General features: G+C 53.6%; 6 protein-coding genes and 1 pseudogene across 20 annotated transcripts; 5 read left to right on the top strand and 2 right to left on the bottom strand.

The window, feature by feature from the left end:
- The first annotated feature begins 43,257 nt into the window (after positions 1 to 43,257).
- Positions 43,258 to 60,499, top strand: C22H1orf159 (chromosome 22 C1orf159 homolog). Its single transcript, XM_053576889.1, has 10 exons — positions 43,258 to 43,373; positions 52,187 to 52,303; positions 52,693 to 52,786; positions 54,767 to 54,842; positions 56,691 to 56,786; positions 57,072 to 57,137; positions 58,378 to 58,512; positions 58,999 to 59,024; positions 59,108 to 59,138; positions 60,364 to 60,499. Exons 3-10 carry the CDS (start codon positions 52,715 to 52,717, stop codon positions 60,456 to 60,458), a joined length of 597 nt encoding a protein of 198 aa, XP_053432864.1. The 5' UTR covers positions 43,258 to 43,373; positions 52,187 to 52,303; positions 52,693 to 52,714; the 3' UTR covers positions 60,459 to 60,499.
- Positions 60,500 to 66,188: 5,689 nt separating this feature from the next.
- On the top strand, positions 66,189 to 69,036 carry RNF223 (ring finger protein 223). The gene is made up of 2 exons (XM_053576888.1): positions 66,189 to 66,307; positions 67,835 to 69,036. Exon 2 carries the CDS (start codon positions 67,844 to 67,846, stop codon positions 68,561 to 68,563), a length of 720 nt encoding a protein of 239 aa, XP_053432863.1. The 5' UTR covers positions 66,189 to 66,307; positions 67,835 to 67,843; the 3' UTR covers positions 68,564 to 69,036.
- Positions 69,037 to 73,511: 4,475 nt separating this feature from the next.
- On the bottom strand, positions 73,512 to 103,981 carry AGRN (agrin). 11 transcript variants are annotated; one of them, XM_053576062.1, is made up of 39 exons: positions 103,535 to 103,981; positions 101,279 to 101,540; positions 90,804 to 90,851; positions 87,367 to 87,582; positions 87,051 to 87,275; positions 86,744 to 86,968; positions 86,384 to 86,590; positions 85,116 to 85,334; positions 84,848 to 85,042; positions 84,559 to 84,759; positions 84,324 to 84,472; positions 84,137 to 84,242; positions 83,333 to 83,449; positions 83,083 to 83,247; positions 82,746 to 82,889; positions 82,532 to 82,656; positions 82,353 to 82,458; positions 81,916 to 82,248; positions 81,563 to 81,700; positions 81,043 to 81,170; positions 80,794 to 80,908; positions 80,596 to 80,715; positions 80,196 to 80,522; positions 79,915 to 80,107; positions 79,549 to 79,764; positions 78,970 to 79,199; positions 78,732 to 78,866; positions 78,440 to 78,536; positions 78,187 to 78,351; positions 77,984 to 78,095; positions 77,770 to 77,781; positions 77,438 to 77,554; positions 77,134 to 77,326; positions 76,970 to 77,057; positions 76,752 to 76,775; positions 76,079 to 76,111; positions 75,601 to 75,825; positions 75,073 to 75,176; positions 73,512 to 74,800 (listed from the first exon to the last, which is right to left on the bottom strand). In XM_053576062.1, exons 1-39 carry the CDS (start codon positions 103,739 to 103,741, stop codon positions 74,643 to 74,645), a joined length of 6,180 nt encoding a protein of 2,059 aa, XP_053432037.1. In that variant the 5' UTR covers positions 103,742 to 103,981; the 3' UTR covers positions 73,512 to 74,642. The 11 variants fall into 11 exon arrangements, with proteins under 11 accessions (XP_053432037.1, XP_053432026.1, XP_053432028.1 ...); XM_053576051.1 differs by lacking the exon at positions 76,079 to 76,111; XM_053576053.1 differs by lacking the exons at positions 76,079 to 76,111; positions 76,752 to 76,775.
- LOC128574957 (circumsporozoite protein-like) lies at positions 91,921 to 96,635 on the top strand. Of its 3 annotated transcripts, XM_053576064.1 has the most exons (3): positions 91,921 to 92,097; positions 95,026 to 95,158; positions 95,652 to 96,635. In XM_053576064.1, the coding sequence occupies exons 1-3, from the start codon at positions 91,926 to 91,928 to the stop codon at positions 95,743 to 95,745; spliced, it is 399 nt and encodes a 132-aa protein (XP_053432039.1). In that variant the 5' UTR covers positions 91,921 to 91,925; the 3' UTR covers positions 95,746 to 96,635. The 3 variants fall into 3 exon arrangements, with proteins under 3 accessions (XP_053432039.1, XP_053432040.1, XP_053432038.1); XM_053576065.1 differs by lacking the exons at positions 95,026 to 95,158; positions 95,652 to 96,635 and adding an exon at positions 93,070 to 93,947; XM_053576063.1 differs by lacking the exons at positions 95,026 to 95,158; positions 95,652 to 96,635 and adding an exon at positions 92,181 to 93,947.
- A 66-nt stretch (positions 103,982 to 104,047) lies between the features above and the next one.
- Positions 104,048 to 111,595, top strand: LOC128575495 (peptidyl-prolyl cis-trans isomerase G-like; annotated as a pseudogene). Its single transcript, XR_008377001.1, has 4 exons — positions 104,048 to 105,195; positions 105,615 to 105,705; positions 108,338 to 108,460; positions 109,310 to 111,595. The product of XR_008377001.1 is annotated as a peptidyl-prolyl cis-trans isomerase G-like (transcript).
- Positions 105,717 to 107,545, bottom strand: ISG15 (ISG15 ubiquitin like modifier). Its single transcript, XM_053577171.1, is given in 2 exon segments — positions 105,717 to 106,255; positions 106,684 to 107,545. Coding segments are annotated over 2 exon segments (498 nt in total). The 5' UTR covers positions 106,687 to 107,545; the 3' UTR covers positions 105,717 to 105,760.
- A 9,261-nt stretch (positions 111,596 to 120,856) lies between the features above and the next one.
- On the top strand, positions 120,857 to 124,899 carry HES4 (hes family bHLH transcription factor 4). 2 transcript variants are annotated; one of them, XM_053577332.1, is made up of 4 exons: positions 120,857 to 121,583; positions 121,686 to 121,772; positions 121,862 to 121,942; positions 122,019 to 124,899. In XM_053577332.1, exons 1-4 carry the CDS (start codon positions 121,476 to 121,478, stop codon positions 122,088 to 122,090), a joined length of 348 nt encoding a protein of 115 aa, XP_053433307.1. In that variant the 5' UTR covers positions 120,857 to 121,475; the 3' UTR covers positions 122,091 to 124,899. The 2 variants fall into 2 exon arrangements, with proteins under 2 accessions (XP_053433307.1, XP_053433306.1); XM_053577331.1 differs by having other exon boundaries at positions 120,859 to 121,583; positions 121,677 to 121,772.
- The last annotated feature ends 10,853 nt before the right edge of the window (positions 124,900 to 135,752 follow it).

Here is a 135,752-nt window from a genome sequence, read left to right as displayed (position 1 = left end):
CCAGTGAAGCCCAAGCAGGATAAATAAATAGAAATCTATAGGTTGTCCTCAGAGTGAACTAGCCAGAAAACTCAGGACAAAAAGTTAAAAGCATCCAGAGAAAAATGAGCCAGATAAGCTTTCCAGACCACTGAGACCAACTACAAAAGATGACAGGGCAACAAAAGCTTTAAAATAACCAGAGACCCCAGAAATCTTTCTTCAGAATGAAAATGAGATAAAGGCATTTGACCTTTAACAACAAAAGCAAAACAAACAGAAAGCAGGAGGGAAGAACTGGGACTATTTGCCATCAGCAGATGTGCAATACAAGCAACCATCAAGCCCACACATCAGCAGCAGGATGATTCTGGGTGGAAGGTTTGACGCGCAAAAGGTTAGCAAATCTGAATTGATTTTGACTTTATGTAATAATAATGAGCTGAGGAGTTTAAAAGTAGGACATGGTGGTGCCTATGGCTCAGTGGGTAGGGCGCCAGCCCCATATACCAAAGGTGGCGAATTTGAACCCAGCCCCAGCCAAATTGAAACAAAAAAATAGCCAGGCGTTGTGGCGAGCACCTGTAGTCCCAGCTACTCTGGAGGCTGAGGCAAGTAAATCGCCTAAACCCAGGAGTTGGAGGTTGCTGTGAGCTGTGATGCAACGGTACTCAACAACAAAGTGAGACTGTCTCTAAAAAAAAAAAGAAAGTATTTAGGATTAAAATACAGGATAAGTTTCTAAGTACTACTCTTGGGGAGACCTGACAAACACAGCCTTAGGTGATCAAAGTTCAACCCTGGTGACTCCTGGCAAGGGCACATACCCTCAATTCAATGTGACAGGAATGGCATTTACCTCCGTGGTCTTCCTCCCAAATCCATAATCCCCATCTGACCAGGAGAAAAACATCAGACAAATCAAGGGACATTCAACAAAAACCCAATCAGCACTCTTCAAAACTGTCAAGATCATTTAAAAAAAAAAAAAAGGAAAATCTGAGAAACTACCCCTGTACATTTAAAACCATTAGAAATAAAATATTCAAGCCGGGTGCTGTGGCTCACGCCTGTAATCCTAGCACTGTGGGAGGCCGAGGTGGGTGGATTACCTGAGCTCACATGTTCAAGACCAGCCTGAGCAAAAGCAAGACCCCATCTCTACTAAAAATAGAAAAACCAAGGCAAAAGGATCGTTTGAGCACAAAGTTGGAGGTTACTGTGAGCAATGACGGCACGGCACTTTACCTAGGGTGACAGCTTGAGACTCTGTCTCAAAAAAATAAAAAATAAAAAATAGGGTGGCGCCTGTGGCTCAGTGAGTAGGGCACTGGCCCCATATACTGAGGATGGCGGGTTCAAACCCCGCCCCGGTTGAACTGCAACAAAAAAATAGCCAGGTATTGTGGTGGGCACCTGTAGTCCCAGCTACTTGGGAGGCTGAGGCAAGAGAATCACCTAAGCCCAGAAACTGGAGGTTGCAGGGAGCTGTGTGACGCCACAGCACTCTACCGAGGGCCATAAAGTGAGACTCTGTCTCTACCAAAAAAAAAAAAAATATATATATATATGTATATATATATGCATTTAATAGACCCACTGGTAGGTAGTCTTTGTTGCTCTCCTGCTGGTGGCAGGGCCAGAAGCTGTGGACAGAGGCATCAGGGTCCCCAAGCAAACAGGGACAGGGATGTGACCTGGTGAGCCCCATGCCCTGGGCTGGGTAAGTTCAGGAGCGGTCTCTGAGCTTCTGGGGCTGTGGCTGCCTCTGATTCATGGAGTAACTGAGGCCACAAGGAAGAACAGCGGCTGCCTCCTGCAGGTGGTCAGGCTGGGCTCAGGGATCCCTGAAGCCTTGGGTCAGGGAGCCCAACCTGGCGTCTGGCACTGCCACTGTCACCTGTTGTCTGCTGGAGCCATGGACCAGGTGGGGAAGGTCTGCTGGACCCAACCCCAAGATACCAGGGGCATGGAGTGGGGATCTCAGGACAGGTGAGCCCCAAAAGTGGGCCCTGGAAGGAGGAAGGCATTCAGTGTCGGGCCTGGGGGAACTAAGCTTCTCAGACGTCCATGTTCAAGGCCCCTTCAAGGAATGTGCTGTGAACTTTGGCACTGTGGGCCCTAAGTAATCACTGTCCAACCAGGACTCCTGGAGCCCAGTAGCACAGAGGCTGCCTGCCAGAGACAGCTTCAAGGCCCAGGAGGCCAGCTCAAAATGTGGAGCTCAGCACATGGGACCAAGGCAACTATAGAGACGTCTCAGCAAATCACCTGTGAGGCACCACCCTGGCAGGCCCTCAGGCCCCAACTGACCCTGGCCTCTTCCCTCCTCACCTCACTCCCTCTCTCCTCTGACCTTCTGCAGGAACTCAGGGCCTAACAGAAGGTTGAAGTGGCTGTTCTAGGGGTTCCCAAGGAGTCCAAGGCACTGTAGCCCTGGTGGACAAGAGAAGATGTCCAGAGGCTCTGAGCAGAGACTTGGCCAGTGTCTGGGTGGCTGGCAGGTCAGCTGCTTTTTGTTCCAGGAAGAGCATCCACTAGAGCTGACAGAACCACAGGGCTGGGCCTCAGGTGGATGCCCTGGAGGAGGCTGGTGAGGGTGTAGACGTGCCCCTTCCTCCCTGACTGCCTTCACCTCAGAACTCCTTGCAGCTCTACACCGGCAACAGGGCCTGGGGGGCATCTCCTCCACTGGGGCTACCCCTTGTCTGGGACTGGCTGGTTGAGCCCGCCCACCCTGACCTCTGACTGACACCATCCTACACTCCGTTGACCCTCAGACTCTGGGCCTCCGGTGCCACCAGCCTCTTTCTCTGCTTGGCTGTGCAGGTCTCTGGGCCTGGGTGGACTCTGGGCCTGGGTGGACCCTGGCTCTGCCCACAGTGCAGCCCCAAGAAGGGCAGCAATTCCCGGTGACAACCTGTGGGTAGCCTAGGTAGGTCACTGCCTCCCTGGTCCATTTTTCTAGCCGGTAGGATGGACCCCTGGGGTTGCACAGGGTAGAGGATCACAGATGGACAGAGCTACCTGTTTTGTCCCCCGATGTCACCCATGTGATGGGACAGAGCAGGGAGTCCTGCACAACTGGACATGTCCTGCCTTCCCCTGGGGTCCACGTGGGGACCCCAGGCTCACAGAGAGGGATGGGCCAGTTGCTCACTGCTGGCCATGTTCTCCTAGCTTCAAAGCACTCCTACCCTGCAGGAATTCTGCCTTTGCCCAGGGGTCACATGGTGGTGTGGTCAGTGTACCAGGCCCTCAGACTGTGTCTAACAGGTGCCAGGCCCGGAGAACCCCAGGGGAGCCGTCAGTGGCCCTAGGGGCTCAAGGACTCTCTGTGCCGCCTCTTTCTGGCCCTCCTGCCCCATCAGCACTGGTGGCCTCAGGGACTGAGAGCTGTGAGTGCGCTGGGCAGCTGAGGCTGGCCCCTGGGCACTGGTCAGACCTTGCGTTCTGCCTCCTCCCCTCTCCTTCATGGCGAAGATGGGATGACGACAGGTGTCTGCCCACTTAGCCACGGCACATGGACAATTCTGGCCAGGCCCTCCTGGGGCTTCCCTCTCCTTCTGTTGAGGAAGCAAGGTCCTGCCCATTGCCAGGGATGGGCTGATGACTCACCAGCCTCCAGGAAGGAAGGACTGTGGGTGGGGCCTTCCCGCAGGTGCTGGGAACAAGGACCTGCACGTCTGCGTTTACCTTGCAAACAGGCAAGTGACCTAGGAGCCTGGCCGTGCACCTGCCTACAATGGGAAACCAGGCCCCACCCACCACCCCTGAAGATGCCCCTGCAGGCCTCAAACACAGCACTCAGAATGGGTGGCGCTGACATCCCCAGGAGCCTGGCTGAAGGCACCATCTTTCCAGTTCAAGGGACACTGACCATGTGGGCAGCTTATGGCCAAGGGGTAGCTGCAGGGCAAAGCTGGGTATCTGGCCCCAGCACACAAATGAAAACACTTGCCAAGAGAGGCATCATTATCTGCTTCTTTTAATGAAAGGAAGGAAACTTTTAACATTATGAACTACCACAGTTTTTAGGAAAACAGGTCTCTTTGCCTGCTGGTAGCTACAGGTTAATTGGAGCATGTGGCTCTGAGACACACTTGGCTGTAAGCACTGCCCCCACCTTGTCTCGGCCCTCCCAGAGCCCTCCAGGAAGGGCCCAGCAGCCCCTCACACTCAAAGCAAACACACAAAGACCCCTCAACTTAGCTGCACATAGGGCCCTAGAGTAGCCTAGAAGGGGCCTCTGGGTGGCCCCCATTCTCAGCCCTGTGGGCCTTAGACCAGCCCCAGGCCTCCACCTGTGAACAGCAGATGCCCCCAGCTGCTACATCCCCCAAAGCAACTGTGCTGCCAGCAGGAAGTCCCCAGGCCCCCAGGTCTCCCATGTGACCACTCCTCTCCACCCCTGGGGTAGGCCGTAAGGTCCTGGAACCTTCCAGAAAACCCCTCCTCAGCACCCTGAGCCCTCCCCGACCTGCTCACCCGTCAGCCTGAGTGTGGAGAGGTGCTGCTCAGACTCTCTGTCAGCCTCTGGGGTCTGGGCCTCAGTCCTCCCAGCTGAGGGTCCCTGTTCCTCTCAGCTCATACCCATGCTCAGTTCTGAGTTGGCCATGGTTCTGCTCCCTGCTTCTGGGGCCTTCAACAGGTTGGGATCCCACAGCCACAGCTTCCCCTGCAGGACTGTCAAAAACAGTCCCCGTGAAGACCTCTCCCTAGCACAGTCTGTGGAGGTCCATTTGGGGCCTTGGTGTTTTGCTTGCTTGTTTCAGAGTCTCTCCTTCATGGCACTGTTTTCCTTATTTTGAAATAATTTTAAACTTACAGAAAAGTTCCAAGTTTAGCACTAAGTTTCTTCTGGACTATTGGAGGTTTGGAACACCCGTGTGTGGCTCACTCACCTGCTCTTCCATGTCCACTGGAGGTGATGGGATCTGAGCATCCACACACCTGTTCCAGCTGTCTGGATTTTAGGATGTTTGTGGTTATTTGTCAGCTTTTTAAAATTTGCTATTTGTGGTGACTTATTTTCAGATTCTAAATAAATACTATACCCCATCTCAATTTTACTGTTTTATTCTGTGGTATTTTTCTGGAAGGTGGCTTAGGTGGCATGAACTGAGAGCCTCTCCAGCCAGGCCCATACCCCACTCTCCTGCTTACACTGTGGTCTCAGTGGGGTCGACCTCTTCCTATCACCCTCCTGGCTGGGAGCCTCGGGGATGCCTTAGAAGGTGGTAGTCCAGGTCCATACTCACTGTCTCCACCCCCACCCAAACTGCAGGGTGGGCAGCTGTGTTCACTTCCTCTGACTTAAAACAGTCTCTCTTTGCCCCCACTCAGAGCCCCTGAGATCATCCCTGCGCCCCAGGGGTCCCCTCTGGAGTGGCCCCCTCCCCTGTCAAACCTAGAGCTGGCCCATGTTCCCTGCATGAGTCTCATCCTAAATTCCTGTGAGACCCACTTGTGAATTGCACATGTAGGCTGCCTGGGGTCTCACCAGGCTGGGGCCCCCCTGTACAGTTCCGGGTGGACCAGGAGTCCAGGCAGGGCCAGCATAGGAAGGGTGAGTGAAGAACAATGTTCTGAACTCAGGCTCAGTGGACAAAGTCCTTCCTGCCCAATCTAGAGGTGAAACTTAAGGGTTCCACTGTGAGAGGACACAGCTCCCCACAGCAGCCCTGGACCTTTGCAGTGGGATGCCAGGGCCAGCTTTTGTCCCCCTCATGGGACTCCACTGAAGTCCCCTTGATGTTTTGGCAGGGTTAGGGAGGAGTTCGGGAGTCAATTTGTAATTTCATTTAAATGTGGCCTCAGAGTTGGCTACCTGACCCCTCTCTGCCCCTGAGAGGCAGGGTTTTCCCTGGGTGTTGGCTGGAGGTGGCTGACACTCTTTTCAAGGCCACAGCTGACCCCCCCACTCTGTAGGCGGCCCAGCCAGAAGCGGTTTGCCACAGGAAGGGTGGCTGAGTGCTCTTAGGAGATGCTGGACGCTGTGTCCCTGCTTACCACACCCACGTCCACTGGCACCTGCCGGGCCTAGAGGCTTAAGCTGACCCCAGCTCTGTCCCCTGGCAGAAGCATTTGCATGAGTGGCTCATTTGCGTCCCAAAGCAGCCAGCAGTGGGCATTAGCATCTGATTTGAGTGACAATCCTGGCGGTGGAGGGGAGGGAGCTCCAGGCAAGACTAGGCAGGGCATCTGAGGCTGTTCCAGGGAGGGATAGTTGAGCCCCCCACCCCCACCCCCAGTCTCCAGGCCTTTTCCCCAACCAGCCCCCTCCCAGCCCCTTATGCTAGGCTCTGTAGGCCAGGCTGCTTTGTTGCCTCTGACCCCTGACTCTGTGGTGGGCAGAGTCTGCTTTGATCTCCCTGAGGAACCAGGATTGGGGGCAGCCCTGGCACAGCCTCACCGGAGGTGTGGGGCCCAGCCTGGTACCCGCTGAGCTCACTTCCTCAGAGGACGTCCTATCCGCTACTGTCCTGGTTCTTCCTCACATCCATCTGCTCTGCCTGGGCCTTTATCCTCCTGGGCTCACCTCTGCCCCTGCCCCCAGCAGCCCCCTTGTCCTAGCTTGGACATGTCTCCTTCCTTGGCTTAGGTGTCCTCAGGGCCCCACTCCTGGCTCTGCGTCCCCATAGCACCAGGCCCGGCCTGGGGTCCTCCAGAGGTTGGGGGTTCTGCAAAGAGGTCATTGGCCTTGTGGCTCCTCCTTGTTCACCCAGGCATCCCCTGGGTAGTCCCTGCAGGAGCCTATACTGTGGGGCCAAGTGACTTGGCTGGGGGTGTGACATCTAGGCTTGGGGCAGCAAGCCTCCTGGGCACCTCTGCCTGGTGCTGATGAGATGTGGCTCCTGGGGCCTCAAGAGAGCCTGGGGGCCTCAGACCCTCTGCCTCCTGCCACAGGACCTGAAGAGGCTTCTGGGGTATGGCCAGTGGTCCGTGAGGCTTTGAGGGATTGGTCCTGGTCTGGCCTGATCCCTTCTGTTCAGGTGGAATTACAGAGGCAGAACACTTCAGAAGCCCATGTGAGGTGTCTTAGAGACACTTGCTCTGGCCTGGTTCTCAGAGTGTCTGCAGAGCTGGGGGCCTTGTGCTTTCTTACCAGCCACACCTCTGGAGCCCTCAGGGCAGCTTCTTCTCTGATGCAACCTGCCCTCTGCACCTGCCCCTCCCAGCAGGAGCCTAACTAGGCCTCTCAGCCTGCACCTGAATAATTGGCCTCCCAAGGCAGGAAAGTGTCGCCAGATGCCTGGGGCCTCTGGGAGGGGGAATGAGAAAACCACCATCCCTTTTTTCTACTCCTGGGGGTCTAATGGTGCCCTAGGGCCACCACAGGGCCCTGAGCAGGCACAGAGGGAGGGCGAGGGGCTGGGTGGGAGGGGGGGAAGGGAGGGGTCTGGGTGCTCAGAGTGGGACCCAGAGGCAGGTGCTGGGCGTTCTGGAGGGGCCGTTCTGACTTGACAGATGGGCAGGATGAAGGAGTGTTTTGCAAGGAAGTTTGTTTTTTTTTTAACTTGAAGTGAAATTCACATAACATAAAAGTAACCATTTTATTTTATTTTATTTTTTGCAGTTTTTGGCCGGTGCTGGGTTTGAACCCGCCACCTCTGGCATATGGGTCTGGCACCCTACCCCTTTGAGCCACAGGCACTGCCCTAAAAGTAACCATTTTAAAGTAAATAGTTTGGTGGCAATTTTTGCATTCAGAATGTTGTGCAATCACCACCTGCAAACATTTTCATGACCCTAAGGAAATCCTGCTGGGCAGCAGTAACCACTATCTGTATTCTGTCTCTGTGGACATGCCTGGACCCTGGGAGCCTCACTCTGCCCACTGAGTGACTCCGTGTCCAGCAGGAGCCCCTGGCCTGCCTATAGCTTGTCTGTTCCCAGGACCCTGCAGCGGGTGGAGAGGCCCTAGGTATAAACTGAGGCAGAAGGAAGCAAGAAGTCAGCCAGGAAGAGAATTGGTCAGCAGGTGCTATGCCCACACAGCTAGGATGGCAGTTCAGGATGAGGGGACAGAGGTGCTGGAGGGGGAGGGAAGGGAGGGAAGGCTGGGGAGGAGGCTGGGAAGGAGGAGGCTGGTGAGGGAAGGAGGAGGTAGATGGGGATGGGGGAAAAGGATGGAGAGGGAAGGGAGGGAAGGAGGAGGCTGGAGAGGAGGAGGCTGGGGAGGAGAGGATGAGGAGTGGAGAGGGGAGGAGATGGGGAGGTGCTGGGTCTGGGGTTTTGGAAGATAAGTTTGATGTGCCAGCTGGATGTTTCATTTGGCCAATAGAGCAGGAGGTTGGGTTGTGACTCTGGAATCTGGGGCATTCTGCAGGGACCCAGCCTGAAGTCACTCAGCCTTGGCTCCACTAAGTTAAAGGTGTGGGGCTGGTGTGTGAGAAGAGTTGCTGTGGCCTTGCCAGGCACATGTGTGCCACCAGCAACATTAAGTCCCCAAAACATGAGGACAGCAGTATGGAAAGAACCTGAGAGCTGCTTTTTTAATGTGACATCAGGTGTCTGGTGAAGACTTTGCCCAGAATGGCGGGACTGGAGGCTGGAGTGTCCATGGCTGCCTGACTAGGGTCCCCTATCCTGTACCAAGATACTCCGGGCCTCTAGTGCTGCATGGTGGCTGGGGCTGAGCCACACTTGGGGGTTGGAAAAGGTCCCTGGGAGAGACACAGGTAGAGGCTGTGAGGGGAGGTGGTCCTGTGTGGAGGCCAGGCCAGGGCAGGGTCTTGTTTGAAGCAGGGGATATGTGTTTGGGACCAGCAAAGGCGGATGCTGTGGGAATGCAGGGGTCCTGGGAGGCCCTGAAGAGGTAGGGGGGAGCCCAGACTCAGGGGCTCTCCTCTCCAGGAGCAGCGTTCGCCCTGGGACAGGAGGGTTGTAGATCAAGGAGAGGAGGTGGCTAGAGCCTGTGGAATCTCCAGGAAGCCAATGGACTGGAGCATTGGTCAGCTGTAGTACCTGAGCAGGAAGAGAGGGAGAAGCCAGCAGGTAAGGGCCCTGGGGACCAGCTACCCCAGGGGGTCTCAGGTGGACCCTCAGGGAGCCAAGAGAGGGAGCAACTTTGACGACTGACCCTGCAGGCTGCAGCCTAGACCTTGTCCTGCTCTTGAGCCAGGAAGCCGGGCCTTGGAGATGTTCACCAGGGCAGGGTGGGGCCTTGTTGGGGGGAAATAGGGGTAGATGAGAGGAAGGAGGCTTGGGCAGGGAAGGCTGGTGGGATGGGCAGGACAGGGGCTTTCAGGAAGGCAGACACTGGTACCTGGGCTTTGTGGGCGGGGATTGTGCTCTGGGGGGGCAGCACAGTGCCCCTGGCACCCACACTGGGGAGGAGGCTCACCCTCCCCATGTCCCATGTCGTGGACCTGTACCTGCTGCCCCCTACCCCAAGCGCCACAGAGACAAGCCCACTCCCTGTGCAGGGCTCCTTCCGGGTGGAGGCTGACACCCATGCATATGCCAAAGAACTGCCCCAAACCCAGAGGGTAGAGCACACGCCATCCCTGCTAGCCTCCACCCAGGCAAAGGCAGTGCCACAACAGGCAGCAATCATCACGACAACTGATCACGCATGCACGGAGTGGTCAGCTGGTAGGGAAGATGTTGGCAGTGCTGTGACCTCCAGAAGAACATGTTGGCCTTTCTGGGATAATAAATGTCTATAAAACTCTAAAAAATAACACAAGGCAGAATGATAGAACCTGTCCTAACCCCTGTCTCCCCCACTGGCACACAGTCAGCTGGTCCCAGCCATAGTGGGGAGCCCTGTGCAATGAAGACATGCTCTTCCCACACATTTTCACTTCCCATGTGGCTTGTCTCAGCTCCAGTGATGCTACAGTGAAGTGGGCAATCTATCCCAACACCCACTGGGACAGGGACATGGCATGTTTTATCTCTCCCAGGTAGATACAATACAAAACTCACAAAGAGGAAAGAGTGGTCTTTGACACACTTACAAAGGGTGCTGTCCTGGGAGAGATGCTGTATAATTCAAGTTCAAGTACTAGGCTGATGGGAAAGGGCCACAGCATTTCCTGTCCTCCCTCCAAGGGGCCTGACCAGAGATACCCACTGCCCCTCCTGAGCCTGGAAGGGTGGGCAGAGCCCCATAGCTTCTGAGCAGGGCCCAGATTGCCAGGGAGATGAGCCTCAGTTTCTGTACAAAGAGACTACTCTGCAGTCGGGGGCAATGCGAGGGGTACCCTCTCCTTCTCCTTCCCTTTGCCTTTTGTCTTTTCTCAAACACATCCCCAGTAAGGCTGGGAAGCAGGAAGCAGGAAGCAAAAAGCAGGCAGCCAAGGAGTTTCGAACTTTTGTCTTCATGTGGGCTTCTGGACCGTGGTCACAGTCATCTCCCTTTCATTTCTGGATGAGTCAGGTCAGGTGCTTTTGTCATCATACCAGCAGGACAGAGCAGGAGCCCATCTCTATGTACAGCACCTAAGCCCTAGTCCTGGGGCCTGGCTCTCTGATTCCACCTTCTGTGAGTGCCACCCCCGGGCCTGCTTTTGACCACATGCCAGTAGCCACCACATAGGACACTCAAACCCAGAAACTTGGAAACCAGAGCTGGCCTTCCCCATGACCACACTCCCAATGGCCACCTATACCCAGCACAGAGTTGGCCAAAGCCAGAGACACCTGCAGGGATCCAGGGCAGTGGGCGACTTCCCGCCTCACAGCCCCACAGGACTGCTCTCAGCCTGCCCAGTATCTGGCGCCCACCTGGCACCTGTGCACCACCTTAGCCAGCGAATGCTCCCTAGAACCTGCCTGAGTCTTGGGGGACTTCTATGTATTTGTTTGCTGTCTAATAACACCAGCATTTCAGAAGCCAAACTGTTAGTCCTAGGGCCTTCTCAGGATGAAGGATGCATCCTCCACCGTGCCTGGATTTAGAATGAAAATTCACTGCATCCCACAGGCCATGGAGACCCCACTCCAGACAAGTGGGTCTGAGCCTCAGGGACCCCACCTGGTATGGCCCAGCCTGGGGAGAGGTTGGTACATGTCAGCAGCCACCAGTCCTGCTGGGACCAAGTCTTCCCAGCCCAAGGCCCACGGACTTTGTCCCAGGCATACAGAGGAGGACCCGGAAATGGGCAGTGAGAATGAATTGAGATGAGGAGGCAGAGCCCCAGGACAGGGGCAGAGGCCACTCTGTAGTACTGTCACTCAGTCTGGGGCTCAGGCATACACAGAGGTGTGTGTGCAAGCACAGATGGTCTTGTATTTGTGCAGGGATGTGGGATGTGTGCGTGCCTTTGTGTCTGAGCACCTATGTGATTGATTGAACATTGTGTGATTGAACATGTTTGGCTGAGCACACATGTGACTGAGCACACATGTTTCAGCATGTGCATGACTTGTGACTGTGTGAGTATTTCTGTTTGGCCATGTGTGCATCTGTGTCTAACTCTGAGTGTGGCCGAATGTGTGTGCACATGTGTGAGGAGCCTAGACTGGGAGGACGAGCACACAAAGGGAGAGCCTATAGGTCCCAGCTCCTCACCCTCTGGGGGCACGGGTGGTAGTGTATGGGGAGGCAGGGAGGTGCTGCCAGCCTTGAGACTCCACCATCCTCTCATGGCGCAAGGGACTGAGGGGGCCAGGGCTGAGGGGATGGGAGTCATGGAGATGGGAGCTTAGCTGGTCAAAGCTCTGGGAGTCGGGGCTAAAGGAGTCAGGACTCAGGGGGCTGGGAGCTTAGGGGGCAGAAGCTGAGGTGGCAGAGGCTCAGGGCTGGCCTCCACTTCTTTATAACCTGCTCATGCCTGCAGGTCCAAAGCATGAACTCCCTCAGGGTCATACAAGGTCTGAATCTGGTGTCACATCCAAGGATGGACCCTGGTGGACGAGTTGGGGGTTCAAGTCCTCTCTCTAAGAAGCCCCTCCCTCTGGAGCCCCACTCGTTTAGTCAGGCTCAGGGGGTCCCCACTGTAGGTGGCTGACACCCTAGGAGGACCCACTGGACATAGGGGAGGGCTGGAGGTCTGTGATCTCTGCCCTGTGGGTGTGGGGCCCCAGGACCCAACATGGGGAGGATGCTGGTGGGAGGGGACAGGGCGAGGAAAGGAGGACCCTTTCACTGGGCACTGATTCTGTTCTTGGAAGTCCTCTTCCAGGACTGCTCTTCCAAGGCTGCTGTTTGGACAGGTGCACAGATCCACAGAGGGGGTCCCAAACACAGCCTTCCTGCCCCCAGGGGAAGGGGGAGCCTCCAGGGTGGGGCAAGGCTGAGCCTCCTGTTCACAGCCTATCCCCCGCCCACTCCTCTTGGCTGCAGGCTGGACCCCAGCCGCCCCTCCTAGCCCACAGAACCCTTACACCCCTTCCCTGAGGGGCACCCTTGGGCACCATAGGCCTCTCCAGTCCCCTCCTATGCATTGACTGTCAGGAGGGGCAGGGGCGGCAACCGCCTTTGTCTCCTGTGCACCTGGTGGGGCTCAGGTTTCCTGTACAAAGCTCAGCTCCCCCCTTGAGAACCAGAAGGAGCAGAAGGGGCCAGGCCAGCCTGTGCTACCACAAAGTTCCACAAAGCACCCGCACCTCATTGTTGGTTAGAAAAACCAAAGAAGGGGTGTGGCTGAAGGGTCACACAGGTGGCCCGGGTGGGACTCCACAGGGTCCAGGTGCCAGCAGACCTTCCTGTCCCTGTCCCCACCAAGGGTGTGGGGTCCCTACCATCTCCACAGAGGCACATGTGGCCAAGTCCTCAAGCTGACCGCCTGGCTTCAGGACACCTCCAGACCGTCCCTGCAGATCTGTTCCCTGTGGACCCTGCCAGTGCAATGGGGAGAGGGTTAAGCCTCCCAGGCAAACGCACCTTTGTTTGCCTGTGATCTGCACCTGTGCCCCAATTAGCCTAAACCTGGAGTCCAATCAGAAAAAGAATCCGCCCTCACATCTGCCCCACCTAGAGCCCCCACCACCCTGGGGCAACCAGTGCTAGAGCCCCTCCCCCCCAGCACCCCCTCTGCCTCAGGGAGGATTTTAAGGTTCTGCAGGCTGGATTCCACTTCTCAGCAGGTTTTGTGTGTGCTGGCCTCAGCCCTGGGTTGTCCTCACTCAGCACACCCTGGGAGACTGGGTCCCACTGGGCCCCCCTCCTCAACTCCTCTCTGTCCCCATTTGCCCTTGGGGGCATCCCTGGCAGCCCCCCTCACAGTTCTTTATGCACCTTTGGTGCCCACAGGGGTGACCAGAGCCACTTGCCACCTCTCTCAGGTGAAGTCCCTGTCCAGAACCCTAATAGGTGGGAGGCACCAGTGAGGACCTGGCTTCTGGAGCTGAGAGGTTTCTTATAAGTCTTGAGGGCTGACCACCCAAGCCCAGCCTCAGCCCCACTGGCCCACTGGAGCACTTCTGCTGTGCTGTTTCCTGACTGGGACACCTCTGACCTTGTATGTCCTGCTATAGGGTGGCTTCCCACCACCTGTCACCACTGGCTACCTGGCATGGGTCCCTTGGCCCCTTCCCAATGGAAGGAGGTTCTAAAGCATCTATCTGGCCTCCTGCCCTGCCAAGTACCCTTCAGGGCCACAGGCCAAGTATTGCAGCCACCCCACCCCTGGCACCCCCAGGCGAACAGTTAGCTGTGAACACCAACTCCCTTCTCCGTGGCTGCCTGAGTGACACCCCCAGCTGCTTCTGTGGAGGGCAGGGACTGACCCCTCCACCCAGAATGGGCCTCACACCATCCATGGACACCCAACACCACCTCAGGGCTCCCACTTCAAGAGGCGTGTTCAGGATGGGACATGTATGCACCCACGATTCACACAAGATTATAGGAGGAGCACTCTGGAAGCTCTGGAGCCCTCGCCATGAGTTGAGGAGGGGTCTGCTGGGTGACATGCCCATTTCTGCCTGGCCTGACAGGGGCTCTGACCCCATGGGACTCTGTGGTCAAGTGCACACACAGGATGAGTCCCTCCTGAGACCTGTTGTCACACTTTTACCAGCCTCCACTGCCTGGGACCATCCCACGCCAGACTCTCCCAAGTCCGTCCTTGGAGAGGGAGGTAGCAAGACCCTTGGTCCTGGCTGGGGGTGGTGGTGGTCTCAAGCCCAAAGGACTTGATGGCCCAAGATTCCCTGGGCTGCCTTTGACTGATCAGCAGTGACTGGTCAGAGTAGGGGAAGGGGAGAGTGGCCCCAGGGGATGGGATGATCAAAGGCTGCCTTGGGAGGTAGGATTGCAGGGTGGAGGGTCTCCCAGGAGAGGAGGCCTCTGTGGCACCCAATATCATGGAGTCTAAAGCCCTTTGAAGCCACAGGTGAGGTCAGCAGAGGATCCCACTTGGGGTCAGTGAGGTGAGGGTCAGGGTTAGGGATAGAAGCTGGCCACCTTTCTTCAGCCTCCAGGGAACCTGGAAAGGAAGATACACCCCATCAGGGTGTCCCCCTCATGACAGAGCTGAGGCCTCAGATGCTGCCAGAAAGGGGGGCAACTGGGGATGGAGGTAAGCCCAGGCATGCCACAGGGCTGCCCAGGTCACCCTCATGGGGCCAGGGTGCTGCCTTAGAACAGGAAAGAGCGTTAGAGTTCCACTCCTGATGGGCTCACAGGGTTTTCCTGAGGCCTGGTATCCACACACTCTCCCAGGGCTAGTGGAGAGCACAGGCTTCAGCCAATCCAGACCCTTGACCAGGCCTGAGATAGACGGGCAAGAGGGTCTGAGGCACAGGCAGGCTGGGGTGGGAGTGAGAGGGTAAGGGAGGCAAGGAACACAGGATGGTGGTCACTGGACAGGAGTGGATGGGAGATCATCCTGTTCTTGCTGGAGACCTCAGGGGCTACAAGGCACCAAGCCAGAGGTCAGGCCCAGCCCAGAGTGGGAGCTGGCCAGAGCTTCACTCTCAAGGTCTGAGCCAAGGTCGGTGCTGGTCACAGATCTGGCTCCCAGCCTTCACCCTGCCCCCTCCTGGTCTCAGTGGTCAGTCAACCCCCTCCTCAACAGGACCTGCCCATTCAGCCACTGCTTCTGTGGAGCTCCACCTCTGCCACGAAGCCCCCACCGCACCAATAAATGCTCCTTCCTGGGGAGCTTCACTAAGACCAAGGTGGATACGTGACGTGGACCCTCATGTGGGCTCTGTCCCCAGGTGCTCTGTGTGATCAGGCTCTGGACATCTGTTTGGCAGGACCCTGGAAAGAGCCAGAACCCATTGCAGGAGGGGGGCACCTTGCAGAATGTGAGGGTCTGTGCTGAGGACTCTGCCCTGGGAGGGCAGCAGAGACCCTTCTCTCCCGGGGGCCACTCTGACCGCTGGGGTGTGTGTGTGGGATGTCCCGGGGCAGGAATGGGTGTCACTGGCACTTGTAGTACACAGCAGGATGGTGTTAAGGAGTGAGGCCCTGTTACGGGTCTAATTTGGGGGATAGCCAGGAGGTGGATGGTTTGGGTGAAGCTCTTATAAGCTATTTACATACGGTTTGTTTCTCAGGAGATTAAGGAAATCTGCAAGTCTCCCAGGCCCCTAAGCTTTCACAGGCCCAGAGAGGGAACTCACGGCAAAGAAGTACACTTTAATCACATCATTTTTTTCAGGATAAGGAAACACCGAATCTATATCTGAGGACATTCCCCTCCGTATTAACAACCACGTGGTCAAACTCCAGAAAACTCCACACGGCGCGCACAGGCCCAGCCTGCAGAGCCACAGGGTCCCCAGCTCCGCGGGACACCATAGCCCAGTGGCAGGGCACGTTGTGGTCCTATGCCGGACGCAACAAAGCCCACCTCTACAGAAAGAGGTTGAGTTGAGGGCCATAGGGTTAACCATGTCAGGGAGAAGCAAAACTTTATTTATTTATTTATTTTTTGAGACAGAGTCTCACTTTGTCACCCTCAATAGAGTGCTCTCGCATCATAGCTCACAGCAACCTCAAACTGTTGGGTTCAAGAGATTCTCTTGCCTCAGCCTCCTAGGTAGCTAGGACTACAGACACCGCCACAATACCAGGCTATTTTTTTTAGAGACGAGTTCTCACTTTTGTTCAGGCTGGTCTCAAGCTCCTGAGCTCAAGCAATCAGCCCGCCTAGGCCTCCCAGAGTACTGGGATTACAGGAATGAGCCACCACGCCCAGCCTGAGAAGCAAAACTTTTAACTGCAGGCAGAGCCGCTGCCCTGGCGGCCCGAGGAGGGACAGGGCGATGAGATGAGGTGGGGCTGGAAGTGAGGACAGGGCAGCAAGGTTTAGGGGTGCGAGGCTGGGCCTCCCCACACACTTCCCTATGCATCAAGGCAAATGACGCCTGTCTGCACTCAGGATGACCCCACTGGGAAGGACATGCTAGGAACACTGGGCTGGCCAGCCCCTGCCTCCCCTGTTGACTGCATGCCTCTTCCCTTTGCTTTTTTTTTTTTGTCTTTTTATACATTGCTTTATTTTTATTTATTTATTTATTTTTTTTATTGTTGGGGATTCATTGAGGGTACAATAAGCCAGGTTACACTGATTGCAATTGTTAGGTAAAGTCCCTCTTGCAATCTTTTCCCTTTGCTTTTTAAGAAGCATTTTAAACTCTCTCCATAAGGACCAAAGGCACAAACCTCTTCCTGTGACATGCCCCCCACCACAGTTTGCACCCCCAACAATCCCCCAAACCTCAGCTCATGTTCTCTGGGTCTCTCCTGGGTCACAAAGCCCCACACTTATGCATGAGCACGAGCATGCCCTGGACACACCGCCTTCTCTTTTTTTTGAGACAGAATCTCAAGCTATCCCCCCTGGGTAGAGTGCCATGGAGTCATGGCTCAAAGCAACCTCCAACTCTTGGGCTCAAGTGATTCTCTTGCCTCAGATTTTCTGTTTTGTTTTTTTTTTTTTGTTTGTTTGTTGTTTGAGATAGAGTCTCAAGCTGTCACCCTGGGTAGAGTGCTGTGACGTCACAGTTCACAGCAACTTCAAACTCTTGGGCTTAAGTGATTCTCTTGCCTCAGCACACGAGTAGCTGGGACTACAGGTGCCTGCCACAACACCTGGCTATTTTTTTTGTTGCAGTTGTCATTGTTGTTTTAGCTGGCCCAGGCTGGGTTCGAACCCACCAGCCTCAGTGTATGTGGCTAGCACCCTACCCACTGAGTTACAGGTGCCTCCCAGTTTTTTGTTTGTTTTTTTTTTAAGTAGAGATGGGGGTCTTGCTTTTTGTTCAGGCTGGTTTTGAACTCTTGAACTCAAGCAATCCACCAGCCTTGGCTTCCCAGAGTGCTAGGATTACAGATGTGAGCCACTGTTCCTGGCTGCACACCGCCTTCTTACTGGGGGTCTGCAAGGGGGAGGTGTCATCCACACTGTCCCCTTCCTGTTCCCTCTGCAACCTCTCTCAGAGCTGTGCTCTAGAACTTGTCCCAGGACCTCAGAACAAGACTGCATGGAGACAAGGCCATTAGGGTAGTTAAGCTGAAAAGAGGCTGTTAGGGTGGACCTTAGTCCCATCAGTAAAAAGAGGACATTTGGACACACAAAGACACCATGATAGACCTGAGGGCATGGCGAGAAGAGAGACAAGGGGCTGCCCCTCCATCGTCTAAGTCCCTGGCTGTGGTGTTTTAAAACAGCAGCAAGTGGAGCAGCCTAAGACACACCCCAAACACACTCAGCCAGGCTTGAGCTAGGTGCTCACTCTGCTTCCCTGTGTGCATTGTAGGGTGCTACCCGGGCACCCTTTTCAGGCCTGGACACCCTCGTCAGGCTCAGGTACACTTGTTGGACCCTGCAACCCTATGTGGACGTCCTTGCAAACTGAGGTTTACGGGTGATTCCAAGGTGACTGCTGTGACCAGCCACCTCCCAAGGCAATGTCATCCAGATTGGACAGGCAGAGGCTTGTTGTCCCTGTCACCCTTTGACAACAGCTGCTGTCCTCTCCTCTTATCTTTTTTGCCAGCGAATGCATCCCATCCCAGAGATTCCATGGGCTTCACATAGAGTTTCTAGTCTTTTTCTTGATAATTTATAAGAGCTTGTAGCACAAGATTGATTTTAACCGTTTGTCATTGTCTGGGGATTTTGCTTGTGGAATACTTTGTTCAAGTTTTAACTTTGATATAATAAATGTGATTACAAGGGAATTTGGATTTCTCTCTAGGAAGAGTTTATGCAAGGAGAAGAAAATGTTACTAAGAAAACACAAACTATTATTCATATCCTCAAAGAGGTAAGAGAAAATACAGTGGTCCTGGAAACAATTAGAATGAAACTGAAACAAAAAAAGTTGGAGGGTACAGAGTAAAGGACATACTCTATTTTTTTTTTTTTTGTAGAGACAGAGTCTCTCTTTATGGCCCTCAGTAGAGTGCCATGGCATCACACAGCTCACAGCAACCTCCAACTCCCGGGCTTAAGCGATTCTCTTGCCTCAGCCTCCCGAGTAGCTGGGACTATAGGCACCCGCTATTTTTTTTGGTTGCAGTTCAGCCAGGGCCGGGTTTGAACCCGCCACCCTCGGTATATGAGGCTGGTGCCTTACCAACTGAGCCACAGGCGCCGCCCAGGACATACTCTTGAGAGTGAAGCAAAGAGAGAAAGAAAATGAAACAGAGGACTAGGCCCAAGTCCCATTAATATCTATAGAAAGAGAGAGCAAAGAAACAGAAGGGAAAAAATATCATTTAAGAAAATTTCTAGCCCAATTCATAATTGCTGAGACATGGAAACAGTCCAAGTGCCCATGGACCCATGAATGGATTAACAAATTGTGGTATATGTACACCATGGAATACTGTGAAGCCATAAAAAGATGGAGACTTCACATCTTTTATATTTACCTGGATGGAACTGGAACATATTCTTCTTAGTAAAGTATCTCAAGAATGGAAGAAAAAGTATCCAATGTACTCAATACTATTATGAAATCAATATAAAATCACCTACACATTCATGTGAATGGTAAAACATAACTATAGTCCAGAAGGTAGGAGGGAAGAGGAGAGAGGGGAGGGGAGGCTGGGAGGAGGGAAGGTATTTGGGGGGATCTCACCAAATGTGCATAATGCAATGGTGCATTTCAAAACTATAAAGAGTATAATTGTCTTACTACAACAAATAAGTAAACGAGGTGATGGATGTGTTAATCAGTTCGATGTAAGCATTTCACATTGTATATCAAATCAGTACACTGAACCCCATAAATGCATCAATGTATGCAGTTATGATTTAATAAAAATAAATGAATAAATAAATAAAGAAAACTTCTGGAACTGAAGGCATTTTTGGATTGTAAGAGCCACTAAGCACCTGGCAGAGGGATGAAAATAAACCCACACCAAGGTCCATGTTCAGGACATGAGGACAAAAAGAAGGCCTAAAAGCTCCCAGCAAAAACCCATAAAACAGGTTCACACCAAGGATCAGGAATTGAAATGGCATCACCTTACTTGGAGACTGGAGGCCCTGGGGTACTTCTCACAACGCAGAGGTAAGAGATGGTCCTGCTGCGATTCTGTACCTAACAGAACTATCTGCAGGTGAGCAGGAGGCGTCAGGGTACTAGGAAAGGCCCTGTGCTGTGGCTCACGCCTGTAATCCCAGTACTCTGGGAGGCAGGTGGATCATTTGAGCTTAGGAGTTTGAGAACAGCCTGAGCAAGAGTGAGACTAGCTGAGCATTGTGGTGGGCACTTGTAGTCCCAGCTGCTCAGGAGGCTGAGGCAAGAGGATCACTTGAGTCCAAGAGTTTGAGGTTGCTGTGAGCTATGACACCATGGCACTCTACTGAGGGTGGCAAATGAAATTCTGTTTCAACAACAACAAAACAAACAAACAAAAAAGACGCTCAGCAGCCCTATGACAGCTGTGTGTCTCCTGTGTACCTGTTTTCAGGAAGCTACCAAAGGACATGCACCAGCAAAGCAGGGAGTAAACCAAGACAGAGGAAGCAAGGGGAGCATCAGGATGAAGACCATAATGGTGGCAGGAAGAGCCCAAGGTGTTGAGGTGTTGCTCCTGTTACAACCAGAGGCTCACCTGGGGCAGCCAGGTGAGGCCTCCTCAGAAACGCCCAGTGCATTTGGATGTAGGTCATGGTGGGGACAGTCAGAGGATGAATCAGTAATAAGTTCAGAGAAAAGTAAGCAAGAAAAAAGAAAGGCAATTGCTAACTCTGCAGAAAACAACACAAATGTTCAGATTAGACAAGTAGCCATGAATGCCATAAGCCTTTGAGAAGCCAGATCTAATCCTTGAATATTGATCTACCTAAAAGTATGGCATAAATCTATGGGGAAGTGGGGAACTCCAGTGTGTGTAGAAGGCAAACAGCATCTTCCCTGGGTGAGTTTAATAGATAACACCTGAAACTGGATTGTCAGTTTATCACTTTAAGCATTTGAAGACCACAGTACCTCCTTGGGAAAGGGCGTCGTCCTTGGGGCTGGCCTGGGGTAGGGTGGTGGGCGGCTGTGTTTGTTCCAGTAGACAACATATAGGTGGGGCCCTGGGCCTGAGAATAGTTTAATGATATTGGCTTGAACTGTAATTAAAGGCCGGCTAAAAGTCAGCTGTGATTTTATCTTTTCCCATGACTATTTCCAAGGACATTTCTTTACTCTCCTTGGCCTTTTCATGCTTCCTCTCACTCAGATGGCTGAACTCAGCTGGGAAATGTCCACTCCCCAGGATTTTTCCATTGTAGGGCCAGATGGAATCGGCCTCCCTGGGAGGCCATCATGCTCTCAGGGCCTGGTCTTAACAGCCTGTTTTGTCCTGTGACTACTCTCAGCCCAGCCCATGGGAAGTCTTTGTGTCCTGTTCTTCTGTGCCCTGCCCTGAACCTCTGTGGACCCAATTTCAGCTCTGACAAAGGAAGCTGGGCTGCCGGTCCTGCCCCGGCTGAGTGCACACCCCACACCCAGGAAGACTCTGGGCTCCCACCTCTGGCCACACAGAAGACACTCTGCCTCTTTCATGAGCTCCCCTCAGGGAAGGTGCCTTGGCCTTGCCTCAGTTTCAGCCTTCACAGCTGCAATTTCCACGGTCGCCCCCCGGCAGGCCCCCAATGTCTCCCATGGGCATGTGGTCATCCTGTGGACTTTCTGGGCAGTCATGTTTGCCTGTGTAGCTGCAGGCACAGCCCACCTGGCCAGCACAGACCCCTCCAGCCCTAGCATGGCCTGGCTCCCCCCTCCCGCCCCCTCAGTAGCAGAAGCTCTGGGCTCTCTGGAAGACCCCTCCCCATGCAGAAATTGCCCTCTCCCATGGGCTCCCACCTGCCCAGGACTTGCCCTGTGTTCACCCCCTTTACCCCCAAGGCCTAACCCACCCTAGAAAACAGACCATCCCCGGGACACTGCGGAGATCTCGAGGGCTTGTCCAAAGAAAAAGTTCTGGAGGGTGGATGCATGGTGGGGGCTCTAGGCAAGCCCTAAGATACTGATACTTCCTACCGCGACCCAGCAGATTCTCTGTCCTACCTGGTCCTGTGGAGGCGGCTCCCTGGGCGCCCTGCTGCCTTATCACAGCCTGGCCAGCGGAATGCAGTGAAAACCTTTGCCTGGTACGGGGCGGCTGCTGTTCCACAGCCCAGGAATTCTACGTTGACTAATTTTTAACTTCTGCTCTGAGAACTGGGGTTTGTGCAGTGTCCGTCGGCACAAGAATGCCAAGGGGCTTTCCTTTTAAAGTAAACACCTCCATAATGACAAGGAAAGCCTGCCTCAGAAAAGTAGAGAAAAGAATGACCACAAAACAGCAGGACAAGAAAGCAGCTGAGGGGTGTGCAGACCTGGCTGGCCTTGAGCTGTGGGCACCCCCGTGAGGTACCAACTCCCTGGCTCAGAGCAGTGCTTGCGCTTTCTGGTGGGTGGCAGTTGCTCCCCAGCACTTCTCTGGATGCGCGGCTCATCCCACCTGCACTCCCCACACATGGGCTGTGATCCCAGGCCCTGCGACTCCTTTCTGGTGGCTTCGTGTTTCAGAAACTGCTGGAGTCAGGCACCCTCCCACAACCTGCACCTCAGCCTTGCACAATCGCTGCCTTTGGCCACTGACTGGAGGACAAACCTGGGGGGCTTGTTCTGTGCTCCTCTGAGGGCCAGGAGGGAAGTGGGCAATAGTGACAACTCCAGGGCCCTCGGCAAGATGTGACAGAGGCTGCTCAGGGTACCTTTCTCCAGCCACAATGGGGAAGGTGACATCCTGGCTGGCTCTGCCTCCAGTGACCATCACACCCAGTGAGCTGGGAGACTCAAAGTCTGAAACAGAAGACAACCCTAGGCCAGGTGAGCAGACTGACCTGTGGGGCAGAGCAGGGTCTGTAGATCCCACATGGAGAGTGCCTGGCCCACCAGGGCCGCCAGAGCCTCCTGATACCACAAAGGAGTTGTGGGTGTGGTGGCAGTGGCAGTGGCCTAACAGACCAGGTGTCAGACCAGGTGCTGAGAGGATGCAGGGCCCAGCGGCTCATAGTGGCCTTGCTCAGTCTCCTTCTTCCAGCCACAGGCCATGGGCTCACCTCCCTATGTTACCAAAGAGGATCTGGCTGCCTGTCACTCTCAGCCAATAAGCAGAGACCAGGATAGGTCCACCAAACTTTGTCAGAAGGCCAGTGATTCTGGAGAACAGTAAGAGTAGCCTCTCCAAAATTGTTCTGTTCTTCTATTTCCAAAACCATAGTTTTATACATAAAAGTTCAAAGACCACATTAACCCTTATTTTAAATGATAATCACCATAACTCAGTGACCTATTACAACATTTCCAATTCAAAAGTGAATTTCCTAATTCTCCTAACTACTCAAAATAGGCATCTTTAGGGTGGGAGCTAAATTTACAAAACAATAATGGGCAACAGGAGGCGAAAGTCACCCAGGACCTAGACCTGCCAGAACAGCCGTGTCATGTCAGCCCTAGCCTGAAGGACTCCATCTTATTCTCACCATGTGTGTTCTCACCTGGACACAGTACAGAGGGGCCCACACTCTTCACTAGCACTGTGCTCTCCTGTTTTCCTAGCACTCTGCACACCCATGGAGTTGGCTAAGAAGCAGAAAGCTCATTTTGTAACAACCTAGCAGGGTGCATCCACTGTCGGCCCACATAGGGAATAGACTGCTGGGCGCCACACTGGTACCCTCAGTCAGTGGGCAGGGGCTGCCTGCAACCAGGCCTCCCAGAGTTCGCCAAGGAGGTGCCAGTTGTAGACGCAGCACAGATTGTGCCTGCATTTGCCCAGCTGTCCAGCCTGGCACTGCCCACACCTGCATGAGCACTGCCCCTCCTTCCACCTGCTAGTCTGCATTTCTCCAGCTGCTGGGGGTTGGATGTGTCTTCTCATAAGGTGCTTGATCACAGCTTGAACCTGTCCTCACCTTTTGTGTGAGAGCAGAGCTCAGACAGCAGTTCCTGCAGGACAGACACATTCCCAGTAACATCTCCCTCTGCAGCATTGTCCTTCACTGATTTTGTTATAACCACATGCATCAATTTTTTTGCCTAATTGTTTGTGCTTTTGAAGGTGTGTCTACAGCGTCCTCTCCTGGCCTCCTTGGGCCATGACTCCAACTGTTCTCTGGGCTTTCTGTCTGGCCTCTGCTTTGACGTTCTCTAACCCAGGGCAGCTCATACCCACTGTGGGGGGAGATCCAGTTTTATTTCACTCCATATCACAAGCCTGTTTCTCATCACCTGGCAAAGCCCTACTATCCCATGGACTTAGGCATAAGGGTCTGCCCCAGGCTTCTCTCTCGGTTCGCACATCTGTGTTGACTTCGCAACCAGTTTGTGTGGGGCTCATTTTGCTGTGTGCCCCCAACATATGGAAGAGGTAGCTCTCCTCTTCTCTCTCTCTTTTTTTTTGTTTTTGTTTTTTGAGACAGAGTCTCAAGCTGTCGTCCTGGTAGAGTGCCATGGCATCACAACTCACATCCACCTCCAACTCTTGGGCTTAAGCAATTCTCTTGCCTCAGCCTCCCAAGTAGCTGGGACTACAGGCATCTGCCACAATGCATATATATATATTTGTTGTTGTTGTTTAGTTGTCATTGTTGTTTGGTGGGCCAGGGCTGGATTCGAACCCGCCCAGCTCTGGTGTATGTGGCTGGCGCCCTAGCCACTTGAGCTACAGGCGCTGAGACTCTTTTCTCTCTTTTTAAAGGTTTACTTAGTTATTTGTGCCTTTTCTTCCATAAATTTTAGGGCACATTTATCTAGTTCTTGTAAAAACTCTATCTGTACCTTTGACTAGGACACAAGCTCACAGATAGCTCCCAGTAGTGTCTGTGTTCCACCCACCACAGACACTGTGTCCTACACACACACTGTGTCAGACACAGTGTCTGTGTCCTACCCACCAGCACCAGCCCTCAGCCTGCACATGAATCCTAAAACTCTCTCCACAGAGGTTTATATATTTTTGCTCATGTCAATTCCTAGACACTTCATAGTCTTCCTTGTTATTGTGATTTCTGGCCTTTTTCTTAATGGGTTATTACTGCTTTAAGTAATACTGTTGACTTGTTTTGCATTTAAAAAATTGAGATGAAATTTACATAACATAAAATTAACCATTTTATTTTATTATTATTTTTTTTTTTTGTAGAGACAGAGTCTCACTTTACCGCCTTCAGTAGAGTGCCATGATGTCACAGGACTCATAGCAATCTCTAGCTCTTGGACTTCCGCGATTCTCCTGCCTCAGCCTCCCGAGCAGCTGGGATTACAGGCGCCTGACACAACGCCCGCTATTTTTTTTTTGGTTGCAGTTCAGCCGGGGCAGGGTTTGAACCCACCACCCTCGGTATATGGGGCCGGCGCCCTACTCACTGAGCCACAGGCGCCACCCAAAATTAACCATTTTAAAGTGTACATTTCACTGGCATTTAACACATTCACAATCTTTTTTTTTTTTTTTTTTCCTAGAGACAGCGTCTCACTTTATTGCCCTCGGTAGAGTGCCATGGTATCACGCAACCCACAGCAACCTCCAACTTCTGGGCTTAGGCGATACTCTTGCCTGATCCTCATCCTACAGGCACTTGCCACAATGCCCAGCTATTTTTTTGTTGCAGTTTGGCCAGGGCTGGGTTTGAACCTGCCACCCTCGGTGTATGGGGCCAGCACCCTGTCCACTGAGCCACAGGCGCCACCCACACATTTGTAATCTTGTAAAATTACCCACCTCTATTTGCTTCCAGAACATCATCACCCTGAAGACAATCCCGCAGCCATCAGCAGCCACCCCAGACCCCCAGACCCCAGCATCCACCAGTCTGGGGTCTGTCTCTGTGGATTTGCCTATTCTTCACAATTCATGAAAATGGAATCATATGGTATGTGACCTTTTGTGTCTGACTTCTTTAGTGCTATTGATTTTTTATTGTGGTAAAATATATTTATATTGTATTTATATTTACACTATGTTATTTAACATAAAATTTGCTATTTTAACTTTTTAAAGGGCACAGTTCAGCAGCATTAACCATACTTGTATTGCTGAGCTGCCACCACCCACTCCACACTTTCCCATCTTCCTAAATTGAAGCTCTAGTCCCATGAAACACTATCCCCTCTTCCAGCCCTGGAAGCTCCTCTACTTTCTGTCTTTATGGGATCAATGAATCCAGGTGCCCACATACGTGAAACGATGGATGTAGTGGTGATCTTTCTGAGGCCAGCTCATTGCATGCAATGTCACACCTCCATAGCCATATTGTTCATTCTGCAGGTTGGTCTTCTGTTCAGCAACCTTGGTGAACTCTAATTCTAGTAGTTTTCCAGTTGATTCTCTTGGTTTTACTTAGGGGTAGATGAACATATCTTCTGGGCTTGATGTCCATAACACAGTGGTTATGGTGCCAGCCACATACACCGAGACTGGAGGGTTCAAACCCGGCATGGGCCAGATAAACAATAATGACAACTGCTACAAAAAATAGCCGGGTGTTGTGGCAGGTGCCTGTAGTCCAGCTATTTGGGAGGCTGAGGCAAGAGAATTGCTTAAGCCCAGGAGTTTGAGGTTTCTGTGAGTTGTGATGCCACAGCACTCTTCCAAGGCTGACTATCTCAAAAAAAACAAAACAATTGCTTGGCACCTGTGGCTCAAGCAGCTAAGGCGCCAGCCACATACACCTAAGCTGGCGGGTTCGAATCCAGCCTGGGCCTGCCAAATAATAATGATGGCTGCAACCAAAAAATAGCCGGGCGTTGTGGCCGGCACTTGTAGTCCCACCTACTTGGGAGGCAGAGACAGGAGAATCGTTTGAGCCCTGGAGTTGAAAGTTGCTGTGAGCTGTGATGCCACGGCACTCTCCCCAGGGCGACAGCTTGAGGCTCTGTCTCAAACAAAACAAAACAAACACATCTTCTGCAAGTCTCTTCTCTTGACATCCATATGCCTCCTGTTTTTCTTTCCTTGCTGTGAGGGCCATGACCCCAGCATTATGTTAAGCAGCCCATGCCTGGGGGGAGGCTGCCTGGACTCAATGTAAATCTCAAGAGGATGTACTGGCAGTTTCTCTACTTAGTGTACTGTTTGCTATGAGGCTTCAATTTTTGTTGTGTTAGGGAAAACCCTTATATCTTTACCTTGCTAAGGGATAAATAAATAGGTTTTAAAAATTTTTAGGTTTTTCTTCATCAGTTGAGGTAATGACATGTTTTTCCTTTAATCTATCGAACCATCCTTGCATTCCTAGAACAGCACCCATTTGACTACAATGTTATTTTTAATGCACTGTGGCCTTTGATTGGTTGCAGAAAAGATCTTGAGCTGAACCCTATGTGCCTCTTCCCTGCAGAACGGCACAGCTGGCAGGTCCCTTCCCTAATGTCCAGGGGCATCATGGAGCTGAGGAACTTGAAGGGCTGTTGGAGACCTCATAGTGACTGCAGATAATTGGTGTTTTGTAAAATGTGAATTCTAATGGTATTTCTAAATGTTGGCATTGTAAAACAGTAACTGAAAGGACTGTAAAAAAAATGTCTACATCATTCCCAGGAAGGAGACTCCACGCACAGAAAAATAGACAGCATTTCAAAAAACAAACCATCACATTCAGAGGAAAGGGGAACTTATCTCATCTTACTGTCATGGAAAACATGACAGTAAGAAAGCTGACTATATAATCTCTAGGATATTTAAGGACTGTTAAAGAACAATCTCACATAACTCCCTTTCTTTCTTTCTTTCTTTTTTTTTTTTTGAGACAGAGCCTCACTCTGTCACTCTTGGTAGAGTGCTGTGGTGTCACAGTTCACAGCAACCTCAAACTCTTGGACTTAAGTGAGTCCAAATTCTTGCCTCAGCCTCCTGAGTAGCTGGGACTACAGGTGCCCACCACAACGCCCGGCTAATTTTTTGTTGCAGTTGATTTGTTTAGCTGGCCCAGGCTCAGTTCAAACTTTCCTCCCTTGGTGCTTGTAGGTGGTGCTGTAACCACTGTGCTACGGACGCCGAGCCACACAACTCCCTTTCATGAAGGAAGCACCTCCAGAGAACTGCACTTGGGAAAACATCCAGCACCACCAGAATCAGAGAAACAAACTTAAGCATTGCTTTTCAGCACCCGTAGCTCAGTGAGTAGGGCACCAGCCACATACACCAAAGCTGGCAGGTTCGAGCCCAGCCCAGGCCAACTAAACAACAATGACAACTGCAACCGAAAAATAGCCAGGCATTGTGGTGGGTGCCTGTAGTGCCAGCTACTTGTGGGGATGAGGCAAGTGAATTGCTTAAGCCCAAGAGTTTGAGGTTGTTGTGTGCTGTGACGCCATGGCACTCTACCAAGGGTGACATATAAGACTCTGTCTCAAAAAACAAACAAAAAAACCAACAAAAAAACCAACAACTTGGGTGGCGCCTATGGCTCAAAGGAGTAGGGCACTGGCCCATATGCTGGAGGTGGCAGTTCAAACCCAGCCCTGGCCAAAAAAAAAACTGCAAAAAAATAAAATAAAATAAAAAACCCAAACAACTTAAAGTATTGGTAAGGTAAAATTTATTCAAACAAATAAAATTGCCAAATAAGGTATAGGTTCTCCACTATTATGAACAATAAGAAGTATAAACCCAACAAGATGCACCTGCTGGATCTCGGGGTGTATGCTCCTTGCCAATACCCAAATCAGAAAATCTCACACACCCTTCCACTGATCACACACCAGGGATGCTGCTGAAGCCCTGAATGAGCCCACCCAGGGCAATGGGGGTAGAGGAAGACCCCACAAGTGAAGGATGAAGACCAGGTTTGGGGCGATAGGACCTTCCATGCAGGGGCGATATGTGGACCGAACAAGGAAAAGGAGATGGGTGAGGGTCTCAGAGAAAGTGCTCCTGGCAAGGGCAACAGCAAGGACAGAGTGACACAGGGTGTGGAGGGAAGAGGACCAGTGGACAGAGTGAGTGGTGCAAAGAGGTGAGGCAGGTACAGCACACGGGGCTGGGGGCAGGGGTGAGGTCAGAGCTCGAGGGATATTGGCACGAGCCAGGCAGAGGATGGGATCTATGGGGGAAAAGACACTATGTGCAAACCTGGGCAAGGAGGAGATGTGTGAGCCCCAGAAGGAGCAAGGAGTGCAGGGTGGCTGCAGGCCCAGGTCAGAGGTCAGAGGGAGGTCCCTTGCTGACATCACAGTCTCATTTCCTGCCTCTTGGGTCAGAGATATGCCTGTGCCCTGGACATACACCCAGAAAGGGCCAGAACAGGGTCTTGTGACCTGCTTTCAGGCCAGGTGTCAGAGCCTGGTGACCTACCAGCCATGCCCAGCTCTCTGTCCTGCATGGCTGGAAATGCCCCCTCTGCTCACAGCCACTTCTTCATATTCCCAGGCAGAAAGGCTGGCTCCCACTGGCAAGCTTTCTCAGATCACAGAGTTTGGGGCAACAGGGTATGAACTTGCCAAAGTTCACCGGTGTGTATGGCAGCAAGGACACAGGTGATCCACCAGGGAGGTGCTCCTGACTGGACCTGGAACCAGAGTGTGCATCTGCTCAAGAGTGTGTGTGCATGCTTGAACGTGCATGTGTGTGCCTGTGTGAAGATTAGAAGTGCAGGTGTGTGTGCAGATGTGCCTGTGTGCAGGTGTGTTGTTGATATGCAGATGTGTGTGCAGAGGGCCAAGTGTGTGTGCATGGATGTGCAGCTGTGTCTGCAGGTACATTGCAGATTTGCAGGTGTGTGTGCACAGATGTGTAGGTACCTGTGCAGATGTGCAGGTGTGTGCACAGATGTGTAGGTGAGTGTGTAGATAGGCAGGTGAGTGAGCAGAAGGGCAGGTGTATGCAGATGGGCATGGGTGTGTGTGGATGACCAGGTGTGTGTATTGGCAGGTGTGTGTGCAAATGTGCAGGTGTGTGTAGAAGTGTGTGCAGATGTGCAGGAGTGTGCGCAGATGTGTGTGTGTGTGTGTGTGACTGTGCAGGTGTGTGTTCAGTTGTGTGTGGATAGTTAGGTGCACGTGCAGGTCTGTGCACAGATGTGTGTGTAAATGTGTAGGTGTGTGTAGAGGTGTGTGCAGGTGGTTGTGCAGGTGTGTTGGTGACGTTCAGGTGTGTGTGCATGAGTGCCTGTGTGGAGGTGTGCATATGTGCAAATTGTGTGTGCAGGTGTGTGTAGCTATGTATGCATGGCCATGCCTCTTTCACACATGCCACTATCCTGTCCCTGAGAGGCAGCTTCCAGGCTCAGATGACTGAGGACCAGGTTCAGCAGTGTTCTCTGTTTGTGGAGGATCTGTCTGGCCCTCAGCAGGGCAGGGCATCCTGGAGAAACCTCCCTGAGACCCAGATTACCCAGAGTTCAGGGAAGCCAGGGTCAGCCAAAGGCTCAGAGACATCAGAAGCAAAGACTTGGAGCAGCAGCTGTTCAGCCAGGCACCTGTGCCAGCAAATTCCGGGGCCCAGGCATGGGGGTGTGGAGCCTGGGCAGCCTCACCAAGCAGCAACCAACTCTGAGGATGAAGCAGGCCCTCCCCTGGAGGTCCCTAGGGCTGTACTAAGTTTATACAACCTCAGAAGGTCTTGGGGCTCATGGCCGAGCCCCTCCTTTCTCCCTGGAAATGTACAGGACACATTTTGGTGGATCTTCTTACAAACTTTTCTATGTATCGGAGAACAAAATATAGGGGTTAAAAATCAATTATACTCTTTCTATTCATGGCAGTATTGTATTTTCCCACCTTGCTGTTATTTTTTGGCTGAATGGCATGGTCTATTTGCCCATAGCAGGGGCTGCTCAGTTTGGCTTCTGGGGGGCTGAAGGGAGTCCTGCATCCTGTGTCTAATACAGAAATCCAGGAGTGAGGCCACAGAACCCAAGGGGTACAGCCAGACTCTGGGGCCATGGAGGGCTGAGAGTGCACCAGGTACCGCTACCTAGCACTGGTTCCAGGTACAGTCAAGAGTAGTCCCTGAGGTTGCAGGGTCACCTCCTGCGGCCCAGCCCCACAGAGCAAGGTGGGAGAGGGGCAGGTACCACAGTCCCCATGCTGTGTTGCTCTTGGGATGCTGGGCATTGTGGGGCTGACCAGCCCATAGACTGGCACTCAGGGCTGCCTAGTGGCTCTGGTCCTCCCTTCCCCCACTTCCTTCTTGCCTTTCATCCTTCCCAAAGGGACCATAAGGGGCCATGTCCCCTCCCTGTGCATGTGACCCCAGGCCTGGCACCAGGACAGAGAGGAGAATCAGGTCCTGAGCCTCCAGCCTCAGAACTATGCTTACCAGGGACTCTCGGGCAGTCTGCTGAGGACAGAGTCTGCCTGGGCCACCCACTCCAGACAGAGAGGGAATGCCTGTGCAGGCTTAAGTGGCAGATGAGCATTAACCAGCCCCAGGCTGGCTCTCAGGACACCATCCCTGCCCAGCCAGCCCCAGCTATGTAGTCAGGGGAGGGGAAATTCATCTCAGCTAGGCCTTGGAGTTGGGGTGGCTGGGTCAGCTCCCTCGAAAGAGCAGCCTCAGGGCAGACATGCATCCCTCCATCTCCCCGGAATGGTCCCTAGGTCTGGGGTGCACTCCTGGGGCAGGGGCCGAGTGACCATAGAATAGGAGAGCCTTTGGTGGTCCAGTGCTCTGCTTAGCCCAGGCCAGAGGCCACCCTGTCTCACTGGGTGCCAGCCTTAGGCATCTTTCTGACCACAGCTTCCAACCCAAAGGCTCCCGAGGTAATCATCCCATTGGAACACAGAGACCAGGCTCCAGGGCACCTGTCCCATGCCCACACAGGCCAACAGTCTGGACCCCAACAGCTGGCTCCCCATGCGCATCTGCACAGGGTTCTATGGTCCCAGGCCTCCCACTCTGTGCACAGCTTCCAGACCCTCTCCTGCCTCCCGCTTCCTGAACCATTCATTGTCATGACTGTGAATAGCTTTTATTTGCCAAATAAATGTTTGCCCAGGGAGAGGTTTGTTGCTCAGGTTACATATTAAGTGGGCCTAAAGTCAGGGGACCCCACAGCAGTGCTGGAGGCCCAGGGAGCCAAGTGAATGTGGGGGCAGCTAGACCTGGGCCTCCCCTTGGCCATACTTCTCTGATGTGTGTGGGGCTGGGCCTGGCATTCACAGGCAAAGCCTCTGGAAGGCAGAACTGAGTTTTTGGCTGACATGCTCTGATAAGGGCCAGAGCTGGAGCTGTGAGTCTCCAAAAGACGAGGATGGAAGGTGGGGGTTGGGGTGGGAACCAAGGGGTCATGAGGTACTTTGAAACCACTTTTCATACCAGAGGTCAGCAGTGTGTGGCAGGTCCCAAGCAGAGGTAGACAAAGGGCAGGAAGGGGGGCTCTGCAGCAGCTGCTGCTTCAACCACCAACCTTGGATTCATGAGGCAGCTGCCTTAGTCAACTACTGCTGTGTAACAAAGAGTCCAGACATGGTGGCTAAAAACAGCACATGTTTATCACTTCCGCTTCTGTGGCTCGGAAGCCCAGGTGGGTGGGTGGCTGAGACCATGAAGATGGACAATGGGAGGTCTGCTTCCAGCCTCTCATGGGGGCTGCCCACTAAGGCTAGCTTCCCAGCAAGAGGGACTGACCCTAGGAGAGCTCCCAAGACTAAGCTAGTCTGGAAAGTGCCTCTGGTCACATTTTTTTGTACAGTGAGTCACTATGGGGAGGGGATGGCACAGGGTGAATCCCAGGAGGCTGTCAGCTGGTGGCCCTAAGCTGGGGCCTGTGGTCAGGTGGGTCCTCACTCACCAGGTTTTGTTTTGCTGGAAAGCATTTACCCCATTTGTGAGCTTGTTTTTCCTGAGGTCTGGAGATTGGTTGGTTATCAGTGTAAAGAGGGAGGAGCTTTGAAAAGATCCACATTTTGTTTCAACTTAATTCACACAACACAGCTGCCCTGCCTGGGAGGGGGCACACCACGGCCCCACAGAGGGAGGACTCACCCAGGGTCACTGTAGGAGAGTCGGGATGCGTTGTCCTTACCTAGTCTTTTCAAAACATTCAACTTAATTTTCATAAAACAACTCCACTTCTGTACTTATTTTATCCGTTTATGTCATGCTTAATTAAATTACATCTTTGCAGCACCAAAGTTTGGGCCAATACCTCTGAGTGACTGGAGTCTCTGCATTGGACCAGTGTCCAGCCTGTGGTGGGCACAAGAAATGTATTTTCTAAAAAAAAAAAAAAAAGAAAGAAAAGAAAAGAAAAGAAATGCATTTTCTTTTTTTTTCTTTTTTTGAGACAGACTCAAGCTGTCACCCTGGGTAGAGTGCTTGGCATCACAGCTCACAGCAACCTCAAACTCTTGGGCTTAAGCGATTCTCTTGCCTCAGCTTCCCAAGTAGCTGGGACTACAGGTGCCTGCCACAACACCTGGCTATTTTTGTTGTTGCTGTTGTTCTTGCAATTGTCATTGCAAGACAATTTTTTGCTTTTAGCAAGATAATTTTTTGTTTTTTCTGTTTTTTAGCTGGCCCAGGCTGGGTTTGAACAGGCCAGCATTGGTGTATGTGGCTGGCGCCCTACCCACTGAGCTATGGGCGCCACACTTCTTTTCTTTTTAAGACAGAATCTCTTTCTGTTACCCTGGGTAGAGTGCTATGGTGTCATCATAGTTCACAGCAACCTCAATCTCTCGGACTCAAGTGATCCTGTTGCCTCAGTTTTTCTATTTTTAGTAGAGATGGGGTCTCACTCTTGCTCAGGCTGATCTCAAACTCCTGAGCTCAGGCAATCCACCTGCCTCAGCCTCCCAGAGTGCTGAGATTACAGGCGTGAGTGAGCCATCGCGCCTGGCCAAGAAATGCATTTTCTTTTCTTTTTTTTTTTTTTTTCTGTAGAGACAGAGTCTCACTGTACTGCCCTCGGGTAGAGTGCTGTGGCGTCACACGGCTCACAGCAACCTCTAACTCTTGGGCTCACGCGATTCTCTTGCCTCAGCCTCCTGAGCAGCTGGGACTACAGGCACCCGCCACAACGCCCGGCTATTTTTTTGTTGCAGTTTGGCTGGGGCCGGGTTTGAACCCACCACCCTCGGCATGTGGGGCCGGCGCCCTACTCGCCCTACTCACTGAGCCACAGGCGCCGCCCCCAGGAAATGCATTTTCTAAGTGAATGAATTAGTTTAGAGCACACAGATCACCAGTGGGGTAGAGGGGGTGACGAAGTGGGGATCTGGGGCCTGGTACCCCTGCTCCCAGGCTGGCCCCTGGATGTCCATCACAGGAAAAGCTTGAGCCCCTTTGAGGTTGAACTATGAACCTCAGGTCCTAGAGCACAGGCCCCAAACACTGACTAAGGACCCTCTTGGGGGCCTCAGAGCCCTATCATCAGAGGACTGTAGGATTTGGCAGGAAGAAAATCCTCACGGTGGGCAGCAGTGTGAGAGGAAGCAGCTGCCTTCTCATGGTTTATTGTGATGAAGAAAGAAAGATGGTAGAGGCTCTCTGTGGCATGAGGAGGGGCGTGGCAGGGCTTGGAGCTCTGAGGTGCTAGTGAGGGTGTGGGGGACATCAGGGAGCCATAGTGTGGGATTTGAGGGGCTGGGGTTGCAGGTTCTTCTATGGGGTGGGGGTAGGGATTTGGGAAGGAGGAGCTAGTGAGTAGGTTGAAGGTGGGGTCTCTTCTTTCCAGCCCACCTTGGCCTGGGGCCAAGGCTGCCAAAGCATTGACTCTGGGGGACTCCACATTTTCAGTGTGGAGGGGGCAATGCTCAGATCCTGAGAACCCCCATTTCAGAACCTTCCCAGAGAGGTCTCAGAGCCGTACTGCAGATTTTCTCCCTTTGCCAGAGCCAGAGGCCCTGAGGCAGTGACCTGACCTGTAGTGCCCTTAGTGGTCCAGGCAGGACTCTCACTGGAGAAAGGTGCCACCTGCCGGCCAGCTCAGAAAGTAGGAAGACCAGTGTCTGCCCAGATGCCTAAGCTTCTGTATCCATGACCCCAAGAATCCCTGGTTCAGGTGTGAAATCTGTTGAACCCAAAAGGGAGGGTAGGGTCCCACTTAGGCCCCACACAGGCAGAGGCCCCTGGTGAGGGTAGGGGCCACTATGCAGCCTCCTGCCTCCAGCTAGAGGTGTCTGAACCCCAAAGGCAGCCCTAGTCCTGGTCACCTCAGCTCCCATGAGGGTGGAGCCATCCTGAAGCCTCCTGTGGTTTGCTGACAACAAACAAACTGTTTCTAGAGGGAACTGATCCCTGAGGCTCTGTGAAGGCTGAATGGGCTGGGCTGGGCACACTTGGGGCCCAGCAGCTTGGACCAGAAGGCACAGTGACCTCAGGGCCAGTGCCCCCTTCTGCCCAGAGCACCCAAAGACCTGGCCCACCCAGCACTGTGCCAACCCCTCTTTGCCCGGCCCCACCCTGCAGGCTGTGTCTCAAGCACCTACAGAGGGGGTGCCCTGGATGGCAGGGGCTTTGCCCACAGCCCAGGAAGATGAGCCTGGCTGGAGATGAGGGGGGCAAACAGCAATCAAAGCCTTGTTCTAATTAGGGTGATTAATCTTGTGGCGATCATGGAGCCTCTGCTGGCATCAGACATTGGGAAGCACTAAGCACCTTTACCTCCTCCTCCCCAGCCTCTAGGCCCCTGCAGGTGGGGATGGGCACAATGCAGACTCAGTGCTTGGGGGGGTGGGGCACAGAGCTTCTGTGGGAGCACTAGGCACCCAGCTGGGTCTGAGCCTGCCTGAGCTTCCACCAGCAGCTGTGTGGACCGAAGCACCTTCCCAGGAAGGCGCAGGAGACAGAAGGGCTGGGCCTACCAGGAAGAACAGTCCTTTGAGAGCAAAGTGCAGATAAACGCCATCCCCTGGAGGGCTAGAAGCCAGCGAGCCTGGGCATGCCATCCCTAGGGACCTACCTTCTGAGGTGATGCAACAGAAACATGCTCTGTAGACGCCTCCAAGGCAGGGACTGGCTGTTTGGCAACTCCCTGCTGAGCTCCTCACCAGGTCCTAGGGCTCTGGGAGGAAGCCACCAAGCTATTGAGAGCTCTGGCTCGGTTTTCTCTTTCTGAAGTGATGGGTCATCTAAAGGTTGTAGACTCTTTGTCCAAACAGCCTCATTATAGGAAAAAAGAGAGGAGCCAAAGCCCACAGACTGCCAAGTCCAGTCAGAGCAGAGGAACCACTGGATGTGGCAGAGATCATCCACAGAGCCTGTGTGCCCCCTCCCAGCTCCCTGAATGGTGATATCTCACAGAAAGTCAGAACACAATATCACAAGTGCTGTGTGCGGCTCCTGTGGCACCCCAACAGGATGTTTCACCCCTATCTAAAGGATGTTTGATCAGTGGAATCATAGCATGACATTTCGAGATTAGGTGTATTTCACCCAGCAAATGCCCTTAAGGTTTGTCCAACTCATCTGAGTACGGGTAGCTGGTTCTTCTTTGTGGCTGTGTAGTGAGTGTTCCATAGGGTGTCTGCCCCACAGTTGGTTCAACCAGTCACCTATTGAGGAATGTTTTCGTTGTTTCCAGTTTTTGGCTATTATGAATAAAGCAGCAAATGTGTGCATGTTTTTGTGTGAAAATAAGTTTTGATTTCTCTGAGATGAATAAATGCCCAGAAATGTGACTACTGGGTTATATGATAAATGCATGTTTAGTTTTTTAGGAAACGATCAAATAGCTTTCCAGAGTGGGTGTTGTACCATTTCACTTGACACAGACAATGTGTGAGGGGTCCAGCTTCCCTGCATCCTTTCAGCATTCGAAGTTGTCCCTAAGGGACTAATTTTTTTTTTTTTTTTTGGTAGAGACAGAGTTTCACTTTATCACCCACAGTAGAGTGCCATGGGGTCACACAGCTCACAGCAACCTCCAACTCCTGGGCTTAGGCAATTCCCTTGCCTCAGCCTCCCCAGTAGCTGGGACTGCAGGCACCCACCACAATGCTGACTATTTTTTTGTTGCAGTTTGGTCAGGGCCGGGTTTGAACCTGCCACCTTCGGTATATGGGGCTGGCGCCCTACCCGTTGAACCACAGGCATCACCCTAAGGGACTCATTTTATTTTATTCTTTTTGAGAGAGATTACATAAATGTCTTTTATTTTTTTTATTAAATCATAACTTTGTACATTGATGCATTTATGGGGTTCAGTGTACTGCTTTGATATACAATGTGAAATGCTTACATTGAACTAAGTAACACATCCATCACAATTATATTCATTTAATAGTTTTGAAATGGGGCGGCACCTGTGACTCAGTGAGTAGGGCGCCAGCCCCATATACCAAGGGTGGTGGGTTCGAACACAGCCCCGGCCAAACTGCAACAAAAAAATAGCTGAGCATTGTGGCAGGTGCCTGTAGTCCCAGCTACTCAGGAGGCTGAGGCAAGAGAATTGCCTAAGCCCAAGAGCTGGAGGTTGCTGTGAGCTGTGACGCCACAGCACTCTACTGAGGGTGACAAAGTAAGACTCTGTCTCTAAAAAAAAAAAAAGTTTTGAAATGTACCATTGCATCATGAACATTAGGTGAGATCCCCCCCAATACCCTCCCTCCTCCCATGTCCCCTCTCCCTTCCCCTCTCTCTCCTCTTTCCTTCTACTTTCTGGACTATAGTTATGTTTTGTCATTCATATGAATGTGTAGGTGATTATATATTGATTTCATAGTAGTACTGAGTACATTGTATACTTTCCATTCTTGAGATACTTTACTAAGAAGAATATGTTCCAGCTCCATCCAGGTAAACATAAAAGATGTGAAGTCTCCATATTTTTTTATAGCTGCATAGCATTCCATGGTGTATATATACCACAATTTGTTAATCCATTTGTGGGTCGATGGGTACTTGGGCTGTTTCCATGTCTTGGCTATTACAAATTGGACTGCAGTAAACATTCTGGTGCAAATGTCTTTGTTGTAAAATAATTTTTAATCATCTGGGTAATTGCAGGATCGAATGGTAGGTCTACTTTTAGTTCCTTGAGTGTTCTCCAAACTTCTTTTCAAAAAGGTCGTATTAGCTTGCATTCCCACCAGCAGTGTAGAAGTGTTCCCTTCTCTACGCCTCCATGCCAACATCTGTATTTTTGGGATTTTGTGAGGTGGGCTAATCTTACTGGAGTTAGATGATATCTCAAAGTGGTTTTGATTTGCATTTCTCTGATGATTAAGGCTGAAGAGCATTTTTTCATGCACCTGACTTCATCAGAGAAGTTTCTGTTCAAGTTTCTTGTCCACATAGAAATGGGGTTATGTGTTCTTTTCTTATCGATTAATATGAGTTCTCTGTAGATTCTAGTTATCAGACCTTTTTCAGAAGCATAACCTGCAAAAATCTTCTTTCATTCTGAAGGTTGTCTTACTGTGCAAAAGCTTTTTAGTTTGATCAGATCCCAGTAATGTATTTTTGGTGTTGCTGCAATTGCCTGGCATATCCTTCTCACAAAATATTCTTCCAGGTGTTTTATGGGACTAATTTTAGCCATTCTGACAGAGTACAGTGATATCACATGTGCTCTGATGATGCTGAGCATTTTTACCACCTGTATATCTTCTTCAGTGAAATGTCTCCATGTCTTTTCCCATCTTCAAATATTTCTATATTTATAATGTATATTTTGAATCTTCTTTTTTTTTTTTTTTTTGAGACAGTCTCACTATGTTGCCTTTGGTAGGATGCCGTGGCATCACAGCTCACAGCCACCTCAAACTCTTGGGCTTAAGCGATTCTCTTGCCTCAGCCTCCCAAGTAGCTGGGACTACAGGTACCCGCCACAACGCCCAGCTATTTTTTTTTGTGTGTGTGGTTGTCTTTGTTGTTTAGCAGGCTCGGGCTGGGTTCAAACTCACCAGCCTTGGTGCCTATGGCTGGTGTTGTAACCACTATGCTACAGGCATCAAGCCTATTTTGATCTTCTTTTTAAACAATTTGCATTAACAAAATCCTCCCAACTAAATAATTGATACAGGGTGGCACCTGTGGCTCAGTGAGTAGGGTGCCGGCCCCATACACCGAAGGTGGCAGGTTTGAACCCGGCCCCAGCCAAACTGCAGCAAAAAAAAGTCAGATGTTGTGGCGGGTGCCTGTAGTCCCAGCTACTTGGGAGGCTGAGGCAAGAGAATCGCCTAAGCCCAAGAGCTGGAGGTTGCTGTGAGCTGTGACACCACAATACTCTACTGAGGACGACAAAGTGTGACTCTGTCTCTAAAAACAAAACAAACAATAAAATAAAAACTAACTAAATAAATAAATAACTGATATATACCTAGATCAATTAAACATATATGTGGGTTATTCCTAAAATTCTCTTAAGCTTTCCAAGACTATATATACATACATTTAGTAAGATTTCACATTAAAGATCACTCAAGGTCAGGAGTTCAAGATCAGCCTGGGCAACATAGTGGTGCCTGTGGCTCAGTGAGTAGGGCGCTGGCCCCATATGCTGAGGGTGGCGGGTTCAAACCCAGCCCCAGCCAAACTGCAACAAAAAAATAGGTTGTGGTGGGCGCCTGTAGTCCCACCTGCTTGGGAGGCTGAGGCAAGAGAATCGGGTAAGCCCAAGAGTTAGAGGTTGCTGTGAGCTGTGTGAAGTCATGGCACTCTACCCGAGGATGGTACAGTGAGACTCTGTCTCTACAAAAACAAAACAAAACAAAGAAGTTTTGTTTTGTTTTGTTTTAAATTACCCGGTTCACTTGAGCCCAGGATAGTGCCTGCTACACTCCAGCCTGGATGGCAGAACAAAACTTGTCTCAAAAGAGTTACAAACGTAAAATAAGGTGCTGATTCCATTTTAACACAAGGCTTATTAGTACAAGACTTTTTAATTCCTCTTGCCCTTCCCACACAGAATTTGAACTCCCCTAGGGTGGAAAGCGTGGCCACTCAGCTGGCTGAGGTGGTTATCTGGATCTGAAAATTTTCTGTGAGATCTGTTCTGGGCACCAGCTCATGACCCTCATCACTCCCTGTGGCCTTCAGACCTAGTATCCCCCACATGACTTGTATACAGGATTCTGAATTTCTGTGGCCCTTAAGATAGTAAATGTATTTCTGGTTTAGTCTAGAGATTTCCTTCAGCTTGATGAGATCTAAGAGGTGCTTGTATTTTCAACCTAATGGAATTTTATGCTCTTTCATACTCTCGGGAATGTGTAGCTCATAGGGTGACTTAGATTGTTCCAGGGACATCTCACATGGCCTCGTCTTGGCCACTCAGGACCATGGCCTATCAGAAATTATGCCTGAAGTTTTTGCTCATCATTCACTGTGCGCCCCCATCCTGACAATAGCTGCTCAGAGCTTGTTGGGCTCTCACTGGCCGCATGACCCAAGAGGGTTGCTTAGACAGGTGGTGCCAGGGCAGCATAGGCCAGCAGGCCACTGCTCTCTGGAGACCAGCCTGGGGCGGCAGGTGAGAGCCCTGGGGAGGTGCAGGCCTCCCCCTCAAGGAGGTGATGCCCTGGGGGGTACCATACTCTAGGCCTCCTCAGCACCTCCTAAGCCCCTTCCCTCTGACAGGGCCTCTTGTTAGGGAAGAGCAGACTACTCTGAGTGAAGAAGGGAATGACAGGGCACTGTCCACCTAGCTCTGGGATGAGAACACAGTCACCCAGGGCCACAGCCTAGGGTGAGTGAAGGCTAAAACAGGCAGCTTCAGCAACATGACATGATCCTGGCAAACACTGGGGTTCAGTGGTCCACTGAACATAGTTAAGAAAGTGGAAAGAGTGGCTCAGTTCTAGCCCAACAGGCACGGGGCCCCAGAAGAGTCACCTGTACTGCGTACTGGACACCAGAAGGGGCAGCCACTGACTGCTTCCCTTGTTCCTCAGTGTCACTGTTTGCGCTGGGCCCTGGTTGCTCTTAGGAACCATCCACCCAGAAGATGCCACATTCACAGACAGTTTGGCTCTCGGGGGTTTTTTTGTTGTTGTTTGTTTGTTTGACAGTCTCACTTTGTTGCCCTAGTAGAGTGCTGTGGCATCATAGCTCACAGCAACCTCAAACTCTTGGGCTGAAGCGATTCTCTTGTCTCAGCCTCCCAAGTATCTGGGACTACAGGCACCCACCACAACACCCAGCTATTTTTTAGAGATGGGGGTCTCGCACATGCTCAGGCTGGTCTTGAACCTGTGAGCTCAAACAGTCCACCCTGCCTCAGCCTCCCAGAGTGCTAGGATTACAGGCATGATGGTTCTCAGGTTTGATCATCAGAGTCAAAGAGTCATAGAATTCTGAAAACCAGTTATCATCAGCAAACTCCACATGCTGGATGCCTCTGCTTGAGCCTCCAGTGGGGAGTGGCCTTCTGTGGGAGGGTATTGACCAGAGAGGCACCCTGAGACAGAGCTCAGGCAAACACTGTCCTTCCAAAGAGAAGACACAAACATGACTGTCCACATTGTCTCCAAAACTCTTGCTTAGACAATATCTTCACACTGTAAGAGTGGAGCCTTATTTCCATCAAAATGTCTAGACCTTAAAATTGGGATGGAGGGCGGCGCCTATGGCTCAGTGAGTAAGGCGCCAGCTGCATATACCAAGGGTGGAGGGTTCAAACCCGGCCCCAGCCAAACTGCAACAAAAAAAATGGCCAGGCATTGTGGTGGGTGCCTGTACTCCCAGCTACTAGGGAGGCTGAGGCAAGAGAATTGCCTAAGCCCAAGAGCTGGAGGTTGCTGTGAGCTGTGACGCCACAGCATTCTATTTTTATGTATTTATTTATTTGGGACGGAAATCCCTAGTGCCATCCAAAAAGAAGATAGCTCCCAAGATGTTTGTCACATGGGTGCTGGGCACAGGGGTCAGCAGGGAAAGAGGCAGCTGGGGCTGTGTCCCAAAGTGAGGTGTGGAGAGCTGGGAGGGGAACCAGCATCTTGAGACACCTATGGTCTCTCCATCTGCAGCCTCTAACTGCCCTCTGCCCTCTGGCCTTGCCAGGAAACAGAGTCTGGTGGGCAAAGCCTGAGACACTGACAGGATCCCTTTGCAAGGCTTTGATTAGCAGACACACACTTCCATTTCTTTCAGGGACATCCTTTAGAAAAATTTACTGGCAAGTTGGGAGCACTGCAGAATGCAGTTCAGAGGCAGAGCTGGAGACCAACAACAGGAAATTCCACCTGGATGGCACCATCCTATTGGTATCATGCCAGCCTAGGATGCCAGACAGTCCTGCTTCCCTAGACCCCTATCCCTCACAGCCCCTTTTTCATCTGTGAGTTCTCAGACCAGCTAGGCCAGAGTGGAGCTTCATCTAGAAGGGTAAAGGTGGCCTGGAGAACCCTGACCAGTCCAACTAGCTTTATCAGCTCAGAGAAACTGAGGTCATGCCCTTCTGTCTTCCTCATCCACTCAAACAAGCCCCTAGGGGGCCATGGAAGTGTAGGACAGCCTGTGGAGAGCTGGTGCTGATAGGGGTTTGCCCAAGTGCCCTTCTCTGTCCAGGCCAAGGTCACACATCTTTGTTCAGAATCAAGGGCCACTCACTGCTGTCAAAAGAGTATAGGCTAGGGGTGCTGCCCCTGAAGAGAAGCAGTCCTGCTTGATGGCACCGAAAGCAGCAGTATAGTTGTCTTGACTCTTTTCACTCATGAAGACAATCCCCGGGGCATACCCAGTGTACTTTTCTGACTGTTGCCCTCTGGGGGCCAACCCCATCATCTGGAAGCTGTAACTTGGACTGCCAAGGGCAGGGTCTCAGGCACACACCCCCTCCAGCAGCCCACTCGGTGGGAAAAGTCAGCTTCAGGCACACTCAGCACTTCAGCAGCCTCTTTATTCCTGACTCCATCAGAGAGACGCTCCTAAGAAGCTGCCTGAGGTCTCCAAAGTGGCAGAGATATGGCTTACAAGACAGCCCAAGGACAGATGCCTTCCTTGGACTTCCATCAAGAATTCCACTCAGAGGCCAGGCGTGGTGGCTCACGCCTGTAATCCCAGCACTCTGGGAGGCTGAAGCAGGTGAATTGCCCTGAGCTCAGAGCCAGAAAAAAAAAAAAGCCAGGCATTATGGTGGGCGCCTGTAGTCAGTCCCAGCTACTTGGGAGGCTGAGGAAAGAGAATCACCTGTGCCCAAGAATTTGAGGCTGCTGTGAGCTATGATGCCAAGGGACTCTACCAAGAGTGACAAAGTGAGACTCTGTCTCAAAAATAAATAAATATATAAATAAATAAAATAAAGAATTCCACGTAGCGATAGTGGGCGTTTTCCCTGGAAGGTAAGTGCAGCCACAGGTAGGAAAATTCATTTTCTACAAAAAGGCACATTAAGAAACATACTTCGGGTGGTGCCTGTGGCTCAAGGAGTAGGGCGCTGGTCCCATATGCCGGAGGTGACAGGTTCAAACCTAGCCCCGGCCAAAAACCAAAAAAAAAAAAGAAAAGAAAAGAAAGAAGCATACTTTAACTTCACAGATGGGTTTTAACTTAGAAACGGATGTGTCTGCTTCGTCATCAATCAGATCCTAAGGCTCAAAAACAGTATTTGCCCCTAAGAAGCTTCTATGACATAACTTTTAAGTGTGCGTAAAGCAAGTCGCACCTGCTGACTTTCTCTAACAAAACTGAACGAATTGCCTCGGCTACAAACTGCAGTTTTCTATCTTTGCCTAAACGAATAAAATGTGCGAAGAACTTTAATGTCCCACGGAGCCCTAGCCTCAGCCCGCGGGCCTGCCAGTACTGGGGCAACCTGAAAGACTGCTGACGCGCCAGGAATCTTGGGGAATGTAGTCAGTCTTCCTCCCCTCCCAGTGGTGGTGGCGGTAGTGGGGCTGGGCTACCAGTACCCTCTAGACTACACTTCCTAGGATGCTTCGCGCGCTCCTCCTGCTGCCTCGCGAGAACTCGTTGCCGAAAGGCACTTTTAGAGGGCGGCACTCGCGGGGCCGCCGGAAGTTGTAGTCTTCGGTTGGGAGGTCCGCAGCCTGACGCCCGGGCGGCGGCGGAGGAGAGACTACAAGTCCCAGGGGGCGCGGCGCTGCCGCCTGGAGGGCGGGGTGTAAGAAAGAGGAGCCCGGAGGGTGCTGGGGTAAGTGAGGGGCTGGGGCCGGGGCCAGGGCTGGGGCGGGGCGCGAGGGAGGCGGCCGGGCTGTCCTGGAGCGGGGACCGGCTAGGTGGCCGAGTGGCCAAAGGTCCGCGAGTCGGTCACCGCGCAGCTTCCCTCTCAGTTTGAAGGGGTCGGGTCCGGTCGGGCGGGGGCAGTTCTCTTGGCGCGCGTTGGCGGCTCGCGATCGGCAGACGTCGTAGTGTAGGCAGAACTTGAGCCTAGAGTCTTGGGCTGATTTCCGGAGCGTGTCGGCTAAGGCGGCTTCTCCCCTGCGAACGCTCTTGTGACTGAGTTGGTAACCGCCTCCTTCTGTTAAATGTGAAGACGTCGCACATGGCCCATTTGTTGTTTCATTCTCTTATGGCCGCTGCCGCTGCCTCTTCCCGATGGTTCACCCGGGGCCCTCGCGGTAGCGGTCGAGCGCTTTGAACCCTCTCCCGGCCTCCCCGGTCCCCCATATCCTTTTCCTCCTCTGGTCCCCCCACCCCACGGGTTCTGAGCCGCTGGGCTGCAGTTTGTCTTAAGCCAGGATTATTAGCGGCCACAATACTTTTATTTGTTTATTTTTTGAGTCAGAGACTCATTTTGTCGCCCTCTGTAGAGTGCCGAGGCTCACAGGAACCTCAAACTCTTGGGCTCAAGCTATCCTCTTGCCTCAGCCTCCCGAGTAGCGCCCCGGGTCACAATGCCCGGCTAGTTTTAGAGACAGGGTCTCGCTCTTGCTCAGACTTGTCTCGAACCTGTGAGCTCAGGCAATTCACCCACCTCAGCCTCCCAGAGTGCTGGGATAACAGATGTGAGCCATCGTGCCCGGCCGGCCACATTACTTTTAGAAGCTCATAGAAATAAAATAAGAATTAAGCAGAAATTTTCTTTCCCTGACAAAACACACAACCCGTCCCCAAGTTCTTCCTGAAAGCTGAGCAAACAGGTGTCTGGATGGGCAGTCATAAAGACACTTTCTAGCCTCTCTCCACATTTCCGTTGTTCTCCACTTAGCATAGACGTCTCAGGTAACTGGTTTAAAGAGCCACCTCTTGTCACCAGACTAAAACGTTTCCTTTACGTCCAAATCGTTTACATTTCTATCAGAGCATGAGACGAGATTTTTAGATTGAGAGGCTTGTGTTTATAGGTCCTCTGAAAGCCACATTTCACGTTGTCTTCCTTTGCTGTGAAGATGCCTAGCACTACCGAGGTGGACACAGTGGAGACTCCAGCAGCTCTCCTGCGTGATGTCCCCAAGGCTGGACAATAAGCCAGTTACCACTCACCTGCATGCCCCTCCCCCAGCTACGGCTCCCTGTGAGGCTGAAGTCACCATGAATGTGTCTGTGGTGGCTGCTATTTACAGGGTCGTCTTGCCAGCACCTAACCCCTTATTGCCTGATCAAAAATAATTTCACCCACAGTTATCTACATATGTTACTAATTTAAAATTGCAGTGACCTGAGACATTATTTCTTCATTGAAACCAGTTCTTCTAAGGCAGTGATTCTCAACCTTCCTAATGCCGTGACTCTTTAATACAGTTCCTGTGTGTTGCAACCCACTGGTTGAGAACTGCTAAGGAAAAAGACCTGTGAAAGAATATATACTTTATTTAATTAATTTATTTTTTAGAGACAGTCTCACTTTGTTGCCCTCGGTAGAGTGCTGTGATGTCATAGCTCACAGCAACCCCCAGCTCTTGGGCTTAGGGGATTCTCTTGCCTCAGCCTCCTGAGCATCTAGGACTACAGGTACCTGCCACAAGGCCCAGCTATTTTTTGTTGCAGTTTTGCCAGGGCCGGGTTCAAACCCAGCATCCTCAGTATATGGGGCTGGCGCCCTACTCATTGAGCCACAGACGCTGCCCATATACTTTATTATAATTTAAATTCTTACCAAATGTTTAATTGCCTTGTATAATTTTTGATCTCATTATTTAGCTTTTTTGTTCTAACAATGATTTTGAAAATAACAAAATGAGGGGCAATGCCTGTGGCTCAGTGAGTAGGGCACTGGCCCCATATACCAAGGGTGGTGGGTTCAAACCCAGCCCCGGCCAAAACTGCAACATAAAATAGCTGGGCGTTGTGGTGGGTGCCTGTAGTCCCAGCTACTTGGGAGGCTGAGGCAAGAGAATCACCTAAGCCCAGAAGCTGGAGGTTGCTGTGAGCTGTGTGACGCCATAGCACTCTACTGAGGGCGATAAAGTGAGACTCTGTCTCTAAAAAAAAAAAAAGAAAGAAAATACAAAATGAATTGCATTTATTTAGTTATTGAGTTGTAATTTACAGACAGTGAAATGCACAGGTCTTAAGTGTCCAGTCCCATTGGCTTTGACAAATATACTCACATTTGTAACCCACACATCTATCATGATATAGAACCTGCCTGTCATCCTTGAAGGTTGCCTCAAAAGCCTTTCCAGCCCCCTACTCTAAAAAGAAAGAGCTGTATATGTGAAGGTGTCCCACTTGGCCCCATGTTGTTTAGTTCTCCCTTAGTGCTGCTGAGAACAGAGGGGGCAGATCTGCCTCATTCCTGAGTTTTAATAGAGTCACAGGTCACATGTAGTATGTCTGTCTTTCATACAGGGAGCAGTTGCTGAGATTTGTCCAGCTGCTGCAGCAAGCAGCTGTTGTGGGTTTGTGCCTCCATTTGCTTGTCCATCCTGCAGTGGTGCCTGGATGGGTTTTCAGTGTTTGTGACTGAAGATGTTACGCACATCTTTGTACATGCTTTTTGTGGGCACGTATTCTCACTTCTCTTGGGAAAATGTCTAGGAGTGATGTGCCACCTGCCCCCTCACCACCTGTTCCCTTGGGTGCGAGAGCCCCAGCTGTGCTACATCTTCCCTCACAGCTGGGGGCAGAATTGTTTCATGGTGGCTTTGATTTGTGTTTCCAGCTGATGTTGGACACTTTCCATCTGTTTATTGCCCATTCACATGTGCTTTCTGAGTATCTGAGCATGTCTTTTGCCCATTTTTAAAATTACCAAGTTGTGAAAGTCCTTCATATGTCTACATTTATGTACGCATAGGCTGGTATCAAAACCTGACAAAGATATCTAAACAACAATTATAGACCAATATCCTTCACACACACTAAAATCCTTAACAAAACATTGGCAGATCAAATCAAACAATAGATAAAGAGTGACCTTGATCAAGTAGGATTTATCCCAGTAATGCAAGTGTATTTTTGACATTTGTAAATCAGTCAGTGAAATCATATTACTAGAATAAAGGAGAAAAATGTAGAAAAAGCATTGGAGAACATTTAAAATCCTTATTATGAAAAAGTTTTGAAAAAAAAGAAAAACTTTCAGCAAATTAGGAAAGGAAGGAAACTCCTTTAATCTGATAAAAAGACTGTGAAAACCTATGTCAGGCACTGTACTTAATGAACTGTGGAACAGTGTATCCCTGAAATTAGGAACAAGGAGGGTGCCTGTTCCGTATCCAACATTGTAGGGAAAGCCCTAGCCACTGCACTAAAGTAAGAAAAAAAGTAAACGAAAGTCATAAAGATTGGAAAAGAAGATAACATGATTATGTAGATTAGAAGATCTTAAGAAATTTACAGAAAACTGCTGGAACTATTCAGTGAATTTAGCAAGATCATAGGAATCAAGGTTAATGTGCAAAACTTAATTGCATTTTTATATACTAGCAGCAAACTATTAGAAAATGAAATCAGAAATGATGTTCTATTTGTAATAGCAAAAGCTAAATACTTGGTAGTAAGATTAACAAAAGATGTGCAAGACTTCTTTACTGAAAATCACAGGGCATACTGAGAGAAGACTAAGAAGTCTTGAAAAGAATGAAGAGAAATGGCTTGTTCATGGGTTCAAAGATGCAATATTGTTAGAATGTCCATTTTTCCAGTCAATATTTCAGCAGGCGTTTTTGTAGAATGATTCTAAAATATAGAAATGTATATGACTTAGAATTACCAAAGCAATTAAAGCATAGCTTGTATGACCTGATGTCAAATTTCTGCACAGCCTCAGTGATCAATCAGTGCGGGTGCTGGTAAAGAATAGACATGCAGGGCGGCACCTGTGGCTCAGTTGGTAAGGCACCGGCCCCATATACCGAGGGTGGTAGGTTCAAACCCGGCCCCAGCCGAACTGCAACAAAGAAATAGCCGGGTGTTGTGGCGGGCGCCTGTAGTCCCAGCTGCTCGGGAGGCTGAGGCAAGAGAATCGCTTAAGCCCAGGAGTTGGAGGTTGCTGTGAGCTGTGTGATGCCATGGCACTCTACCGAGGGCCATAAAGTGAAACTCTGTCTCTAAAAAAAAAGGGCAGCACCTGTGGCTCAAAGTGGTAGGGTGTTGGTCCCATATGCCGGAGGTGGTGGGTTCAAACCCAGCCCCGGCAAAAAAAACCACAAAAAAAAAAAAAAAAAAAAGAAAAAAGAATAGACATACAGGTGAATGGAACAAAACAGAAGTCCAGAAATAGATGCACATACTTACTGTCAACTGGTTTTCAACAAAGATGCCAACATAATTCAATGTGGAAAGAAAAGTACTTTTAACAAATGGTGTTAGAAAAACTGGGTATATTTAGTGAGAAACTTGAACCTTGGTCTTTGTGTATGTATGTATGTAACATGCACACAAAGGTATGTATGTAAAAGCCTGCAGCTAGGCTCAGCACCCATAGTTTAGTGGTCAGGGCGCCGGCCACATATACCGAGGCTGGTGGGTTCAAACCCAGCTGGGGCCTACCAAACAACAATGACAACTGCAACAAAAAATAGCCGGGTCTTGTGGGCGCCTGTAGTCCCAGCTACTTGGGGAGGCTGAGGCAAGAGAATTGCTTAAGCCCAAGGGTTTGAGATTTCTGTGAGCTGTGATGCCATGGCCCTGTACCACGGGTGACATAGTGAGACTCTGTCTCAAAAAAAAGCTAAAGCTATAACACTTGCAGAAGAAAACAGAAAATCTTAGTGACCTTGTAGTCAAGGCAGAGATTTCTTTTTTTTGTGACATCAGATTTCGGTTTAGGCAGTTGGCCTAAACCCCTATTTATTTTATATATGTTTATATATATATGTTTTTTTTTTTTTTTACGTTTTTTGGTCAGGGCTGGGTTTGAACCCACCACCTCCGGCATATGGGGCCAGCGCCCTACCCCTTTGAGCCACAGGCACCGCCCCCCCATTTATTATATTTTTTGAAGGTAAAAGTCCGCCTGTTTTGTCTGGGGTGTGGTATATTCACACTCATTTCTGCTGCTCCATGCAAACCAAGGGTTCCTTCCAAACATTCATCAGGTCCAAGATGTAATCTGGTTACTAACAACAAATGAGTCTTTACTTGTGACTTCCAGTTCTGTCTGTCTGGTATAAGGCTGGGCTGTGCTGTTAATGCCCATGCAATCAAGGCAGAGATTTCCTAGGGTATAAAAAGCAAGACCAATAAAAGGACAAATGGGCACATTCAGTTTTATCAAAATGAAAAACATTTGCTCTTCTAAAGATGCCCATAAGGAAATGAGAAGGCAAGACACAGAAGGGGAAGAAATATTTGCTATACATACGTTGGATGAAGAATATTTAAAAAAACTGTGACAACTAAATAACGGGAAGACCAATTAAAATAAGCAAAAGATGTGAACAGACTCTTCACAAAAGGTCTATAAATGGCTAATAAACACATGAAAAGATGCTGACCATTATTAGGCTTCAGGAAAATGCAAATTGTTACAAGAGTGAGATAGTATCACACACCTGTTCATACAACACCAGGTATTTATGAGCACTCTGTCACTGCTGGTGGGAAGGTGAAATGGCACTGCCACTGTGGAAGGCAGTTTGGCAGCATCTTAAAAAGTTACACATAGACCTTGTGATCCAACCATTCCATTCCTGGGTATTACCCAAGAGAAATGAAAACAAATGTCTACATGAAGATATGTTAAAGGATGTCTATAGGATTTGAGGATTCATGATAACCACAAACTAGAAACACCCCGGTTTCCCACTAGCAGTTGAATGGATGAAGGACATGATGTTTAGCCACATGGTGCGATGTCACTGAGCAGCACAGCATAGATCACACAGATGCACCTAAAGGTCATTATGCTGAATGAGAGGCGTGCAAGTTGTATGACTCATTTATGTAAAATTATAGAAAGTACAAGCTGGTTTGCAGTGATAAGATAAGCTCAGTGGTTTCCTGGGACCAGGGGCTGAGAGAGGAGGGACCACAGAAGGACGCGTGTGATGGAGATCCCTTGTCTTGGTTGTGGGGGCAGCTTCATGGTGTGTATTGTAGTTTGTCAGAACTCACTTTAAATGGATGTGGTTTAGGAAGAAAAAACATAAAAAAAAATGGATGTGGTTTATTGTATGTAAATTACACCTCAATAAGTCAACTAAATAGCTTGTGAAAATGTTGATTGAAATCTTGGGCTTTGGGCGGCGCCTGTGGCTCAGTGAGTAGGGCACCGGCCCCATATGCCGAGGGTGGTGGGTTCAAGCCCAGCCCCGGCCAAACTGCAACAAAGAGATAGCCGGGCGTTGTGGCGGGCGCCTGTGGTCCCAGCTACTCGGGAGGCTGAGGCAGGAGAATCGCGTAAGCCCAAGAGTTAGAGGTTGCTGTGAGCCGTGTAACGCCATGGCACTCTACCGAGGGCGGTACAGTGAGACTCTGTCTCTACCAAAAAAAAAAAAAAAAGAAATCTTGGGCTTTGATTCCTGAATTGAAATGATGGGGATGCCTCTTACCAGAGTGAGCAGAAAGAGTCCCTTCCACAGAGCAGGGGACCATGCTTTCTGTTGGGCAAGTATTAGAGCAGTGGTTCTCAACCTTCCTAATGCCGTGGCCCTTTAGTACAGTTCCTATGGGTCGTGACCCATAGGCTGAGAACTGCTTTATTAGAGGGACAGAAAAAAGATTTGATCACATCCTGTAGGTTAGGGGTGTGATGCAGCTGTGACACCAGCATGCTCTGTTTGCAAGGATCTCATATCACAGAGCAGAGAAGGGGAGTCTGGGGAGAGCACACATTTATAATGGGGTAGATGGCTGGAACTGTCTTTAAAGAAGGCAGATGCCCTCATGGCAGGAGGAGTGCTCAGGGAGGCTTCACAGGCCAGCATGGTGCAGTGTGGCCAGTTTGCCTGTGGCTCTGGCCTGATCCAATGCAGACCCTCCGTTGAGGGAGGCAGAGTTTGCGTCCACCTCAGCCTCTACCCTCCTGCTGCTCCCAGTGCATGCAGCCCTCAGTCCCTTTCTGGAACCACAGGTGGGAAGCTGTCCACACCATAGGCCAGTTAGCAGTTCCTCAGCCCCTAGCCCCTACCTGAAGTGTCTTCTGTGTGTTCTTTCCGAAGACCTACTGTGAAGTGACAGGACATGCCCACAGCCATGTGGCAAGTCTTTTTAGAGTTAACTTCTGTATGTCAAGATGACCCATCTATGCTTAGGACATCCTGACTATGGCTATGATTGCCACTTTTAGTTAACAGAAATTTATTGACAATATACAAATGGCATTACTTCAAGGGCTGTGGAGGCTGGTGCATGTTTTCTTCTATTTTAGAAATGTGACAGCCCCCACATTGAAATCACTCAGGCTGTCATATGTTGGGCTTTCACAGTGCATAGAAATCTGTTGAGTGTGTACGTATGTTGCTTCCATGTGCTGTGTGTATGGGGTGCCCTGGCATTGTGAGAGACCATGGCTATTTACTTTTCTCACCCCAAGATGGTGTCTCTCATGGTTTCCATCACAAAAGCAGAACACTTTTTTTTTTTTTTTGAGACAGAGTCTCTCTCTGTCACCCTTGTAGAGTGCTATGACATCACAGCTCACAGCAATCTCAAACTCCTGGGTTCAAGTGATTCTTTTCCCTCAGCCTCCTGAGTAGCTGGGACTACAGGCACCTGCCATAATGCCCGGCTATTTTTAGAGACAGGGATCCCACTCTTGCTCAGGCTTGGTCTGAACCTGTGAGTTCAAGCAATCTACCCGCCTCGGCCTCCCAGAGTGCTGGGATTACAGGCGTGAGCCACCGTGCATGGCCAGAACACTTCTTTTTTTTTTTTGTAGAGACAGAGTCTCACGGTACTGCCCTCGGGTAGAGTGCCGTGGCGTCACACGGCTCACAGCAACCTCTAACTCTAGGGCTTACGCGATTCTCTTGCCTCAGCCTCCCGAGCAGCTGGGACTACAGGTGCCTGCCACAACACCCGGCTATTTTTCTGTTGCAGTTTGGCCGGGGCTGGATCTGAACCTGCCACCCTCGGCATATGGGGCCGGCGCCCTACTCTCTGAGCCACAGGCGCCACCCCAGAACACTTTTTTGAGACAGAGTCTTGCTCTGTTGCTAGGGCTAGGTTGCTGAAGCGTCATAGCCCACAGCAACCCTGGTCTCTTGGACTCAAGGAATCCTCCTGCCTTATCCTTCCAGAGTGTTAGGCTTACAGGCGTGAGTCACCACACCTGGCCTCAAATCAGAAAACTTTTAAGAGGAGGGTCCCTAAAGGGCTTGTGACCCCAGAGGCACCCTTACAGCCCTACAGGAAGCTGCCTGGGGCAAAATGCCCTTGATGTGAATTGGAGTTTCACTGGGATGAAGTGTGTATCTGTATCTCAAGAGGACAGGTGCAACTGACCTCTGCTTCTAAGATCCCAACTGAACCCCCAAGGGTGGTGCAGCCGTTCATACTGGCCCTGCTTCCCAGACAGCCAGACGCTGTTGGAGGAAGGACTGAGCCCATCCTGAGTTGAAATGGGCCCTGCAGGCCTTGGCTTTTGGTTCACTGACCAGCCACCTTGCCTTGCAGCCTGGACCACAGGTCTGCAGGGCTTTGCTTAGGCCCATGAACTTCAGGGGAGCTGACCACTGACCACCTACGGTGGGCAAGGGCCTGATGTTAGTGGCTCCCACCCTGGAAGGGCAGGTAAGGGCTGCACCTGGGCACCACCCCTGCCCTGAAAGGGGGGATCTGCTGTACCACTGCTGCCCTCTTCCCTGTTGGCCCACCCTCCTAATTTTGTCCTCTCCCCATGGCAGGCCCTGCTCCGACCAGTTTGCCCCTCCCCTTGTAGCACCTCCCCTTTGCAGGCCCATCCCCTCCCACTTTGTCTCCACAGGCCTTGCCCTCCCTACTTTGCCCCTCCCCCTTCCAGACCCTGCCCTCCTCCCGCTTCGCCCCTCCCCTTTTAGACTGGGTCCTCTCCACTTTACCCCTTTCTCTCAAGCCCCGCCTCCCAATTTGCCCCTCCCTTACAGACCCCACCCTCCCTTCGCAGGCCCTGACCTCCTCCCACTTTGCCCCTCCCCTTACAGGCCCTGCACTCCTGCTCCCCACATGGCACTGCAGCGTCTCACCCTCCTGGCTGGCCTTCTGGTGGGAGTTGCCAGCAAGTCCACAGAAAGCATGGTAAGGGCCCCTGTCATGTGTCCGTCTGTGCACTTCAGGAAGTCAATTTGGAGCCTCTATTAAGGGCAGTGCATCCTTCTCCAGAGAGGCCTAACCCTGTAATTTTTAGGGAGTCACTGATGTCCCAGCCCTGGAGATGCTGACTTAATCGAAGCCAGCAAATGTACTGTTCTCTTCTACTCTCTAGAAGTTTCTGTTTTTGCCAAACTGGACCAGTTGCCATAGCTGAACTAGGGTCTCTATAGACCTACCCCTGCTGGAACTGGCCAGAGCACTGAGCCGCCTGCTATGTCACTACCTGCTCAAGAGAGGGGCAGTGTGGGGAAGGGACCCTTAAGCAGGCATCCCACATCCCACATCCCCCGTGGCTTTGCCAAGCAGTGACACTAGTGCACTGAGCTTTGGTGTCTGGCTTTGCAGGTTGGGATGGACTGTAGGAGTGGAGGCACCCCTCGCTGGCTTGACCAAGGCCAGTGTGAGAAACTGGGCCACGTGGACTTGGGCTCCTCCCTGATGGTGATACTTTCAGGTCCCCTCAATAGCCCCTAGGCCTTGCTGTTTACTACATTCAGGTCATGAGAAGCAAAAGCCCACTTCTGATAAATACGCTGAGGTTGCCCTAAACATTCCCCTTACCCAGGCCTATCTACCTTGCCCTTTGGCCAGAGCATGGGCCTTTGCACATGCCATAAATGCCAGCACTGAGCAGATCAGAGCTGTACATGGACACAGCAGGTGTGAGTTCATCCCTCCCAAAACGGTGACCTGGCTGGGGCACTTTCTCTATGGGGCCAAGCTGGAAATCCCTGACTGAGGGTCCTCAGAAGATTGCAACCTATGCTGTGGGTTGGGGGCATGGGGCAGACACTGGGTGCCAGCCTCCCTGCCCCTCACCAGAGGCATCAGGGTGCCCTGTGTGTTCAGAAAAATGAGTTTCATTTTCCCACAAAGGAGTCTTTAAAATTGGCTTCAGCAGAGCTTAGCAGAGAGGCCTTAAGGGGACAAGAAGGAGGAAACTCCACAGGGCGCAGGCAGCTGGAAGTGCCAGGGCTGGGACACTTCCCCCACCTGTGGAGGGGAAGAATGATTTTTCTCAGCATTGCTAGATTCACAGCTGAAGCATCTGTAACAAAACCAGATTAGCAATAAAAATCACATTTAAATTAAATCTCACATGATAGGGGAGCCTTCATGAGGAACTTGTGGGGAAGAAACAGGGAAGCTTGTGTCTTCAAAGCTAAGTCTGATGCAGAAAGGGGCAGCCTGGGAGGAGAGTCTGGGATGCAGCGAGTCCCTTTGTCTCCAGAGATGAGGACAGCTCAGGCCCTAGGTGCAGGAAGGGCATCTCCCTGGTAGCTTCAGGGGAGAAGGACAAGAAGGCCAAAGGGCCCTTCCTGCTTCTGCTATTTCCTCAAGTGCTGAGGGCTCATATTTGGCATAGTGTGACTTGAGCCATGTCGCCCCTGAGGCTTCTGGCATCCAAGTCAGAGTCTGGATGGACTTGGGAGGCATAGCTTAGACCAGCCCCAAGAGTCAAGTCTCTTTCCTGACCTCTGGGAATCTGGGGGCTGCTGTGGGCATGCTGGATAGGCCCAGTCACCGCTTGGTGGTCTGTTTAGGCCTCAAACTCATTGATCACATGCCCTGTACTTGAGGGCAGCCAGGGCCCGCAGGGAAAAGAAGAGGCAGGGATGTGTGGGGTGCAGGCTGCAAGTGGATGTGTCCAAGCCCCAGCCTCTGCCAGTATCTCTACCTTCCCTGGGCTTCGGCCAAGGTTAGCTTGTGGGGCTGCCCACACAGGCTTCCCCCCGAGGTGTGTGGGTGACCACAAGTCCCTACCTCATTCCTGGGCCAGCAGGGGATGGAGGGCCACCACTTCTGCCTCCAGAAGAGGCTGGACCCATGGGTGTCAGGTCATGCTTGCAAGACACCTTCACCCCTTGGGTGCATGCCAGAGTCTCACATCCATCTCCCCTCCAGCCCCAGGAGCCTGAGTGCTGTGTGGATGTGGTGGACATCAACGCCACCTGCCCGGGTACAAGTCTGTGTGGCCCAGGTAAGCCACTTTGTCACAAGTAGACCCCAGACTGGCCACTGAGCTGCCAGTGTGCCACATCCCTTCCACCTCAATGAGAAGGACACCTGCTCAGGTGTGGGCCTGGGCAGGAGGTGCTGGGGACAGCACAGGGCCACTGGAGGAGGGGGTGCACGAGGGAACATTCTGCAGAGGGTAATGGGCCAGGCCAGGGACTGGGGGCTGTTCTCATAGGTGATCATCTAGTAAAGTCTGGAGGGAGACTGGGGAGGTCAGGGAAGCAGCCCCACAGCCTGGAACACAGGACAGCCCACCACAAAGGGCGTTGGGCCAGTATTGGCTTGTGAGGTGGAGACCCCACTCCCTGGAAAGCTCTGAAGATCAAGAGGATGGGGCTGGTGGGGGAAGCTAGGATGGGGGGTGTATAGCCTGGCAAGATGCCAGAAACACTTCCTCTCAGCTGGTGCCTTTGGCAGAAGTCTGGGGCTGTGGTGGAATGGGTGGGCAGCCTCTGCGCTCTTGTCTTGTGGCTCAGTCCACCCCCACAGGGAGAGCGGTATGAGCCCAGGGAGCTGTATCCCAGGACATGGGGTAGGTGCCATGGGAGAAGGACACCCTGGGAGGGGTGGAGGGACGCAGGAAAGCAGCAATGGCTTGGGATGAGGATGGGAGAGGGGGCAGAGTGTGGTTCCTAAGACAGAATGGGGGTGCAGACAGGAAAGGCTGCCCCTTGGGCCCTCTGATTAGTCCTGTAGCTGGGCCATTGTCACACCCCTCTGACCCTTGGTAAGCCTGGGTCCCTCACGGTGCCCAAGGAGTGGCTGAGCGTGAGAGCAGGAGCTTCTGAGGGTCTGTAGGCCAAGGTGGCTCTGTGCACAGAATGCAGGGTGAGAATTATCTGGTCACTGGGCAAGGGAGTGGGGCTCTGGAGAGCACTGCTGTGTTAATGCTGAGTTTTGTGCCCATGGGCCCCACGTTGCTTGGGTCTTGGCCAGAGACATTGAGTAGGCAGCATGTGCCTCCCTCTGGGGTCCACCAGCCCACCCACAACGCCCAGGGGAAGGAAGGAGCTGGACTCCTGCTAAAGGGAGGCCTGTTTCTGACATGGTGCTGTTTCCAGGCTGGCCACGCAGAGGAGCCTGGCTGGCGGTTGGGCATGAGCTCTCCTGTGAGAGGCAGCGCCAGGGCTCCACTGCATGTAGTATTGGTAGGCCGCCCACCTCTGCAGAGCCTTCTGTGCCCCAAGCGTTTAGACAGAATGTCAGTGATGTTCACCTTGACAGGCCCAGGGTAAACTGCTACATCCATGCTGCCTCCAGCCACTCTGTATTGACAGCAGCCGATATTTATAGAACATGCGTCTGCTCAGCTCTGACCAAACATTAGGGATGTCAGAAAAAGTAAAGATGTGTGACTCAATTCCTGCCCTGCCCACTCACAGGGCCTGGGCAGGCCCTTCCAGATGTGCATGGCTTGGCCCAGGGAGCCCCCAGAGAGACCCCCGGGTGCAGGGCAGCAGATGGGCATCGGGTCAATTAGGGAATGCCCTCTGTGTGAGGCAGGGGCTCTGGGCCCTAGAGATTTGGACCTGAGTGAGGGTGGGTGGTCAAGCCATGGTGCAAGGAGGCTCTGGTCCAGAGCATGAGGCCGAGGCAGCACCTGTTTAGTTGGGATTTGTCTCAGCCCTGAGCCCTCTCCTGGGATGGCCAGTGTAGGACCAGGCTCTCCTGCAGGTGAGCCTGTCCACCTCCACAGTGCTCTAGAGTCCTTGAAGGGAGTTATTCCATAGTCTTAGAGGTTGACTCTTAAAAGGCTGTGAGCTGACACACATTTTGCTTTGGCTGAGACATTCCTGCCTCCCCCACATAGGCTGCTACAGGCACTGGAACGCAGACGGGAGCACCAGCTGCCTCCAGTGCCAGAATGGAACCACTGTGGCCCACAATGGCTCCGAGTGCAGAAGCCGTACGTGCCCCCAAGGGTCCACATCCCCAGCAGCTTGGGAGAAACAGTGGGGTTGAGGTCTTCGTTCCCATGGCAGTGGGGTGTCCCCATTACACCCTGCAGGCCCTGTCCTCCTGTGGACACCCTAGGAGCTCTCTCCTCCTGAGTCCCTGTGGATGGCTTGTGTTGAGGGCTGCTCTGCTCCAGTGGCCACCTTGCTTCCACATTTCTGGCCTGAGATCCCAGGCCATACTTGGGAGTCTGTGGTGGGGTCCATGAGGCCAGCCCTCCCAACTTCTCCTGCAGTTGCCGGCCGGGGCACGCCATTCCCCATGAACAGGAGCACAGGGACCCCTGGGCGGCCACATTTAGGTAAGTTTCAGCTCCCAGGCCAGGCTACCTCTGCCCAGGTCCTGGGAGTGGGGTGGTTCTTGGAGCCATGGCCAGCACAGATCCTGAGATTTGCTGCCAGCCACAATCAGGCCATATCCATGGCCATGCTCCCTCAGGCCTAGCCGAGAGCACCATGTGGCAGAGCCCTGGTCAGGAAGCAGGGCCACAGGGAGTCCAGCTGGCATAGGCATGGTGCCCCTATGTGTCCAAAAGGCCATGGTTATGGAAGAAGTCCTTGCATCCACCCCATACACTTTCATGCTTATAGTTGGCATTGCTTGGGCTACCTCTGCCTCTCCACGCCACTGGCCCAAGTGCCTCAGTTGCAGGAAGGCCGGGTGGGCTCTCCAAGGTCCTTTTGCTAGTCGGGAGCTCTTCCAGGGTGCAGGGCTCCGAGGAGACTGTTTGCAAATGCATGTGCCATGTAGAAAGGCCCACCACCCTGCCTGGGCCTGGGGATGTCCACACCTCTGGATGTGTCTCCCTCTCTTGGACCCTATTTGAGATGGAGGTGTGGACAGGTGAGTGGGGGTGTGATGTCCAGGCAGAGGGCTGGGTGCATTCAGCAGGGGGCCTATGCAGGGTAAGGATTCTTCTGTGGCAGTGATGGGGTCTTATCATCCCAGACCCTCATCCCTCACCAAAGGATGTGCTAGACTTGAAGCCTTGCCCAGGGGCTCTGTGGAGGACTGGGCCCATACCTCATCAGAAAGTGGACTTCTGCTGCAAGCTAGCCTCAGGTCCCGTGGCTCTTAGGGTTGAAGGAACATAGGTGGGCCCTGGGCCCTGGGCACAGTCCCCAGTCTAGCAAACACTCCTGCATCTTGAGGCCAGTCAGTCACATCCCTGGCACCTATAAGCCCATTCAGTGAACTGTCACTGTCCAGTGCTCTTGGCCACTGGGAGGCCCCAAGCAGGAAAATCTGAGTGGCAGCAGGCCTCTGATGAGTGCTGAGGGCCCTGCATCAGTGCTGAGTCCCAGGAAGAGGCACCAGGGAGGTGTCTCCTGCAAACCTGGCCTGGGCCAGCCCCTGTGCCATTCTCAGCATCTCAGTGGCCTGTTAGATCAGCCAAGGCCAGGAGAAGCACATTTCCCCAGGGTGTGACAGCTCCGGCCTGCAGTCCTCATCTCTTGCTCACGGTGGGTGTCCCAGGGTGTCAGGGGAGGAGCCAGGGCTAGCTACCCACCAAGGCCACTCAGCTGCTGGTTTGCCTGCAGGGGGCCCTCATGTGGCAGCCTCACTCTTCCTGGGGACGTTCTTCATTAGCTCGGGCCTAATCCTCTCTGTGGCTGGGTTCTTCTACCTCAAGCGCTCCAGCAAGCTGCCCAGGGCCTTCTACCGGAGGAGCAAAGGTGATCAGTGCATGCCCAGGCAGGGTGTGGGGCTGAGTGGTCAGCAGGTGTGCGGGCCTGTGGCTGGGGATGGCCAGGCCTAAAGCAGACTGGCAAGAGGGCCTTGGTGGGAAGAGGGTGACATCACAGGACCCTAGCATCACTTGCTGGACAAGCTTCCATGGGAATTTGGGCGGTTTCTGTGCTAAGGGCATTGGTACTGTTCTCAGCACCTGTGCCTTCCAGGGAGGCCCCATTTGGGGGTCCCAGCAGCCATTGTGAGGGGCTGGGAGGAGGGGGGACCAGGAGGTTCTCAGCTCCTGTGGCTGCTGCATCCCCTCCCCTCCTCTTCCCTCCCCTGGGGTCAAGGGTGGCCTGGCTGGTATAGAGCAGTGGCGTGGGTCTGAGGGCCTCTGCAGCCTGTGCTGCTGGGTGGCTTCACCTGGGGCAAACAGTTTTTGTCCTCTGCTGCTGTGGCCCTTGGTAATGCCTTTTCCTCTCCCACAGCCCCAGCCCTGCAGCCTAGCGAAGCTGTAAGTAATCCTGTCACCCGGGCTAGTCCTCAGACTGTTATGCATGCAGGCCTTCCTCATGGTGCCTTTTTCTTTTTTTCAAGGCTGCGATGATCCCCCCACCTCAGTCCTCAGGTAAACAACAGCTGTTAAACATGCCCTGCACTTTCTTATCTCTGGGGTGGTTTGTCTCAAACATACACACACCTGCCTCTGGAGTCTCAGCTGCCCTCCTGGTGTCTTCAAGGGACCATTCCATGAGGCAGGCAGGGCCAAGCTGGGCTTGGCAGTGTCCCCTGGGCCCTTCCCTTTCATTCCTCAGATGTTGCATTTGTGGGAAGAGACTCTACCTGAGCCAGATCTCCTCGTTTCTCCTGTACTTTCTCCAGGTCCTAGGTGGACTGAGATGTGGGGAAGCAGCCAGGCTCCACTGCCCTGACAGCCTTCCCAAGTAGCTGGCGCTTCAGCTGTGTGGGGTCGGGAAGGCAATGGGTTGGCCCCGTGAGGACCACATTACAGAAGAGGCCAGGAGCACAGAGAGGGGCTCCCACAGCTACATAGGCACAGCCATGTGCAGGGCTCAGTTGGCCTCCTTTCTGCTGTGCAGAGGTCTGGCGTGTCCCTCTTTTTCAGGGACAAAGCTAGACCTACCCATTCCATAGAGCACTTGAGATTTCCTGAAGCACTCTTATTTTTGGCACCTTGAGTATCTTGTGACACAAGTGTGGGAAGTGTCCTGGTGCTGCCATAACAAAGCACCACAAACTGGGTTGTGTGAACATAATACTTTTAATCTCTGACAGTTCTGGAGACCAGGAGTTAGAGATTAAGGTGTATGGAGTGGGAACACTCCCTCAAGGACCCTCAGCAGGGCCTCTTGTCCCAGCCCTGCCTCCTTCTCAAACATCTCTCTTCTTTATCACCCTCTTCAAAGGACACTGGTCATTGGATTTACTCAAGCAATCCAGGACAATCTCATCGGAGGTCCTAACTGAACCACATCTGCAGAGACACGTTGTCTAAGTAGGGTCACATTCTCAGGGCTCAGTATGTGGTCAAACCTTTGTGGGGCACCATCCAGCCTCCTGCAATGCACAATGCATGACTGACACCTCTGCCTTTTAGGGTAGCTCAGGTACCTTGCCCAGGGCCAGGTACTCAGCCCTGGGGTCTGAATGAGAGGAAACAGCTGAGCCAGGCTTGCTGGAGCATTTACAGGACACTACCTTTTCTCAGGCTGGAGGTCCATGGGGGCCTTGGGGACAGAGGAGTGTCCTCCCTGGCCAGAATACACATGCCCCAGGCCTGCTCGCTGCCCCTCTGTCCAGGTCCCCTCTGACCCTGTCTGTCTCTGTTTCAGTGCGGAAACCACGCTATGTCAGGCGCGAGCGGCCCCTGGATAGGGCTGCAGACCCCACTGCCTTCTCAGTGGAGGCCCGCATCAGTAACGTGTGACCCAGAGGCACCTGACTGCAAGACCCTGCTCAGCAGACACTGCCGAGACCCTCAGTGGGGAGCCAGCACACAAGGGCCAGCACTGCCCAGGGCGGGATGGGCCTAGACACAGCCTTCCACTCTGGGCCCGTCCAGACTGATGCTGAACGGAAACCTGGTCGCATGGAGGTCCCTGCTTCCCGCCCGCAGCTGCTTGGTTTACAGGCTGGGGGCAGGTGTTTTATGGGACCTCAGGCTGGGAGTGAGGCCCCCACACCTCAGCCCAGATGCAGGCCTGATCCAAATGGCCAAAACCTGCACAGCCTCAAGGCCACCAGCTTGCCCAGGGCCTTGAAAAGCCAGGGGGGCTCGGCCAGTCTGTCCCTTCCAACCCTACCAGGCCTGGTGGTCCCCGAGACTCCCGAAAGGAGCGACCCACATCTTCCAGCTAGTGGGGAGGACACAACCTGGGAACCATCCACAAGGCAGAGGTTCCTCTGGGCTGTCCATTTCGTGGCCATAGGTGTGCCCCACTTATAGCACAACACCCTCTGGAGTTGCAGGACTGCCTTTCCTGGCCTCCTGCTGGCCTCTTTCTACTTTTAAGGGGAAAAGTCCTCCAGGCTTGCTGTCCTGTGATCCCTGGGCCTGAGCCAGTCCTGAGCCTGGGCCAGTCCTTGTCCTGCAGCTGGTCAAAGTCGGACACCTACAGAAACATGCCCACCTGCAGGCCTTCCCTTCAAACCTCACAGGACTCAGGCTTTGCTGGACCTGTGCAGGCCATAATGGCTGGGGGCCCCGTCCCTGGGGTTTCCTGCCAGCTGCCTGGCCAGCAGGTGCCGTCCCACAAGATTCTGGGTGGCTGGTGGCTGAGCAAGGAGCCTTTGTGGCGCTTCCCACGCTTGGCTCAGTGCTCTGCTGCGGGTCCCAGTAGTGGCGTCATCTCTTAACATCTGGTCCACATGTGAGGGGGCCTGTCTGGGGCCCCCACATTCTTCCGCACAATGAGCAGTGGGGTTGGGGATGCCGACATAAAGCCATGCGCACTGGGCTCAGAGCTGCTCCAGGACCTTCTGTTTAAGTGCAGGTGGGAGGAATGAATTCCCAGCAGGCCTGAGCACCTCCCATGTGTTGGAGATAAGGAGACAGGCAGAGTAGAGAAGAGCCCTTGGCAGGTCTGGGACACCCCATCTACTCCCTGGTAAGGGGGCCTAAAAGCCATGAGCACAGGGCACCCCCACCCCTCACATCCTCTGCCATGGCCCATTCCCCAAAGCAGCTTCACCTTACCCTATGGGGCTGCCCCGAACCTATCTCCTGACAATGGGACAACCCCCTACTCATACCTCAGATGGGATAGAATATGGGTTCTCTTTGGGGGCATTTCTATAAACTGGCCAGGCCTGGTGGGGAATGCAGACAGGTTGTCACCGGGCTTCTTGAGCAGCCCTGTAGGAGCTATAAATGGGTGGTTTGGGGATAGCAGAGTCCTCTGCCTCCTGGCACCTCTGAGCCCAGCCCAGCAGTTCCTTCCCAAGCTCAGGGATGGACAGCTTTTTGGAAGGGCTGGGCGCACAGAACTGCTGACCAGTGGTGGGACTGGTGAGGAGGGCAGTGCAGGCTTGGCCTAGCCTGGCCTCTGAGCATTGAGGGTCTGCATGGAGCCACCCTGCCCTCTGCTGGAGGGTCATGTCTTCAGATACCTGCACCCCTGCCCTTGCCTGGGAACGTCATCCTGAGATCTGCAGCTGTCAGGCACCTGGGAATGTCCATTCTGCCCTGGGCCTGGCCCTAAGAAGTGTCGGGAGCAAGGCACCTTCAGGCAAAGTATAGGGCTTGCAGACCTAGCCCCTCTGATGAGCTGTGTTCCCACAACTCAGCAGGGCCACGTGAAGGCTCCTGAGGTTACATCCTTTGTTCTGAAGACCCAAGACCCTACCCTCAAGACAGGACAGGAATAGTCACCAGGGAGCGCTCACTACCCCGGCCAGCCCACAGCCTTGCAGAGTGGCCAGGTTCCCTAAGGGCTTTAGTAGTCCACGGGGGTCTTGGCCTTGAAAGGGCCTGGCAGTGCAGGGTGGGAGGCTGAACCTCTCTAACTCCCAAGGGCTCTTGGCCACCTAGGTGAACTGCTGTGCACCTGTGTCTGCTGCTGGGGCAGGTTGCTCTGGCCAGGCTGAGCCTCCTCTTGGTATTGGGGCAGGGGATCTTTAGTGTGATTGCTGACAAGAAGGGATGTTGGCAGCACCAGGGGACTAGCCAGAGAGGTCTCCAGAACCCACGGGGAGGGTCCTGGGGTTACAGAGAGCCCACTTTCCCATATCAACTGAGTGGGCTAGGCATAGGCTTTGCCCCCATGAGCACTGCTCATCCCCTGTGGAGGGCAGAGTGACTGCACAGCAACTTCAACACCATCCTTGAGGCCCATGGAGATGAGTGAAGGACACCACAGTGGCTGTCAGTCTGTACAGGGGAGAAGCCTGGGCTTCTCCCCAGGCTGGAGGCCATACTGAGAGCCTAGCACCCATAGCTTCGCTGGGCTGCCAGGGCCCAGCTGCACATCTGTGATGTGGGAGCCCCCAGACTCATCCCCACAGAGTTTGCCTATGAGGGAGGCAAGGGCTGAGGTGGGAGGGCAAGATGCCCTTAGCCTGGGCAGCACCTGTGCTTCAGTGGGTAGGGTGCTGGCTCCACATACCGAGGATGGTGGGTTCAAACCCAGCCCTGGCCAAACTACAACAAAAAAATAGCTGGGCTTTGTGGTGGCGCCTGTAGTCCCAGCTACTAGGGAGGGTGAGGCAAGACAATCACCTAAGCCCAGGAGTTGGAGTTTGCTGTGAGCTGTGTGACGCCATAGCACTCTAATGAGGGCGACAAAGTGAGATTCTGTCTCTACAAAAAATAAAAATAAAGGATGCCCTCAGCCTTCTGGAAACCTTCCCTCTGGGGCCTGCCAGGCCTTCCTGCTCTTAATTCTGGGTCCTGTCCACCTCACACATAGTGGCCCTAACTGAAAACCCAGGGGTCTTGGGTTTTCAGCATGGCTGCTTCTGTATCCTTCCCTGTAGCTGGTCCACACAACTATCTCCTTGGCCAGCCCCGCACTTGCTCATGGCTTTTTTTTGGAAATAGAGTTTCAAGCTGTCACCCTGAGTAGAGAGCTGTGGTGTCATAGCTCACAGCAACCTCAAATTCTTGGGCTCAAAAGATCCTTTTGCTTCAGTTTTTATATTTATTTATTTTTGAGACAAAGTCTCACCATGTCACCCTCGGTAGAGCACTATGGCATCACAGCTCACAGCAACTTCCAACTCTTGGGCTTAAGCGATTCTCTTGCCTTAGCCTCCCCAAAAGCTTGGGACCACAGATGCCTGCCACAACCCCTGGCCATTCCTTGGTTGCAATTGTTATTGTACGGCAGGCCCAGGCCGGATTCGAACCAGCCAGCTCTGGTGCATGCAGCCGACGCCCCAGCTGCTGAGCCACAGGCGCTGAGCCAGTTTTTCTCTTTTTAGTAGAGATGGGGTCTTGCTTTTTGCTCAGGCTAGTCTCAAACTTGTGAGCTCAAGCAATCTACCTGCCTTGGCCTCCCAGAGTGCTGGGATTACAGGTGTAAGCCACTGCGCCTGGCCTTGCTCACAGCTCTTACTAGGCAGCACTAGGCCCCAAAAGACCAGCAATGCTGGGCCTGATGGTGGCATGGCCAGGGCATCAGGCTAGCTGTGTGGACGATGCTTTCTCTGCTGGGCATGGGAGGATGGTACTGGCCAGCCCTCCCCTTACCTGGAGGGTGGGCACCGAGGAACAAAGGGGCAAAGGCTGGACCCGAGTACAGCCCACACCTCTACACATCTGGGCCCAGGCCTGGAGCCAACTGAGTCAGCTGTGGATGGGCAGATAAGCCAAGTGGTCAGCAGGAGCTCCAGCCCAGGCCATATAGCATGGAGGCTGAGTATGAGGCAAGAAACCCAGTCTGGGTGGTCTCTGCCTACACTGGCTACACCCTGTCCTCTGGGCAAGGCACAGGGGCTTTGAGCCAGGTTGGAGGATGGTTCTTAGAGGTAAGCCCTCCTCCGCTCACCTGGGCAAGGACATCTTTATCTAGTCTATGTCTGGTGGGGGTCAGTGAGGGCTTTGTCCGGGGAGCCCACAGATGTGGGGTCAAGGAGAGGGAGACCCATGGGTACACACATCAGCTCCCATGTTCCCTCTTACACGTGTATGTGGAGCTCAGCACATTGGTGCTTGCTTGCCTGCTATCTGGCCTGGCTAGAGGGACCAGGTGGGCTGCCCACTGCCTGGATGTGTTGCCAAGTCCCTCCACCCCTGGACCCTGAGCCTCCTGAGGTCTTACAGGGATGGGCCCCACCTGTGTCCGGGCTGGAGTAAGGGGGGAGCCTGCCTCTGGCTGACCTGTGTGAGATCCAGCCCCAAGACTGTACATTCCTCAGGTCTTCCATCACCTTTGCCTCTGGACACTGACGGTCCAAGAGGGAGCCCAGAGTGACCTCAGAGTTTGGATATTCCCAGGAGCCCTTGGGAGGCTGTTCTCAGAGCAGCAATAGGGACCCAGGCCACTTCCTGGAGGAACATGTGACCTGGAGTCATGATCCTGATGGAATCTGGGGCCATCCTACATGCCCAGGCTGGCATTCACAGGAGCCCCCATAGAGTCCCCATCTCCCGTTGAGTCCCCATCCCCTCACAGAGCTCCCATACCTTCCAGGGAGTCCCCCCAATACACATGGAACTGCAACCACACAGGGGCCCTATATATCAGTCCCCCTAACAAAAGCCCCCCAGTCCCCTGAATTCACACTACCCAGGCCCCAGGACTCTGACCCCACCTCACAGCACTGGCTGAGGAGTCTTGGCCCTTCCTGAACTCAGGGCCCCCTCTTCCCCATGGCAGGGTCCTGGCCCTTGGGCCCCCCACACTGTAGCCCCAAATTAAAGAATCTAGGCCTTGGCACCAGGATGCCAGGGAGCAACACTGAGGGGCCTGGGGCCACAACTGAGATGGTGGTGGATGCCTGAGGTCACCCTATGGGGTGGCTGGGCCTTCTGCCTCACCAGGATGGGCCTCCGCTCCTAGACACACCACTGCGACACCCCCACATCTTAGTCCCAGGCCCACACCCAATAGTGGGGACCCCTGGCCCCTGAGTTTGACTTGCTCTTGCATTGAGGTCCGCTGTGTCTGGCCAGACAGCAGAGATGTTTCAGAGAGGCATGGGGAGGGCTGGGGCTATACTAGACCCTCACGCACACTGTGGGCCACAGGGACAGTGGTGTCAGTGGCCTCTCTCTGGGGTTCAGGTAGGGTTCCTGCCAAGAGGCCCACTCAGGATCTCAGGGGCTCACAGAGACCTGGAACAGGGCAGATCTGCTTCCAGAGGGGTGAGAGGGGCCTTGTTCAGGCGTCCATCCCCAGCCCAGACCTACTCAGGCTACAGAGCCTGGCACTGACCCGGCCCCACCCAGCTCTGACCCTCAGCTGAATCCCGCCTGTGAGGGAGAGGATAGGCCAGCCAATCCCTGAGGCCCCAGACCACACCCTTGGCTAGCCTGACCTGGAGGGTATAAATATACCTGCCAGGGCATCTCAGACAGCTCCACACCTGGGAGAGCACAACATTCCCTGTGCCCCCGAACTGGGACAGAGAAGAGCCAGTGCCTGCCAGACCTGTGCCTCAGGACAGCTGTTGGCAGCCACTCTGTGGAGAGAGACCTGCCAGGTATAGCACAGGCTGCTAGGCCTGAAGGAGGCGGAGTGAGCCCTGCTGGAACCAGGAAGCCCAGAACATTGCAGCTTGACTGTGGATGGCCAAGAAGACAATGCCCAGAACCCACTGACCCCTGGCTGCCAGGTAAGAGCAGCTCAGCCAGTTCTCACCCCACACCTGTGCAGGCCCAGAGTAGGGCCCTGTTATGGAAGGGTGGGGCCTGGTGCCAAGGAACTGGTTCTGTCCGGTGCACAGGTGGGAGGAGGGCAGTCCCCTGACCCTGACAAGGCTGTTTCCTGGCCCAAGGCCACTGTTGTTCTCAGGATGTCATGAAGTCACACGTTGGGTGCCTGGGGCACTTATGACATCACAGTGATATTGCTGTGACTCAGGTAGTCACAGTGATGATATGGTCACACCTGAGTCATTCCAAGCCACCTGGCTGGGCCTGCCCGCAGAGTCTGGGTCAGGGCCAGGCAGTGTTAGGGGCACTTCTGGGGCCACTGCCTGAGCTCCATGAGGTCCTATGACTGGGGCCTTGGAATCACTGAGACAATGAAAAATGGGTCACCCCCTGCCTGGGCATTTCCAGGCAGGACCCTGCTGACTTCTGCCTTCCTAGGATGGACCCCTAGGTGAGGAAGAGGTGGGAGGCAGGGCTGGCCCTGGTCAGCTGGGTGCAGTATGGACTGTGCCCAGAAGACAGAGCAGGGTCTCCAGGGCCCTTTCTTAGAAGTGGGAGTGGGCAGAGAGAACAGACCCTGTACCCCCAGGCATCCCACAGCCCCAGTTGGGATGGACCAGAGGGCATGCCTAGGGCTGGTGCAGGCCCTACCCCTGCCACAGCCACCAGATCCACATCGCCAGTCAGACACACTGGCCACATGGGGACTGATTGGAAGAAATCTTTAGGCCATTGACCACTACCCCTCCCTGTCTTCCTACAACCCCATGGGTTCTGCCCAGCCCCAAAGACCACACCCTACCCTTGCACAGCTGCCTGCAAATGGGGCCTATACCAACCAAACCTGATCTGGGCCTCCCATGACATGAACTGTGGACCCAGGCAGGAACATCAATGTTGTGGGTCCTTGTCATCACCACCATTCTGTCTGGGCAGCAGGGCCAGGTGGGCGGTCAGTGTGACACCCTGTGTACATGGCCTCCATCCCTGGGGCCCCTCTGGGCCATGCACCCTGGGATGCTCACCCCTGGCAGAGCCACATGATGAGGTGGAGGTGACCAGGATTATACCTTGGGGGAAGGGCCTCTGGGACACAGATGGACCTTTCATGGAGGTGCACTCCATGAGGTCCTATGGCTCAGGCCTTGGAATTCACTGAGACAATGAAAAATGGGTCATCCCCTGCCTGGGCACTTCCAGGCAGGACCCTGCTGACTTCTGCCTTCCTAGGAAGGACTCCTAAGTGAGGGACGGGTGGGAGGCAGGGCTGGCCCTCATCAGCTGGGTGCCAATATGGACTGTGCCCAAAAGACAGATCAGGGTCTTCAGGGCCCTTTGGCCAGACAGCAGAGATGTTTCAGAGAGGCATGGGACCCATCTCTGGGAACTTTGGGGTTGGTGCTGGCAGAGGAGGAGAGAGAGAGAACAGACTGACCTCACAGAAAGGAGGCAGACTGTGGTCACTCACAGAGGTGTCTGCCCCATAGTGCAGAGCCATGTCATCAGGCCCGCAGGTGTGGCACACAGCCGTGCCACCCCCCGGCCGAAGCAACTCCACAGCTTCTGTGCCCAGCTCCCCCAGCTCACCTGGCTCGGAGAAGGTGGCCTCTCCACTGGAGTGCTCCATCTGCTTCTCAGGCTATGACAACATCTTCAGGACACCCAAGGAGCTCACCTGCACCCACGTCTTCTGCCTGGAGTGTCTGGCCCGGCTGGCAGCTGCCCAGCCAGCAGGCCATCCTGGCAGCGAGGCTGTGCCCTGCCCATTCTGCAGGAAGCCCACGGCCCTGCCACCTGCTGGGGCCCCAGCACTGCGTACCAGCCGCCAGCTGCAGGCCCGGATGCCAGCGCACCTGAGGCATGAGGAGCCAGTGTGGCTGGAGGGCACAAAGCTTTGCTGCCGGCCTCCACCTGCCGCTCATGGCCATGCGCCTGGCTTTGTATGTGTGGATGTGGGCCTGAGAAAGCCCTCTGAGACCACCATGCCTGAACCAGCCCCAGTCCCTGTCCGGCGTCGGGGCCGCCTGGCCCGCTGCTGGGCACGCTGCAGGGACTGGAGGCGCATGGCCCTGGTCTCAGCCCTGCTGCTGCTGCTCTTCTGCCTGGTGCTCTGGCCCGTGCAGTGTGCACTCAAGACCGGAAGCCTGCGCTGCCTACCCCCACAACCCACAGCCACAGCCAGTGCCTTCTCCCTCAGGCCTTTGACCAATAACTAGGGTCACCAGCCTGTGCCCAGGTCAGCCACCCCACCCAGCTCCACAGTGAGCCCCCCACTGACAGGGCTCAAGGACATAGCAGCCACTGTAAACCCATCCTAGAGAGAGAGCACATCTTGGAGAACCCTATCTGGGCCCCACTAAGACCTGTATCCCATTCAGCTTCCCCTCACTCTTTGAGGCCAGGTCCTGATGGGATTAACAAAAAGATCCCCAAAGCCTTCAAGAACCACAGGATCCCCTGGGCCCAGGAGAGGAGTCAAGACCCTCCCCTCCCTGTGCTGACTTTTCACCCCTAGGCAGGGCTAGCCCCTCTGTTGGGTGGGCTGTCAGTCTTGCCCTCCAAGACTGAGGGACAGAAGAATAGAGGCAGGGCAGTCCCCCAGTGCTGAGATGACTGTAGAAACTTCCTAGCTGCCCCTCTGAGCTTTGAGAGTTGTACATTTTTAAATAAATTATCTGTGTCCACATTTGGTAAGAGGTCCCTGTCCTGTGCCCAGCCTCAACCCAGAGAATACCCCACTGGATCAGATGCCTGGAAGCCACAGGGATGGGTGGGCCCAAGGTTCCAGGGGTGCCAACTCCTGCCTCCTTTCGGGCAATTCTTGGCTACCCTCCATGGAGACGGAGAGAGCCTAGGGCCCACAGATCAGGGCTGGCAGGAAGGGTGGATCCTCAGCCACCTTTCCCTACCCCATAGCAGTCCCAGAGCCCTGCTATGGATTGGGGGGCCCCTCTGCCCATACCCCACTGTGGCCGCTGTAGGTCCCTCTGCAGACCCACCAGCCCAGCCTGGTGCATAAGGTGGCCACACCCTGTCCTGCCTTCAGCCCAGGAATCCTGCACCACCAGGCAGGCATGACCAAGAATCCTGTGCTGGTTCCAGCTTGGGCAGGTCTCACCCTCTTCACCCCTGACCTCAAAGTCCAAGAACAACCAGCTGAGTCTCTGTCTGGGGTGTGGAGGGGACTCAAGGAGACCTTGGAGAAGCTGCATCCAGTGTGGGGACCCACAGCACCCATGCCTGAGTTGCCAGCGAAGACACAGAACTGAGAACACGGCACTTTACTGAAACACCACATGGCTATAGACCATTCCACGATGGGGGTGACATCACACACAGTCATGCACATGTGGGCCACACCCCTCAGCACCTTGGCACCTACACGTGAGGTTGCATAGTCAGGTGGTCACCAGCCTCTCACAACGCACCCTCATGCGACAAGCATTTATCCATCTGACCATGACGGGCCAAGCCACCGCCCAGGTGAATCCCAGACCACCTTGATACAGGAAGGGCTGAAATGCTGGTGCTGCAGTGAGGTCAGAGACAGATGAACCCTAGTGCTCCTGGCCAATCACACAAGCTCCTTCACCCAGGGACAAACCACAGCCCTGCCTCCCCCATCCAGCCCTCACTTGCCTGCCCCGGGTTGCCCTGGAGCCCAGTTAGCGAAGGACTGAAGCAGATCCCAGTACCCACCCAGTGCTCAGGCACGAGCTCCTCAGTACAGTCCTCCGAGGGACGCCAAGGGCGCTGGTCACTCCCCGCGTAGGCGTGGGGCAGGCCCAGAGGACTTGCAGCCCCTCAGCGATGGAGGCCATGCTCGCAGGAGGCCTTTTGTGTCCCGCGAGGGAAGCAGGCGGTCAGCCCCGCCTACCCGTTACACCCACCAAGCCCCTGGACCTTCCAGGGGACTCCGCCCCCTGGAGACCCCACACCCACGCCCGGGTGGTGGCGCTCTTCAGGTGCTTCTTCCGAGGGAGGTACCTCTGCAGGTCACCAAGGTGACACTCATGCAGGTGCCGCCCCAACTGCTTGCGCAGGCGCAGATGCCCTGGATGTACCTCGGCGACGCGACGTCAGGTACTCGAAAGCGTACCGCACCTCCGGTCAGCACCACGCCCGAGCGATGCCGCCGCACCAGCTGGATGGTCTTTGGGACCTCCATGTTGCCACGGAACGCACACGCTCTGGGCGGAGCCAGCAGGGGCGGGGCTCCGATGCCCAAGCCGTTTGGACTAACCAGGCGGACTGTGAAGGTTCGAGGCGAGGCCGAGGACCCGCCCGCACTCGTGGCTCCGCCCAGGATATCAGGTCCCGCCCCACATGGCCACGCCCCTCCAGCAGTGCCCCGCCCCCGACATGCAGCTCTAGGTGCGGTTCACATGGCTGGTTGAGCTTGGCTGGGTTTCCGTGTCAGGCCAGCAGAATCCGGGCTCTACCGGGAGCATCACGGGTCCTGCTGAGCAGGGTAGGGCGGTGCAGAGGAGTGAGGAGGAGGCCTCACTTGGCACAGGAATCCCTGGCCACTCCATCTAGGCACTCCTTAGCTTGCCAGGAGTGCCTAGTAGGAGTGGTCAGGGATTCACCAAGGCAGAGCAGGAGGGAGAGGGAAGATAAGATGGAGACGGAGGACTGAGAAGGGGAAACTAGGGAGCGGAAGGACAACTGAGAGGAGGAGTAGGGATGGGGAGGGGAGGGATAATAGGAGAGGAAGGGGAAGAGATGGCCCAGCAGCCCTGAGCGAGAGAAGGGAGCAGGGAGCACGAGGGGAGAAGCAGGTTTTAAGGACAGTGGGCTCTACCTGGGAAGGCCCATCCAGGGGGCTAGGCACAGGGGATGGGACAGAGGGAGAGAATCTGCTTGGGACAGAAGTAGGCACCACTGGCTTACAAAGGAGACTGAAGCTGCTGAGATGGGCTGGGGTGAGGTCACCAGGCCCAGTGAACAATGGCTGCCCAGAGCTCACTGGATTGTGAGACAAGGAAGCCACTCAGGCCAGGGGTGTTGGATAAATTCAGCTATGGGGGGCTTTCCCAGCTCAGCACAGACCTAAGGACTCCTGACCACTCCTACCCACAGCATACCTGCTTCACTGTCTTCGAAGCCCACCAGGGCTGGGTGCCACACCTGCAGCTCCTGCCTCCAGTAGGCATGGCATTTGGCCAGGCACTGGACAGCAGTGTGCCCTGGCTAGTGCAGAAGCACCTGTTCTGGTGGGAATGCCTGCATCAGCCTCGTTGGCAGACACCCCACCCTTACCCTGCACGCCACAGGGACACACACATGCATGTGCCTTCTTTGGGGGCTTTCTGGAACCCTCTCCACTCTCCAGTGTCCCACAGGCTCCTTCTCCCAGCTAAAGAAGCACTCAACAGCCAATCCTACCTGGCCTTGCCCCACCTCCCTGTTAGTTGTGACTGTGATATGTGAGTTCTGATGGACCAGCAGACAGCCCTTTGTGGCAATGTGATGGGCATGCCCTTCCCCACTTCATGGCCTGACTCCTCCTCTGTGGTCACTCTAAAAAGAATGGGCCAATTGTCAGCCGTTTCCCCAGCAGTCAAGCCCCAGGGAATAAGTCTGTACAGATGTTGCCCAGAGGAGCCCTAAGTGGCTCGAACAATCTAGGCAGGGAAGGCGCATAGGACTAAGGTTCAGTCTGACTGCTCTGAGGGTCCCTGCCCACCCTTCCTTGAATGTTTGCTGTCCTGCAGGGTCCACATGTTGCCCATGACCCTTGGGACCCTGGTGCAGAGGCAGGTATGGGTGCACCCCAGCTCTGGATGGGCGGAGCAGGGGGACAGGTGGGGAGGCCCTCAGGCTGCATGATGCAGTTCTTTTACCACAGTGGCTTTTGTCCCAACATGGGTCCCCCATGAGGCCAGGAATTTGAGCTGAGGACTAAATCGTACTCATCTGGTAGCCCAGAGCCTCTCAGGATGTCAGCAGGGAGAGAAGCATGAATGAATGAATGAATAGGGAAAGGAGAGAATGAACAGCTCCCCTAACCCTCTGCCTGTCAGGTGCCACCCCCCCAACCCCCCTGCCCCAAAGCATTGCAACTAATCTCTGCTGGAGGGGCTCTGGGACATCCTGACATCTTATTCTGAAGTGTCTCCTTTGGCGGCACAGAGGACACCCAGGGTCCGGCCAGGAGAGATAAGCAAAAATTGTTGCGAAGGAGGAAGTAAGGTCCCTGAAAGCCCATTGCAGATTCTCCTTTAACCCACTTTTAAAATCATCAAAAATCGTCGTGGAAAGTTTTCTCTTCCTGGCTCCATAGCTGATGCATATGGAAACAATGAACCCCTCCGAGCAACACAGATAACTGATCAAGTTGGAATTTGCATAGGTAAATCAGAAAGAATGCCACTGTTGATTGCATTTCTTAGAAGTGAAATAATGGACCACAACACAGTCTGTCTCAAATACTTAGTAACCATCATATTTTGGGTTTGAGGCCTAGAGCTCTCCCAGGGGAGTCAACCTGGGGCAGTTCCTACGGAGTGGCCAGTGGGTGAGGCTGCCATACAATGACCTCCATGGCAGTCATAGGTGAGGCCACCAGGCAAAGGGGTATCAGCCTGAGACACTGGAGGGGAGAGGTTGGAACCCAGGAGGTGGCTTCTGACCCCCAAATGGACCCCCCACTCTGCTAAACCACATCCTGCACCCAGAGGCCCCCACTTCCACCCCAGATGGGCAATGTCCCAAGTGTGGGAGCAGAGGTGGAGACACAGAGTCAAACCATGGACAGGAGTAAGCCCCCCGCAGCTCCCCAGATAGCCATGAGCCTTCCAAGCCCCACTGGACCTGCCCTGCCCACCCCTGTCCACCCCTGTCCAGCCCTAACAACCCTCACCCATGGCTTCTAAAGCACAAGCCACATAGCCCCTGCCTTCTTTCTTTTTTTGCAGTTTTTAGCCAGGGCTGAGTTTGAACCCGCCACCTCCAGCATATGGGGCCAGTGCCCTACTCCTTTGAACCACAGGTGCTGCCCTTGCCCCTGCCTTCTTGAGTCCTGGATCCTGGCTCATTGGCTGCCTCCTTCATTCAGAGCCATCTTATGGGAGTTCAAAGCCTGTGTCCTCACCACTAAGCTGATCAAGAAGCAATCAGGCTGCTGGGCTGGGGGCTGAGGAGAACAGATCCAAGTGCCTCTTTAAAGTTTAAGACTTTATTTCATGGTGATTGACACACACATACTGGAGTTAGTTACATGGTGCCACAGGCTCCCTCTGGCCCCCACACCAGCTCCACTGAGAGTCTGGGCTGCCACTCCACCAGCTTTATCTAGTGTAGCTCCCAGGATTGGGCAGGGGATTGAGGGTGGGGACAGCATGGGACATTGCAGTTTAAGGCATTTCTGGCTTCAGAGCCATCTCTATTGCCCTTGCACCTGCTCTTTGGCCTTGGTCAGATGCTAGGCCAGCCCCTGATCCATCTCAGATGCCAGACCACTGTCTCTCACACTGGAGCTGCAGTGATGGTGTCAAGCCAGGGCAAGAAGGATGGGAGCACCCAACTCCAGGAATCAAATAAAATCAGTGCATGAAAAATGTGGTTGGTAGGCCAGGACACTAAGGCAGGCAGGTAGACAACAGAGCCATTTCACTGCAATACCTTGACCCTCTGGAGGCTCCTCCCAGGAACTGGGGCATGGCCACATCCAAGGTGGCTGGGTAGATGGACAGGGCCAGCTGAGAAGAAGCCCCAGAGGGGCCTGGGTCTGGCCTCTGCTCCCCAGCACCTTAGAAATGGGGGACTCAGCTGGGGGGGAGGAGGTAAATGTGGTCCCATGAGTAACAGTGTTTCTAAATCACAGGATTGGCACAGGAGGTCCAGGCCAGCCCCAGTGAGGCTGGACACAGCCCACAGCACACACAGGAAGGGGCAGCTTAAATGGAAACTCAGAAAGGCCCTATGGGGATTGCATGGGGTGCCCCCTCAACCTTGGCAGTTCCTTTCTGCTCTGGGACACAGGCCAGGGGACACGAGAGGAGCACATGGTGGACACATGGGGGCACAGTATGAGGCCTGAGGTGTGACACCCTGAGGCAGAGGGGCTTCATCCTGAGGCTGCCATCAAGCCAAGCCCTTCATGCTGTCATGGTGCCCCACAGTCCCTCGGCATGGGTTTGTCTCTGCAGCACGGCTGCCTGGACGGAAGTGGGGCCGGGCCAGCAGTCCCTCCGGCCAACAAGCAGGCAAGAAAACCATTATCAAAAAGCAAAAAGTTTACAAAAATAGAAAATAATTACAGCAGGGTGGGTGGTGGGCTCAGATGCCAGCTCATAGAGCAGGGCAGGGCTGCAGCTTGGGCTTGGTAACAGCGTCCTCCAGCAGGCGCAGTGGGCGCTGGCCCACGACCACATCCTGCAGGCAACCCACAAAGCCTGTGCTATAGGCTTTGGGTAGTGCCTGGCCGGCAGGCAGCTTCTGTAGACCCCCTGTAGGATAGTGGAGAGTCACCCAGCTGTGACTCAGCAATGCTTCCAGGCAGAGGGACCCACTAGACCCTGAAAGACCAGGTGACTGACCAGCCCTTGTGCCCTCCATGGGCCCTGCCTCTTGCCCACAACTCTGGGAACCACAGGGGCTAAGGTGGGAGAGGACAGAGCCTGCCCCAGCTGGCCTATCTGCTACACTGAGGGGGCTGGTGCAGGTGCCAGCTCTGGGGGTGGAGTCTGTCCTTTGGGTACTGTGAGCCCTAGACACTCACCAAGCCACAGGGTTCCATCTGTGTCCAGCTGTGTGGCGCCCAGTGGGGAGGAACCAGTCACAGGGGCCTCGTTGCCAACTTGAAGGGAGCCTTCTCTCTGCTCCCTGGGGATGGGGGCAAGACCACCAGGGGCTCCAGAGCGCCCTCCTCAACCCTCTACATCCTGAGTGCCTTGTGGGTACCACACCCCAAGGACCAGGCCAAGCACCATTCCAGGGGCCCAGGATGGGGTGGCCCTTATTCCCAGAATAGCACCTGGTGGCTGAGACAGGGGATGCTCAAGCGAGCCATGCCTCCCACATCATCACCCCCCAATAGGCACAGCTCCCTTCCCAGGTCGGGAGTCACCTGTAACTACTTTTCCTGCATCTTCCTGTCCTTCCCTAACCCCCACTGGGAGTGACGTTGGGTCAGGCCACCCAGCCTGTCTTTCCTAACCCCTACCCAGCCAGGAGTCACCAGGCACAATTCAACTGGGCAAGTCCAGGCAGTATGGCACTATTCTTGGTGTCCCGGGCCCCTGCTGACCTGTGTGCCCTGACCCGCAGCCAGCGGTTGGTGTTGACTGGCACGGAGGATCGCAGCACCACGGGCTGGGAGCCCAGGTCATAGGTCAGCTGCAGGTGCCCATCAACGATGGCCAGTGCCATGTAGTCTGCCCGCTCCATGGCCTTGCCACTCCACAGCACCAGCCCCTGTGTGGCCTCGGTACGCAAACTCAATTCGAAGTGGTTGCTCTGCAGCGCCTTCTCACTGCAGGGCAGAGGCAGGTCAGGGCCTCCAGGGTGGTGGCAGCAGGCAGGAATAGGGTAGGGACCACAATAGCAGAGGCCATGGGGGATGTGGTGGGACCCAGAATGGCAGTATAGACATGTGGGCAGACATCAATAGAGGAGGGAAAGACAGAGATGAACAGAGGGGCGGCTAGGCAAAGACCATCAGAGAAAGCCTGGAGGATGGCATGGTGATGGACCAGCAGGGTTGCCAGGCACTGCCATGTGCTCACCTGTGAGAAGCCCCAGAATCTGGAGTTTCAGGGCTTAGAAGCAAGAAGAGAGGGAGACAAGTAAGCAGGAGAAGGTAGGCTGATGCACCCCCTCAGAAGGGGAGGAGAAAGCATCCAGAGAGAGAGGCACGAGCCCACATCCACCCTGCAACAAGCACATGTGGACAGCCAGGGAGAGCGTGGCCCAGGCTGCATGCAGAGTCCAAGGAGTGAGACAGAGGGCAGGGGTTGGGGATTGAGGGCTGTCTGGCCGGAAGTGGCCTCTTATGCCCAAGTACACATGTGCATACTCATGCACACACATGCCCAGACACATATACCTGCTTGCTCACACACCTACGGACACGCACGCATATGCAAACACAGAGAAACTCATACTCCCATGCATGCTCATGCACACCTAGGCACACACACGGGCATGACTATGCTGGTGCCTAGGTGCTGGGCTTGGCTGTGCAGGTAGGTGAGCTGATCAGCCCTTGCAGGCTTCCCCAGAGGGGTGACACCCCCTTTCAAGGTAGGGAGCTGAGCCCTATGCAGTGTAAGCAGTCTCCTGGGCTCCCCACTATGGTGGAAAGTTCTGCCCTAGTGGGGCTCTGGACTGTGCTGCAGATGGGTGGGGCAAAGAATGGGTGTAGGTAAGGAGGTGCAGGCGGGCCATCGTGTTACTTACGCTGGGATCTCATTGGTTAGTTCGCTTGGAAACAAAGAGACAAGTGGTGAGAGAAAGGAGTGTACAGGTGGGGTAGGTGCTGGGCCTCCCTTCCTGGCCACAGGCTGTGGGTGTGTGTGTAGAACCCTATACCTGCCCCACACTTGTGCACAGACTGGATCAAGCCAACAGCAGAGGATGGGGCTACAGGGTTGAGGGGAGTGGTGGTGGCCATTTACCTCTCAGTCACACCACTGAGGTACTCAATGTAGGTCTGCCCATCAAAGGCCAACGTGTCCAGGTCCCCTGCCGCCTTCTCAATCAGCCCTGCAGGACGAGCAGGTGAGAACAGGCCTCACTGGGCCTGGGGTGTCTGGCCCTGCGCCATGCAGCCAGCACTCACCATTCTCACAGTGCAGCCCTGAGAAGCCCCCGGGGCAGAGGCACACATACATGGCCTCCTTGGGCACACAGGAGGCACCATTGAGGCAGGGGTGGCCTGAGGCCGAAGTGCAAGGGTGGTCTGCAAAGGATGAGATGTCCACTGCTTGCAACACATGCTCCTGGGTCAGCAGCTGTTGGCCTTTCAGGGAGACCTATGGTGGAATGAGAGCCTCCGTCCTGCCTGCTGCACTCACCCCAGGGCCCACTTGTGGGACGCTGCCACCTCACCTCACTATGGAGAGCCCTGCCCCCACCCCACATACCAATTGGATGGCACCATCAAAGCCGGAAGACACCTCAGCTGCCCGGGCCAGCTTGCTGAAGTCAGGGGCCCCCCCAATGTAGAGTGGCTCCTTCAGGTTGAGGATGGTGTGTGGAACCTGTGGGGAGGCACTGGGTGAGGGGCTGTGTGGAACCCACTCACTGGGCAAGGGTCCAACCACCTGCAATACCCAATACCCCCAGGGCCCCAGCCTAGCTAGGGGCAGCGTTAATTCACACAGAAATGGCAGGTGGTGGGGCTTAGTCAGGGGAGGAGCTACTCTAGGGTGGAGATGCTGGAATCGGATCAGCCAGATGACAGGGTAGACAGTACCTTGCGGGATTTCTGACATCCAAGAGCGTTGGGGATTGCAGAGCGAGAGCAGAGAGCAGTGAGGCAGAGGGAGGCAGAGGAAAGCACAGACAGAGAAAACAGTTCAGTGAGAGCCACCAGCAGTGGCCAGGCCCTGGAGGAGGAGGAAGAGGAGGCTGCGGCGTGGGAGCAGGTCCTGGAGGGGACCAGGCCCCACTCATGGCAGGGCACTCACCGGGGACTCCCCCAGTACTCGGGGGCCATCACCAACACGCATGGAGCCCTTGCGGCCATTTCGCTCCAGGGAGACCCGGGTCCAGGTGTTCAGGGTGACTGGCTCCTTGCTCCTGGCAAGGAGGGTGCACATGAGCAGGCTCTGGGCCTACCACCCAGCAGCCCACTCCTGGGCTCAGGCAGTCCCTGCCAATGCGTGTCCACCTGATGATTGCTGCCCCCTTGCCCAGGTCATAACGGAACTCCAAGTGGTGGTTGTGTAGTGCCAGTGACACAAAGTCCCCCTTGCCATCTGTCTTCTGGCCGTTGTAGAGGAGCAAGCCGCTGGGGCCACGGGCCAGAAACACCACCTCCAGCTCCATCTTCTCCCTGGGGTCACACGTAGTTGTGAGGCCTCTTGCTATGCCCCTCCCCCACAAGCTGGACAGAGGCAGGGACCTGGTCCCCCCAGACTGACCCTAGGTCCCGCCCAAAGGTGTGCAAGCCTTTCAGCTCCAGGTAGGAGAAGCCACTGAAGTCAGCCAGGAAAGGCCGAGTGTTGTCCGGTTCCAACACTGTAGAGGACCAGACAGTCATACAGGGCTCCTGCCTTGGCCCTGAGAGCCTCCGGTACTCCCTCCCACCTGCCCAGCTCCACCAGCCCTGTGCCCAATTCAAAATCTAATGCTGGATGGAGCCCCAACCCACACCTCAACTCCAACTGAACCCAATCTGCATCCCCTGCCTCGAGAGAGCCCCATGCCCCTTACCTGTCTGGCAGAGAGCACCCCCACGTCCCAAGGGGCACTCGCACTTAGCCCTACCCTCGGGTAGCACGTGGCAGGGGGCAGCCCCATGGCAGGGGTTTGGCTGACAGGGACTCTTCTCATGGGTGCAGGTTGGGCCTGGAAGGAAGAAAATGGAGGAGGGAGGTCCCAAAAAGCCTAAGACCCTGCCCACAGTTACATGGTTTCCCAACCTTGGCACCTGGCCCAAACCTGCCCTCACCAAAGTGGTCAGGTGGGCACTGACAGTGGAACATGCCAGCCTCCAGGGCCTGGCATGGGGCCCCGCCATGGCAGGGGCTGGGCAGGCAGGGGTGGTCTCCACACTCGCCCACACGGGAGCTTTGAGTCACAGCCCCCTGCCAGCTGCTGAGCTCCAACCGCTGGTTGTTGACATCTAGCAGGCGGATGCAGCCCCTCAGGCCAACGCCAATGGCTGTCCGTTCGAGCACCCTGCCACCAAAAAGGAAACTGAGATCAGGGGCCAGAGGCAGAGGCAGTTGCAAGTGGCATCCCCAGCAAGCCAGAGCTGGGGCTCAGGGACGCCCCTGTTCCCAGCCCCCTCTACTGCCTAGGATGTGGCTGGTCCCAAGGAGGACAAACCAGGAGGGTTGGGGTCAGCTCCTCCCTGGTCACAGGGCAGCCACCCACTGCAGGACAGGGTACAGAGCAGTAGAGGGTCATTGCCACAGCAACATGAAGGGGAGCAACACCCTCCTTCCCTGGCTATTTGCAGGACTGCTTGGATCTCTTGGATGCCACACACAAAGCAAAGGGTAGAGCCACACCACCAAGTGCTCACACGGCAGCCTGATTTTCTGGGACGCCGCCCACAAACAGGTCTGTGTCCAGGTTGAGGCCATCAGTGCCTCTGGGGCTCTCACCCAGAACAGGCGTCTCACCATCCACTGAGAGTGTACCCCGGCGCCAATGCCGTGACAGCTCTAGGCGGTGCCAACGGCCAGGCTCTATGGGCACTGCACTAGTCAGCACTGCAGGCCCCGAACCTGTGTCAAACCTGGGGGCAGGAGCAGATATTCAGAACCACTAGTCTGGCCCACCCCCGAGCTCTGCTCCCCCAGTTGTACCCCGCTCAGAGCCCTACCCACCCATGCCATACCCCGCCCCAGATCTGCAGGCCCAGACTGTGTCCGCCAGCCCCATCCACCTGAGCTGCACGTGGCCTCCCTGCAGTGTCAGTGCCAGAAAATCCTTGCCCCGTGCGTTGCCGTTGTACAGCAGCAGCCCCTGCGGCTCCAGTGCCCGGAATTCCAGTGCCAGGCGCAGTGTGTGGTAGGCACGGAGGGTAGGGAAGGCCAGGAAGGAGTGGCCCTCGAAGGCTGGCACCGGGGTCTGCAGGGCTGCACAGCAACAGGGACTGTTGCTGGGGGAAGAACCTAGGACCCGCCCCCACCGCCTCAAGCCCCTCCCCCACAGCGGCACCCTTACCCTCCTCACAGACCCAGCCTCCCCTGCCTGCAGGGCAGCTGCAGGAGAAGTCCCTGCCAGAGTCCCGCTCTCTGCAGGTCCCTCCATGGAGGCAGGGCTGGGAGTCACAGGCCCTTGGGGGCTGCTCAGGCCGTCCTGGCACATGGCTGGGGACAGTTGGTGGGGGCCGGCGTGTGGTGGGCAGGGCGGTGGTCTTGCCAGCTGGGCGGCTGGTATGACTGGGGAACGAGGCCCGAGGGGTCACGACAGAGGGCTGGCGGGCCCCAGTGGTAGCTCTGGCTGTGGTCACAGCTGCAGTGGCTCCAGTGAAGAAGGCAGGAAACCAGTCTGAGAGTAGGAGAAGCCATCAGGATCTGCTGGGAGCAGGACGTGGGTGTGGGGACAGACAAAATGGTCTCACCAAAGTCCATGAAGCGCACATGCTCCTGCAGGGGGCGCCTCACCCCCAGGGACCATCGCCGGGATGCCTGGATCTGCCGGAGGAGGGCCCGGCCCACATCCGGTGCTCTGAAGGTTGTGGCTGGGGAGAAAGCACTTCTGAGCATGGTGGCACCCTCCATCCCCAGTGCCTCCCAAAGAGCCCTGGGGAGAGGCTCACTGGGGTCAAAGTGTACATCCACAATGGCTCGGACTGATCTTCCAGGTCCCAGGTCCCGCAGATGGACACTCCGAAAGTCCTTCTTGACATCTGAGTTCCGGAAGAGGTCATCCAGCTGTGGGCAGGGAGTACGTGGCCATGCGGGGTTGCCCAGGTCCTGCTGGAGCTGGTCCCCTCCAGGCAGTCAGTTCCCTGCCTGGTGCTTTGGGTCTGTCCTGAGTGCCCTGGGCCCATAAGCCCTATGCTTACTGTGCTCTCAATGCTTCTGGCCATCTCCCCAAACAGCTCTGACTTGGGGTCTGCCATCTCTGGCGTGTAGAACAGTTCCTGGCCCTCGACCCCCTCGAGCTCCAGCACACCCTGGAACACCTTGGTGGCTGTAGGGGAGAGGCAGTGAGGCCCTGCCTGTCCCATCTGGCCCTCGGGCTGGCTCTGGCACAGGCCCCAGCAGCAAGACACACAGGTGCAGGGGCAGGTAGATGTTAGTCAGATGGTCATGAGGTTAGTGGGGACCCCAGGGCAGGGCTGGCATCAGTTACCAGGCAGACTCCTCGGAGCAGCGCCCCAGCTGGCTTGCAGCGAGAGAGAGGGATTAGGCACAGGTCCTAGGCACACATGTGTGCAGGGACCAAGACCACATGTGTGCATGTGCATGCCAAATCCCTGAGACCATCACCCTTGGTACCGACCTGCTGCCCGGGGGTGGGGAGGGCACCCCGGCCATGTCCAGGTTGATCCTCACTCTACCCGCCTCCGGCCACCCACTCACCAGGGCAGTTGGAGCCCTCTGCGTCCAACAAGGGCGTCTTCCCATCTGAGCAGCAGCCCAAAGGCGAGTTATAGCAGGAAGCCCTCTCTATGGGTGGCCCCAGGGTCACCACGCTGCTGCCCTCAGGGGGCTCAAGTCCTGGGGAGGTGCAGTCTGAGCCCAGCCCCAGGTGGAGCCTCTCTTGGGCCTGCCCACCTGCCTGGACCCCTGAGCCCTGTGCACCCAAGATCTGCTCCCCATGCCCTGAGTACCCCAGACTTGACCCTTATCTACCCCCACCTCAAATACCACAGACCTACCACCTCACACCTTCAGTACCCCAGACAAGTCCCTATATCTTGCACTCTGCTCACCCCCAGAACCTCCCCCGCTGGCCTCCTGGTCCCCGCTCAGCTCCTGGTCTCCACTTCCGTCAGCACTCCCAGATTCTCCAAAGGCGGATGTGGCAAGGCTGGGTGCAGGGGAGGGTACTGTGGGGGGCGCAGTCAGCATGGGCCGCATGGTGGTCCTGGGGATGCTGGCAGTGGTCCAAGGCCGTGGTGGGGGTGGACGGGTGGGCTGGCTGTGGGGGGTACTGCTGGGAGCCAGGGGGAGGGTGCTGGGGGGAGGCAGCAGCGCCTCACTCAGGACAAGCCCCGAGGTAGTCACGGGTGCAGGTGCTGGGTGGGCACCAGGAGCGACAGCCTCTGCAAGGAGAGGGAGGTTGGGGTGGGGACTGGTTGAGGGTGCTGGGGTGAGGAAAGGGTCAGGCCTTTTTGGTCAGTTCAGGGCAGTGGCCACTGGGCCTCACCCTGGCATGGGCCGAGGCTTTGGACAGAGATGTGCAGGCCCTGGCGGCAGGCAATGGTCTTCAGCTGGCACTGGTTGCCGTAGGTAACTCCATCAGACCCGCAGACCTGAGCACAGGGCAGGGATGCTTGGGCGAGGCCTTCCCCTCAGCCACCCCCCCTCCATGGTTCCCACCCTCACCTTGGTGGCATTAGCCTCAGGACAGGTGAGTATCGGGCAAGCACAGTGGACAGAGCCAGCCTCCTCCACGCAGGAAGCACCAAACTCACAGTGCATCTCCGCACAGGTCTTGGGTGCCGAGGGGGCTGCACAAACATAGGAGCCCCTCCAACTCAAGGGGCCCCACCCACCCCACAGAAAGCCCTAGGTCAGCATCAGCCCTTGCCCTCCTTACCTGCTTCACAACCAGCAGGGCCCAGAGCATGGCCATCTGGACACTGCCCGCACTTGGGGCCGGCCACACCAGGCTTACAAGAGCATAGCCCAGTCATCTGCTCACAGTCATCCCGCACAGCTCCCTGGGGCTCACAGCTGCAGGCTGGGGAAGACCTGATGTCTGCATCTGGACAGACTCCTCACCTGCTCCAGAGCCTAGCCTGCACCCCCACCATTGCCCAGTCCCAGCCAGGTATACACTAGGATAGGGCCTGAGCAGGTAAAAGGACAGCATGGGGTTGGGGGGGCAAGCAGGAGTGCTTGGCTTATGGCCATCTCTGGGCCCTGTCACTCACGGGTGCAGCCACTCCGGCCATCAGTGACAATGCCTCGGAAATTCCAGAAACCAGGCTCACAGCGGTCACACCTGAGGCCACCCACACCTGGGCGGCAGGAGCACTGTCCTGTGGCTGCATCACAGGTCCTGCTGTAGGAGCCATGTGGGTTGCATTGGCACACGCCTGTTGGGCCAGGTTATGACATGGTCACGTGGCTGCACTAGGCCGCTAGGCCTGCTGGGAATCAGGACCCAGCTCAGGTACTCACTGGGGCAGCCAGCCAGGCCCACACCCTGGGCAGCAGTGATGTTGTCCTGGCAGCAGCCATAGGGGGTCTGGGCACAGTGTGAGGGAGCCACAGATGGCAGTGGGGCCAAAGTGGTACCTGCATGGAAGGGCACCGACTTCACACAGTGCTAGACAACCCCCTGGGCCTGGCCAATGTGCCTCTGCCAACCCCAGCCATTACCACTCAGCCCTGATACCAGCTCCCACTGGGGCCTGGGGCTGAGATCACAGGTAAGGACACATCACACATAAGGACATGTCTGTTAAGGTAAGACCAGGAGCCCACAGTACACACAGAGCCACATGCACACAAAATACCCCAAATCATAGAAACACAGCCCTGTGTACACTTAGAAAAGTATGTTTTTAGAAGCTAGCACACACATATACAGTGCCTTCGTTCTTACATATTTACACTACCCAGACACCTCTGCATACACATGTAAGCATAGACTTTCACTAAATGTGACTACTGGATCAGTCAGTTTCCCCCATCAAGAAATTTTCCCCCACAAGAAAATGAGGCCCAGAGGTGGAGCCCCACATGGCTCACACGGCAGGGGCTTAGTGCACACTCACTGACAGATGGACACCCCCCTGTAGATGCTCAGTACGAGCACACATGCACACTGCACACATAAACCACCACACACAAGCCCACCACAGCATGTGGGCATACCCACCCACCTCCTACTTGCGTGCACGCAGGAACAGAGGCTGCTGCACATTCTCACATGAAGTCTTGAGCCCCTGTGCCCAGACACACCCCAAGGCGCCCACTCACCTTGGCAGGCTCCCTGGGCTGCAACATACAGCTCTTGCTGCAACTCACACCTGGCCTTCTTCAGGTCACACTCGGTGCTGTAGGTAATCCCATCTGAGCCGCACAGCTGGAGGGATGGTATCAGTGTGGCCAGCCTCAGCCCCTTCCTCACCACCCACCTGGAGCCTGAGGAGGGTGGGGGGCTCACCGGGCTCCTCAGGACACTCTGGCAGCTGAAGTCACAGATGCATGGCCCATCCTCTGAGTCCTCGTCCCAGATGCCACCGTGCTGCTGGCACAACTCCTGCTCACACTCGCTATCCTCCCCAGAGCCAGAGGCACCAGAGCCACACTCAGCTGTAGGGAAGGGAACTATATCATGCACAGGGTCCTTGTCCAAGGCTGGTGTCCAGCAGTTCATTCTAGCTGGTCCTTGGACCTACCCTGCTCGCATGGCCCTGTCCGGACCTCTTCGATCTGCACCTGCTGGAGGCAGGCAGCTTCCCGCAGCTCACACACACTGCTGTAGGTGACACCATCACTGCCGCACACAGGACCAGGTGGGGGGTGCTCACACCGGGGACACACACACTGGCCAGCTGAGCACACAGCTCCAAAGGCACACACTGTGTCTCCACAAGTCTCTGCAGGAGAAAGAACCAGGCAGGGTCTGCAGACCCTGGCAGGAGGAGATGAGGACCCTGGCCTGCCTAGCCCCACAGCCTCACTCACGGCAGTGTCCAGCTGAGGCTACATGCAGGCTGATCTGGCGTGTGCAGGCGTGGACGTGCAGCTCACACTCGCTGGAATACGTGTGCCCGTCAGAACCACACACAGGCTGGGCTGAGGCCACACACTCAGAGGGGCACACACAGCGGCCAGTCTCAGCCTCACACAGGGCTCCAAAGCGGCACTGCCCACAGCGGTCTGGAGAGGGGGCTCTATCACCAAGGTGACTAGGCACACCACCCCCCACCAGATACACCTGTCCACCACTGACCACAGGGTCCTCTGCGGGCCACCCGGATCTCCCGCCCGAGGATACAGGCTGTGGATTCCAGTTCACATGCGCTGCCATATGTGATGCCATCACTGCCACACACAGGGTCATAGATGCCCAGGCATGCCTGCTGGCACTCACAGACTGCCTGCCCATTCTTCACAGCACACGTCGCCCCGAATGTGCATTGCACTCCACGGCACGGGGATGGGGCCTGGTCTGAAAGGGAAAACAGACACTCAGCAGGCCCACATTCCCCCCACCCCCAGCTTTGGGCAGAGCTCCCAACCCCACGCAGCAGTCCCTTGCAGGGTGGGGATGGTGGAAGAAGAGCGAACAGGGAGAAGGGCCAGATGCACAGGACACAGCAGAGAAGGGACAGACATGACACCGACAGGACACAGAACTAGGCAGTCCCAGGAGTATGGGGCAGGGCTGCATGACTGCCCACTGTCTGGCTGTGGTGGCCAGGCTTACCCAGCCCGCCCAGGCCACTGACCCCTGACCACCAGCAGCCCCAGGACACTCATGCATTGGGGGGGCTTTCTTCATGGGCAGGAAGAGTCTACATCCCCTTACACCCCGTGCTGCACAGGGAAGGTGGTGTGTGTCTACTTGCTCTGAGAACCACAAGGATAGGCAGCAGCAAGCCACCCCCCCTGCCGCGCCAGGGGCAGACCTCGGGCTGCGAGCTCCAGGCGGGCAGGCGTGGCACCTCATCCTGCCAGCAGGCCAGGCTGGAAGACATAAGAGGCGGAGCCAACAGGGAAGAAGAACCAAGGAGAGGAAACAGACAGACGCAGAAAGAGCAGAAAGATGGGTGGACCGACCAAGATGGACAGAGATGGGCAGAGCCATGACAGCCCGGTCCCTCAGGACACGAAGGCTGCTGCCCAGTTGCTACCATCCCCCACTGGGCCTCCTCAAACTCTGACTTGAACTCTGTCTCTAAGGGGTCTGGTGACTGTGAGTCCCAGGAACCTGGGACCCCAGTGACATGCCTGGATACGGTACAGGGAGACAGAGGAATGGCAAGTGTGGGGACCGGGGACCCTACACAAGGGCCCCCTCCTCTGCCCCTCTGGCCCCAGAACCCCGGGCACTCTCTCCATGGCCTCCATCCACCCCAGAGACTTCCAGGAGTAATGGGCCCTCTCCCAGGACCCCCCAAAGGAGCATGACAGAGGATGATGATGGAGTGTGATGTCAGGACAGGGACCAACACAAGACCAGACTGCCCCATCTGGACCTCCCCAAAGGGTGCTCACCACACGGGCCCCCATGCTTGCTGGGAATGGCACGCTGCTGCCGACACTCAGCCTGCTGGCGCCAGCAGTCATTGTCATATGTGTGCCCATCTTGGGCACACACGGGCCTGTAGGCCCCATCACAGGTGACACGGTTGCAGGAGCAGTGTTGGCGGCCCGGGCGGGACAGGCACACAGCATTGAACCGGCAGACCTCTGGGCACTGATCTGGGGGAGGCACAGAGCTCACAGCGAGGCCAGATCACCCACCAGCCTGCTAGGGTTATGCAGGAGACCCCTGGGCATGGAGTGGTGTGTAGGCATGGTTAAGTATGCAGGGGTGGATGGGAAAAATGGGCCAACCCCCAGGGAGCCACCCACCTTGAGGCAGGCACTGGCCAGAGCGCACTTTCTGAAGGAGGAGGCCTCGAGCAGCACCCATGCGGCCCATGACACATTCATTTTCATAGGTGACCCCATCGTCCCCACACACTAGTGACCTCCGATCAGGGCAGCTTTCTGGCCTCAGGAACATCTCTGGCAATCGTGTGTGCAGGTTCACACGGCAGCTGCGGCTTGGGTCGGTGAGGGTGCCCTGGCAAGGGTCTGGGGGCGGTCAAGGGTAGGAGTTAGGGGCAGCCCCCACGTACATGGGCACAGAGATGGGCTGCACTAGCATGGTGCTTACCACAAGGGCCACTGAACTTCTTAAAGATGTTCTCCTGCCTGGTGCAGGCGCGGTGCAGTAGCTGGCACTCGCTGGGGTAGTCAGCACCATCACTGCCGCACACTGTGCCCTCACTGGCATCCTGGCAGGTTGTGGGGCACAGGCACGAGGCTGTCAGCCCATCTGCTGAGCGCGCACAAGTGCTGCCGAAACTGCAGGTCACGTTGACGCAAGGGTCACGGGACCCTGTTGGAGGGGTGGGGCTGTCACGTAGGCTGCCTTCCAGGTCCATCCTCACCCGGCCCCAACCACCCCTCCCCTCTCCATCCACACCCACCACAGGGTCCACGACGGAGCAGGCGGATACGCCGCTGCTGGGTGCACTGTGCCCGTTGCAGCTCGCACTCGTTGCTGTAGGTGGAAGCATCTGAACCGCACACAGGTGCCACGACACTGGGGCAGGTGCTCTTCTTGCACACGCAGGAGGCCCGGCCTGGCCCCTCTGTGCTGGGCTCGCACACAGCACCAAAGCCGCACAGCATTCCTCGGCAGGCTGGAGCAGGGTGGCAGGAAGGAAGGTCCACTCAGGGCTGGCCACTGGACACTGATCTTGTGTCCACCCCTGAGGCCATGAAAAGTCCGCCGCGGACACAGCCACAGGTTCCCCTACACTTGCGGGTTCAGTTCTCACTGATGGTCCCCTCAGGCCCGCCCACCGAGGATGGGGAGGGCTCTCACGCAGCTTGTACCAGCCAATCAGTTGGACCTCTTACCAAGCTCTCCCCCAGGTTCCCAACCCCATAGCTGAGGACCTGGTAAGGGTCCCTGTACCCAGGCTCCCTGGCTGCCTGATATGTGTCTGCTCCTTGGGTTCAGCCTTCTTTCCCCCTCTGGATACCCTGGCTCAGCCAGACCTTTCCAAAGGTCCCAACCCAATGGCCAAGGACACCTATTCATCACCCATTGAGACCTGGACCTCCTTCCACAGCCCACCCAAAGGCTCTGTTGTGTCCACCTGAGACAGAGACCTGAGGAAGGTGATGATGGCAGATGAGCCAGGTAGGAGCACTTGGCCAGAGGTATAGGGCCAGGGGCTTGGGGTAATAGACAAATACTTTAGGAACTGGCTCTGCTGTGGCAGAGGGCAGTGCAGAGACCTCAAGAGCTTCAAGGGCTACTGAGCAGAGCTGACACAGGCTTCCACTTAAGTCTGCTAGGCAGGTTCAGGTCTGCATTATTCCACGTCATGCTCCATGACCTTTTGGGAGTCTGCTTGCCTCAGGAAGTCCCTTCAGCTGTGAAGCAGGAAACCTCTGCAGGCTCCCAGGGCAGCTGTAGCATTTGATGACAGGAGGTAGCAAAGCCAAGGCTCAAAGGACTAGGTGCTGCCCCTAGTTCCTGCTCTTGCCCCTAGTCCCAGCTGAAAAAACATCTCAAGATTCAGCACAGGTATCATGGCCTCCAGGAAGCCACCCCAGCCCCATGCTCACACCATAGGGTCAGGTGAAGGGCCGCCTCTGCCTTCCAGAGAACCCACCAAGAGACCACAGAGGCTGGTGTTTTGATTGCACAAGCAGAGATTACCTGCACAGACAGGTGCACGTTATCTGCAGCACGTACACACGTACACATGTGTACAGTCACACACAAGTCATCACAACAGCCACACCCGGCAGTGTCAGCCACCACTGTGCTGACACCTTGCACATGATAACCGTCAAGCCCCTTGGCAGAGGAGGAAGCTGAGGCACAGCTGAGTCCCTGGTAGCTGTGTTACTTCTAGACGGCAGTGCCAGACTCGGGACTGTTCTATGCACCTGGCCACTGCCCATGCAGCCCCTCATAAATGCAGGTGACACACCGGGGCACCCATGAGCCCTGAATCCTTGATGGCTCAACTCTGGGAGCACCCTGTGGGTGCTCCTCTGCCTGCTGTCCTGGCTCAGCTTTCTGTGGGAGCCTCTCCCCAGCCATTCAGCCCACAAAGCCATCCCTTCTGCTGCATGCCCAAGCCCCCCCAAAATACACAGCAGTACTGGAGGCGGCAGCAGCTTTTTATAGTCACCCCTCAGGGTATATTTAACTCCTTTTCTTGCCTCGGGTGGGTTGGGGGATGATGCTGATGCTCTAAGCCCTGCCTATGGTCACAGTCAGATGCATATCACAATGGCCACAATATGTAGCCACCCTTGAGTTTATGCAGTGGGGTATGGACGTGGGGACTCAGGTGGCATCAGCCTTCTGGGCTTCAGGACAGGTGAGCTGAGTCTACCTTTTAAATCTAGGTGGCTCCAGGTCTCTAACCTAAAGGCTCTGGAAATTCAGTCCCAGCCCCAGCCTGTCCTATAAGTCACAACATCCTGTCCCCAGTCTTGGGGCTCCCAGGAAGGAGAAGATCTCCTCAGATGAAGTCTGTCATGGGTTCCTACAACTCTGTGACCCCCAAATATCTCAAGTTACACACTCAAAGGGGGCTGCAGGCCCAACCCCTACAAGGCTATTGTGGCCTCACACACCCTGACTATGTAGGCAGGTCTCCCCTGCCACAACCTAGGAGGGGCTAGTTGCTCAGAAGGGCCTTTAGGATTTTGTGGGAACAGCCCGGCCAACAGAGGAGATTATAGGGCCAGAGCCCAGGGTTAGGGTAGGATTCCTATAGCCACTTCCCTTCACCCCTGGTGTGGTCCCTGCCCAGGAGCCCATCAACCAAGTGCTCCAGAGAAGAAGCTGCCTGTACCACAGTGCCTCCACCCTTAGTAGAGGGCAGCTGACTGTAGGTGACCCCCGGAGGGAAGCATCCAATGACACATGGGAAGCTCTGCACCCCTGTACTACTGAATTCAACTCCTGCTCCTTTACATGGGGCAAGGCTATGGGTGCCCAGCAGCCACTCCCAACACAGAGTGGGCAGCACAGGGCTGTGGACAGAGGGAAAGAGGCCTCCCACCAGTGCGAGTTCACTCCCTCCAGCAGTTGTGCCCACTCCTGAAACCTGAAAAGGGGCCCAGACTGCCCATGCTACCCAGAGCATCCAGAGATAGCCCATGGCTCTGTCCCCTCCCTCAACCACTGCAGGAGCCCCCAGGCCATCCACCCACACCAGGTCCTAGCCAGGACAGACCCATAGCCCTATCCCACATACAGACAGCCCTATAGATGTGACTTCTGTGCACATGGACAGGTACCTGCCAGATTCAGCAACAGGGCAGAATCTTCCCCACCCTAGGCTATGTGAAAGCATCCAGGGCCTCCCACCACCAATAGCACACACCAGCAGCCTGACTAGGAGGTCAGGCCCCAGCCTACAGAGGAGGTCAATAGGGCTGGCCTGCCCCTTCCATCAGGGTGTTCTCTCCTGAAGCCTGCTCAGTCCCTGCAGAACCCAGCACCCCAGCCCCCAGACCCCAGGCCCCTCCTTATACAACTGTCAGCAGACTGAGGCACTCTCCCACCCCAGCCTCTCCTCTGTGCTCCTGTCTATCTCCAGCCTCTGTCTAGCCCCACCCATTCCTGAACAAGGAAAACAAAGGAGAGGAAGCCCCCAACCAGACTGACCCATTGCCCCAATCCACGAACTCCCACCCCATCCCACACACATTATCTAACATCAGTTCAACTTGTAGATCCCAGGACTTGTTCCCAGTTTTGATGCTGAGGAGCCTGAAGCCCAGGCTCCCTGGTCCAGACACACCTGCCACATCTGGTGGGCACATGCCCAAATGGCCCCTGATCCACAAATGTTCCCCTGACACCCCCAGGCCCAGCCCCACTCACCATCAGGAGGCGTTGGAGGCACTGAGGTAAAGTGAGTCCCGGGTTTGTCTGGGAAAAAACACATCTCTGAGTTAGGCCCCTCTGAGCAGGTCCTTCCCTATCCCGGCCCTTTGCTGCTCACATCCCTCCCAGCCCAGGCTGGGAAGCTGAGGCATCTAGCCCAGACCCCTGTGGCCTGGCTGAAGCCTTGGGGTGGATGGAAGCAGAGACCTGGCTTTTCTTTGATCTGCAGCTGCATGGTCATGGCCTGACCCAGTCAGGTGGGACCCAGAAGCTGAGGTGCTGGCATCCGGCTTCCACTGGCTTCCCTCAAAGAGTCCAGCCCAGGGCCCCCTGCCCCGCCACCCGCTCCCAATGTGGCCAGCTGTCCCTCTGCCCCCAACTTCAACAAAAATGTTTCTGTAGCTCAGGGTGAGGGTCAGCTCTACCAAGAGCTCAAGGACAGGCCTCCAGAGGCCCAGGGCTGTTAAGGGGATATATCATATCTCTAGAAGATGCAGGCAGCCCACCGGAGCTACATGCCAGCCCCAAGCTGCTCTGCAACCTGCCCGCCCTCCAGCCCTCCAGGCAGATGGGGCTCAGTCAGCAGAAGCCCACTTGGCCAGGTGGGCAGTCATGCCCAGCAGCCACATACAGTTGTTGAGGAATAGCAGCACCGCAAAACCGAGCGTGGACGTGGCCAGCAGGATCAGGCAGACATTGCAGGGGATCATGAAGTAGCGCACTAGCAAGGAGACGCCAGGCTGCTGCCGGGGTTCCCGCTCCAGTGGCAGTGGAGGCATGGCCCTGGCTCTTCAGCCCTGCTCTTGGGGTGTGGGGGTCCTCACGGAGTGCCTTTAGGCCTCTTCAGAGTTACTCTCCCCATTCTGGGACACCAGGGACAGCAGACAGCATCTGTGCTCAAAGTTCCGCCCCAGCCCCAGGGAGAGGAGCCAGGGCCTCTCCCCAGCTCTCCAGGCTCATTAGAGGAGGTGTGCAGAATTATCCAGGAGTAGAATTCCCAAATTTGGGCGCAGAGGCAGCCACTCCTGCTGTCCACGCCCCACAGGCTGGCGCTCAGTCTTCCCAGAGCTCCTGGGAGCCGCGACGCAGGCTGGAGGGTCCGCGGGGCCTGGTGGGGAGATGCGGCGGCTGCAGGCAAAAAGGTTCCAGGCAGCTTTTCCCAGGCAGAGGGGAGAGAGGCGATGGCAGCAAGCGGGAGGAGCGGACTCGTCGGGAGGGAGAAGAAAGCGGAGGCCTCGTCGCTCCCGCCTCTGGGCGAACGGAGGCTCCCCTGCCCTTGCGGGATGGGGCGGTGAGTGAGGGGCGAGAGCGCCGCGAAAGAGGGCGGGGAGCAGAGACAAAGGAAGCCGCCTCAAGGGACCCCGGCGTCCGCAGGGAGTCGCAGCTTGAGGAGCAGAGGTCGGCAGACGAGGACACGGAGTGGCCAGGAGAGCGCGGCACAAAAGGGCACACGGGTTGGCAACCCGGGCTGGGGAGCGGGACCGGCGACCGGGGTTGGGGGCTCGGTGGCTGGGGTCGTGGAGGCAGGTCGCCGGGGTGGGGCGGGGATGCTGGAGGTGGGAGCCAGGCCGAGAGGGGGCGGGGCAGGCAGCCCTCGCCCTCTTCACCCGCCGGGGCTCCGAGGAGCTCGGCCCGCAGGCAGGACCCGGCGCCAGGCGCGGGCCCCGTGCGCTGTGCGTGTGGCGTTAATGCGTGCGCGTGCGAGCGTTTCTGCTTCCCTGGCCCCCGGGCGAGGTGTGTAGAGGAGGGTGTCCCGGTGGGGTGCGAGCTGAATAGTGGGAGGGAGGTGGCGGGCCCAGAAATCGCCTCGCCCGCCCTCCGCTAAGACTACATAGCAACACCCTAAGCTACCCGCGCACCCCATCTCCCTTTCTGACAGTGAGAAAACCTGCAAAGAAACCCCATGCAAATAGCCTCCGGGATTCCTGGCGGGTCCCGCGGGCCTGCAGCGCCTCCCAGAGGCCGTCTGGGGAAACGCCTAGGCTGTGACGTCACAGGCAGAGGCGGGGCGCGCCTCCCACCCCCACCCCCACCCCGCCCCTAGTCCCGCGTCTCCACACCGCGGCCGTGGCTTCCCCTTTCTCAGGCCCCTGCCTAGAGATCTCCAGCTTCCTGCAAGCGTAGGGGCTCCAGGGGGCGGAGGAAGGTCCCATGAGCCATCCCCACTGTCCACAACAATCACTTTCACCTTCCTCAGCCAGAATCGCTTAGGGGCCATGACCCATAGCTTCACCCCTGCACCCTCTCCATCCACCACCTGCAGACCTTTGGGAGACGTCCAAGTACCCGCTACCCGCCCTCCTCCGCAGCCCCTTCCAGCCTGGACTTCATCTTGACCCTGGCGCCTGCCCCACCTCCAGTTGAGAGAGGTGGTAAGGACTTCTCCCACGCTTGAGGGTCTCCTCGGCCAGGCCCCGGGACCCCTCCCCAGACCCTGCCTATGGGCACTGCCCACTGTCCACAGATTAGCACCTTAGCACCAAGACTGTGGGGTCCCCTGCCCTGGGCCTGGAACGAACATTTCCCACCCCACAGGGCCTCCATCTGGACCACCTCCAAGGTCCTTCTCCGGTCCCTGGAACCCTGTTCACTCCTGGTCAGGGGTCTTCCCCAAGAGCTCCTTCCCCCATTTCCTCATCCTGAGTCCCTCCAACCTCATTCCATGGGGGTCAATCTTAGCTCACCAGTCCCCTCTCCTTGGACCCCTTTCTGTCCTATAGCCAGGCACACATATATCACACCCCACACAGGAATCACCTGCCCGATCACCCAGTTAAAGGTCTTCACATTCTTGGGGGCCCTGGAACCTGTTATTCTACCAAAACCTTGAAGGAAAATCCAAAAGTAGCATCCCCCAGTCCAGAGCAACAATCCATCAAGCCACTTTGACATCCTGCCCCCCCACCAGCCTCACCCTATCCTGGGGGGAGTTTTCTACCCTGCCACCCCACCCTGCTGGACCTTGGCACTGTCCACACCATGATGACAGTGTCCAAGTGGTGCTGACTACCTGAGCGCCCAGGGCAGGGTCTGACTTTTTATCTACCAGGGCAGGACTTGGCCCAGAGCCAAGAAAGCCAGGCGAGGACTTATCTAGGAGGACTCAGGATGGGTCATATACCGTTCCCATTCACATACCATTGCCCAGATCAGAGGGGGCCCAAGGACCCTGCCATGGTCAAACCGTGGGCCCACCATGCCCACCTGGGTCTGCTGCCACCTACTGCGATGGGATGTCTTAGAGGGTCTGCAGGGGGAGGAAGCACAGAACCACTGTGTGGGAGGGGGGGAAGGATGGCCAGAGAGGCCTCAAACACTGCCTGGGAACTCTGCCCCCCTCCCTAGGATCTGCCAGCAAGGGGGTCCCAACAGCTGGCCTGAATGCCCACATTAAGGGGCATTAGCTAGCCCAGACCAACTCTGGGATGTGGCTTGGGGCCCACTAGAGAACTGGGCAGGCAGCCTGACCACGCCCAGTCCCAGTCTTGGTCTGAGCCCCCTACAGGGGCAGGGATGCCTTCAGAGAGACAAAGGGCCATTGAGGCCCAGGCCCAGGCCCAGGAGGGGGCTGGGATTGGAGAGGATACTGCAGCTATTTTAGGCACTTCAGACAAAGTCATCCAGACCTGACCAGCCCACGCAGGATCATCCCCAAGAAGGAACAGAATACCCAGGAATTAGCCTGTGGACTCACCTTCACAGCAACCTATGACTGGACACAAATGTGCCTACACAATATGCATTACAGATCTCCAGCATGAAGACCTGCAATGCATATTGGTGGGGGGAGGGATGAAGCCACACATGCTGGGACTCACCCTTGCACACACTGGCCATCATCCCCCTGCACTCTTACGCACACTGGAGCCCCCTCCCCTGAGCCCTGGTACACAATGGATGCCGTCCCCCTGTACTCCAGCACACACTAGACACCAGTGCACCCCTACACCCCTGCACACACTAGCTCTCCCAGACACTTCTGTGCTCCAAAGTCTGCTCCAGCCCTGCCAGCAAAGTCTGAACTCCACCACCCCTCCAAGGGCCAGGTCCCTCTGCCTCCACCCCTAGGGAGACAGAGCAGCCACAAAGTGCTCACAGGTGTATGGTGTGCGCACCCAACACCTATGGGGGAGCAGAAGGGACAGAACAGCACTGGTGTGTCAGAACTCTCTAGAATCTGTCCATGGGCTGCACTGTCCCTTTCCCCTCACCTCCACAGACAATGGGTGCTTCACAGCTGGACCTGCTGCTGGGCCAAGGCTGCAATGCCTGGCCACCATTGGCAGGCCCCAGATGAGGCCCAAGATGCCCTTCAGGCTTTGTGTGCCCACCCAGCAAGGTCTTCAGGCCAGGTGACTTGCTCTTAAGGGTGTGGGATCCAATGAGAATATTGTGAAGGGGCTCAGCAGTGCTGGTTCACAGGACAGTGAGCAGGAGCCTGGGAAGCCTGCTGTCCCGCTCTGGCTCCCCACCCCCATCACTCACTGGGTCCCCTCCCTCCCTCCCCAACAAACTGCCGCTGTGGGCCAGGCTGAGCAGTCCTAGGTCCTACTCCAAGTAGCTGAGCTGGTGTCCCTCGGACTGAGGAAACAGGGTGATATGTGCAGAGACCTAAAAGATGGGGGTGGCTTGCACAGATCTGGAGGACGAATCCACAGACAGAGGCAGCTATAAGTCCAGAGCTAAGAATGAGCTCAGGAAGCCAATGTGGTGCAGCCCGGGGGATGGGACAGTGTGGTGCAGCCACCAGGGCTGCACACTGAGCAGGAGGGGACAGCAGTACCTGGAGAAAAGTTTGGCATGCAGTGAGGTGATCTGTGCCCTTTGACCTCCTCTTTGAGGCAGCCCGAAACCAGCTGTTGGCAGGCCCTATTCATCTCCAGCAAGAAAAGGAGCACCAGTGAGGCCAGGGTGGCACCCAGGTATGGCCGGTGCCTGAGAGTTAGGAGACCACAGCATCTCTGCTGAGAGCCCAGGGGTGCTGGGCTGAGCAAACAGCACCAGATTCAGGTATGAACGGTGTAAGTGGGTAACAGGAAATGAAAAGCCCAACACCAGGTCTGAGCACCATGGAGGTGGTGGCCAGCTGGGCATCAGGATGAATAAGAAAGGCAGAGAAACAGACCCAGAGGTGAGAGAGCCATGGATGCTGGGCAGAGAGGAGACTAGGAGGTGGCAATTGTGCAGGCAAAAAAGCTCTTCCCCACAGGAGCCAAATGGGGCCAGACACGTCAGGAGGGAAGCCTGTCCACAGGCCCTCTCCTCTGCCCCAAGACCACAGCATCTTTCTTTCAGCCTCACCCCAGCCACAGAGACCACTTGCTGTGCCCTCCATTCACCTCCATGTCCTTGGGGAGCCTGACCAGAGCCCTCCCTTGGGCTCTATGGAGGACATAGCAGCAGCCTCCCATGGGCAACATGCGGATGAGGTAGGAACTAATGAAGGCATCAGTGGAGGAGAGCAAGCCCTTCCCCAGTCCTGAGCCTCCCGGAGGAAAAGTTGTACAAATCCCCTCCTCTCCAGCCTCATGGTCGTGGCTGTCACAACTTGACCTGAGTGTTTGCGCTCTTATCTATCCCACATATGCATTGGAGCCTCATATACGTGGCACAGGGGCCAGCTTACTGCAGGGCCCAGTGTGGGAGTGATGAAGGAGGGGAGTGGAGGGAAGGCTCAGGCCAGGGACAGATAACATCCCACCCTGCTCAGCCTGACTCCCCCAACAGCCCTGCTTCCCCAGCAGAACCCTGGTTGGCTGTGTCAGTTGCATGGTCTGGCAGACATGTGAGAGGACAGTGAACCCCACTCACCCCAGGACTCTCTCCTGTCCTCACTGGCAAGCATGCCCGTCATCACAGACATCCAGAAACCACCTGGTCTTCCCAGAGGCAGAGCCTACAGGAGAAAGTGCCAGGCACTTTACCAGGTGCAGAGAGCAAAGCGGGGAGGGGGGGGGGCGGGGGGCAGGAGATTGTACAACCACAGCAAGCAGAGGCCAAGATTCATGCATGCATAGGACGAAGGCTGGAGCCTGGTCCTGAGCCCCCCATCAACACACACACACAGAGGCAAGGCTATTGGCCTTGCACTACAGAACCTGCCACAGGCTGAACCCAGAGAAGCATGGCCCACCAGTGAGAGTTCCAATCAGAACTCTTGAGCACAGGGACTGTTTCATCTGAGGCTGTAGGCATGTGCCACACATGCACACACATACACACTGCACACACATGCCTCACTGCATACACCCAGGCATACGCATAGCCACACAGCTGGAAACAGCTGCCTCTAAAGAGATCAAGTTCCCCCTCTCCCACGCCTTCACTCCATAGTGGGGTGAGCCCAGAAGGAGGGGCCAGTTCCCTTTTCCCAGGTCCCAAGCAACCCCTGGCAGGGGGTCTTCCTCAAAGGAAGTTCTCAGGTCCTGTGCTGGGGGAGGGGAGGCCCCTTCAAGGGCATTTCCCTCTGTACTGGAGGCCCCACCAGAGATCCACATCACCCCCTCTACTGAGCCACAGGCCCACCCTGCCACTAGCCCAGCAGGCACAGGTGGGCACACAGTCTCCCCTCCCACTGGTAACTATCCCTGGGGTGACATCTCACCCTTTTGAGCCTTTTTTTTCCTGTGAAGAGAAGGTACTTCCTGGAACTCTGGGTGGTCAACACCCAAATGGGGGGTGCCAAGGCTAGGAGGACAGAAAAGGGGTACACTCTCTGCCCCATTCAGGCTTCTGATGGGGAGAACTTGGCAGCCCCCAGCTCTGAAGTGGGGAAGGCCTGGGGCTATTCCTGCAGCTGCTTTTGCCCCTTCTGTAGTGCTAGGCAGTCTATGATGCCACCGGGTTGGGCAGGGTGGACCTCAGGAAGGAAGCACAGCAGCAGCAGGGGTGGGATGGGGGGTCACTGGCTAGAGGCAGAGCAGAGAGATAGCCAGCAAGACCTGGGGTGAATGGCCCCCACGCTTTAGCCTACAAGGTTTCGTTTCTGAGCCCTGACCAGGTGACCCCCCATCTCCACCCAAAGACACTGAGGGCACAGGCTGGCCGCACCAGAGAGGCTCAGTTCAGCACCCACAGGCCGTGGGAGGCTGGTTTTAAATCAATTTTTTTCCATTTCCACTCTGCAGGCACTAAGGAACTTGGGCTCTTCTCTTTGTAGGGATCAAGGGGGGGTGGGTGGGTGGGAGGGGTTGGAAAAAGCCAACAGCAGTTTCTGCCAGCTCAGCCAGGCCCTCTTTTCCCTGCCCAGAGAGGCTCTCCCCACAGGACAACCCCATCACACCCCTTTCTGTTTCAGCCAGCAAAGCCCACCCTGGTGACCCAATAAGACACAGGTGGAGTCAGGCAGGCAAGTCCACTCAGGCACAATGCTCCACCTCCCCAGGAAGGAAGGAAGGAAGGTAGGTAGGAAGAAGACAGATGGGAGCCCCCTCCCCCAGCTGCAGGAGGGAGATTCTAAGGCAGGCAGCCTCCAGCCCTAACCTGCAGGGAGGTGGGAAGGGTTGGGGAGGGGTTCAGGGTTGGGTGGGAACCAGGAACACAGAGGATGCCTCGTACTTCAGCAAGGAGGAATGTTACAGGGGGGAGGCTCTAGGAACTGGGGGCAGAAGAAGCTTAGACCAGGAAGTGGAGGGGCCAGCCCCAGCCCTAAAAGGTCCTCCTGCAGCCCAGACACTCCTGATTCCCTAGGCTGCCCACGCCCATGCTGCCACTGCCTCTGTCCCTAGGCTGCCCTCCTGACAGTTGGCCAAGAGAGGAACAAAGGAGGGCACAAGGGCAGGGGCCAGGCCAGGGAGCCAGGACCCCATCTTCAGGGCCTGGATAGGCCAGGCTGAGTGGCACCAGAATCACTCCGACCCTGGTCCTCTGCCCTCTCTCTGTGCCAGCCCCCAGGAGGGGCAGAAACACTTCCTTTCTCTGCCCTGGCTCCTAATGCAAAGGGATGGGGCAAGGGCACCCCTGTGGCTCTCAGCCAGGTAGCCCTCATGGAGGCTTAAGGGGAGGTTCTAGGACCAGCCTTCAGGAGCTGGGTGAGCAGTATTTGGGCAGTGCCCAGGCCAGGACAAGATGGCCGAGGCTGGAGGAGATGCCCACTCAGTGCTAGCCCTGGGCAGGTTCTGGTGTGAGCTGGCTGGGAGAGGCCAGGGCACTTCCTTGACAAAGTGGGGGTGGGGGTCTCCTTCCAAAAGGAGCAGGCCACACCGCCCAAGGTGGCTCAGAGGGAGGGGCACATACCTGTCTCAGCTATGCCAGGAATGCGGCTCCCCAGGCAGAGAACAGAGGGAGGAGGGGCTGCCTTCCTGGGGGCTGAGGACTGGAGGAGGGGCAGGGAAGACCCTGCAGGCCAGTAAGGGAAACTGAGGAAGGCCCAGCATGTGTGTCCAGGATGCTCTGGCTGAGGGTGCTCCAGGACAAGGATTCCTAGGGCCTCAGGGTGACCTCTGCAGACTAGGGACTGCCCAGACCTTACCCCATGCCCTGGGCACAGGTCACAGAGGGGGAGGGTCAGCTTGGCCCAAGTCCTACTCTTCCATCCCCCCACCAGGATGGAGCCTTGGACACCAGAGGGGCCTCGGGTAGGGTTCTACAGAATAGGACCCCCTCCTAGCCTGGAGGTGTGCACAGACGCCAGGGACCCTAACCCTCGGGGTGCAGGGGAGCATGTAAGAGGAATAAACAGCAGCTACTCTCCCCTGGGCTCTGGGAGGTCTTTATCTGGCCCAATCCTGTCTACTGGGCCCAGGACCACTTCTAAAGCAGAAATCCACATTGCTGGCTCAAAGTTTCCAGGGTCCCCAACACCTCACACATTCTACTCCTCTGCTGGGGGGCTCCCCCAAACCCCATTCCACCTACACACCTTCCTCCTTGGCCAGCCCCACCCCAGTGACTGCACACTGGTTCATGGGTCCCAGACTCCACCTGGAGCTTACTCCCTACCATAGCAGGTCAAATCACACCCCCTCCCAGTGGTTCTACTTAGCCTGGACACTCAAAAGCTCCAAAGCCAGGGCCTGGCATGTTGAGATGGGGTTCTTGCAAGACACTGGACCTTGTTCTACTCAGGGTCACCCCCCAGCCACACGCCCTCTGACCCCACTGAAGTCCTCAGTCCTGAGTCACAGACCTGGTATGGTCTTAATGATGCCTTCTTCTGATATTACAGGATTGGCAATGCCATAACCTTCCTTCTCTGGCCCTCCTCAGCTCCCCCCACACAACCCCCAAACCAGGTATCTCCTTCCCACAGCCTGTCCTGGCTCCATGATACCTCTGGCCTCTCCCTAGACTAGAACTTCCAGAATAGTCAAATCCTCACCCAGCAGGAGGGCCAGGCTGGGACCCCTGAGCCAGCCCCAGGAGCTACTAACCACAGCCTGTGAGAGGCCACAGGGCTCCCCATTTGGGGAGCTACCCTTCCCCCACAGTCTCCCCAGGCAAACATGAGGACAGGAAGACAAGATGAGCCACCCCCCCCCCAAGATCTTGCAGACAGCCCCCAAGAGCCCAGTTAGCATCAAGGCAGTGAGGTAGAAAAAAGCCAAGACTTTCCTGGTGGCACGGGAGCAGGTCAGAGGGACAGGAAGTCATGACTGTGGCTGCTGCCCTCTTGTAAGGAAGTATTCTCCTGTGCCCCCCACCCAAACATCCCTTCCCAGGCAACCATGAGGGAACAGACAGGATATGAGGTGACAAATAGTTCCTACGTTTTCTTTGCCACATTCTCCAGCCAAGTATCTCAGCCCCCTCACCCCCCAACTGGACTGTTTCCAGACCAGCAGGGAGCCTTTCTGCTCACCCTCCCCCAAGGGGCTGGGCTGGGAAGGGGCTCTGCAGGCCAGGAAGACAAGTCACAATAGACATGTGGGAACAACAGGCGAGGAAATGTTCTTCCCCTCATTTAGGGATTCCACACCTACCCAAATCCCTAGAAGTCCTCATCCCACAGAGCTGCTCTGCTCAGAAATGACAGGCCTCTTGGAACACACCAAGACAGCCCCACTATCCAACCCTATGCCCTGCTGCATGGAGTCTGCCCAGCATGTGAGCCAGATGTAGACAGATTTTTGGGTTTCTGCAGAAAAGTAACAGCTAGTGTTCCTTCACCTGGTTCCCAGCTTCTCCCCCAAAAAGGGCCTCCAGGAGGAAGTGCAGAGCTGGGAGAAGGGGCAGAGGAGGCCTGTCCCTTTGCAGCACTGGGATTTGCTTCAGCCCCAAGATGAAAGATGGCTAATGTCAGAGCTTGGGGCTGCCGACCTTAGGATGGCTGGACACAGCCAAGAAGCCGGAAGCCAGGGAGTGGGTAGCAGGAAATGAGGTCAGATCACAAGACACCACTTACTACAGCCCACAGCACACTCCTTGGCACCTCTTGGCACTCCAGCCTCCCCTGGAGCATGATGGGGCTGCCCCTCAAAGTGAGCTCTGGCATGCCGGTCACTTCCTCTGCATCCCCCATCCCCAGCATGTACCTTCTACACAGAACTCCACCTCTTCCAGGTTCCGCAAGGTGATCCGCATGAGGCTAGAGTTGAGCATCAGCTCATTCTTATGAGCTGGCCACAGGTATGGGGGTGCAGGGTTCACAAAGAAGATCCTAGTGTCCCCTGTAGACACCTGGTTGTCACAGATGAGGGGGTCTCCAAAGCCACTGATCACCACCTTGTTGCCCCCATCCAACAGGCTCTCCCGGGCCACCAGGTCTCTGCCCTTCAAGTATCGCCAGACCCGAACCTGGAGTGGATATGGGTGTTATCAGTCCTCTTGCTACTGGGGAAAGGGGGGTGGCCTGGGGGCTGAGGTTCTCCTCCTCTCTGGCCTCAGCTGCTCAGGCAAATGTCCACAGTAGACATCTGGGCAGAGATGTACAGAGGTCTTTGGGTCAGCCCTCTGGGTGGAGGAAGGCACACACCCACTGGACACTGCCACCCATGTGTGAACACTCACTGGTGAACAAACACCCTTCCCCAGGTCTAATCAACCCCAACCACTCAACTCCAGTAAGATCCATCTCAGTGCAGGCAGAATTTCAGAAGTGACCCATCTGGTGTGGGATGCCTGCCCTGCACGCGCTCTCTCTCTCCCTGTTTGCATCCCACTAGTTGGGTCTACTTGGACTCACCCAGGCAAAGCCAGGATCAGTGACCACACAAGAAGGAGGTTCAGGGCAAGGGGCCAGCTGGGCTCCTTGCAGCCCTGTGCGTAGGCTAGGATACCCTCTCCCCACCCCCCAGGAAGTGAAAGCCCCCTCCTCCCAATGGGCTCCCACAGTCTATGCAGTTCATATAGCCCATGAACCACAAAATCAAGTTTGGGCAACACAGGGCAGCCCCACCCTCCTCCCTCTCAGCTCCTGGGCCCCCAGGGCACCTGCTCTGAGAACTGTGTCCAGGGGACACCCACAGGAACATGGCCCAACGGGACACAGACCCACCCACTCCCTAAGAAATAAGCCCTGAGAAAAACCCCCATCTTCAGCATACCTGGGGGACAGGGCTTCTGGAATGGGGGGCTTACAGACAATGAGTGGCCTGTCCAGCCCCCACTGGAGCCTCAAGACTGCAGTGTGCTGTCTTGGGCAGAGCCCCATCCAGCCCCTCATAGTAGGCTCTAGAAGGGTGATAACCCAGCCAAGAGGGGCCTGGCAGCTTTCATAGCCTCCCCCTACCCCAGCCACACCCAGAAGCAGCAGGGAGGAAGTCGGGAAAATCCTGCAGGGACTTGGCAAAGTGCCCTGGCAGTCATAGAGAGGTGGGGGCCAGAAGGGGGCATCCCAGCTGTAGCCCACACAGGTCAGTTTCAGAGAAGCTGCCGCCCTCCCGCATCTTCACGGAGGTGGAGGAATGATCCGACTTCTGGTACTCGGAGGTGGTCTGGCGGCCATAGAGGGGAGGGGTCCCGGGCCCCCCAGTCCTGTTTAGAAGCTTGTGAGAAACCCCCTACACCTATCCCTGGGGGCACCCAGGCCCGACTGAAGGAAAAGCAGGGCAGTTCTCCCTACCTGTGGCCCCCTCTGGCCAGAGGAACCCCACACACACACTCTTACCGGAGCCTCATGGGCACCTGCCCCTGCCCCCAAGCACAGCCAAAGCGGCAGCCCCGCCCACTCCTCTACCCCTACCACTGCGGCACCCCTCCCCCCCCACCCCCCGGCTCCCGAGTCTAGGAAATCTGACTGTACGTGCCTCTTTTCTGCCCACTCCCTCTCTTCTCACCCTGGTGAGGGCCTCTGGGGAGAGGGCGGGCAGCACTGACTACAGGCTCAGACCCCCGTCCCCTCCCCAAGTCTCTGTTCCTTTACTACTGCTGGCGGGGTGCGGGGCAGGTGGTGAAGTAGCCACACGTACCCCCTGGGGGTGAGATGCACTTGTTTGCGATAAGGGAGTGGGCCGGGGGCGCACACGACCAGGCCTTCCCGGCCCGGACACCTCGTTGGGGGGTGGGGCGGGGGACCGCAGAAATACCGCAACTTTCCCCCGGCGCTTGCGAGTTTTCCGGGACCTGGCGCCCACCGGGGGCTTGGCGGTCGCCAAGGGAGCCGGACTCGGGCTGCGGAGCGTCCCAGGCTCATTCTCACGGCCTGGGGCAGGGGTCAGCCCCAGCGGGGCAGCAGACACCACCAGCAGAGGGCCTTCGGGCTCGGGGCTGGTATCCGCAGGGGGAAAGGTCCCCAGCCCAAGCTCCCGGGGTTGGGGGCTCACGGTCCCAGAGGTCCCGGCGGGGCCCACCTTGCAGGAGTAAGTGTGCTGCACCGGGTCTACGTTGAGGATCTCCTCCACTGTGCCGGTGAGCACCACATTCGCCTCCTCCTCGCGCCGTTCCAGTGCGCGCTCCGGGCACGTCCCGCCGGCGCCGGGCAGGGCGCGCGCGGCTACCACCAAGAGCAGCAGCAGCGGCAGCAGCGAGGCCGGGCCGAATGGACGCAGGCTGGCCATGGCGCAGCCGAGGTCGGCGAGAGGCGGCCGGAGAGAGGGCGCGGGCCGGGCCGCGCCAGGGACGGGACTGGACAGGACAGGACACAGCTCCAGGAGGCAGCTGGCGCGCAGGCGGTGTGGGGGCGGGGCGGGGGCGGGACCCTTGGGCAGCACCGCCCCCTCCCCGGGGGCCCGCGCCCGCCCCCGGCCGCCCGGCGCCCAGCGACCCGCGCGGGCAGCGAACAAAGCACCGGGACGGAGGCGCCGGGCGAGGCCGCGGGGGGCGGGGGCCGGGCCGGAGGGGGAAGGGGTGGCACTGCTCGGGGAGGGACCGGGGGCGGGGCGGTCCAGGGGTTCTCCCTCTGCAGCGCTCCCCCTCCAGGAAATGCGGCTGGAATCCGGTTAATGAATAATCTAGAGGCGACGTGACGGGACTTTCAAGGGGCTCCAGGCGGCGCCAGAACCGGGTGCCGAGGCTCGCTGCCGCAAGGAGGGACCGTCAGAACCTGTCTGCAGCCCCGGGGCCCTAGGGGCTGCGTTCCCCCCGCAGGAACGCAGCCCTCTGTTGTCCTAACAGGGGTCGAGGTCTGTGAGCGCGGGACCCGGGCGCGGCCCGGCCCACCCCGGGCGCGCCGGGCCCGCCGCTGGGAGGAGGGCGCCTCCTGCTGCCGCACTGCCTTAAGTTCGGTCCACGCCGCTCCAGTCCCTAGACAGCGCTGCTCCGCCTGGGTCTGTTGCGGCGGGGAGATTGAAGTCCAGGTTAGAGCCTGGAGCCGCTGAAGACCGAGGGGACCAGAGTGGGACCCCTCACCCCAGCCAGCTGCAGGTCTCTGAGCCAGAAGCACAAGACCTCAGAAGAAGCCCGTCCAGTGAAGGTCCCCGCTCCTGGGGTGGGGGGAGGTTCAGGGAGGACGGCTGCGCCGAGGGTCGTTGCTCACACTTGCCAAGTTGCCACTGAAAACGGGCTGAGGCGGCATCCAGGACACAGGCTGGAGCCAGGAGGCCATGCTAGGCACTCAGGTGCTGCTTCTGCACGCAGTGTCTCTGACACAGTGGGTGGGGGGTGGAGGTTGCGGCCCAGATATGGACCCCCACAGACCAAAAGAGAGCTTCTGTTTCTCCAGCCAAATCTCCTGTGTGGGTGCAGGGCTGAGGTCTGAGCGCTGCCATCCTTGGACTCAAGAGGTGCAGACCCTACTGTGCTCACTTTGTACCCATGTCCTGGCTGAGGCAGCCTGTGGGTCCTTTGTTGGTAACTTGGTTTAGGGGGAAATTAGAGAAAGAAGTGTCTGGTGAGCAAAGGAATGCACCTTATATCAATTAAGTTTTCCCCATCTGGGAAAAGCTCTTCCCTCTGGACAGTGTGAGCCCCAATCCAGGTGTCCCTCATCTGCTGCCCATGGGTTCTCCATTAAGGGGAGCCCGGAAGAAGGTGTGCTTGGTGGCCCTAGGCTCTTTCTGCATCTTGCCACAAGGTAATTTGGGTGGTGGAGATTGTCTGTACCCCTCCTTAAAACACAGCTGGGGCAGAGCAGGCTGGTAGGTCCTGGAGGGCCAGTGGGTGGACAAGCACCCCTTGCAACCCACCAAGCAGGTCCTGAGGACTCACCCCTCTCCACTTCCAGGGGCTCTGGGGAGGGCCAGTCCATAGGGAGCCACACCCTGTGGCCTTTGGGACCCATCCAGGCCTGCCCCTCCCTAAGCTATCTGCTGACCCAGGGCCCCTACCCTTCCCCATCAGGACGGACTTGAGCAAATGTATCTATTTTTCTTTCTCTAGAAGGTAATTTCCCACAGGGTGTGGGGTGTATTCAGTTATGGAGGGAGAATGTCCTTATTTTGATCCCAACAGTCTCTAACTGTGAAATGTTTGTCCCTTAATTTGGAAACCCAGTCCTGATCACCTGATCCTCTCTGAACCCTACAGCAGGTCTGAGGGTCTGAAAGATGGGGCTGCTCAAGAAGGGATGAAGGTAGACACAGAGGTAGGCCTTGCTCTTTGCATCCACATTTATTTCCAGTATCAACATTTGTTCCTGGTCAGGTGCTAGTGGGAGGTCCTGCTCTGCCCCCCCGCGGGCGCAGGTTCATGAACACCGTGCACAGGGGTGTGAGGCTATACTCCCACAGAGAGAGCTTGTCCTCCATTGCCTTGCCCTCGAAGCTCAGCCAGAACTAGTCATCCTGTACGTGCTCCTGTAAGCACACCTGCTGCTTGAGGCTGGCCACGGTCTCTGTCAGCCTGATCTCGTAGGCACTGCTACGGCCCCTGTCGTTCCTCACCAGGATGCTCAGGGGGTCATCACAGCTCTGCACCACCAGCAGGACTGTGCTTCCAGGGCCCAGGCCCTGGCTGATGAGGGAGACCTTATCCTGCAGGGCCACGCCGCTTGGGTGAACAACCAGGTGCTGCTGGAAGGCGTGCACACCAATCTTCTGGGTGATCTGTCGCTTCAAGTCTGATACCAGTATAGAGTTGCTCAGGGACACCTGGAACTCTTGGCCCCCTAGCATCTTCACCTTCAGGTCCCAACCCTGCAGGTATCACAAGGGCTCAGAAATACTGGCATGAGTCCAGAGACCCTTACACGCAAGGCATTGGCTACAGGGCCAGCTCCTATGCCCAGGGATAATGCTCCCTCTCATCTGTCCTTTTTACCCATCAGGAGAGGGACCCCACATGCAGGAGCCACAGAGGGGCCATTTCTAGAAGAAAAGCCAGCCTCCCACAGCAGCACAATTACCTCTCTTCACCTGCTAAGGTGCCCCTCAGTGCCCTGCGCCAGGGGGCCTCAGAGCCACTGCCTTCTAAGACCCAGACTGGCCTTCAGAGACTGCCCCTCTCCTCATACTTAGAATCTGGGCAAGGTCTGAGCTTTTCTGCTCTCACTGCACCCCTGGAGTGGGGGAGGAAATTCAACTAGAATAGAGCCCATCTGCTGCCCACCTGTTAGATCATTTACCATGGCTATGAGGTATGGCACTAGGTCCTCTTCTGGCTGCCTTCAGCTCTGCTCAGCCCTCTTATAGGCTTGAGCAGCACATCAGTGGGCATGTCCAGAGAGCCTGCATCAATGGCCAAATGCTACTTCACTTTCAGTTTCCTTTTCTCCAGGCACCCCAAGAGCCAGTGAAGAAACAAAACAGAATGACAGAGCCATAGTGGCATGCAGAAGTGGGGAGCCCAGGGTCTCAAAGGGATGGTCAGGGCCAGGGACAAAGGGCAGTGCCCTCTGCCCTACTCAACTTCCCCCCAAATCCCTAACTATCCAGCACTTCGGATTTTTTACAAGATACACTTAAAGTCATAATAACATGAACTAATGACTGGAAACTTTCATTTTCCATTTACCAATTTGCAAAATTAGGAAACTTGGAAAATATTTGCATGGTTACTTCAGAAACAAAATAGTGACAACCCAAACTACCCGGAGATAACCACCACTGAGTAAGGACAATATTTGTTCAGATTGCTTTTACTGAAAAAAACATTTTATTTTCTACATAAATGAAATCATGGACCGTATTGAGATGGACCGTATTGAGAAAGTGGGATGTGTGCAGTGGCTCATACCTCTAATCCCAGCACTTTGGGAGGCTGAGGTAGGAGGATTGCTCCACTCCAGGAGTCTGAGGCTGCAGTGAACTATGATGACTTCACTGTACTCCAGCCCAGGCAGCAGAGTAAGACCATGTCTTAATTGAAAAAAATATATATATAAAACTGAAATAAAAAACCAACCCTGATATTATTTTCACCATTTTGTAACCTGCTTAATTCATGTAACAGTGTATCATAAACATCTTTCTATGTTAATAAACACATTTGTGCAAATTGTTTTAATGACTGCATATGTTCCCCATGGAATGAGTCCATTATAGAGTATAATTCAGTTAAGCAATCTCATATTGTTGAACATTCAGGTTGTTTCCAGATTATTGCTATTACAAACAGCACATAACAGCTAAAACTAAACAACACATCTAAATAAAATTTAAGCAAATAAATGTTTAAATTAAAAATTAGAGATTGGAAAAATACCATGTTCTGAATATGAATCCTGACCAAACAAATCTCATGGGGTACCAAAATTGTTAACATGCAAAAATCAAATGGAAGATCTAAAATTTCTTTCTTTTTATTAAGTTTGTACCTTGATTCTTTCCTTGCATAAATAACATTGACATTGTACAAAGAAAACCACAACCATTTATTAACACACAATACAGAAAGTGGAAAGTCCACCCGAGTCTCCACCAGATGACTATTATTCAATACGGCACACATGTCTCCTGAGTTCTGAATGCTGACCATATTGTCCTAGAAGCTTCATTTTCTTTCCTTTTTTTTTTTGAGACAGAGTCTCACTTTGTCGCCCTCCTCTATAGGGTACCATGGCATCATAGCTCACAGCACCCTCAAACTCCTGGGCTCAAGTGATCCTCTTGCCTCAGCCTTCCAAGTAACTGGGACTATAGGTGTCCCTAGCAATATCTGGGTAGTTTCAGAGATGGGGTCTTGCTCTTATTCAGGCTGGCCTGAAACTCCTGAACCCAAGCAATCTACCCAGAGAGCTAGGATTATAAGCATGAACCAGTCTCTTTTCTTGTTTTTAGTACAGGATCTCCCTTTGTCATCCATGCTAGAGTGCAGTGGTGTCATCAGAGGTCACTGCAGCCTTGAACTCCTAGGTTTAAGTGATTCTCCTACCTCAGCCTCCGAGGCAGCTGGGACTACAGGTGTGCACCACCACACCCAGCCAATTTTTTCTTTTTTCTTTTTTTTTTTGTTATTGTTGGCTTGTTTTGGGGTTTTTTGTGGTTTTTGGCTGGGGCTGGGTTTGAACCCGCCACCTCCAGCATATGGGGCCAGCGCCCTACCCCTTTGAGCCACAGGTGCTGCCCAATTTTTCTGTTTTTTGTAGAGACAAAGTCTTGCTCTACTGCCTGGGTTACAGTGAAGTGGAATCATGATAGCTCACTGCTATGTTGCCTAGCTTCTTGAACTCCTGACTTCTAGCATTCTTACCACCTCAGCCTCCAGGATGCCACTGTGCCCTGCCTTCATTTTCCTTAGTTACTTCATCCCATCTCTGCCAATTGTCTTCATGCTTTTGATAGGACCAACTCAATGGACAGGCATGAAAGGAGGAAGCTCATAGAACCAGGAATCATCTGCCTTGTCTCCTGAGGCTCCCTGGACAAAGTGCTACGGATTATGCAGCTTAAAAAACAGAAATTTATTTGCTTACAGTTATGCAGGCCAGAAGTCCAAATCCAAGTGGACTAAATAACCAGGATTATGCCCTCCACGCCTGGACGGGCTGTGGAGGAGGAGGCGGTTACTGGGCTTTAGCGCCTTTTCTGGTGGCGGTAGATTTGAAGTGCTTTAAACGACGTGACCCAGGGTAGAGGAAACTCTACCGGTGCAGGTTGTAGTATTGGAGCCACGGGAATAAAGGTTCAGCGTCCTCAATGTTTTTTTTTTTGACATTGCCATTAACAATCAACCTGCTGGAAGAGTTGTCTTTGAATTGTTTTCAGACGTGTGCCCTAAAACATGCGAGAATTTTTGTTGTCTTTCTACAGGTGAAAAGGGAACAGGGAAATCAACACAGAAGCCATTACATTATAAGAGTTGTCTGTTTCACAGAGTTGTCAAGAATTTTATGGTTCAAGGTGGTGACTTCAGTGAAGGAAATGGATGAGGAGGGGACTCTATTTATGGAGGATTTTTTGAAGATGAGAGTTTTACTGTTAAACACAACAAAGAATTTCTCTTATCAATGGCCAATAGAGGGAAGGATACAAATGGCTCACAGTTCTTCGTAACAACAAAACCTACTCCTCATTTAGATGGGCATCATGTTGTATTTGGGCAAGTGATCTCTGGTCAAGAAGTTGTAAGAGAGATAGAAAACCAGAAAACAGATGCAGCTAGCAAACCATTTGCTGAGGTACGGATACTCAGTTGTGGAGAGCTAATTCCCAAATCTAAAGTTAAGAAAGAAGAAAAGAAAAGGCATAAGTCATCATCATCTTCTTTGTCTTCATCCAGTGACTCAGATAGCTCAAGCGATTCTCAGTCTTCTGATTCTTCAGATTCTGAAAGTGCTTCTGAAGAGAAATAAAAGAAAAAAGAAACATAGGGAAAATTCCTGAAAACACAAGAAAGAAAAGAAGCAAAAGAAAAGCAAGAAAAGTGCATCAAGTGAAATTGAGGCTGAAAATCTTGAAGCACAACCTCAGTCTACTGTCTGTCCAGAAGAAATCCCCTCTATACCTGAAAATAGGTTCCTAATGAGAAAGAGTCTTCCTAAAGCTGATGAAAAGTAAAGGAAAAACAGAGAACAAGAGAGAGAAAGAGAGTGTAATCCACCTAACTCCCAGCCAGCTTCCTACCAGAGATGACTTTTAGTAACTAGATCTGGCAGAAAAATTAAAGGAAGAGGACCAAGGCATTATCGAACCCCTTCCAGGTCCAGATCAAGGGATCGTTTCAGATGTAGTGAGACTCCTCCACATTTGAGGCAAGAGATGCACAGAGAGCTCAAAGAATGAGGATATCAAGTGGTGAAAGATGGATCAAAGGGGATGAGAGTGAGTTGAATGAAATAAAAGAAAATCAAAGAAGCCCAGTTAGAGTAAAAGAGAGAAAAATAACTGATCACAAGCATGTGTCTGAGAGTCCAAACAGAAAAAGTGAAAAGGAAAAGAAAGTTAAAGACCATAAATCTAACAGCAAAGAGAGAGAGACATCAGAAGAAATTCAGAAAAAGATGATAAATATAATAAAAACAAAGTGAAGAAAAGGGTGAAATCTAAAAGTAGGAGTAAGGGCAAAGAGAAATCAAAGAGTAAGGAAAGAGAGTCAAAACATAATAGACATGAAGAAAAGAGGATGAGGTCAAGAAGAAAGGGATCATGAGAATGTTAAAGAAAAAGAAAAAGTCTGACTCTAAAGGAAAAGATCAGGAAAGGAGTAGAAGTAAAGAAAAGTCTAAACAGAATCAAAAAGTAACGAGCATGATTACAATAAAGGTAAGAAAAAGGATAGACGTGCACAGTGCAGGAGTAGAGAATGTGACATAACTAAAGGTAAACACAGTTACAATAGTAGAACCAGGGAACGGAGCAGAAGCAGGGACAGGAACAGAAGAGTGTGATCTAGAAGCCGGTACAGAGATCGCAGCAGAAGCAAGGAGTACCACAGACACAGAGAACAGGAGTACAGAAGAAGAGGACCGTCATGAAGCCGGGAGAGAAGAGCAGGGAAGATCAAGAACTAAAGATAGGAAGAGAAGGAGGAGAGATTCACGGAGCTCAGAGAGAGAAGAAAGGCAAAGCAGAAACAAAGAAAAGTACAGAAATGAAGAAAGTAAGAGTTCTTACAGAAAAGAAAATTCTGAGGGTGAGAAAAGAATGTACTCTAAAAATCGTGATCATAATAGCTCAAGTAATAGCAGGGGGAAAAAGGCTGACAGAGATCAAAGTCCATTCTCAAAAATAAAACAAAGCAGTCAGGAGAATGAATTAAAGTCCTCCACATTAAAAAATAGGATGAGAAAACCAGATCCTCAGTGGAAAAAGAAAACTAAAAATCCAAGGGTCAAGAAAATGACCACGTACATGATAAAAATAAAAAATTTGATCATGAATCAAGCTCTGGAACAGATGAAGACAAAAGTGGATGAGTGAACTGGGTAAATTTATTTCCATTCTGTCTAAAATTTTAAGTTTTAGAGACTTGCCTATGAATCTCCTTTATGTTATTTTCCCTTTCATTGTTTTTGGGTTGTGTTTGTCTTTTTTTTTTTTCTAATGTGAATTTCATTGAATTGACCTTTTGATAATCTGCCATCTGGATAAGTTGTACTGCTGAAGTTTTAATAAATTTGAAATGGGAAAAAAAAATAGCCAAGATTGTCAGTCTGGTTTTTAAAAAAAATATATGTATTTTTGGATTTTTGTAGCTCTGGAAGACAAGAAACATCTGAAACATAAAGACACAGAAAGTTTGAAAGCAAAAAAAAAAAAAAAAAAAGTAAGATGCATACCACACAAATATTAAATAAAAGGAAGCAGATATGGCCATATGAACAATTTCATTAACATATTAAAGAAATCTTAGAGGCAAAATATTATTAGAGATACAGAAGATTACGTAATAAAAGATAGAGTTTGCTAGTAAAATAAAATACAGTATAACCTCCATTGTTGACTACCTCCCTACGCTGACCACCTTCTTAAGTGGACCTAATTTTCATAGACCAGACATGTACCACATGTAGGTATCAGTATAGTAGGCCTAGTTTCTTTCAGGGGGTCCACTGTAATTTTAAACTTGTATGCACTTAATAACATAGTAACACAACATCTATGTTCTAGTTACAAATCTTGATATTTTTATTCTATTTGTGAATGTAGTAACAGCCACTTACAAAGGGACCTTGGTTAATATTTGGTCTTGTTTTCAAACTAACTCAAGTTGCATTAAATCTTTTTTTTTTTTTTTTTTTGTTGCAGTTTGGCCGGGGCTGGGTTTGAACCCACCACCCTCGGCATATGGGGCCGGCGCCCTACTCACTGAGCCACAGGTGCCGCCCTGCATTAAATCTTTTAAGACAAGGGCCAGGCACGGGTGGCTCAGGCCTATAATCCTCACACTTTGGGAGGCCAAGGTGGGTGGATTGCCTGAGCTCAGGAGTTTGAGACCAGCCTGAGCAAGAGTGAGACTCTCTCTCTAAAACTAGCCTTGTGACGGCTGGGCAGAGTGGCTGAGGTGGGTGGATTGCCCTGAGTTCACAGTTTTGAGACCAGTCTGAGCCAGAGCAAGACCCCGGCTCTAAAAGTAGCTGAGCATTGTGGTGGGCACTGGTAGTGCCAGCTACTTGGGAGGCTGAGAATCACTTGAGCCCAAAAGTTTGAGGTTGCTGTGAGTTATGATGCCGTGGCACTCTATGGAGGGTGACAGAGTGAGACTCTGTCTCAAAAGTAAATAAATAAATAAATAAATAAATAAATCTAGCCTGGTTTTGTGGCAGGTGCCTGTAGTCCCAGCTACTTGGGAGGCTGAGGCAAGAAGATCACTTGAGCCCAAGAGTTTGAGATTGCTGTCAGCTATGATGTCATGGCACTCTACAAAGGGTGACAAAATGAGACTCTGCCTCAAAAATAAATAAATAAATAAATAAATAAAACTAGTCTGGTATTGTGGCAGGTGCCTGAAGTCCCACCTACCTGAGAGGCTAAGGCAAGAGGATCACTTGAGCCCAAGAGTTTGAGGTTGCTGTGAGCTATGATGCCACAGCAAGAGTCTCCAAAAAAAAATCTTTTAAAACAGCGTCTAGAGCGGGGCCTGTGGCTCAGTGAGTAGGGTGCTGGCCCCATATACCGAGGGTGGTGGGTTCGCACCCTGCCCCAGGCCAAACTGCAACAACAACAACAAAAATAGCTGGGCGTTGTGGCGGGCGCCTGTAGTCCCAGCTACTTGGGAGGCTGAGGCAAGAGAATCGCCTAAACCCATAGAGCTGGAGGTTGCTGAGAGCTGTGATGTCAGAGTACTCTACAGAGGGCAATAAAGTGACTCTCTGTCTTAAAAAAAAACAAACCAGTATCTATAAAGTTGAATATACTTGGCTTTATTTTTTTTTCAAGTGTAAAACAAACTTTATTGAAGAAGAGAAAGATAGGTTTATAGAGCAAAAGCAAGATAAAGGTTTATAGAGCAAGATATATTCTCCATAGATAAGAATGGGCCCCAATTATTGCAATTATTAAAGGCAACTTGGTTTTATTTTTAAGCCCTTCAACTATCTGGCAACAGCACAACAGCAACACAAAACCTTGCTAACAACAATCCTTACCAGGTGCACCTGGAGGTCCTGGTCTAGGTACTAGCACCTCCCTCCCAGTCTCTATGGAGACAGTGTACAGGTTCTGCTCCCATGCTGACCCCATGCCTGATCCTGACCCAGAACCCAGGAGTGATCTATGAGAAACCTTCCTTCCCATGGCTTCCCTTATCCCTCAGAGCAACAGGTGGGTCATGGATTTATCTCAGTGAGGTGGACTGGGCCCCTCTGTCCTCCTTCTGGATCTCCTCTCCTGGCCAGTCCCCAGGACTCAGCTCCAACTGTGGGCCTCCTTGCCTTGCTTGGGGCACACAAACCACTCTCACCTTGCAGCCTCTCCTCTGCCTTATTTTGTCTTCCAGAAACCACCCTGTTTACTTATCTGTAACTGTAGTGGTCTTTCGTTCTCACTAAAACATTCATTGCTGCACCTGCACATAAACTATGCAGAGGACATTTATTTAAATGAGAGAATCCTCATATGTTTAATGAAATTAAATGTGAAAATGTACTGAATCTTAAGTTCTCAAACATTCTGATTTCTTGCTCTAGTTTTTTTTTTTTTTTTTTTTTTTGAGACAGAGTCTCACTCTGTCACCCTTTGTAGAGTGCCATGGCATCACAGCTCCCAGCAACCTCAAACTCTTGGGCTTAAGCAATTCTCTTGCCTCAGCCTCCCAAGTAGCTGCGACTATAGGCGCCCACCACAGTGCCCGAATATTTTTTGTTGTTGTTGCTGTTGTCACTGTTGTTTAGCTGGCCCAGGCTGGGTTCAAACCCGCCAGCCTCAGTGTATGTGGCTGGCGCCATAACAACTGGGCTACGGGCACGGAGCCAACATTCTGATTCCTTAATAGATTCAATAATGTCCTCCTGTCTTTTTGCTTAAAAATCATTAGCTTAAATATTTTATTGAGTGTGCATTTGAATTTAGAATCTCAAGTTTAATCTGCTAAAAACTGGGCCCGGCACATTGGCTCACGCCTATAAACCTAGCACTCTGGGAGGCCGAGGTGGTGGATTGCCTGAGCTCACAGGCTAGAGACCAGCCTGAGTCAGAGCAAGACCCCATCTCTAAAAAAAAAAAAAAATAGCTGGGTGTTGTGATGGGCGTCTATAGTCCCTGCTACTTGGGAGGCTGAGGAAGAGGACTGCTTGAGTCCGAGAGTTTGAGGTTGCTGTGAACTGTGATACCATGGCACTCTACCGAGGGTGACAAAGTGAAACTGTCTCCAAAAAAAAAAAGTGTAAAAACTATGAATTTGATTTTTTTAACAACTTAATTATGTACAGTTGATTCATAACAAACCATATCTATTTAATGTGCTGGTCAGTGAGCTCTGACACATAAAGCTCCAGGAAACCATCCACAATGCTCTGGGTGCACTTCATCCATCCCCACCTGATTCTGACCTGTGCAGGATCACAGCAAGGTCTCTTGCTTGTTAAAGGGTCCTACATTCCCATGTAGTTGGAGTGATTCCCGGTGTGTGTGTGTGTGTGTGTGTGTGTGTGTGTGTGTGTGATCTATCAGGGGCCCGAGGCCTGGGTGGAATTCAGCACTACAGTTATGAGGGAGCCTGAGCCTCTCAGCTTCTCAGCAATTCAAGATGGTGTCCAGTGGTCCAGCCTCCATATGATGGTCAGCAAGTCTGCTGGCCTTCAACTCACTTCCTTCTCTCTCCTTCAGTCTAGACCCTTTTCTATCAGGTCACACCTGGCCTTTGGTCATAGCTCCAAGGTCACCCTGATGGCAGGGCTGGGACTCCACTGGGTCTCCCCTGTCCATACGTGTCCTGACAAAACCAGGGCCACAGGTGAACTCTGCCTTACTGAGAAGACTGCACAGAGCCTGGTACTCATTGTGGCTGAAGGATGCCAACTACGCAACTCATCATCAGAGGCCCTGGGTTGGCCTCATTTCCTAAGAAGCAGCCCCTCCGTTCCACACTTCATTGGGTCTGGCACAGCAGCTGGTGGCCTCCCAAGGATTCTTGCCTGGCCTGAAGCCCCCACCACGAAGGGAAGGGGCCTGGGCCACACACACAATTGTGAGCTTCACAGGGTTCAGAGGTTATGCAGCTGGGCCTTGAGGATAAAGGAGGAGGAGGAGGCTCCAGTTGGCATGAGGGCTCCACCCCTAGACCCAGAGAAGGAGGCATCAGGCCCCTGAGGAGAAACATCCCTAACCTGGAAATCAGGACAGGGGTTTCCCATCCTTGAAGGGTCCCTGAAGGGGCCTTTGCTGATCTTCCCTGACACCAATAGGCTCCAGCTGGCAGCTGCCACTTAATGCACATCCAGATGTCTGTCCTGGGGACACATGTCTTGTTGCTGAAGGTGGCATCCATGGACTTTGTACCTGACTCAGAATCTCGTGCCTGGGGGGGAGGATGGGCGGAGGGAGGGTGATTGGTGGGATTACACCTATGGTGCATCTTACAAGGGTACATGTAAAACTTACTAAATGTAGAATATAAATGTCTTAACACAATAACTAAGAACATGCCAGGAAGGCTATGTTAACCAGTGTGATAAAAATATGTCAAATGTTATATAAAACCAGTGTATGGTGCCCCAGGATCGCATTAATGTACACAGCTATGATTTAATAAAAAAAAAAAAGAAGAAAAGAAAGAAAAGAATCTTGTGCCTGCAGATTTGGTCCTCAACGCTCTTCACACCTGCTTGTTTCCTCACTCTGTGAGAAAGCTATGACTGCCCCCACTGGCCAGATGTCAGGGGGTGAGTGACACTTCATTTATTCATTCCCTTGCTGGGCTGATGCATCGCTATAATGGGCACAGCCCACATCAGGCAATGCTTCTGGACGCAATGGTGACCATATCCTAGTGCCGTGGGTGGGTGTAAGGTGAGTGGGGACAGGAGGCACGTGCTGCCAGAGGAAAGGAGGATATGAAGTCCTGAGGTGGGTGGGAAGAAGAAGACTAGAGGCCCCAAGCAGGGATGTCAGTGCTACCAGATCTGCCTAGAAGAGCCTTAAGGAAACTTGTAGCTTTGCTAGTCCTTAAGTGCTGCCTTTTAACTGAATCCAAATTTTACATAACATATCCTTTTTTTTTCTTTGTGAGACAGAGTCTCACTTTGTTGCCCTTGGTAGAGTGCTATGGCGTCACAGCTCACAGCAACCTGAAACTCTTGGGCTTAAGCAATTCTCTTGCCTCAGCCTCCCAAGTAGCTGGGACTACAGGTGCCCACCACAATGCCTGGCTACTTTTTTTGTTGATGTCATTGTTGTTTGGCAGGCCCCAGCTGGGTTCGAACCCACCTGCCCCAGTGTATGTGGCCGGCGCCCTAGCCGCTGAACTACAGGCATGGAGCCAACAAATCATTTTATTAAAAGGGATAAAGCAAAGAAAGGTGAAGTTTTTCTTGTCTCCTTTGTTGCTTAAAAAAGAATGATCTCGGGTGGCGCCTGTGGCTCAAGGAGTGGGGCGCCAGTCCCATATGCTGGAGGTGGCGGGTTCAAACCCAGCCCTGGCCAAAAACCACAAAAAAAAAAAAAAAAAAAAAGAATTATCTTGAAACCAAAGGGCTATGGGTCTCCCTCTCCTAGGAAAGGACATCTTGGCACCTAACTGGGGTTGATCCAGAGAAAAGGAAGGTGCCTCCCTAGCCGCATGCAGCTTCAAGGGAGGGGGTGGGCTGGTGTGGTTGATATTGCCTTGGTATTTATTTATTTATTTATTTATTTTTGAGACAGAGTCTTACTCTGTTGCCCTGGCTAGTGTGCCATGGCATCACAACTCATGGCAACCTCAAACTCTAGGACACAAGTGATCCTCTTGTCTCCCCCTCTGAAGTAGCTGGGTCTACTGGCAACTGCCACTACACCCAGCTAGGTTTTTCTATTCTTAGTAGAAACAGGGTTTCTCATTTGCTCAGGCTGGTCCTGAACTCCTAAACTCAAGCCATCCACTTTCCTTGGCCTCCCAGAGTGCTGGGATTACAGGCGTGAGCCATCGCAATGGACCTGATTTGGCTGGTGGAACCTGGCAGAAGTTGCATCACGCAAGTTCTAGACCCAAGCCTCAAAAGACCCTGAGCAACTGTCCCCTTCACCTTTCTGGAATATAGGTGGGATCCAGGCCATGTGGCAGAGAGCCAGGCTGTCTAGGACAGTGCCCTTTGCATCCACCGGGGCACCACCCCAGGTGGTGGGTGCTACTAGAGCAATGTCTAGAGCAGCCTGGTGCTTCCTATCTCTCCTGTTGTCATGGGTCTCTCTACTGGACCCTGGACCTCTCATCCCTCCATCACTTTATGTCTTCAGCAAGTACCTATGAACAGCTCGGTGTCCAATTTCTCTCTCCAGGAGAGAAACCCAAGAAGCCCTCTATCCCTGGGCACCTAATGGCTTTGGTCACCATTGCTGGGGTCCACAGAACAGAAGGAGCAGATGGACGAGGGTGCCTGGGTTAGGACACAGGGCCCCTGTGCCAGGGGCTGCTGAGGGGCAGGGTGTACAGGGTCACCACCTCCAGTCAGAGGTTGGGAGGAGAGAGTATGGCAATACTAGCAGGCTCTCAGGGACATTGGTTGAGTTTTGGGGCCCCAGTTTGGCCTGTTTATGCCCATAGGCTTCCCATGGACATGTGGATGTCCTACTGCCCACCACCCTACAGCTAACAATGGGCCCTGGAGATTCCCCCAGGGGCCCTAAGTCTTGGCCCACTTGGATCAGGAGGATGCCTGGCCCCCAGTGTTTCCCAAGAATACCTGGGCAGATGGAAGGGAAGGATGAGGAAGCCACAGAGGCTCTGCAATTGCTGCAGATGGGAGGGAATCAGGCAGGCAGGTCCACTCTCCTTGCCTCAGGGCCTGGTCCATCTGCACTATTCTAGTACAAATGCACTATAGCAGACAACCCAAAACATGTGCTCAGTAGCCATCAAGTATCGGAGCAGGGCACATAGGGCTCTGATCAACCATGCCTAGAGAGCCCCTGGGATCTCTAGGGAGCAGGAAAAAGGCCCTGAGACTATGACATGGCTACCCCTCCCTCTCCAGCAATCCATGTGGCAGAGGTGAGTACAGGAAGCCCCTCCCTGCCTCATTCTCCCCTCTGTTCAGCCCAGATGACTGCCTGCTGCCTGGGACAGGTGGGACTGTAGCTGAGTGCAAGGGGGCTCACTATGTGTCAGGCACCATCAATCAGCTCTACAGGTAGGGTCTTGTTGATCTTCCTAATGACCCTGGGATAGATGACAACCCATCTCATAGCTGAGAAAACAGGTATAATGAGGGTAAGTGAGCTCAACGAGCTCCTTAGGCCCTCCTTTATCCTGATTCCCAGCCTGCCTTTCTGTGGGATGCTGGAGGGAAGCCCAGAGTCTACCTGGATCCAGGAGGCTGGTGAGGTGCAGGCTGGCCACTCCCCTGGGGAGACCCCCAGCAGGAGAGGGAGGCGGCCCACACAATGTGCCCTGAAGCCTGAGAAGGGCATGGCCTACTGTCTAGGTACCCTTTGCCAGAAGCAGGTCTGACCTGTACTGCTTCAGTGCTATGGCCCAAACAGAGGTCCAGACTGCCTGACTCCACGGCTTTGAGAAGTCCCCCACTCTGTACCTGCTTCTGACATCAGAGAGGTGCATGAGCAGCCTGGCCTGCAAGAGGGATAGCCAAGCCTTTTGCCAGTCTGGAGGTGTACACTCCAGTGTAAACAGCCTGGGGTGGGGCACTGGGGCACCATGGAGGTATTGAATTGTGCCACAATGGAGGGGGCTCCAGGGTGGGGCCGGGACTTTGCTTGGGCCCAGCCTAGGTTCAGCCTCCAAGAGGAGAGCAGGCTTGGGGCCAGGAACCTGGGAGGGGTTGTTAAGCAGGGCAGACCTCCAGACGACCGTGGCAGACTCTTTGTAAGGGAGGTGATCTTTTCAGCTAGGCGATGGGCTTACTCCTCTGCTCAGAAGAGCCCCTCCTAAGACTCCTCAGATCCCTCCTGGCCAGCAGCACCAGTCCCCACTGGCCCAGTCTGCCCCCATCCCTGGTATCAGTGGTCCTTTCCCTGCCTGGGAACGCTGTGCCCTTTTCTGGGGCCTGGCAGAGCTACCTTCCTCACCACAGAAACCTTCAGGATCACCAGGTGGACAGGTTTTCTCTGCCCCAGCAACCTGCCCAATTCTGTCTCACAACAGCATGATTGTTGGGTCTGTTTGCTGTTGGGCTTCTGCACTGCCCCAGGAGTCCTGGGACAGTCTGAATCCCCCAGAGCCAGGCTGGCCCACAGCAGCCTCCGATGGTCATGAGAACCCTGGGCACTAAAAAAGCTAATGTGCCCCTAGAGCAGGCGTCCTCAAACAATTCACACCGCGGGCCACATGAAGCAGTGTGAATTGTATTTATTCCTGTTTTGTTTTTTACTTCAAAATAAGATATGTGCAGTGTGCATAGGAATTTGTTCATAGTTTTTTTGTTTAAACTATAGTCCGGCCCTCCAACAGTCTGAGGGACAGTGAATTGGCCCCCTGTTTAAAAAGTTTGAGAATGCCTGCCCTAGAGCATCATTCAAAATGAAAGCCATGTCAAACACCAAACAGTCATAACCCTGCTTTTTCCACCTTGCCCCTTTAAAATAACAGATGAAAAAAAAGTTAACAACTGTCCCTCATTTTTTTTCTTTGAGACAGAGTCTCACTTTGCTGCCCTTGGTGGAGTGTTGTGGAGTCATAACTCACAGCAACCTCAAACTCTTGGCCTGAAGCGATCCTCTTGCCTCAGCCTCCAGAGTAGCTGGGACTACAGGCACCTGCCAGGATGCCTGCTGATTTATTTATTTATTTATTTTAGAGATGAGGTCTAGCTCTTGCTCAAGCTGATCTTGAACTAGTTCGAGCAATCCACCCACCTCAGCCTCAGAGTGCTGGGGTTACAGTGCCTTAGCCTTTGTCCCTCATTTTTGTGAGTTCTTTGCTGGTGCTTGACCAGCGTTTGGATAATTTGGACGAATGTGAGGTCACTGGCCCCCTGACATCATCCCAACAGGCTTGAATCATCACCTTTGATTGCCCAATGACGTCACCACCTGCCTTGGGTCATACTGGCCTCCCGACCCCACAGGCCAGTGCCCTCTCTCCAGCCCAGCGGCTGCTGTTGGCTCTTCCCTCCCAACAATGGTTACTTGTCACATCCACTGGTTCAGTCTTGGAGGCCCCAAGACTGAACACCTGTCAGATCAAACTCGGACACTGAGCAGAAGCCTTGGAGCTGGGCCAGGATGGCGGAGGAAGAAGGAAGAGGCCTGTGTGCGGTAGCTTCCCGGCTTCTCGCGGGCACCTGACCCAGTGCCCCTGGTGAAATTTCCTTTCAAATCTCCTGCACCGCCTGCCGTGAACTCTTCCCCGTCCTACTGCTGCGCCGCTTGGCGGAAAGTGAGCCTCTAAGCTCAGCCCTGGAGGTCAGCGGCCCCGCCGGTCCCGGCTGCCCCTCCTGGCGCGCTGCCCGGAACCCTCTGCAGGGGAGGGGGCGCAGCGATTTCCCTCGCCCTCGCCCCAGAAGTGCCAGGGGCGGGCACGGGCGGGGTGCCCCGGCTCATCATTGTCAACCGCTGGAGCCGCAGGCCGGGAGCCCGTGCGTGAATGACAGTTGGCGGGGGCGGCGGCTGGGGGGCCCGCGGCCCTGTGCCGGGCCGGGGAATAGAGAGGGAGGAGTTCGGCCTCCCATTGGCTGACCCGAGTGTGGGAAAGAATGCGGAGCCGTGTTCACACACCCAGCCGCAGAGCGGCTTTAAATAGAAAGGCGGCCTGCCCTGCGCGCAGGCCTGGAGCCGGAGACAAACCAGAGGGGGCTTGGAAGGCCGCGCGCCGGCCGCTCCCCGGCTAGCCCGCGCTGGGTCCCTGGTGGCGCGCTCCGCCCAGCACCTGGAAGCGCCGGGGCAAACCATGCCCGCAGACCCTCCAGGGAAGCCAAGGCCCTCGCCGCTGGCAGAAGCGCCGGCCATCTGCAGCCAGACCCCAGACAAGCCCCGGAGCGCGGCTGAGCACCGCAAGGTGGGGTCCTGACCGGGCGTAGGGGGGTGCTGGAGGGATGGTTGGGCGGAGGGACAGAGGGAACGCAGGATTCAGCCACTGCCTGACACTCAGTTCTCCAAGCCGGTCATGGAGAAGCGGCGCCAAGCGCGCATTAATGAGAGCCTCGCTCAGCTCAAGACCCTCATTCTGAACGCCCTTAGAAAAGAAGTAAGTCGGGGGCCGAGAGGGATCCAAAGCCTGAGGCTTGAGTCTGGGCACAGCTGAGCTGCAACCCACCGCCCTGTCCCTGCCCCCAGAGCTCCCGCCACTCGAAGCTGGAGAAGGCAGACATCCTGGAAATGACCGTGAGACACCTGCAGCACCTGCGCCGCGTGCAGGTAGCAGCGCCCTGAGGCGGGAGGCGCTCAGAACCACCCACGGGCACTGACCGTTTGTTCCCTTTTGTTCCCGCAGCTGCGCTCAGCGCCCACCCCATGGTCTTGGGCAAGTACCGCGCCGGCTTCAACGAGTGTCTGGCTGAGGTGACCCGCTTTCTGGCCGGCTGCGAGGGCGTCTCCGCTGACGTGCTCTCCCGCCTGCTCGGCCACCTGGCGGCCTGCCACCATCCGGCCTCTCTGTCCCCCGCTGCTCCTTCGCCCGAGAGCTACAGGCCGCCTGCAGCTGGTAGCGCTGGAAGGCCCCTTTCTCTTGCTGCGCCCCGGGGCGGATTTCCCGGGGCAGCTCCTGCCAGGTCTCACTGCGGACCTCCCGGCCGACCCCAGTGAGGGACGGCAGGGCCAGCACGGGCCCTGGAGACCACGGCTGAGATGAGGCTGAATCCCCTTTTAGGGCTGTGGCCTTTGCCGAGACTGTACCAGAAAAACGCAGAACACATATTTATTCCTACAGGCTTCGTCAGGAGTTCATGTTTTGTTTCTTTGTGAAGAATATGATTTGGGGCTCGGTGCCAGCCACATTGTGCACCGAGGCTGGCGGGTTGGAGCCAGGCCGGGACCAGCTAAACAACAATGACAACTGCAACAAGAAAATAGTTGGGCGCTGTGGCCGGTGCCTGTAGTCCCAGTTACTTGGGAGGCTGAGGCTTAAGAGAATTGGTTAAGCCTAAGAGTTTGAGGTTGCTCTGAGCTGTGACACCAGAGCCCTGCTGTACCACAGCACTCTACAAAGGGTGACAAAGTGAGACTCTGTCTCACACACACAAAAAAAACACAATACATGATTTGATACCATTGGCAGTCCAGCCCCCTGTGGCCCTGCTACTCTGATGTCAGCTCCCTAGCTTGGGCAGCCCACTCCTCTCTCCTGGCCGGTAGAGGCACCTTTGTCTGCCCTTGAGTTGGATCTGCCATGGTCTGCTTGGGAGCCAGGGCATACCTTGGGGTGGGTGCATGAGGGGCTCCCCAGGAGGCTCAGGCAGGAAGGTGACGGTTGCCAAGCTTTTCAGAGTGTGTTTCAGCATTGGAAGGCAGGTGTGCAGCATCAACGGCAAGGGGCACTTAGTGCCTGTACTTGGGAAAGGGAGTCCTGCTTATACCCTCCCCTCCCTGGAAAGAGAGGTTCTCCCCAGAGGTATAGACTGGGAGTTCCTCACTAACACAAATCGGGAGCACCTGCTGTTGGGTGCAGTACAGACACCAGACAGTGTTGGACACATCCTGAACTGTCCTAGTCCCTGAGATCTGCTACTCAGGGCTGGTCCAAGGTCTGGAGCCCAGACTGTAGAGTATCTCATCCTGAGCCCCGCTTGAGGCTGCACCAAGATCCATCTGCCAGCTGCAGCTGAGTTCATTGGACATTTGCCCACAAGCTTGCTGGCTGGGGTCCATGGGAAGGAGGGTGAGTCATTCTACTACAAGCCGGTCTATCCACTCCTCCCAGGCTCCAGTCCATGTCATTCACCTAAGTGTGGTTAACCTAGGCCTCTCAGACACAGCCATGCATACCTAGCAGGAACAAGTCCCCACCATCCCCACCAAGCCAGTCACCTCTGGTCTGTGCTTTGCCCACTTGTCAGGCATGTAAGGGCTGATTCAGTGAACTTGAATAGGTGGGGAAGCCATATGGACCAAGCACTGTATGCTTAAATATATGCTCATCAGTCTTGGCCCCAGGGGAGCCTCAGAGTAGCCCTTCCCCTTTCAGAGCCAGGTACCAGTTCTGATGTTGCTAAGGTTGGATCAGGTCATGGCCTGTTTGGCAGGAGGGCTGGAGAGCGTCTCCAGGAGGGAGACACTCAGCTTGGTGTGGGGGGGTGGAGCTGGAGGGAGTTGCCTAGGGAAGTCCTCGATACAGAAGTGGGCAGGGAGAGCCTGGGTACTTTGGGAATGAAGCCAGGTGTGTGGGTAGAGCTGACCCCACAAATCCTACAGGGAGAGGAAGAACCCTTGCTAGCCACCCAGCCACACCAAAAGGCAGTAGGTCATCCTATTCCTCCTCTCCCACAAGAGGGCAGCAACTTCCAATGATCAGCCTCCAATGGCCCCCTCTCCCCTGCCACCGACATTATTTCCTGCCCCCTCCCCCCGCCACTGTTGCTAAAGGGATCTTTGCAGTGGGGACCCTGCTTAGCCCTCTGGGGACCTCCCAGGCTCTGGGTACCACACCTTCAGACCACCAGCTCCTTAGGTCTCCATGCTTGTACTCAACCAACCCCCTGGAATTCTCTATTTCCCACACAACTCTTGGACCATCCCATCCATCAGGCTGGTGTGTTGTCTGGACCCAGCAGGACAGGCTGCACTTGTGTCCTCAGCACCTGCCTGGAACAGTGAAACTCAATCCCTACTGATCTAATCAACTGAATTGAATGGCAGAGCTGGGTGGTTAGACTAAGGAGGCTCTAGGAAGCACAGCCCAGGCTAAGGCTGGGATCCAGGGTGTAGGAGGCACCAGAGAGGCTGTTCTGGGTCCCCTTCTACAGCTACCCACTTTTGGGTCTCAAGAACAGCTGAGTCCCCCCCTCCCCCCAGTTTCTCTTACACCCAGCCAGGACACCTACTGCAACCTGCTTCCTGGGGTCCTAAATATAGCTGTTCCTCTCCAATGGGGGGCCCTAACCTGACCTCCCACTTAATTCCTGATTCTGACTTCAGATACAAGCCTCTGGGAGGTGGGTTCTGGACCAGTCCCCTGTCCCTTCTCTCCCCCATCTATTTTTCCAATTAGCTTTTGTCTTACAGGGGTTTCCTGCTGAATAATAGGTGGTGCCCCTCCCGCTAGAGGATGGTGTGTGGCTGACGATGCTGGTCGTTGCTCTGATTCATGTGTTACAGCCTCTTTCCAGCCTGGTTCCTTACCCAGACCAAGGGCCAATAAACATTTGCTGAAATCTTAAGTCTCTGTGTTGTCTGAGTCTATCTGCTTGGGGCCAGGACTCAGGACTGAACAGTAACTGCTGATCATAGATACTTGAAATCTGGGGAAAGAATCAGTCTCTATGAGCCAGGCCCTGAAGACATAAGTCACTGGGAAGCGAGAGATGAGGATGGGGCCAGGGCTGAAGTGAGCCCACCCAGACCCCTGGGCCCACTGGGCCCCACCACCACACATATATGCTGGCTCCTGGGCTGTCTCTTCACCTGCCCTTTCTCTGCCCCTGAAGCTCCCAAGGCTATTCCCACCTTCAGGTGTACTCAGGGACAAGGAACCTGAGGCCCTAGGGTTGGTAGCCTTCCAGATGGTCCCTGATGCTCCTTTGGTGCACCAGAGTTGCCTGCAGGATCATTAGCATTCTTCAGGGGTGACAGGTGTTGAGTCAGGGCACACATTTCTTCCTGATCTCTCTCTCTCTCTCATTGTTTGTGTGGAGGAAGCCAGCTGTCTTTCCAATAGAGAGGACATCATGGTATAGGTCTGGGATCTCCTGCCAATGTCATGGAAGTGAGTTTAGAAGTGCTTCCTAGCACTTTGGGACCCTGCCCACAGGAGCACAGAGGGATCCTCCCTAGATGGACATAGGGACTCTCCTCAGTTAGACACAGGGGACTCTCTCTAGGTTGGCACAGGCCTGAAACTCAAAACCCTTGGGTATGTCTGGATCACCCCCCTGCAGTTTGGCCCTGCAGTGGGAGGAGATGGTGGCTGGGTGAGGCATATCCTGCCTTAGGCTCCAGAGCACATCATAGGCCACAGAAAATATGGTGACATCAGCCACTAATCTAAAGGGGAGTGATGGTGTTCAGGTGTCTCTGTGTTCATGTGTGCTACTGCAGGTGCATTTGGGAGGCACTGTATGTAGTGTGTATACCTGGTGCATAGTGGCAGTCCTTGGGCCTGTATGCACATGTGTTGACATTTACAGTCAACTGATTTTCAGCAAGGGTGCCAATGGGGGAAAGAATAATCTTCAACAAATAGTGCCAGGACCCCTAAATATCCACATGCAAATGAGTGAAGTTGGACTCCTTACACTATATAAAAAATAACTCAGAACGGATGGTAGACATAAATGTAAGAGTTAAAACTATAAAATTCTTAGAAGAAAATATATGTGGCAGGTGCCTGTAGTCCCAGCTACTCAGGAGGCTGAGGCAAGAGAATCGTCTAAACCCAAGAGTTAGAGGATGCTGTGAGCTATGATGCCACGGCACTCTACCCAGGGTGACAAAGTGAGACTTTGTCTCAAAAAGAAGAAAGGCTTGGCGCCTGTGGCAAGTGGCTAAGGTGCCAGTCATATACACCTGAGCTGGCGTGTTCGAATCCAGCCCGGGCCCGCCAAACAACAATGACGGCTGCAACCAAAAAATAGCTGGGCGTTGTGGTGGGTGCCTATAGTCCCAGCTACTTGGGAGGCGGAGGCAGGAGAATCGCTTGAGCCCAGGAGTCGGAGGTTGCTATGAGCTGTGATGCTACGGCACTCTACCCAGGGTGACAGCTTGAGGCTTTGTCTCAAAAAAAAAAAAAAAAAGAAGAAGAAGAAGAAAATATAATCTTGGGTTATGAAAGACCGTGGGCAAAGCCTTCTTAGATATGATGTTGCTATGGCTTGAATGTGATCCCTAAAGTTCATGTGTTGAGAACTTGAACTTGAATGCTGAAGTGTTGAGAGTTGGGACCCTTAAAAGGTGTTTAGGTTATGAGGGCTCCCATGCCATTATGGGAGTGCGTTCCTTATAAATGGAGAAATTTGACCCTTTCTTTCTCTCTCTCTTGCCCTTCCACCATGGAATGCCACATCAAAAAGGTCCTGAAGCTCACGCTTATAATCCTACCCTGTTTCCCCAAAAATAAGACATCCTCCGAAAATAAGACCTACTTACAGGAAAGATAAGACGTTCCCTGAAAATAAGACCTAGCGCATCTTTGGGAGCACACCTTAAAATAAGACACTGTCTTATTTTCGGGGAAACAGGGTAGCACTCGGAGAGGCCAAGGCAGGTGGATTGCCATTGCCTGAGCTCACGGGTTCAAGACCAGCCTGAGCAAGAGTGAGACCCCCATCTCTAAAAATACCTGGGCATTGTGGTGGGCACCTATAGTCCCACCTACTTGGGAGGCTGAGGTAAGAGAATTGCTTGAGCCCAAGAGTTTAAGATTGCTGTGAGCTATGATATCACGGCACTCTACTGAGGGTGACAAAGCGAGACTCTGTCTCAAAAAAAAAAAAAAAAAACAAGACTCTGCAATATATCTTGGACTTCCCAGTCTGCAGAACTTAAAATATTCTGTTCACTATAAATTATTCAGGTATTCTGTTATAGTAACACAAAATGGGCTAAGACAGAGGCCAAAAGCTAAATGACAGAAGAAAATATATATAAATTGGATTTCCTAAAAAAAAAAACCTTTTGTGTTTCAAATGGCATTATCAAAAAAGCAAAAAGACATCACACAGAATGGGAGAAAATATTAGCAAGGCTGGGCATGGTGGCTCACATCTGTAATCCCAGCACTCTTGAGAAGCAGAAGCAGGAGGACCTCTTGGGCTCAGGAGTTCAAGACCAGCCTGAACAATAGTGACACCCATCTCTACTAAAAATAGAAAACCTGGGTGGCACCTGTAGCTCAGTGGGTAGGGCGCCGGCCACATACACCAAGGCTGGGCTGTTCGAGTCTGGTCTGGGCCAGCTAAAGCAACAATGACAACTGCCACAGAAAATGGCCGGGTGTTGTGTGGGCGCCTGTAGTCCCAGCTACTTGGGAGGCTGAGGCAGGAGAATCGCTTAAGCCCAAGAGTTTGAGGTTGCTGTGAGCTGTGACGCCACGGCCCTCTACCCAGGGCAACAGCTTGAGAATCTGTCTCAAAAAAAAAAAAAAGAAAAACTAGCCTGGCATCATGGCAGGTACCTGTATCCCAGCTACTTAGGAGGCTGAGGTAGGAGGAGAGCTTGATTCCAGGAGTTGGAGGTTGCTGTGAGCTGGCTAACATCATGACATTCTGGGGTAACAGAGTGAGACTGGGGTAACAGAATGAGACTTTGTCTATAAAAAAAAAAGAAAAGAAAAAGGAAGTAATGGCAAAATATATATTGACAAGGAACTTGTATCAAGACTATATAAAGAACTCTTTCAACTCAATAATAAAAAGACAAATAACCCAACTAAAAAAATGAGTAAAATATCAGAATAGATATTTCTTCAGAGAAGATACAAATGGCCAATAAGCACATGAAAAGGTGCTTAACATTGTTAGGAAAAAGAAAAATTCAAATCAAAACTACACCTGAGTGTGGTGGCTCACACCTGTAATCTTTTTTTTTTTTTTTTGGCCAGGGCTGGGTTTGAATCTGCCACCTCAGGTATATGGGGCTGGCGCCCTACTCCTTTGAGCCACAGGTGCCTCCCTCACACCTGTAATCTACATTCTGGGAGGCTGAAGTGGAAGGATCCCTTGAGGTCAGGAGTTTTAGACCAGCGTGAGCAAGAGGTTGCTGAGAGCTGCAATGATGCCACTACACTCTATCCGAGGGAACAGAGCAAGAATCTAACTCAAAAAAAAAAAAAAATCAAATTGATAATTACTGTAATCCCACTGCTTTGGGAGGCTGAGGTGGAAAGACTGCAGGAGGCCAGGAGTTTGAAACCAGCCTAAGCAATATAGGAGACTCTACAAAATTAGCCTGGCCTGGTGACATGTGCCTGTACTCCCAGCTACTTTGAAGAATGAGGCAGGAGGATTGCTTGTGTCCAGGAGTTGTGCTTATAGTGACCTGCGATCACACCACCACATTCCAGTCTGGAGTGAGACCTTATCTCAAAAGAAACCAAAAACAGGTCTCTCTCTTTCTCATCTTTTCTCCTCTGTGAGAGGGAACTACTTCCAACTCTCTTTGGAAGTGCTCTAAAATTTCCCTTGTTCTTCCTAAATAAAATTTCTCTAAACAATAACAACAACAACAACAACAACAAAGACAATAAAAAAACCAACTACAGGCTTGGTGCCTGTGGCTCAAGCAGCTAAGGTGCCAGCCACATATACCTGAGCTGGCAAGTTCAAATCCAACCTGGGGCCACCAAACAACAATGATGGCTGCAACCAAAAAATAGCTGGGTGTTGTGGCGGATGACTGTAATCCCAGCTACTTGAGAGGCAGAGGCAGGAGAATCGCTTGAGCCCAGGAGTTGGAGGTTGCTGTGAGCTGTAATACCACGGCACTCTACCCAGAGTGACAGCTTGAGGCTCTCTCTCAAAAAAAAAAAATAAATAATAATAATAAATAAACCAACTATAATGAGATACCACTTTACATATACTGAGATTAGCTATAATTTTTTTTTTGAGACAGAGTCTCACTTTGTCACCCTCAGTAGAGTGCTGTATTGTCATAGCTCACAGCAACCTCAAACTCTTGGGCTCCAGTGATTCTTTTGTCTCAGCCTCCGAAGTAGCTGGGACTACAGGTCCCTGTCATAGTGCCTGGCTTTTTTTTTTTTTTTTAGAGACAGGGTCTTGCTGTTTCTCAGGCTGGTCTTGAACCTGTGAGCTCAGGCAATCCACCCACCTCAGCCTCCCAGAGTACTAGGATTACAGGTGTGAGCCACCACCCCTGGTCTGATTAGTTATAATTCTAAAAAAGATAATAAAAAGTGTTAGTGAGCATGTGGAGAAATTAGAGCCCTTGTACATTGCTAGTAGGAATGAAAATGGTATAGCCACTTCAGAAAAAAGTTCCTCAAAAATTAAAGGTTAGGTTTAGTTATCTGTAGCTCAGTGGCTAGAGGACCGGTCACATATACCGGGGCTGGTGTGTTTGAACCTGGCCTGGGCCTGCCAAACAACATTGACAACTACGATAAAAAAATAGCTGGGCATTGTGACAGGTGCCTGTAGTCCCAGCTACTTGGGAGGCTAAGGCAAGAGAATCGCTTAAGCCTAAGAGTTTGAGGTTGCTGTGAGCTGTGATGCCATGGCAACATAGTGAGACTCTGTCTCAAAAAAAAAAAAAAGGTAAAGGTTAAATGTAGAATATGACCCAGGAATTACACTCCTAGGTACATACCAAGAGTAATAGAAACGTGTCTACTTTGGGCACAGTGGCTTACACTTGTAATCCTAGCTGTCTGGGAGACCAAGATGGGAGGATCTCTTGAGTTCAGGAGTTCAAGATCAGCCTGAGCAAGAGTGCAACCCCATCTCTACAAAAAATAGAAAAATTAGCTGGGTATGGTAGCACAGCCCTGTAGTCCTCGCTACTTGGATGGCTGAGGCAGGATGATCCCTTGAGCCCAGGAGTTTGAGGTTGCAGTGATCTATGATAAATGCCATTGCATTCTAGCCTGGCTGACAAGAATGAGACCCTGTTTCAAAAATTAAAAATGCGTATGCATAAAAACTCATGCACAAGTGTTCATAGCAGAATTATTCCTAATAGCCAAAAAGTAGAAATAATTCAAATATCCATCAATTGATGAATAGATAAAATATTTTAAATACATACAATGGAATATTATTTGTTAATAAAGAGAAATGAAGTACTGATTTATATTACAACTTGGGCAGACCTTGAAAATATTATGCTAAGTGAAAAAAGCCAGTCACAAAAGGACATCTATTGTATGATTCTATTTATATGAATGTATATTTGTCCAGTATGGGCAAATTGATAGAAAGTAGATTAGTGGTTGGCTAGAGCTGGGTGGGAATTGGGTATATTGAGAAATGACTCCTTAGGGGGATGGGGTTTCTTTTCAGAGTGATGAAAATGTTTCAATGGGGCGGTACCTGTGGCTCAAAGGGGTAGGGCGCTGGCCCCATATGCCGAAGGTGGCGGGTTCAAACTCAGTCCCGGGCCAAAAAAACTGCAAAAAAAAAAAAAAAAATGTTTCAATGGTTGCACAATTCTGTGATTGTACTAAAAATCATTGCATTTAAATAGGTGAGTTACAAAATAAAAACAAAAAACAAACAAACATAAATAGGTGAATTACAGGCAATCCACCCACCTCAGCCTCCCAGAGTACTAGGAGGCTGTTAACCTCCTCTCTAAACAGACAAACAAAGCAATAAAGAGAAAATTTCAAAAGCAACCAGAGGAATATGACACTTTGCATGCAGAGGAACAAAGATAAAATAACAGCAGATTTCTTGTTGGACCAGTGCAAATGGGAAGGCAATGGAATATCTTTAGAGTACTAAGTTAATAATAGTCAACCTACGATTCCAGAAATAGACTCACCTACACATATGAGGTCACTGATTTTTTTTTTTTTTTTTTTTTGGAGACAGAGCCTCAAGCTGTTGCCCTGGGTAGAGTGCTATGGCATCACAGCTCATAGCAACCTCCAACTCCTGGGCTCAAGCGATTCTCTTGTCTCCGCCTCCCAAGTAGCTGGGACTACAGGTGCCTGCCACAATGCCTGGCTATTTTTTGGTTGCAGCTGTAGTTGTTTGGCAGGCCGGGGCTGGCTTCGAACCCGCCAGCTCAGGTGTATGTGGCTGGTGCCTTAGCCACTTGATTTTTGACAAAGGTGCAAAAACAATTCAGTGAAAAACCAGTCTTTACAACAAATGGTTCAGGAACAATTGGATAACCACATTATACGCATAAGTTAACTTGGATTCTTACCTCATACCATATACACAAATTAACTCAAAATGGATCATAGCCCTAAAAGCTAAATTTTATTATAAAACTTATAAAATATTTTTGACCTTTGGTTAGGCTAAAGATTTAGATGCCACGTGATCAGAACAACGCTTGAAAGAAAAATGGATAAAATTGGACTTTGGCATCAAAAGTAAGAACTTTTATTTTTCAAGAAATAGTGTTGGCTCAGTGCCCATAGTACAGTGGTTATGGCACCAGCCTCATACACTGAGGGTGGTAGGTTCAAACCTGGCCCTGGCCAGCTAAACAACTGCAACAACAATAACAACAAAAAAAATAGCCAGGCATTGTGGTGGGCACCTGTAGTCTCAGCTACTTGGGAGGCTGAGGCAAGAGAATTGCTTAAGCCTAAGAGTTGGAGGTTGCTGTGAGCTGTGACACCATGGCACTCTACCTAGGGCAACATAGTGAGACTCTGTCTCAAAAAAAAAAAAAAAAAAAAAGGCTCGGCGCCTGTGGCTCAAGCGGCTAAGGTGCCAGCCACATACACCTGAGCTGGCGGGTTCGAATCCAGCCGGGCCCGCCAAACAACAATGATGGCTGCAACCAAAAAATAGCCGGGCGTTGTGGCGGGTGCCTGTAGTCCCAGCTACTTGGAAGGTGGAGACAGGAGTTTGAGGTTTCTGTGAGCTAGGATGCCACGGCACTCTACCCAGGGCATCAGTTTGAGGCTCTGTCTCAAAAAAAAAAAAAAAGAAAGAAAGAAAGAAAAAAAAAGAAATATTGTCAGAAAAATAAAAGCCAAACCATAGATTGGAAGAAAATATATGCAAATCATATATCTAATGAAGGACTTATATGCAGAATATATAAAGAGTGCTGAAAACTCAAATAAGGAAACAACCCTTTTACAAAAATGGGTAAAAGATTTAATCTGTCACTTCACCAAAGGAGACATATGGATGACAAACACACATGAAAATGAGTTCAATGTCATTAGTCATTAGGGAAATGCAAATTCAAACCACAATGATATACCACGGCACATCTACGTCTATTAGAATGACTAAAACCACAAAGACTGACAATGTCTAGTGCTGATGAAGGTACAGAGGAGGTGGAACTTCCACCAATGGGAATAAAATTGTACAGCCAAAGAAGAAGATAGTCAGTTTCTTAAAATGTTAAACAGACACCTATAAGATGACCTAGCCATTCCAATCCTAAGTATTTTCCTAGGAGAAATGAAAGCAGATATCCATATAAAGAGTTGTGCTCAAACGTTTATAGAAGCTTTATATGTTATTAGTCCCAAAACAGAAATAAATCAAACGTCCCTCAACAGATTAATGGAGAAGAAAATTGTGAGGATCTAACAATGGATCACTTCACAAAAACAAACAAATGAGGGCGGCACCTGTAGCTCAACAGAGTAGGGTGCCGGCCCCATATGCTGGAAGTGGCGGGGTCAAACCCAGCCCCAGCCAAAAACTGCAAGTAAGTAAATAAATAAAGAATGAAAAAAAAAACAAACAAATTAACTAACTAACAAAAATGATGGCCAGGCGCGGTGGCTCATACCTGTAATCCCAGCTACTCTGGAGGCTCAGCCAGGAGGATCACTTAAGCCCAGGAATTTGAGGTTTCTGTGAGCTATGATGCCACAGAACTCTAGCCTGGGAGACAGAGTGAGGCCTGTTTCAAAAACAAAACAAAACCTGCAACAACTATGATATATGCAGGTACGTATGGTACCTTTTTGTATGGTACAAACAAGTACGTACTGCATGATTCCTTTCATACAAGATTCTGGACAATGAGACCCACTCAATAGTGGCAGAAAATGGACTGGTGGTTGCCTCAGGGGGAAGGGAGGAGAGAATTACCAAGGGCCACATGGAAACTTTGAGGGTGATAGAAATGTTCACTCTCTTGATTATTTTTCCCAGATGTGTACATATGTCAAAACCTAGGAAACTGTATATTTTAAATATTTAATGTTTATTGTGTTAATTATACCTCAATAAGGCTATTAAAAAATAAAAGGGAAAATCCCATATCCGTGTAAAGCATTTAAGAGCTTCCTCGCATTTAACAGCTGTTCATTGAAAATCAGTTCTTATTCTTTTTTTTTTTTTTTTTTTTGTAGAGACAGAGTCTCACTGTACCGCCCTCAGTAGAGTGCCGTGGCGTCACACGGCTCACAGCAACCTCTAACTCTTGGACTTCCGCGATTCTCTTGCCTCAGCCTCCCAAGCAGCTGGGACTACAGGCGCCCGCCACAACACCCGGCTATTTTTTTTTTTTTATTGCAGTTTGGCCGGGGCTGGGTTTGAACCCGCCACCCTCGGCATATGGGGACAGCACCCTACTCACTGAGCCACAGGCGCTGCCCTCAGTTCTTATTCTTGAGAGCTGACCATCTCAAGGCCAATGACTTGAAAGGGCCTACACAACTATAATCTCCCAAGGAGCAACCAACCCACCTTTTGTACCCTGGTGGGAGAGGTAGGCCCTGGGGTACAGCCATATACACCAGGCCTGAGCTGTTGAAGCCCAGCACTGTTGGCGTCCAGTGGAGTCCTTGTGCTCTCTGGTGGCCTCTAGGGGCACAGCAGGCCAAGGCCTCTCCACCCTCCCTGGGAATCCTCTGTTCAACCTTAGACGCAGTGCCTCTGCACACAGGTGCTTGGACTATAGTGTGACACAGCCTTGTCTTTGCAGCGTGTGGTGCTGGGTTGACTTGGTGTCCATATGGAAACAAAGCAGGGCCGGCTTTGCGCCTGTAGCTCATGTAGCTAGGGCACCGGGCCTGCCAAACAACAATGACAACTACAACCAAAAAAAAAAAAAAAAAAAAAAGGAATATAGCCAGGTGTTGTGGCAAGTGCCTGTAGTTGCAGCTACTTGTGAGGCTGAAGGCAAGAGAATCGCTTAAACCCAAGGGTTGGAGGTTGCTGTGAGCTGTGACGCTACAGCACTCTACCGGCCAAAGTAGTGAAACTCTGTCTCAAAAAAAAAAGAAAGAAAAGAAAAGAAACAAAGCAGGGCCATGTAACCCCACGTCCTAGGACTCATAAAAATTCATTCCAGGGTGGCGCCGCCTGTGGCTCAGTGAGTAGGCCACCATCCCCATATACCAAGGGTTGTGGGTTCAAGCCCGGCCCTGGCCAAACTGCAACAAAAAAGTACCCGGGCGTTGTGGCGGACGCCTGTAGTCCCAGCTACTCGGGAGGCTGAGGCAAGAGAATCGTTTAAGCCCAGGAGTTGGAGGTTGCTGTGAGCTGTGTGACGCCACGGCACTCTACCCAGGGCAACAAAGTGTCTCCACAAAAAAAAAAAAAAAAAATTCATTCTAGGTGTGAAAGGTGAGACAATGAAGTTTGAAGTTTTCTTTTTTTTTTTTTTGTAGAGACAGAGTCTCACTGTACCGCTCTTGGGTAGAGTGCCATGACGTCATGTGGCTCACAGCAACCTCTAACTCTTGGGCTTACGCGATTCTCTTGCTTCAGCCTTCCAAGCAGCTGGGACTACAGGCGCCCGCCACAACGCCCGGCTATTTTTTTGTCGCAGTTTGGTGGGGGCTGGGTTTGAACCTGCCACCCTCGGCATATTGGGCCGGCGCCCTACTCACTGAGCCACAGGTGCCGCCCCAAGTTTGAAGTTTTCTAAACATATAAGAATATGTTCTTTCAAAGTACAGAAAAAGGCTCGTGCTAACCACAAAGGAATTGTGTTTTTTTTGAGACAGCGTCTCACCCTGTCTCCCTGGGTAGAAGGGTAGAGTGCTGACGCATCATAGCTCACAGCAACCTCAAACTCTTGGGCTCAAGCGATCCTCCTGCCTTAGCCTCCCAGGTGCTAGGATTATAGGCATGAGCCACTGCACCTGACCTCATAAAGAAAATTGTTGATAAATTGTACTATGTTAAAATTAAAATCTTCTGCTCATCTAAAACACTAAGAGAGGGAAAAGTGGAGGCAGAAAGGGAGAAGCCACTCATGGGACACTCGATGAAGGACTCTTGTCTAGAATCTACAACAAATTCTGGCAAATCAACAAGGAAGAGGGAAGTGGCAGGCACCAAGGACACCTGCAGCAGGAGAGGTGCTGACAGCTGGTAATTGATCATTAAGAAAATGTGAACTGAAACTGTGACATGGCACCCCACAGAGCACGATGCCAACAGTGGCAGAGGTG

The sequence above is a fragment of the Nycticebus coucang genome, chromosome 22, assembly GCF_027406575.1.
Source record: "Nycticebus coucang isolate mNycCou1 chromosome 22, mNycCou1.pri, whole genome shotgun sequence".
NCBI classification, from domain to species: domain Eukaryota; kingdom Metazoa; phylum Chordata; class Mammalia; order Primates; family Lorisidae; genus Nycticebus; species Nycticebus coucang.
This window is presented reverse-complemented; position numbering and strand designations above follow the sequence as displayed.

What these genes read in the sequence shown, in the direction of transcription:
- C22H1orf159 (XM_053576889.1), top strand. Translation starts at nt 52,715, where the DNA reads ATGGCACTGCAGCGTCTCACCCTCCTGGCTGGCCTTCTGGTGGGAGTT. An exon ending in GCAAGTCCACAGAAAGCATG is followed by an intron (nt 52,787 to 54,766) that starts GTAAGGGCCCCT and finishes TCTCCCCTCCAG; the next exon opens with CCCCAGGAGCCTGAGTGCTG. An exon ending in TGGCTCCGAGTGCAGAAGCC is followed by an intron (nt 56,787 to 57,071) that starts GTACGTGCCCCC and finishes CTTCTCCTGCAG; the next exon opens with TTGCCGGCCGGGGCACGCCA.
- RNF223 (XM_053576888.1), top strand. Translation starts at nt 67,844, where the DNA reads ATGTCATCAGGCCCGCAGGTGTGGCACACAGCCGTGCCACCCCCCGGC.
- LOC128574957 (XM_053576063.1), top strand. Translation starts at nt 91,988, where the DNA reads ATGGCAGCAAGCGGGAGGAGCGGACTCGTCGGGAGGGAGAAGAAAGCG. An exon ending in TGCCCTTGCGGGATGGGGCG is followed by an intron (nt 92,098 to 92,180) that starts GTGAGTGAGGGG and finishes CGGCGTCCGCAG; the next exon opens with GGAGTCGCAGCTTGAGGAGC.
- AGRN (XM_053576062.1), bottom strand. Translation starts at nt 103,741, where the DNA reads ATGGCCAGCCTGCGTCCATTCGGCCCGGCCTCGCTGCTGCCGCTGCTG. An exon ending in AAGCCTCGGCCCATGCCAGG is followed by an intron (nt 82,249 to 82,352) that starts GTGAGGCCCAGT and finishes CTCTCCTTGCAG; the next exon opens with AGGCTGTCGCTCCTGGTGCC. An exon ending in CTGCGGGTCAGGGCACACAG is followed by an intron (nt 75,177 to 75,600) that starts GTCAGCAGGGGC and finishes CCCCATCCCCAG; the next exon opens with GGAGCAGAGAGAAGGCTCCC.
- HES4 (XM_053577331.1), top strand. Translation starts at nt 121,476, where the DNA reads ATGCCCGCAGACCCTCCAGGGAAGCCAAGGCCCTCGCCGCTGGCAGAA. An exon ending in TGAACGCCCTTAGAAAAGAA is followed by an intron (nt 121,773 to 121,861) that starts GTAAGTCGGGGG and finishes CCCTGCCCCCAG; the next exon opens with AGCTCCCGCCACTCGAAGCT. An exon ending in AGCACCTGCGCCGCGTGCAG is followed by an intron (nt 121,943 to 122,018) that starts GTAGCAGCGCCC and finishes TTGTTCCCGCAG; the next exon opens with CTGCGCTCAGCGCCCACCCC.